General features: G+C 45.2%; 3 protein-coding genes, 1 long non-coding RNA gene and 1 other non-coding gene across 6 annotated transcripts; 3 read left to right on the top strand and 2 right to left on the bottom strand.

The window, feature by feature from the left end:
- Positions 1 to 23,918: 23,918 nt before the first annotated feature.
- TRNAY-GUA (transfer RNA tyrosine (anticodon GUA)) lies at positions 23,919 to 24,006 on the top strand. The gene is given in 2 exon segments: positions 23,919 to 23,955; positions 23,971 to 24,006. It is a non-coding gene; the product is annotated as a tRNA-Tyr (tRNA).
- Positions 24,007 to 34,057: 10,051 nt separating this feature from the next.
- LOC134488967 (zinc finger protein 345-like) lies at positions 34,058 to 46,643 on the top strand. The gene is made up of 4 exons (XM_063291341.1): positions 34,058 to 34,597; positions 37,728 to 37,799; positions 39,114 to 39,224; positions 41,142 to 46,643. The coding sequence occupies exons 1-4, from the start codon at positions 34,564 to 34,566 to the stop codon at positions 43,412 to 43,414; spliced, it is 2,490 nt and encodes an 829-aa protein (XP_063147411.1). The 5' UTR covers positions 34,058 to 34,563; the 3' UTR covers positions 43,415 to 46,643.
- Positions 46,644 to 65,855: 19,212 nt separating this feature from the next.
- On the bottom strand, positions 65,856 to 97,375 carry TRIM39 (tripartite motif containing 39). Of its 2 annotated transcripts, XM_063291343.1 has the most exons (8): positions 95,373 to 97,374; positions 93,840 to 93,971; positions 91,640 to 92,061; positions 88,900 to 88,995; positions 87,726 to 87,956; positions 86,347 to 86,369; positions 81,098 to 81,213; positions 65,856 to 68,035 (listed from the first exon to the last, which is right to left on the bottom strand). In XM_063291343.1, exons 3-8 carry the CDS (start codon positions 92,054 to 92,056, stop codon positions 67,488 to 67,490), a joined length of 1,431 nt encoding a protein of 476 aa, XP_063147413.1. In that variant the 5' UTR covers positions 92,057 to 92,061; positions 93,840 to 93,971; positions 95,373 to 97,374; the 3' UTR covers positions 65,856 to 67,487. The 2 variants fall into 2 exon arrangements, with proteins under 2 accessions (XP_063147413.1, XP_063147412.1); XM_063291342.1 differs by lacking the exon at positions 93,840 to 93,971 and having other exon boundaries at positions 95,373 to 97,375.
- Positions 97,376 to 103,410: 6,035 nt separating this feature from the next.
- On the top strand, positions 103,411 to 108,291 carry LOC134492208 (uncharacterized). Its single transcript, XR_010067400.1, has 3 exons — positions 103,411 to 103,524; positions 106,451 to 106,567; positions 108,021 to 108,291. It is a non-coding gene; the product is annotated as an uncharacterized LOC134492208 (long non-coding RNA).
- Positions 108,292 to 115,632: 7,341 nt separating this feature from the next.
- LOC134488966 (cholinesterase-like) lies at positions 115,633 to 138,671 on the bottom strand. Its single transcript, XM_063291340.1, has 5 exons — positions 138,395 to 138,671; positions 132,833 to 134,332; positions 131,735 to 131,892; positions 124,555 to 124,634; positions 115,633 to 115,964 (listed from the first exon to the last, which is right to left on the bottom strand). The coding sequence occupies exons 2-4, from the start codon at positions 134,275 to 134,277 to the stop codon at positions 124,582 to 124,584; spliced, it is 1,656 nt and encodes a 551-aa protein (XP_063147410.1). The 5' UTR covers positions 134,278 to 134,332; positions 138,395 to 138,671; the 3' UTR covers positions 115,633 to 115,964; positions 124,555 to 124,581.
- Between the last annotated feature and the right edge of the window lie 5,508 nt (positions 138,672 to 144,179).

Here is a 144,179-nt window from a genome sequence, read left to right as displayed (position 1 = left end):
GGGACCCCTCTAAACTCTCCTTTTTTCTAACGAACGCGAGGTACTACCTCGAGGAATGGGGTCCCTGCTTCAGAACTGAAAGGAGCAAAGTGAATGCCCTGGCCATAAAGCTAAAGGGTCGGGCCGCCGATTGGTATGTCCAGCTGTGCCAATCAGGCGCCCGGGCGCTGCAGGACAGCACAGAATTCCTGCAGGCGCTGGAGCTGCACTTCAGGGACCCCCTGGAGCAAGAAAGAGCTAAAAGGGCACTGAAAACACTCAGACAAAGCCAGCGCTCCGTGGCAGAGTATGCCATAGAGTTTCAAGCCCTAGCTGGAAAAGTGGACACCTGGTCTCAATCGACTCTGATTGAGAAATTCAAACAAGGACTTAACTTAAACGTTCTCCAGTGGGCACTCTGCCGCAACAATCCCAACTCCCTGATGGAATGGATCCGGCTGGCGGGGGAAGCAGAGGACGCCCACGACACATTCCTCCACGCCAAGAAGGAAACGCAGCAGACAGAGGCAGCGAGACCCCCACGCACAGCTGCAAGGCAGGGGAAGGCGAGACCCCAACCATGGAAGGAGGAACGAGACCGGCGCTTCGCCAAAGGGCAGTGCTTCACGTGCGGCAAGGAAGACCATAAGGCAGCAGCATGCCCCAAATCGACACCCAGAGAGAGCACAAGGAGGGCACCAACCGCACCAACCCCAGCGCCAAGAAAGTGACCAGCAGCGAAGGGGGAGTACCGAGCCAGACACTTCCCCTACAGCTCAGAGGAGGAGGGAAGCAATCCCGACGAGCCGACGGGAAACGACAACCACCTGGCCTACGGGGCGCCGAAGGACAGGTGGAGAACAGTGACAGGCGCAACGACAAAGGGGTGAGTGAGGAATGCCCCACCCTCTATGTCCGTGTCACCCTCACCCATGGGGATAAGACTGAAAAGGTCTGGGCACTAATTGACTCTGGCTGCTCCAAAAGCCTAATGCACCCAGACCTGGCAGCCGCGCTTAACCTCCGCTGCTATCCACTTCAGCACCATTTGGTGTTCACGCAGCTCGACAGATCTGCAGCGGGAGGGGGCCCAGTCACCCAATACACCGGAGAAACCGCGCTAAGGCTCGGCAGCCACGAGGAAAAATTGGCTTTCATCGTGGCACCGGTGGGGCAACCCCTACTCATACTAGGGATCCCACGGCTCGTGCAGCAAAACCCAGTCATCAACTGGAAAACCAGAGAGATTAAGTTTGCTGACGGGCGTTATCAAGCACCTTCAGGGAACAGGGTCCCCCGAGCGGCCATGGGGGGGGCAACGACGACTGCAGAGCACAGAGAGATGGCACTGCCAGAGGGACTGCCAACCAAATACGCGGACTTCGCCGACGTCTTCGGCAAGAAAGAGGCGGACAAACTCCCCCCCCCCCCACAGGAAAATGGACTGTACCATTGAGCTGGTCCCAGGGGTACCCTACCCAAACCCAAAATATATGCCATGACCCAGCGGGAGCTGGCAGCATTAAGGGACTTTGTGGACAAAAACTTGGCAAGAGGTTTTATCGAGCCTGCAAACTCTCCAGTGGGAGCGCCAGTCCTCTTTTGTGAGAAAAAGGACGGGTCACTGCAGCTCTGTACAGATTACCGCGGATTAAACGCAGCAAGCATTTCAAATAAATACCCCCTACCCTTAATAAAGGACATCTTGTCCCACCTGGCAAAGGGTAAGGTATTCTCTAAACTGGACATAAGGGAAGCCTATTACCATATACGGATACGGGAGGGGGATGAGTGGAAAACTGCTTTCAACTGCCCATTGGGGGCGTTTCAATATAAGGTGCTCCTGTCCTAACAACCAGGAAACACACTGAGACAATGAACTGGTCTCTAATATTTATTGCTAGTACTTAACAGGAAACCTAACAAACTGAAGAAGCGTGGGAAAAACCCAGACATATAACCCCCAAGGGTTAAGGCGGTCCCGATCTGTGTCTCTTTGAATGGCTGAACAATTCCTCAGTGCTACGCATGCGCTTGACAGTCTGGATGGGAGCCCCCTGCTCGCCATCCTTACTCATGACATCTCCCATTCGGATTGGCAGGAGCACCGGGGGTATTCATGCAGTTAATTAATGAGGTCCTGCGTGACCACCTTTTTAAGGGGGTTTTGGTCTACCTCGACGATGTATTAATCTACACGGAAACGGAACGTGAGCACGAACGCTTGGTAAAAGAAGTGCTCAAGAAAGGCAGAGCTGTTTGCCAAGCTGTCCAAGTGCGAGTTTCACAAGAGACAAATTGACTATCTAGGGTATAGGATTTCAGCTAAAGGAATAGAAATGGACCCAAGCAAGGTCCAAGCCATACTGGCGTGGGAGTGCCCACGCACGAGGAGACAACTCCAAAGCCTCCTCGGATTCACCAATTTCTACAGGGGGTTCACACCAAGGCTGGCAGAGATTATTTTACCCCTAACTAACCTACTTAAGACTAAGGGCTTGGGGGACACGCGCAAATCAAGAAACCCAGGGGCGCTACTAAACTGGACAGCTGATTGTCAAACGGCATTCGAGAGACTAAAAAACCTCTTTACAGCTGAGCCAGTGCTACAACACCCCGACCCCACCAAGCCTTTTGTGGTGCAGGCAAATGCCTCCGACTTTTCCATTGGAGACATCCTGCTCCAAAGGGACTCCAACAACCACCTAAAACCCTGCGCCTACCTTTCCCGCAAATTCTCCGAAATAGAGCGGAGATGGCATGTATGGGAAAAGGAGGCGTTCGCAGTAAAGACAGCTCTGGAAACGTGGAGGCACCTGCTGGAAGGGGCCACCTGCCCCTTCGAGGTTTGGACGGACCACAAGAACCTGGAGGCACTCAGCACGCCAAAACGGCTCAGCCCGAAGCAGGTGCATTGGGCTCAGTTCTTCAGCCGGTTCAACTTCACACTGAAGTTCATACCGGGCAAGAAGAACTTCCTGGCGGATGCCCTCTCCCGACGGCCACAGGACGACATGCAAGCCTCCGACATCGTGGGGACAGTATGGACCAAGAAACAGCTGGGCTGCCCAGCTGTCACGCGCAGCCAAACAAGGAATCAGCGCACGCCAGCACGAACGACAGGGAACGATCAGAGCCGGCGTTCAATTTCACCGAACTGGCAACAAAGACTCACACAAGCACTACAAACAGATACATGGTTGCAAAACAACCGACACCATGTATCTATCAAGGACAGCATCGCCTGGAAAGAGAAAGCCTTGTACGTGCCAGAATCAGTGCGGGGGGAAATCTTACACAGATCGCACAATGACAAGACTGCGGGACATTTTGGGTTCGTAAAAACCCTTCACCTAACGAGGAGGCAATTTTGGTGGCCAAACCTGAGAAAAGACGTGAAAGACTACGTGGCCAACTGCCCCACATGTGCCACCACCAAACGGAAAGGGGGGAAACCCCAAGGGCTGCTACAGCCAGTAGCCAGCCCCTCCCACCCATGGGAAGAAATTTCCATGGATTTTATTGTGGACCTCCCACCCAGCCAAAGGAAAACAGTGATATGGGTGGTAAAAGACTATTTCTCGAAACAGGCACACTTCATCCCGTGTGCAACCATCCCCTCCGCACAACAACTGGCACGCTTGTTCCTAACACACATATACAGGATTCACGGCGCCCCCTACAGGTTGGTGACTGACAGAGGCACACAGTTCACGTCAAAGTTTTGGCGGGAATTTTTAAAACTAATCGGGACTAAGCAATCACTGTCCACTGCGTGGCATCCACACACGGACGGATCTACAGAGATCCTGAACTCAACACTTGAACAGTTCCTGAGGGCATTCATAAATTACCAACAGGACAACTGGGTAGACCTACTACCTTTTGCAGAGGTAGCCTATAATAATGCGGTAGATCAGAGCACTGGCCACACCCCATTTAAGGTGGTCTACGGAAGGGACTTTGTACCAATACCAGAACTGCCGCAACCAGAGACCCTGCCCTGCTCACCAGACGACTGGACGGCACAGCTGGCAACAACCTGGCCAATCATCCAAACGGCCCTAGCAGATGCACAAACCAAGTACAAAAAATATGCGGACAACCACAGGGCAGAGGCGCCGAACTACAAAGTGGGAGATAGGGTCTACCTCTCCACTAAGTTCATAAAAACCTCACAACCCTCGAAGAAACTGGCACCGAAATTCATCGGACCCTTCAAAATCACACAGGTAATCAACCCAGTTACTTTCAAACTGGAACTGCCCCACAACTTGAGACGGGTCCACCCAGTATTCCACTGTGCACTACTGAAACCAACAAGCACATCCAAATGGCATATGGAAGAACCCCCGCCCCCACCCGTAATGATAGACAACCAACAACATTTTGAAGTACAAGAGATACTGGACTCAAGAAAGCAAAGAGGTAAGCTGCAATACCTCGTGAAATGGAAACATTTCCCACACCCAGAGTGGGTCCAGGCACAACATGTCATGGCAAGACAACTAGCTAGACAGTTCCACGAGGCATACCCAGAGAAACCAGCACCATAAAGACATCTTTGGGGGGCAGCATGTCATGACCTCGTTGCAAGGCACAAAGAGCCTCACAACGTAGATCATGATCATCAAGGAATAGAGGAAGAAGATAATTAAACCAGGGATTAAAACAAGCACCCAAGGCACCCATACCCATGGACCCATATACGGCTGAAAAGAAGGACATCGGATGAGCAGAGATAAGCCGCACCTGGTGCCCCGGAGGACACACCAGAGTCGAGAGGACAAGAGAAGACACCGGGAAAACGCCCATGCAACCATCAAGGATCCCATCAAGAGGGATTGGGACAATAGAGGGTGGAGGAGCCTGGGTGTCATGACCTCGTTGCAAGGCACAAAGAGCCTCACAACGTGGATCATGATCATTAAGGAAAAGAGGAAGGAGATAATCAAACCAGGGATTAACACAAGCACCCAAAGGCACCCACACCCATGGACCCATAGGCAGCTGAAAAGAAAGACGTCAGAGGAACGAAGATAAGATGCACCTGGTGCCCCGGAGGACACAACCGTCGCAGGGAGACAAAAGAAGACACCGGGGAAAACGCCCAGGCAGCCATCAAGGGTCCCATCAAGAGGGATCGGGGCAATGAGGGGTGGGGAAGCCCAGGGCAATACAGGAGGGTATAAAAGGGGCACCCCCACACCACCTACCCCATTCCCGTTTTTCGTTCTGTCAGCTATCATTCCAATAAACCAGAAATCCTTAATACCCATTAAGTGAGTCTGTGTCTTATTGCGAAGCGAGGCTGGCCCTGACATAAAAACGGGAACCCAAAATATTTTTTTTTCACCTGGCACCTATCCAACAAGCTTGTGAGGGACCCAGCCAGGCATGGAAATCCAGGAACCGAGGAGGCGCAACCCTTCGGTGCCCGGCGACGAAGCCCCGCTCTCGCAGGGCGGGATGCAGCTGAGGTCAGGGCGATGCAACGCCCCGGTAAGTATGGGACCCAGCTGGGGGGAAGTGGCAGGGGAGGGACCCACCCCGGCGCCCCGGAGCCCGCGAGGCACCGGGGGCGAGACGAGGGGACCCTCTCCAGGCCCGCAGGCAACCCCGGAGGAAGCGCGAGACAAACCGCCGCCCTGGGCACCCGGAGGCAAGGGCACGCCTGGCGCCGCGGAGGGACCAAGGGACGATCCATCCTCCACCACGGCCAATGGCGAGGGCGAGCGGAGCGGCGAACACCTCGGTGGGAAGCCATGGACGGCGGAGAGGCTCGACGCGCTGGAGGAAGGGATGCAGGCGATGCGGCTGATGCTCCAACAGCTGACGGCGGCGCAGGGACCCCGCAGCAGAGGCGGCGCAGAGGCACCCCCGGACGAACGGCAGCGGGGCGGCGGTGACAGTGACGGCAGAACCCGGCCCAAGGAGCCCACCCGATGATCGGAGGCGCACCGGGACGAGAGACGGGGCGGAGACCCAGCGGACGGCGGCGACCACGGCAGAACCCGACCCCAGGAGGCCACCCACCGATCAGAGGCGTGCCCAGACGTGAGACGGCAGGACAACCTCGGCGGCGGTGGCGCCCGGTCCCAGGAACCCACCCCACGACGGGAGTCGCACCAGGCTGAGAGGCGGAGGGACGACCCGGTGGGCAGCGACGGCAACGGCGGAGCCTGGATCCAGGAGCCCGACCGAGGGAGAACGCCCCGCCCTCCCCCCCGAGCGACGGGACGACGACCTTGCGAGGAGACCCAGAGAGAGGCACCAATGCCGCAAGAAAACTGGAGACAACCCGACCCGCAGCAGCTCCCGCAGAGCCCGAGGCATGACTCAGAGGGCGCCAGGAGCCAGACCAGGACACCTGCCAAGGACTTTGGCATAAAGTTTGACGGGGACCCCTCTAAACTCTCCTTTTTCTTGACTAATGCGAGGTACTACCTCGAAGAATGGGGTCCCTGCTTCAGAACCGAACGGGGCAAAATCAATGCCCTGGCCATAAAACTTAAAGGGCGGGCCGCCGATTGGTACGTCCAGTTGTGCCAATCAGGTGCCCGGGCGCTGCAGGACAGCACAGAATTCCTGCAGGCGCTGGAACGGCACTTCAGGGACCCCCTGGAGCAAGAAAAGGCGAAAAGGGTGCTAGAGACACTCAGACAAAGCCCACGCTCCGTGGCAGAGTACGCCATGGAGTTCCAAGTCCTAGCCGGAAAAGTGGACACTTGGTCTCAATCGACACTGATTGAGAAGTTCAAACACGGACTCAACTTAAACGTCCTCCGGTGGGCACTCGGCCGCGACAACCCCAGCTCCCTGACGGGTTGGATCCGGCTGGCAGCGGAAGTGGAGAACGCTCACGACACGTTCCTCCACGCAAGGAGGGAAATGCAACAGATGGAGACAGCGAGACCCCCACGCACCAGCGCAAGGCAGGTGAGGGTGAGACCCCAACCATGGAAGGAGGAACAGGACAGACGCTTTGCAAAAGGGCAATGCTTCACGTGCGGCAGGGAAGATCACAAAGCAGCCGCGTGCCCCAAAACGACACCCAGAGAGAGCCCGAGGAGGGCACAAACTGCACCAACCCCAGCGCCAAGAAAGCGACCAGCGGCGAAGGGGGAGTACCGACGCAGACACGTCCCCTACAGTTCAGAGGAGGAGGAAAGCAACCTCGACGAGCCGACAGGAAACAACAACCACCTGGCCTAAGGGGCGCCGAAGGACAGGTGGAGGACAGTGACAGGCGCTACGACAAAGGGGTGAGTGAGGAATGCCCCACCCTCTACGTCCGTGTTACCCTCACCCATCGAAATAAAACTGAAAAGGTCTGGGCACTCATTGATTCGGGTTGCTCCAAAAGCCTAATGCACCCTGACCTGGCAGCCGCACTCGACCTCCGCTGCTATCCACTTCAGCACCAACTGGTGTTCTCGCAGCGCGATGGATCTGCAGCGGGAGGGGGCCCGGTCACCCAATACACCGAAGAAACCGCGCTAAGGCTCGGCAGCCACGAGGAAAAATTGGCTTTCATCGTGGCACTGGTGGGGCAACCCCGACTCATACTGGGGATCCCATGGCTCGTGCAGCAAAACCCAGTCATCAAATGGAGAACCAGAGAGATTAAGTTTGCTGACGGGCGTTACCAAGCACCTTCAGGGAACAGGGTTCCCCGAGCAGCCATGGGGGGGGGCGACGACGACTGCGGAACACAGAGAGACAGCACTGCCAGAGGGACTGCCAACCAAATACAGGGATTTCGCCGACGTTTTCGGCGAGAAAGAGGCGGACAAACTCCCCCCCCACAGAAAGACAGACTGCACCATTGAACTGGTCCCGGAGGTACCCCTGCCCAAACCAAAAATATATGCTATGACCCAGCGAGAGCTAGCAGCATTAAGGGACTTCGTAGACAAAAACTTGGCGAGAGGGTTTATCGAGCCAGCAAACTCTCCAGTGGGAGTGCCAGTCCTCTTTCGTGAGAAAAAGGACGGGTCATTGCGGCTCTGTACAGACTACCGCGGATTAAACGCAGCAAGCATTTCAAATAAATACCCCTTACCCTTAATAAAGGACATCTTGTCCCACCTGGTAAAGGGTAAGGTATTCTCCAAACTGGACATAAGGGAAGCCTACTACCGCATACGGATACGGGAGGGGGATGAGTGGAAGACTGCTTTCAACTGCCCATTGGGGGCGTTTCAATATAAAGTACTCCCATTCGGACTGGCAGGAGCACCGGGGGTATTCATGCAGTTAATTAACGAGGTCCTGCGTGACCACCTTTTTAAGGGGGGTTTGGTTTACCTCGACGATGTATTGATCTACACAGAAACAGAACATGAGCATGAACGCTTGGTAAAAGAAGTGCTCAAGAAACTTCGCAAGGCAGAGCTGTTCGTTAAGCTCTCCAAGTGCGAGTTTCATAAAGAACAAATTGACTACCTAGGGTATAGGATTTCAGCTAAAGGGATAGAAATGGACCCCAGCAAGGTCCAAGCCATCCTGGCGTGGGAGTGCCCACGCACGAGGAGACAACTGCAAAGCCTCCTTGGATTCACTAATTTCTACAGGGGGTTCACGCCCAGGCTGGCAGAGACTATTTTGCCCCTAACTAACCTGCTAAAGACTAAGGGCTTGGGGGACATGCGCAAATCGAGAAACCCGGGGGCGCTACTGAATTGGACAGCTGACTGTCAAACGGCATTCCAGAGACTGAAAACCCTCTTCACAGCTGAGCCAGTGCTACAACACCCCGACCCCACCAAGCCTTTTGTGGTGCAGGCAGATGCCTCCGACTTTTCCATCGGAGCCATCCTGCTTCAAAAGGACTCAGACAACCACCTAAAACCCTGCGCCTACCTTTCCCGCAAATTCTCCGAAACAGAGCGGAGATGGCACGTATGGGAAAAGGAGGCGTTTGCAGTAAAGACAGCCCTGGAAACATGGCGGCACCTGCTGGAGGGGGCCACCTGCCCCTTTGAGGTCTGGACGGACCACAAGAACCTGGAGGCACTCAGCATGCCAAAACGGCTCAGCCCGAAGCAGGTGCGATGGGCTCAGTTCTTTAGCCAGTTCAATTTCACGCTGAAATTCATACCGGGCAAGAAAAACTTCTTGGCAGACGCCCTTTCCCGACGGCCACAGGACGACACGCAAGCCTCTGACATCGTGGGGACAGTATGGACCGAGAAACAGCTCGGCTGCCCAGCTGTCACGCATAGCCAGACAAGGAATCAGTGCACGCCAGCACGAATGGCGGGGAGCGATCGGAGCCGGCGCACAATTTCACCGAACTGGCAACAAAGACTCACACAAGCACTACAGCAAGATACATGGTTGCAAAACAACCGACAACATGTATCTTTCAAAGACAACATTGCCTGGAAAGAGAAAGCCTTGTACGTGCCCGAATCACTGCGGGGGGAGATCTTACATAGATCGCACGATGACAAGTCTGCAGGGCATTTTGGGTTTGTAAAAACCCTCCACCTAACGAGGAGGCAATTTTGGTGGCCAAACCTCAGAAAGGACGTAAAAGACTACGTGGCCAACTGCCCCATATGTGCCACCACCAAACGGAAAGGAGGGAAACCCCACGGGCTGCTACAGCCGGTAGCCAGCCCCTCCCGCCCATGGGAAGAAATTTCCATGGATTTCATTGTGGACCTCCCACCCAGCCAAAGAAAAACTGTGATATGGGTGGTAAAAGACTATTTCTCGAAACAGGCACACTTCATCCCGTGCGCAACTATCCCCTCCGCACAACAGCTGGCACGTTTGTTCCTAACACACATATACAGGATCCACGGCGCCCCCTACAGGTTGGTGACTGACAGAGGCACACAATTCACGTCAAAGTTTTGGCGGGAATTTTTAAAACTAATTGGAACCAAGCAAGCACTGTCCACTGCGTGGCATCCACACACGGACGGATCCACAGAGATCCTAAACTCAACACTTGAACAGTTCCTGAGGGCATTCATAAATTATCAACAGGACAACCGGGTAGACCTACTACCTTTTGCAGAGGTGGCCTATAATAACGCGGTACACCAGAGCACTGGCCACACCCCATTTAAGGTGGTCTACGGAAGGGACTTTGTACCAATACCAGAACTGCCGCAACCAGAGACCCTGCCCTGCTCACCAGACGATTGGGCGGCACAGCTAGCAACAACCTGGCCAATCATCCAAACGGCCCTAGCAGATGCACAAACCACGTACAAAAAATATGCGGACAACCACAGGGCGGAGGCACCGAACTACAAAGTGGGAGATAGGGTCTACCTCTCCACTAAGTTCATAAAGACCTCGCAACCCTCGAAGAAATTGGCACCGAAATTCATTGGACCTTTTAAAATCATACAGGTAATCAACCCGGTTACCTTCAAACTGGAACTGCCTTACAATTTGAGATGGGTCCACCCAGTGTTTCATTGTGCACTACTGAAGCCAACGAGCACATCCAAATGGCATACGGAAGAACCTCCGCCCCCACCCGTAATGATAGACAACCAACAACATTTTGAAGTACAAGAGATACTGGACTCAAGAAAGCAAAGAGGTAAGCTGCAATACCTCGTGAAATGGAAACATTTCCCACACCCAGAGTGGGTCCAGGCACGACACGTCATGGCTAGACAACTAACAAGACAGTTCCATGAGGCATACCCGGAGAAACCAGCACCATAAGAACATCTTTGGGGGGGCAGCATGTCATGACCTTGTTGCAAGGCACAAAGAGCCTCACAACGTGGATCATGATCATTAAGGAAAAGGGGAAGGAGATAATCAAACCAGGGATTAACACAAGCACCCAAAGGCACCCACACCCATGGACCCATAAGCAGCTGAAAAGAAAGACGTCAGAGGAATGAAGATAAGACGCACCTGGTGCCCCGGAGGACACAACCGTCGCAGGGAGACAAAAGAAGACACCGGGGAAATCGCCCAGGCAGCCATCAAGGGTCCCATCAAGAGGGATCAGGGCAATGAGGGGTGGGGAAGCCCGGGGCAATACAGGAGGGTATAAAAGGGGCACCCCCACACCACCTACCCCGTTCCCGTTTTTCATTCTGTCAGCCACCATTCCAATAAACCAGAAATCCTTAATACCCATTAAGTGAGTCTGTCTTATTGCGAAGCGAGGCTGGCCCTGACACCGGGGCCCTACAAGAGGGTATAAAATGGGCACCTCCACACCACACACCCCGTTCCCGTTTTTCGTTCTGTCAGCCACCATTCCAATAAACCAGAAATCCTTAATACCCATTAAGTGAGTCTGTGTCTTATTGCGAAGCGAGACTGACCCTGACACCAACCCTACCAGCCTTTTGGAAGGCCTTAAGACATGGCTGTGTTCCTGGGAGTGTTAGCAGGAACCCATGATGTGGTTTGCTGTTTAGACTGGCTTGGCATCTTGGTTGCTGCATATTGGTGTTTTACATTGTTTTGTATGGTTTTTAACCTTCTACAGGTAGTCCTCGCTTAACGACCACAATTGGGACCAGAATTTAGGTCGCTAAGCAATGCAGTCATTAAGCGAATCCAGACCTGATTTTACAACCATTTTTCCGGTGGTCGTTAAGCGATCACACAGTTCCCTATTGATTTTGCTTACCAGAACCCAGCTGGAAAGGTTGAAAATGGCAATCGCGTGACTGCAGGATGCTGCACCTGTCGTAAATGCGCAACAGTTGCCAAGTGCCCAAGTTCCGATCACATGACCGCAGGGACGCCAAGATGGCTGTAAGTGTGAGGAATGGTCGTAAGTCGTTTTTTTCAGCATAACTCCAGACAGTCACTGAAATGAAAATGTGTGTCAGATCCCCCGATCAAAGGTTTCACAGAAACCCTTATCAGGGCATCTCCCATCATTTCATTCTCTCATGTTGCCATGGGAGTGGGATGTGAAGTTGGAGTGTAAAGTAGTTTATTATGGCTATGGAGCACATCAAGGACGCAGGGTTGAGATACGACAGGAATACCATCTGGATGGGAGGGGGAGTGACATGCTTCGTGGGAAAGGGGACTAACTAAGGGAATGTAGTTTTAAATAAGGTTTGAGCGGGAAATCTTTATTCACAGCTTGCCTTTTGTACCGTGCATTATGCTTCATTAAAACAGTTCAAAGAGATCCAGGTTCTTGACTGTGTATGTGTGAATGCTCGAATGATCAGGTGCTGACAATGTGGCACCCAAAGCTGGATACAGTATTCAAAGTGGGGTTTGACTATTACTTCCTGTGATTTGGAAGCTACTCTTCTAGGGCTGCAACCTAAAATTGAATCTGCAACATCGTACCACTGACTCCTCTATGGTTCTGTGAACTCTATGGTTCATAGCAAGACCATGATTGTTCTGCCCAGAGTTAATCTGTGTAGGTCACTCCAACCCCTTTTATCTATCTTGTCAGACCTAGAATCAGTTGCCCCACTCATGTGTGCTTGTTTATCAAATTGTTAGGCCGCCCATCTATCTGACAAAATTCTGGCAGCGAGCATACCATATAAAACATCAATAACAAGGAAATAAAAACCCAGGCCAAAGCCCATTAACTGAAAACACAAAACACCTAGCCATACATCCACACTGGAGCCTGGGGAAAGAGCGAGGTCTTCACCGTTTTCTGAAAGACCAGGAAGGCTGCCCATATCTCCAGGGGAGGCTGTTCTACAGGGCAGGTGCCATGACAGAGAAGGCCTGTTTCTGGGCCCTACCAGGTGACATTGCCTCACTGAGGGGACCCTGAGCACACCCACTCTGCCAGATCTAATGGGGCAGGAAGAAACCACTAGGGAGAGGTGGTCCCACAAGTAATCTGGCCCAATGCCATGCAGGGTTTTAAAGGGGACAACCAACACCTTGAATTGCACCTGGAAACCTGCTGGGAGCCAGTGCAGCTCCCACAGCAGTGGTCTTATGTGGGTGTACGGTGGTATGCCCAACAGTGCATATCCTGCTGCATTCTGGACCAGCTTGAATGCTTTCCAATGTTAATGGCCGTAACCATCCATATTCAGAGACCCCTAAATACTGAAATCCTCTGGCGCTTAGCTAAGCCTGGATGCAACCTGATCTGACAGCAGGGCCCTAGCATTCTACAGGGCCCAGCCATCTGAGAGTCCTCCGGTAGGAAATGTGACTGCTAAACATCAACTGACTGTGAGAACAGCTAAGATAATTCCATTGACCTTACAGGTAGTCCTCAGCTTTGGTTTAACGGCTGTTTGAAGTTATGACGGCACTGAAAAAAGTGACTTGTGACCAATTCTCTCACTTATGACTGATGCAGCGTCTCCACAGTCATGTGATCAAAATTCAGGGGCTTGGCAACCGGCGTGCATTACAACAGTTGCAGTGTCCCAAGGTCACGTGATCACCACTTGCGACCTTCCCAGACAGCTTCCAACAAGCAAAGTCAATGGGGAATGTGATTCACTTAATGACCACAGCAAAAAAGATAATAAAATTGGATGCAGTCACATGATGCTTCGCTTAATGATCGCACCCCTTAACGATGAATTTTCCGGTCCCTGTTGTAGTCGTAAGTTGAAGACTGCCTGAATTATTCCTTGCCATGTGCCATTTATTATTACCTCTCATCTGTCATCATCATCCTCTTCAATTAGTATGTTTTGAGCAAAAAGGATCTTCCTGTGCATTTCTGCTGTGCCCAGGAAGAACCATGATTACACCTTCATCTTGTCCTTTCTATAAACAATACTTATTTTGGACTGAGAGAAACCCTGGAATGGTACATGGGAATTCCGATTCAGTCTCATTAAGACAAAGATTCTTTTCACATGGGCTACTACCAGACCAGACATTTCCTACTTGGTTCCTCCAGGTTGCAGAAAAGAGCCACAAAAATAGTGAGGGGCTTAGAGGTTACATCTTATGAAGAATAGTTAAAAGAACTAGGGATTAGCCTTAAGAAAAGAATGCTAAGGGGAAACATAATAGCAGTCTTCAAAAAGCTAAAAGGCTGTCACAAGGAAGAGGGTGTGGATTTATTCTCCATAGTGCCCAAGGGTAGAACAAATACCAAAGGTGGAAGCTTTCCAGAAAGAGATCCAGACTAGAAGTCGGGAGGAATTTCCTGACCATAAGCAGTGGGAACAGACTGACCCCTAGAGCTGTGGATGCTTCATCACTGGAGGTTTTCAAACAAAGGTTGGAAAGCCATTCGTCTGGGATGGTCCAAGGAGGCTGAAATAAAAGCCCTCCAAGGTAGCTTCCAACTTTATGATTCTTAGTCTTGGCATTTGTCTCTTATATTTTATTCTTGTTGGAAGTCCTGGCAAATCCAGCATGCCTCATTTGCATGTGAATCAGCATGTAAATTAAGTTGTCCCACAATGCAACTCTGAGGAATCTGCTTGTTGCCACTCCCATTTCCTCTTTCCTTCCTTCCCCTTTTTCCACCCAGGGAGAAGCAAGCATGCTGCTCTGCTCTCCATCAGGGCCATGTGCTCTGGTCTTGATGAAGAATTCAGCCCCTTTCTTCCACACAGCTCTTGGCAGCTGTAGGGTTGAGAGTTTAGGGCAAACTACATATTTATAAAGAAACGAAGAACAAAGGAACTTCATCTTTTCCAAGATGGATGTAACAGAAGCAACAATAAAGTCAGTAAGAAATTATTTTACTTATCTTAACTTAATCTGTCTAAGTGTATGATTCTTCATGCTTGGGAGGACTGAATGTGTAAGATCAATAACCTGTGTTTCTCTGGTATGCTCATTGAAGCTATCTAAGATAATTTTATTTTTCTGTGCCAGCTTCTCAGCTGTGTTATAAGCTCTGCTCCATTTCACTGGTTCTGGCAGGCCACTAAATTGGCTTCAATTCTTATTTTATAACCCACTTCTAATCTGTCAAGATGATTTCACATGTTGCTCTTTCCTTCTAAAGTGTTAAATATCTCACTTGGTTTTGCATGGAGTGTACCCTTGATAAGCTCTTCATCTGAGTTAGTAATAAACATGTTGTGGAACGTTGTGCTGTGACACCCCATTCAATATCTCACTGATTAGGAATTGCAGGTCAGCAGACTTAAATTTGCAAGACAGCTAACAGACAGGCCATCCCATTCAAACTAAACTAGCTTACTAATTAGAATATCATGAGATAATTTCCCAGCACCAATTCCTCTTCAGCAGCCTGAAGTATAATTTATCATGGTATGTGCCCTCAGATTAACCAGGATTCCAAGTATAATGGATTCCTCTTGACTTGCAAGCCGCTGCTTACAAGGATGCTTTAGATCAACTCTGACTGGCAATGAGCCATGCTCACTGAGTTCCAAACAGTTAGTTTGGTATTAAAAATGAGGTTTACTATTTCTTTTCCTACTACATAAAATGCTGTGCTAAAAATGAGTCAAATAGACTTTGGCTGCACTTTCACAGGATCAGGGGATCCAGATGAAATTGCTTCAAGAACTGAATCAGGCCTATTTAAATAAATAAATATAAATATAGGAAGCGTTGGCAATTCCAGGCCACATTTTCTTCATCAGAGCTATCTGTTTTGACTAAGAAAAAAGTATAAGTGGGGTTAATTAAAGACGAATTAAGAGAGGCTTTTCCCGAGGTGCCACAGTAGCTTCGGTGCCCATTCAGAGCCCAGCCCGCTTGCCTTTGCAATCTACCCATCGTCTGCTCTTCATCGCTTGGTGCCCAGCATCCAGGAGCACTTGCTCACCTGTAAGCCCAGCGATTCCAGCTCGTACGACCACAACCCACTTGGGTTTGCTAGCTCTGTCCAACCCGTTCTTAGCAATATCCAACAACTGGTCATATTCAAGGTCCTTGAACCAATTCTCTAAGGGACTGGGAGTACTTGGCCAAAGATTCGGAAGCACTGAAAAGACACCAACAACCATTCATTAGCGAAAAGAACAAGAGTTTGTGGCTTGGGCAATTCTCCTTTACAGAGGAGGAGGATCCGCAGTGTTGATCCCCAGCCAGCGTCCCAACATTAGGAAGCGACTTTGCTTCCCTCTACATTAGCTAGGGGCCTTTCTCCTAAGATATACTTTTTCTGCCCCCATGACATTCCTTTCATTTTATCCCCAGTCCACAAGGGAGAGAGGTCTATACTTGTTGGTATTTAAATATAAACAGGTAAGAATGGTTCTTCTCTGAGATGAAGCCAGCCTACCCTTTGGGGAAATGGAACATCCATCTCTGGAGCTCAACTCTGCAAAAAGCATCAATGGTTCTTTTTCCTGCTTCAACTGAGCCCCTACTCAGGTGTTTTACTGGAAGAGGGAAGGAAGAAGCTAGGCAAAATTACGGCCATGTCTAGAATAAGCTAAAGGGAGACAGTTTGGCCTGGTTTCAGAACGGGAATTTAGAAAAAAGAGGAGTGAGGCCAAACCTAGAAAGAACAATGGGGATTCTGCCTCTATTTGGCCAATAATGTCTTCTCCTAGAAAAGTGGTGGAAGCATCAATGCTTTGAACCCTACCATTACTCAAGCTATGTACTGGATGTCTTTTATATAAGAGCCTGGGAAGAAGTTTGATACCAAATCAATTTGTCAATTTCCTACCTAACTGGCAGCACCCCTCTTGGTTTTCAGTCAGCCCTCTGTGAAGATGCCACAAATCAACCTGGGATCTTCTCAAATAAAGCATGTGCTCTACAGGTAGTCCTTGCTTAATGACCATTCATTTAGGGACAGTTTGGACTTATGACAATGCTGGAAAACCAACTTACAACCAGTCCTCACGCTTACAACCATCACAGCGTCCCCATGATCACAATTTGGGTGCTTGGCAACCAGTTCACATTTATGTCTGTCACAGTGTCCTGTGGTCACATGATCACTATTTTCAACCTTCCCAGCTGGCTACCGGCAAGCAAAATCAATGAGGAGCCACGTGATTTGCTTAACGACCATGTGGTTTGCTTAATGCCTGCAGTGATTCGCTTAACAACTGCAGCAAAAAAGGTCATAAAATCAGCTTGGACTTGCTTAATGACCACTTCGCTTAGCAACTGAAATTCTGGTCCCAATTGTGGTTGTTAAGCAAGGATTACCTGTACCAAAGAGCCACTGCCCCATCTTCTCTTTGGTTTCTCTGGAAAACTTGGGAACCAGGCAGCAGGGAGGGTGTTTAATCTCATGATAGCCAGGAACACCCTTCTAGCTATGATCAGACAGAAGAACTACCTTGCACCCATCCAAATTGCATTCCCCATCACTCCTTGGTGAGTGCTTTAGGCAGGGCTGCCTGGGCATGTGTGGTCATTGAAATGAGGCACAGTGGAGCATATTCAGAATGCTCTTCACCTTCTCTTGGAGACAGGCTAATCCCTCACTCTGAGGAAGAGCCATTCAGAGCAAGGCATCAGTGCAGGAGTGGTTCCCAAGAGGTCCATCAACTGCTTTTTCCTTGGGGCCACCAAGGGCAGATAGGAATGGCTGAAGCAGCCACCACAAGCCAGGGAATCAACGATGGCTGTGGGAGGCCCTTCAGACAATGCCCTTGCCCATTTGCCCATCTGCCCATCTGCAACCTGAGCTACATGACATATCATGGCTCATGGGAAGGCCAGTCCTGTCATTTGCGTCTTTTTGACTTGATTTCCATATCTTATTCTCAGTCCACCCAAAACGGGAGTTCTTTGAGCAGGTTATGTTATTTAAAACATGAACACAGTAGAATACAAATAATGACATCATTAACATTTTGTATATGGCTTTGAGCTCCTTGTCAGTTATAGAAATGCTACAGAAATAGACCAATAGCCATTTCTTTCTGCATTTTTACGGGCCAGCTTTCCCCAACCTGGAACTCTCGTTGGACTTCCACTCTCATGCTTCCCAGCCATTCCTTGGCCTTGGGAATTCTGAGAATCTGGAAATCACCAGATTAGGAGAGGCTAGCATAGACTGCTAGCTAAAGATCCTTGCTTAATGAGCACTGGTAAAGTCAGCTGATATACCTAAAATTAGGAATGCAGATAACAACACAAGCCAGGCCTGCCATAACCAGTTTTGTGGTTTGGAATGGACCCAGTCATGAGATAAGATTTATTTATTTCATGCCTAAGGCTGCCCAACTCCATATCATACAGACAGCATGCAATAAAACTCCTTACTAAAAAAATACAAGTTTAAAAAAATCCCATTGCTTTTTGAAGAACCAAAGGTACTTTTAAGATTGTCATGTCTTGATTCCTGCAGTTTGTTCAACTCCTACATATTGGCAAATCTTCCAGCAAAATCATGCTCTAAAGGTTCATCCTTAAATAGCCAAACGAAGGGAAGGATCAGTAGGTGGAGGCAAATCTAAAGAGTTCCCAACATATAAAACATACGTAGACAGAAGAACAAAACCAATAAAAACAGGAACAAAAATCCCAGTGATTTTTAATGGGTACCAGGCATGTTCAGTAGGCATGGGATGGTTCACTCAATATGAAACAGAAAAAGTATTTATAACTGCTGTGAAGAATATTGGAAGCCACTTCTTTGTATCTTTTTTCTTTCTTTTCTATTTTTCAAGTTTTTTTTTCTTTTCTTGCACTTTTTGCTTGCTCTTTGATTTTCTTTCTCTTTTTTCTTCCCTATTTATATTAATTTGTATTCATTTTTATCTTCTTTTTTTTAAAGTTTCAACAGAAATCATATATGGTATAAAAAAATCAATATGAAGCAGGAAATAAAAGAATGAAATGGAATGAGGGTTCCTATAGGGAGGCATAACTGGCTATCTGGTGTATTGAAGATATTGCAAGAAAAAAATATTGAACCATCTTCTTCCCTCTCCTTGGAGTACCAGATCTGGGATACAAAAATCCAGCTGGCCATTATGTTGTTTGTTGTTGTTTATTCATTCAGTCGCTTCCGACTCTTCATGACTTCATGGACCAGCCCACGCCAGAGATTCCTGTCGGTCGTCAACACTCCCAGCTCCCCCAGGGACGAGTCCGTCACCTCTAGAATATCACCCATCCATCTTGCCCTTGCTAGGCCCCTCTTCCTTTTGCCCTCCACTCTCCCTAGCATCAGCATCTTCTCCGGGGTGTCCTGTCTTCTCATTGTGTGGCCAAAGTATTTCAGTTTTGCCTTGAATATCATTCCCTCAAGTGAGCAGTCTGGCTTTATTTCCTGGAGGATGGACTGGTTTGATCTTCTGGCAGTCCAAGGCACTCTCAGAATTTTCCTGCAACACCACAGCTCAAAAGCATCGATCTTCCTTCTCTCAGCCTTCCTTATGGTCCAGCTCTCGCAGCCATATGTTACTACGGGGAACACCATTGCTTTAACAATGCGGACATTTGTTGTCAGTGTGATGTCTCTGCTCTTAACTATTTTATCGAGATTTGTCATTGCTCTTCTCCCAAGGATTAAGCGTCTTCTGATTTCCTGACTGCAGTCAGCATCTGCAGTAATCTTCGCACCTAGAAATACAAAGTCTTTCACTGCTTCTACATTTTCTCCCTCTATTTGCCAGTTATCGATCAAGCTGGTTGCCATAACCTTGGTTTTTTTGAGGTTTAATTGCAAGCCAGCTTTTGCACTTTCTTCTTTCACCTTCATCATCAGGCTCCTCAGTTCCTCTTCGCTTTCAGCCATCAAAGTGGTATCATCTGCATATCTGAGATTGTTAATGTTTCTTCCAGCGATTTTAACCCCAGCCTTGGATTCCTCAAGCCCAGCATGTCACATGATGTGTTCTGCGTACAAGTTGAATAGGTAGGGTGAGAGTATACAGCCCTGCCGTACTCCTTTCCCAATCTTAAACCAGTCCGTTGTTCCGTGGTCTGTTCTTACTGTTGCTACTTGGTCATTATACAGATTCTTCAGGAGGCAGACAAGATGACTTGGTATCCCCATACCGCTAAGAACTTGCCACAATTTGTTATGGTCCACACAGTCAAAGGCTTTAGAATAGTCAATAAAACAGAAATAGATGTTTTTCTGAAACTCCCTGGCTTTTTCCATTATCCAGCGGATATTGGCAATTTGGTCCCTAGTTCCTCTGCCTTTTCTAAACCCAGCTTGTGCATCTGGCAATTCTCACTCCATGAATTGCTGAAGTCTACCTTTCAGGATCTTGAGCATTGCCTTACTGGCATGTGAAATGAGTGCCACTGTTCGATAGTTTGAACATTCTTTAGTGTTTCCCTTTTTTGGTATGGGGATGTAAGTTGATTTTTTCCAATCTGATGGCCATTCCTGTGTTTTCCAAATTTGCTGGCATATAGCATGCATTACCTTGACAGCATCATCTTGCAAGATTTTGAACAGTTCAGCTGGGATGTCGTCGTCTCCTGCTGCCTTGTTATTAGCAATGCTTCTTAAGGCCCATTCAACCTCACTCTTCAGGATGTCTGGCTCTAGCTCACTGACCACATCGTTAAAGCTATCCCTGATATTGTTATCCTTCCTATACAGGTCTTCCGTATATTCTTGCCACCTTTTGTTGTTCTCTTCTTCTTCTGTTAGGTCCTTGCCATCTTTGTGTTTGATCATACCCGTTTTGGCCTGGAATTTACCTCCGATGTTTCTAATTTTCTGGAAGAGGTCTCTCGTCCTTCCTATTCTATTGTCTTCTTCCACTTCCGCGCATTGCTTGTTTAAAAATAATTCCTTATCTCTTCTGGCTAACCTCTGGAATTTTGCATTTAATTGGGCATATCTCCCCCTATCACTGTTGCCTTTTGCTTTCCTTCTTTCTTGGGCTACTTCTAGTGTCTCAGCAGACAGCCACTTTGCCTTCTTGGTTTTCTCTTTCTTTGGGATGTATTTTGTTGCCGCCTCCTGAACAATGTTGCGAACTTCTGTCCAGAGTTCTTCTGGGACCCTATCTACTAAGTCCAGTCCCTTAAATCGATTCTTTATCCCCACTGCATATTCCTTAGGAATACTAGTGAGCTCATATCTAGCTGATCTGTGGGTCTTTCCTAATCTCTTTAGTCTGATCCTAAATTGTGCAAGAAGAAGTTCGTGATCAGAACTACAGTCAGCTCCAGGTCTTGTTTTTACCGACTGTATAGATGTCCGCCACCTTTGGCTGCAAAGGATGTAGTCAATCTGATTTTGGTGTTGTCCATCTGGTGAAGTCCATGTATAAAGCCATCTCTTAGGTTGTTGGAAGAGAGTGTTCGTTATGCAGAGTGAGTTGTCTTGGCAAAATTCTATCAGCCTATGTCCTGCTTCATTTTGTTCTCCCAGGCCATGCTTACCTGTAATTCCAGGTGTCATTTGACTGCCCACCTTAGCATTCCAGTCTCCCGTGATGAAAATAACATCTCTTTTAGGCATGTTGTCCAGTAGGTGCTGCAGATCCTCATAGAACTGCTCTACTTCAGCTTCTTCAGCATCTGTGGTTGAGGCGTATATTTGGATCACTGTGATGTTAGATGGCTTGCCCTGAATTCAAATTGAGATCATTCTATCGTTTTTTGGATCGTATCCAAGCACTGCTTTAGCCACTTTACTATTAATTATGAAGGCTACTCCATTTCTTCTGTGGTCCTCTTGTCCACAGTAGTAGATCTGGTGGTCATTTGATGTGAAGTGGCCCATTCCAGTCCATTTCAGTTCGCTGATGCCCGAAATGTCTATCTTTAATCTTGACATCTCACCAATAACCACATCCAATTTGCCCTGGCTCATAGGTCTTACATTCCAGGTTCCAATGGCGTGTTGATCCTTAGAACATCGGATTCGCCGTTCACCACCAGCACCGTCGGCCGCTAGCTGTCCTTTTGGCTTTGAGCTAGCTGCGTCATCACGTCTGGGGCTAGTTGAACTCATCCTCTGTTCCTCCCCAGTAGCATTTTGACCATCTTCCGACCTGGGGGTCTCATCTTCCGATGGTATACCGACATCTCTCTGGTTGTACTGATCCATTTAGTTTTCACGGCAAGAATACTGAGGTGGGTTGCCATTACCTTCCCCAGGGATCGCATTTAGTCTGACCTCTCTGTCATGACCTTCCCGTCTTGGGTGGCCCTTCACGGTTTAGCTCATGGCATCATTGAGGTGCTCAAGCTCCAGCACCACGACAAGGTAACGATCCTTTGCTGAAGTGGCCATTATGGCAACAAGGAATTAAGAGTTTTCTGTATCTCTTTACTTCCATCTAGAGGTCCCCTGGAGTTTTGCAACCCAGATAAGGTAGATACACTTTTCTCCTTTTTCATTGGTGGTGGGTGTGTGTGGAAGAGTTCCAAGTTTATTGGTTGTGGAGGATCCCAGCAAGTTCCCTTAAGAAAACAATTTTGTTTTGAAGATTTTCCATTTTCCATGCCCGAAGTACATTATGGTATTGCTAAGACAATGCACAACTTTGATCTCACTTGGACTTGCAGGTTATGCCCAAAATGTAACCCATTTATTATTATATATTGGATACTTCCTGTGCCACCAGTCATGGACAGAAGTGCTGCAGTTCTTGATGTTTAGCCTACAAGCAAGAAAAAAAGAGTGAAGCTCCATAATGCACGTCCTCATATGTATAGGTTGGAAGAAAAAAACATTTTCTCCCTCAAAATATTTTACAGAAACCTTTCAATTTTGTTTGGAAGTTTAGAAACAGTGTCTAGTTTCACTAAGCCGTTTTCAATAATTAAGAGAGAAATGGTAAAGCAAAATCACTTGGTCCCTTGAGCTGGAATTGAACCAGTGTCCTAAGGATGACTTAAATCACTCTGTTTTCTCAATTGAGCTATCTGAGGAATTTGCCAAAGCATTTGCTTTCTTCTTTTTAACCTTAGATGTGGTTCCTTTGAAAATTAGGTAACTTTGAGCCTACAGGGCATTGAACTGAAGTTTCATTTTGAACTGCTGTGTCTTCCTGCAGAATTCTTGCCACATAGGTAATTCTTTGCCTTGCATGATAGGATTTGGGTGGCATCAGAATCTGCTGGTTAAGGGGACCAGCAGCTCTAAAATACCTATGTATCATGAAGTCTTCGTACAATGCCATCTTTATCGTGACAATCTGCATACCGCATCTAACTTATGTCATTTATTTGGAATGGAAAATACACATCCATGCTACAAAAAAATGATCCTCTTCTTCCCCAAAAGGGAACACATATTGAAACTCAACATTGATTCTAAACCTGACACAAGTTTTTCAGGTGCCTGGGAAACAATTTCACATTAAGAAGGTTGGAGGGAAAGAGATGAACATCTGCACATAGACATTTACATCTGGAAAAGTAAATAATCAATTAGATTTCCAGGACTTCAGCAGATAACGCATTTCTGTGTTACCGTAGTGGTTAGAATGCTGGGCTAGGATACAGAAGGTTCAAACGGCACTTGGTTTATGTACAGCACACTGGGCGATTGTGGAGCAGTCACTGTCTCTCAATGTAGTCTACCTTACTGGGTTGTCGTATGGATTAAAGAAGTGGATTGGTGGGGGAGGGAGAGAATCAGGCGTGCTACCTTGAACATAATTTGGGTCATTAAATAGCATTAAATAAGTAACTTATTTTTGTTGTAAACCGCCCAGAGTCCCTCCTCGGGGGAGATGGGCAGTCATGAATTTGATCAATCAATCAATCAATCAATCATACACCCCCACAGCCAGACCAGACGTCACTGTAGAAGCAAGAAGTAGAAAGGCAGATATGTCTGGCGGATGTTTTTTTTATGAAACTGTGATACTGACTTTCTTCTATGGTAAAACCATAGCTGTGCTAAAGTTAACTATTATAACTATTATTAAGGGCCTACTCTCATATCCTGTGGCTGCTGAGATTTCCTAGGCAGACTGATTAGGGCCAGCAGAAGCCAATGCATATAACCATTCCCAAATTACTCTTATCTTTTAAGGAGGTGTTCCTTTACATTTGCTGGCCAAGGGACTGGAAAGGCAGGGAAGTTTTCAAATCCAGCTCAGTAGGTACCACACCCAAAGTGAAAAGCAGCAACAGAGCACCCTAGGTACATCCCTTCGATAGCTCAGCTGGTAGAGCGGAGGACTGTAGACAACCACCAAAGTCATCCTTAGGTCGCTGGTTCGATTCCGGCTCGAAGGAGAATGTTTTTTTTTCTTGCCAGGTAAATAATTAAACAAGGAAAGGACTTTTCAGATGTGCTAATGATGAAATACTGCAATCACATGCTGGCTAGCCCCCTTAACAGCATTCAAGAAAAGCACAAAAATGCTTTGTTTGTTTGTTTGTTTTACTAGTCCATTTCAGCTGCTGGCACTCAATATTGATCCACAAACTCTAAGACAGGGTCAGGCAGAGGAAAGGCACTGAGAATTGCAAGGGAGCATAGCAGCAACACAGGGACATCACCAGAAAGGGGGGGTGCAGAATTTTCAATTCTTTTTGGGGAGAGGGGGGAATTGGAGAGTTTAGGGGTCTTCTTTAATGAAATTACAGGTAGTCCTTGCTTAACAACCATTCATTTAGTGATGGTTTGGACTTACAACGGTGCTGAAAAAAACCATCTTACAACCGGTCCTCACACTTACAACCATTACAGCATCCCCTGCGATCATGTGATCACAATTTGGGCGCTTGGCAATTGGTTCGCATTTATGACCGTTGCAGCATCCCATGATCACATGATCGCCATTTTTGACCTTCCCAGCTGGCTTCTGGCAAGCAAAACCAATGGGGAACCTTGTGATTCGCTTAATGCCCATATGGTTCACTTAATGCCCATGGTGATTTGCTTAATGACCACTGCAAAAAAAGGTCGTAAAATTGGGTTGGATTTGCTTAATGACTGCTTTGCTTAGCAACCTCTGGTCCCAATTGTGGTTGTGAAGTGAGGACTACCAGTAGTGTGTTCAGCTCCTACTAGAGATTGGCATTGCAAGGCTCCACCCACCATCTTGCTCATTTTGACACACACACACCCTGCCTCTGCCTACTGCTTGCCTGCTTCCAGTTTAGATTTGGAACATCTTAGGTGCACTTTTTTTGCAATATAAGAGATGAAATCACTCCAAATGGATACTGAACCCATTTGGTACCTTTTCATCCGTACTTATTAGATGCGGGCACTGGCTTAGCAAACACAGCCCAATTTTATTAGCACACTGGGCTGGCAATGATCATTTCAACTAGAACTAGGGTCCCTAAAATGGTGGATCTTAATTCCAGCTTGTGATTCATCCAGCCCGGCATTTCTCATGATGTACTCCGCATATAAGTTAAATAAGCAGGGTGACAAAATACAGCCTTGTTGTACTCCTTTCCCAATTTTGAACCAGTCGGTTGTTCCATGTCCACGTCTAACTGTTGTTTCCTGACCCGCATACAGGTTTCTCAGGAGACAGGTAAGGTGGTCCTTTAATACAGCAGGGACCTCTAAAGCAGTGTTTCTCAACCTCAAGTTTAAGACGTTTGGACTTCAACTCCCAGAATTCCCCAGCCAGCATGGCTGGCTGGGGAATTCCGGGAGTTGAAGTCTACACATCTTAAAGTTGCTGAGGTTGAGAAACACTGCTCTAAAGACTAAGACAGAAAGCCATAACATGTTTTGTAATAGCATTTCTGCAGGAGGCTCAGAAATGAAACAGGGATGTGCCTGATTAATACCTGGATGGGAGACCATCAGGAATTTCAGACTGTGCAGAAGTAGAGTAATGGCATAGTCTTGTAAATAAAACAGGACAGAAATTTATTTATTTATTTATCAAATTTGTCACCGCCCATCTCCTCCAACCGGAGGGACTCTGGGCGGTTTACAACACAGAATAAATATACAATAAAAACTCAAATAAATACATGGTAAAATTCCAATAAAATCCCATTAAAACCAAAACAATTTCCTAACTACCCCAGCTCTTAAAATCCAGATGGCTATGATCTCTTCAACCATCATGTAGGAGGGGCACTTCAAGGCACCAGCCAACCCCAAGTATGTCGATTCTCCTCCCTGCCCCAAGCCTGGTGGCAGAGCCAGGTTTCAACTTCCTCCGGAAGGCTAAAAGTGATGGGGCTAATCTTACCTCCGGGGGCAAGATGTTCCAAAGGGCGGGCGCTACTGCCGAGAAGGCCCGCCTCCTGGACCCCGCCAGATGGAATTCTCTTATTGACGGGGTCTGCAGCATGCCCTCTCTGCATGATCAGGTGGGATGGGCTGATGATACGGGGAAGAGGCGGTCCCTCAGGTAACCCGGTCCCATGCTATGTAGGGCTTTAAAGGTGATAACCAACACCTTGAATTGGACCCGGAAGCAAACTGGTATCCAATGCAGCTCACGTAGCAAAGGTGTTATGTGCGTCCTTCTAGGGGCACCAAAAACAGCTTGCGCAGCTGCATTCTGGACCAGCTGAAGCTTCTGGATACTCTTCAAGGGTAGCCCCATGTAGAGCGCATTGCAACAGTCTATATGGGAGATAACGAGGGCATGAGTGACCGTCCGAAGGGCTTCCCGATCCAGGAAAGGGCGCAACTGGTGCACAAAACGAAGCTGTGCAAAGGCCCTTCTGGCCACGGCTGCCACCTGCTCTTCCAGCAGGAGCCGTGAGTCCATGAGGACCCCCAGGTTACGCACCGGGTCTGTCTGGGGCAGTGCAACCCCACCCAGAACTAAAGATGACAAAGTCCCGGATACGGAGGAACCCTTAACCCACAGCCACTCCGTCTTACCAGGGTTCAGCCGAAGCCTGTTGTTCCCCATCCAGACCCCCACAGCCCCCAGGCACGAGAGAGGGCAGTCACAGCATCACTTACCTCACCCGGGATGGAGATATACAATTGAGTATCATCGGCATGCTGATGATACCTCATCCCGTGGTGACGGATGATCTCGCCTAGCGATTTCATGTAGATGTTAAATAGGAGAGGAGAGAGGACCGAGCCCTGTGGCACCCCACAAAGGAGAGGTTGAGGGTCGGATCTCTCCCCCCCTATCACCACCGATTGGGACTGGCCCTGGAGGAAGGAGGTGAACCAGCGCAGAACCACACCACCCACCCCCAACTCCCTGAGCCGCCCCAAAAGGACACCATGGTCGATGGTATTGAAAGCCGCTGAGAGGTCAAGAAGAGCCAGGATGGATGCACTGCCCACATCCCGCTCCCACCAGAGATCATCCATAAGTGCGACCAATGCCGTTTCTGTCCTGTATCCTGGCCTGAAACCTGACTGAAAGGGGTCCAGATAATCCGTTCCCTCCAGAATCCTCTGGAGTTGTAATGCCACCACTTTCTCAACCACAGGAAATTGCCAGGAAGTGAGGAAACTTTAAAGTTACAGGCCTTTTGAGGAATTCAAAGTACTTCCCAGACGTGGCACCGGCCTCCTTACACACACACTGCAGGTGATGGGGCTGAAGGCAGAATGGCTGACCTGCAGGAAGTTTGATGAATTCTTGAATCAGGACTGGAATTCTTGAATCACAGCTCAGTCTTACCTACTGTGTTACATCAGCTTTCATGGTAATCATAGCCTTAGCAGTAAAATATATAGAAGAGAATACCTGTGGCTCACTGTTGAACTCTGGAGCTCTTGGTGCTCACTGAGCTTGGTTGTTGGCTTGCAGATGTTTCATTACCCAACTAGGTAATATGAAACATCTGCAAGCAAACAACTGAGTTCAGAGGGCACCAAGAACTCCACAGTAAAATACATAAAATAATTGTATCTGTGATGGATGGCTATTTAGCTACTTAGGTAGGTATTGTAGTACCTTGGTCTAGTGCAGTGTTTCTCAACCTTGGCAAGTTTAAGATGTGTGGACTTTAACTCCCAGAATTCCCCAGCCAGCATATGTCCATACATCTTAAACTTGCCAAAGTTGAGCAACACTGGTCTGGTGGTTAAGGTGGTAGACTAGGGGCAGGGAGACCTGAATTCCAGTCCTGCCTTAAGCATGGAAGACAACTGAGTGACCTTGGGCCAGTCCCTCTCTCTCAGCCTTACGAAGAAGGCAAGGGCAAACCCCTTCTTAAAATCTTTCTTAGAAAACTGCAGGGACCTGTCCATATAGTCACCAGGACTCAAGACTGACTTGAAGGCAAATATTAATATTATTAATAATATTAATAATAAACTTGCATGCCACTTGACTCTTAATGACTCTGGGTGGCTCACAACAAAGAAATTACAATCAAATTTACAAAAGATAAAGATGGCAGGCGCGACGAAGTGAGGGGCCTCACTCTCCCTTGCCAATGGCCTGAGTGAAGAGCCACGTCTCATAGCTCTTTTAAACAACAGCAGCGTGGGGCCTTCTGGATCTTGGGAGGAAATCTCATCCCAGAGGGCAGGCCCTGCTACAGAGAATCCATCCATCCATCCATCCATCCATCCATCCTGTACCTAGAAGGAGAAGTCTGTCTGGCTTTGAGTTCTCCTACTGCTGCAGCATTGCAACAGGAAAAATGGATTTCCTTTCTCTGCCTAAATAAATTACAAAACAGTCTTCGTCAAACTGATGCCATCCAGGTATGTTGGACTACAGTTCTTAGGAATTGCCAACTAGTGGCTTTCTTCTTATAGGAATCTCTGCCACACTTTTCAGTGACATCCATGAGATGGGGGGGTCAAAACAGGTAAGATGGCAGGTGTGGTGTCCCAATGCAAGCTTTGCCCCTGGGGTGCACACCTGCTCAGATGCAGGCTGGGATTTGCAGGAGTTATAGTTCAACACTTTTGAAGACATCAGATTTAGGAAGCCTGTTTAAAAGCAGCAGAACTTGGTTCAGAGACCATAAACACAATTAGTGTATTTTACTATATTTTGATGCATAAAACCCAGCTTGGCTTCACGTGCCTGTGTGCACATAAAAAAAAAATGCACCTTCAATTGCACCGTTGTGACCACCATACTGCCTTTTCTGACTGTACCCTGTGGACACTCCAGGCCCACTGATGACACACCACGGTGACACCTATTTACACTGACTTAATTAATCCAGACTGAGCATTCATAGAGGCATCAATGTAGTCCAAATAGGAGAGCAGAGATATGCATTACATACATATTCTGAATAGTAATGAAACTGAATTACAAACACAGGAACAACTTACACTGCCCTTGAAGCTTACTCCTAGTTCTACGTGCTCAGGAGCAGGCCTATCTACCTGTATTCTCGGACGTAAGTCCAGAGAATTCCATGCTACTTACTCCTACATCAACACCCTATGGGCATTTCTGATGGGACTTCTTTCTAAGGTGACCGTTGGTGCCACGACATCCCCTAATTCTGTTACCCCAACATTAAAATGGACTAGAGTGCCCATTTTCTCTTGCCATCTCCCAGCTGAGTTGGACCTCAGACCACAGAGATCCCGCTGGCTGGGGAGTGAAAACTGAAACGCCGAAAGAAAAGGCTGCTTTTAAGCTGGAGTGAGAGCTCAGATCTACTCCCGTCGGGATTACAATTTCCCCAATCACCACTGGGTGTCAAACCGAGGCTGGTCTGTACCACACAAAAACTCCCCTTCTGCTTGTTAAACAAATACCAAATCATGCGATCCTAAGCGAGCTAAACCCAAACGCCACCTGCAGAAACGAAGACCCGTGACTTACTCAGCCGAGGACCAGAACACGTGGACGCCGCCAAGGGTCCCGCTTCCCGAAAAGAAATCAGGCTGTCAAGCCAAGCCTAGTGTTTCTCAACCTTGGCAACTTGAAGATGTGTGGACTTCAACTCCCAGAATTCCTCAGCCAAGTTGCCAAGGTTGAGAAACACTGAGTTAAGCAGACTTTCCAGGTCCCAGCATTCAACAGACCCTCAACAAAAGACGCCTTTTGTTGTGAGATTTTTTTTTTTAAGAAAGAGAGAGATTTTGCCTTGCCTTTGAACAGGTTGCTGCAGTGAGGCAGAGATGCCACAGGATAGGTCCCATACCCTTCAGAGGTTCTGCTTTTCTAGAAAAGATTTGTTTATTGTGCAGGGACAAATAGGAGTGTGTTTGTGTGTGGGTGTGGGTGTGAGAGAGAGAGAGGGAGAGAGAGAGAGAGGTTCTCCTACCCATTCTCTCTCTCTCTCTTTCTCTCTCTCTCTCTCTCTCTCATTTTGCTTTATTTTCTTAGCAGCCCAGAGTGCTAATTTTTTTTAAGTAGGGCAAAATATTTTAAATCAATTAAATTTTTCCCACCATAGGAAACATTGGACCAATGTTGCAGGATTGGAGTGTTCAGAGCAACCAAATCTGACTTGCACAACTCCAAACCATCCCAAGGGGGGAGTTGAGTGAAGAGGTCTCTGTGCTAGCACCTGGTGGTGGTTCAGAGTTTTGCAGCCCCCATATATGGTAGTTCTACTCCACAAGGTGAAATTTTAAAACTCTTTCAAAGCATGAAAAAAGGGATGGGGCTCCGGGACTTTTGGATCTGCCTGTTAAAATTAAACAAGTACTTACTCTGTATACTTCAAAAAATGTTGCTGTTGGAAATTGCATGTCTTGAATTCTATGAAGCTATTAATTTCTGCTTGAAATAAGGATGCATTGCTTAATATAATTGTGGCTCACAATCAGTAAGTAACAGTTGTGCTTTGACTGAATTATAAACCAAATTGCTGGAAAGATTCCCAGAATTCCTCATGGTACACCAAGGACTAGATCCTTCATCTCCATCCCAATTATCTTCACTGCATCCAGAGAGTCTGTGAAGCATACATGCCATCTGATGGCTAAAGTCCAAATCTGCAAATGCATTCTTCTAAGCTTGACAATTTTATTTGCTTGGACAGGGTATCCCCAGACAACATGGAAATTAAAAATCCAGATTTTTAAAATCCAAATATATCTTGGGAAAGGAGTAAATTTAGTTAAAGCATTTTCCCTTCTCTGCTCAATTTTCCTATTATCATTCAGTTCACCAACAGTTTCTCTTCTCTCTTATTTGTGAACACAGTTTTTAAAAAAAATCTATGGCTGGAAAGCATTCAGATGCTTCAGCCCTGTGTGTTGGTTGGAAAGGGTGACCAGTATAGAGTTAGTGTTATCTGCTGTAGCAAACAGGGAAGTACAATTGCTGAACCTCACTGAGAGGAAACCAGAAGAACTGTAGAATGAGATCCATGTTTATTTATTTCTTCTATTTCTATCCCGCCTTAATTTTGTGTAACTGAAGGTTGTGTATATAATATTCCCTCTCCTATTTCCCCCACAACAACAACGTTGTAAGGTGGGTTGGGCTGAGAGAGAGTGACTGGTCCAAAGACACGCAGTTAGCTTTAACTCCTAATGAAGGAGTAGAACTCATGGTCTCCCAGTTTCTAAGCCAAAGCTAGGAAAGAAAGATCTCAGGAAGGAACTTAACAAAGAGTTTCAGAGAGCTCTCAGAAGAGACAAGCAGTATTACTACGATATCTGTAAAGATGCTGAAGATGGAAACAGACATGGAAAAACAAGGAAAGTCTTCCAAAAGATCTCTGAACTCAGAAGGTGGTCACAACCTTGAACTGGTATGCTAAAATATGTTAATGGACAGATAGTAACCAATTCAAACGAAATCAAACAAAGATGGAAGGAGTGCACTGAAACACTGTACAGTAGAGATGTCACCATCCAAGATACCTCAGAAGATATTCCCTACAAGAACATTTAGTACGAGGAGATGAAGTTGGATCAGCACTCTTTTTTAAAAAATATAATTTTATTAAGAATTTTAATTACAGTAGTAAAAACTAATGCAAACTAGAGAAAGAGAATGGAAAGAATTAAAAGTGCAGGAAAAAAGGAAGAGAATATAATAAAGAAAAAAGAAAGAGTTCAGAGTTGAAGATAAAACCCCCCAACGAAGACTTTTCAAACCTGGCATTCTAAAGGTTACTAATAGCTTTAGGATAGTTAATAGGTAATTTCTGAAAGTGATTAGAAAGTGAGGTTTGCGAACTTAGTGTCCTTTAAAAGCCTCTGCCAGAGCTGAGAGCAAGATGGCTGATCCTGTTGTCTCCTGGAGCTCAAATCCATGGAAAACTGCTGTTCTGCGGTCCCCTTGCGAGGAGCAGCTGTCCGGAGCACATGTGGGCAATCTCCCATTCCCTCCTTATCCGGAGAGGTTCCAAATCATCGGTTCCTTAGTCTTCCCTGCAGTTGTCGGCTCCGCTTTTGCAGAGCTGTCCTCAGTTTGCCATAACTCCCCTGGAAGCCTGAAGATGAGTTGAATCAGCACTTGATTTAATTTTATAAAACCCATACATCTCTCTTTATTTTCTTTTGATTCTTCTATTTTTTATCTCTGTCTTTCTCTTGGTGGTGTTTTTAAATACCTACATAAAGAAATAAAGAAGGTTTTGCTGGTCTGTGGGTGTATGAACCCAAGGGTTGTGGATGGAAACCATGTTTTTTGGTATAAGGTGGTGTGTGAACCAGCCAATACTGGTTTATTCAGTAAAACTTAGAAATAATAGTGAAATAAATAGCATGAAAAGTTGCCCTGAAGCAAAGCCCCATGTGGTTCCTGAGCAACCCTGCAATAAATCATGGTTAAACAGATCAAGGCTTAGCATAGCGCAGTGCTTCTCAACCTTAAGATGAGTGGACTTCAACTCCCAGAATTCCCTGCTGGCTGGCTGGGGAATTCTGGAAGTTGAAGCCCACCCATCTTAAAAGTTGCCAAGGTTGAGAAACGCTGGCTTAGCGCGCAGATAGAGCCCGCGCAGCCACAGGTTTTCCTCTTCCCACACCACGCCGCCTTTTCGCTGGAAATGGACCTCCGCGTAACGAGGGGGCGCCCGCCTTCCCCGCCCCTCAGCTCCCCCGAGAGAAAGCCGCGGCTCCAGGCTGAGCCCCTTCGCCGGCCCGCGGAGGAGGCTTCGTCTTCGGCCGCCGCCAGAGGGCCCTGGGCGGCGCGCGGGAAGAAGCCCGGCTCTCCGTCTGTCCGCCCGCCTCTCTCTTTCCTCGGCGCGGGGCGTCACGCGCTGAGCTTCCTGGGTGACTCGGAGGCAGCAGCGGAGCGGGCCAGGAGAGCCGCCGGCCGCCGGGAGACCTTCCCTGCCAGCCGGCTTGGCCGGCCCAGGACCTGTCGCGGCTCGGGGCAGGCAGCGCTTCCGGGCTGGGAAGGATGAATGCCGCACGCAGCGCTGCGCTGCCCCGGTGCGCCGGGGCCGGGAAGGGAACAGGGGCGGAGGGGACTATTTGAACCCCGCCGCCTCGTTCAGCCTGCCCTCTCTGGAAGGCGCGGCGTCAGAGCCACCCGCTGGAGCATCCGGCGGCGCAAAGTAGAGCAATATCTTCATTCGGCTGGCTGGAGAGGAGTAGTGTGCAAGCTTTGGGGTTCCCCAGAGCTCTTCGGCAGCATTCTGCTGGATGAAGCGTTCTGCAGAGCTCAAAAGCCTGCAGGCTGCTCTGGGGTGTTCCTTAGTCTTTGTAAAGATACTGTCCAATATAAATGTGGGGTTCCTGTTCCTTGCCCCACGATATCTTTGATTTTTTGCATCCATTTGAAACCTTGACTGTTAGTCTTTCTGTTCAGTGTCAATCAAGTAATAGAACTGACTTTCCCTGAGGTTTTAGTGTATGCTGGTAAGTGAAAGGAGGCTTTAAAAATGGTGATTACAGTGCTGCAGCAATAAGCTGAATTTAATCCTGCTTAAATAAGAACAAATGGGCATGATTTTACTCTATATCAGTGTTTCTCAACCTTGGCAGCTTGAAGATGTGTGGACTTCAACTCCCAGAATTCCCCGGCCAGCTCAAAACTGGCTGGGGAATTCAGTTCAAAACAGTTGAAGTCCACACATCTTCAAGCTGCCAAGGTTGAGAAACACTGCTCTATATAGTTAGTACCATTCCTATAATAGTATACACTGCCTTTTAATTTGGATTAAGGCAGCTAACAAAACAATACTTACAGCTACAATATATGAAGAAATAGATTCAGGGATTGTACTGGATCTAAACTGAAGTTGAGTCAGTGTTGTGGTACAGCTTCAAAAATGGCAAATGTGGTTTTAGAGTGCATTCTTTAGATGTCAAATCAATGCACAGCTTCATTTGACTCTCCTTTGTTGACCTTCCTGGACTTTGTTTGGCCAGTTCTGGCTGTGGCCTGCACTTAAAATGGAATATTAAAGAGATTGGGATGGGTTCAGAGGTGGCAGTGAAGCTGAGGAGAGATCTTGGAAAGTTAACAGCCGGGAGAAGTGACAGATGAGAGGTGGCACAATCTTTGCACAGTGCTCTGAGCCTGAAACCCCAACCCTATTTTAACCTAGCATGTTCTGTAAACTTGGCCCTGTGGTTAGTTTAGAGTTCAGGACAAATAAAGTCTATAAAAGTCTATACTGAAACTGCCTTCCTTTGCTTTTTGTGTCTGCAATGGGATGGCATTTCACTTACACTTGAAGGTTTGGTCTTTTTCTTCAAAGCTGGAAAATTCAGATTATTCTGATTCTGAATTTCAAAAGGGGTCTGTTGTGTCTTTCCCGACTCGCAATCTTATCTTGGGAAGCATTTTTAAAGAGATAACCTCAAGTGGTTGACCAAGGTAGAATTTTCATTTTGTTTGTTTTCCAGTCCCCTTTCTGGGTGAATTCTGCGCTTTGGAAGTAGCCTGAAAAGGTGAATTCCAGAACAAATTTGATGAACGGAGGCTTGTCGTTCCAGATGCCCGTGGCCTCCAAGGTCGAACGGCCTCCTTATGCTGGATACTTCTTGGCTGGAGGGACATGCAAGAGAACTACGAGACTCTGATCTCTCTGGGTAAGGGTCGATTTCTCTGGGTGAATTTGTGAAACATGCGGAACCGTTCTGGACCAAGCCCAAGGTCCAGGGAGCCTGACTTGCTGTCCTCAATGTGGCGAACTATATGCTTCTGGAAAACCCACCAGCAAGGAATGATGGGAGCAGTTCTCTTGTCATTTTTTTCCATTATTTGCTATTTGGAACGTATACTGCACCCAAATCTGGAAATTTGATTTAGGTCTCGTGGTTGACAGACCTCTCTTCCGTGTATTTTTCTCATCTCCTGGGGTAAACCACAGAACAGCTCGTTCTCTGCATTTGGAGCAAGGCTGACCATCACTGAATCAGTGATAAAGTTACTTAGCCGTCTCCAATGTGCTGGACAACAATTCTCATTAACTCCAGGATCTTCTGGCAATGGGAATTGTAGTTGGTCAAGGACACCAGGTTGGGAGGAACTGTTTTCTATACTAATTGAAGCATCTGGATCCTGACCCATGAACTAGTTAGATGTTCTGTGAAATTAGCTTTAACTGTAATATATAGAGAGAGTCATTCTGGTGTAGTGGTTAAGGCTCCAGGCTAGAAACTGGGAGGCCATGAGTTCTAGTCCTGCCTTAGGCATGAAGCCAGCTGGCTGGCCTTGGGCCAGTCCCTGTCGCTCAGCACTAGGAAGGAGGCAGTGGCAAACCACTTCTAAAATCTTGCCAAGAAAATTATAGGCACTAATCCAGGCAGTCACCAGGAGTCAATACTGACTCAAAGGCACATAATAATAATAATAATAATAATAATAATAATAATAATAATAATATAGGATTACAGGAAATGAGTACAGCAGTTTTTACAGTCGGTAAAAACAAGGCCTGGAGCTGACTGTAGTTCTGGTCACGAACTTCTTCTTGCACAATTTAGGATCAGACTAAAGAGATTAGGGAAGACCCACAGATCAGCTAGATATGAGCTCACTAATATTCCTAAGGAATATGCAGTGGAGGTGAAGAATCGATTTAAGGGACTGGACTTAGTAGATAGGGTCCCGGAAGAACTCTGGACAGATGTTCGCAACATTGTTCGGGAGGCGGCAACAAAATACATCCCAAAGAAAGAGAAAACCAAGAAGGCAAAATGGCTGTCTGCTGAGACACTAGAAGTAGCCCAAGAAAGAAGGAAAGCAAAAGGCAAGAGTGATAGGGGGAGATATGCCCAATTAAATGCAAAATTCCAGAGGCTAGGCAGAAGAGATAAGGAATTATTTTTAAACAAGCAATGCGTGGAAGTGGAAGAAGAGAATAGAATAGGAAGGACAAGAGACCTCTTCCAGAAAATTAGAAACATTGGAGGTAAATTCCAGGCAAAAATGGGCATGATCAAAAACAAAGATGGCAAGGACCTAACAGAAGAAGAAGAGATCAAGAAAAGGTGGCAAGAATATACGGAAGACCTGTATAGGAAGGATAACAATATCAGGGATAGCTTTAACGGTGTGGTCAGTGAGCTAGAGCCAGACATCCTGAAGAGTGAGGTTGAGTGGGCCTTAAGAAGCATTGCTAATAACAAGGCAGCAGGAGACAACGGCATCCCAGCTGAACTGTTCAAAATCTTGCGAGATGATGCTGTCAAGGTAATGCATGCTGTATGCCAGCAAATTTGGAAAACACAAGAATGGCCATCAGATTGGAAAAAATCAACTTATATCCCCATACCAAAAAAGGGAAACACTAAAGAATGTTCAAACTATCGAACAGTGGCACTCATTTCACATGCCAGTAAGGTAATGCTCAAGATCCTGCAAGGTAGACTTCAGCAGTTCATGGAACGAGAATTGCCAGATGTACAAGCTGGGTTTAGAAAAGGCAGAGGAACTAGGGACCAAATTGCCAATATCCGCTGGATAATGGAAAAAGCCAGGGAGTTTCAGAAAAACATCTATTTCTGTTTTATTGACTATTCTAAAGCCTTTGACTGTGTGGACCATAACAAATTGTGGCAAGTTCTTAGCGGTATGGGGATACCAACTAAACCTCAAAAAAACCAAGATTATGGCAACCAGCTTGATTGATAACTGGCAAATAGAGGGAGAACATGTAGAAGCAGTGAAAGACTTTGTATTTCTAGGTGCGAAGATTACTGCAGATGCTGACTGCAGTCAGGAAATCAGAAGATGCTTAATCCTTGGGAGAAGAGCAATGACAAATCTCGATAAAATAGTTAAGAGCAGAGACATCACACTAAGGTCCACATAGTTAAAGCAATGGTGTTCCCCATAGTAACATATGGCTGCGAGAGCTGGACCATAAGGAAGGCTGAGAGAAGGAAGATCGATGCTTTTGAACTGTGGTGTTGGAGGAAAATTGTGAGAGTGCCTTGGACTGCAAGAAGATCAAACCGGTCCATCCTCCAGGAAATTAAGCCAGACTGCTCACTTGAGGGAATGATATTCAAGGCAAAACTGAACTACTTTGGCCACATCATGAGAAGACAGGACACCCTGGAGAAGATGCTGATGCTAGGGAGAGTGGAGGGCAAAAGGAAGAGGGGCCGACCAAGGGCAAGATGGATGGATGATATTCTAGAGGTGACGGATTCATCCCTGGGGGAGCTGGGGGTGTTGACCAACAGGAAGTTCTGGCGTGGGCTGGTCCCTGAAGTCACGAAGAGTCGGAAGCGACTAAATGAATAAACAACAAAAACAGGAAATGCCAAATTGTATACACGCTTACCAGCAAATAAACTCCACAATTCTTTGGGATTAACTTCTGAGTTAATCTGCAGAAGATTCCACTGTTACTTTGCCATGGCTGGGTCCTAGTGACCTTTCTCCCAAGCGCAGGGGAAATGCTTTGCTCTTTAGCATCCCACTGCAACTCAGGTAAGCTTCTGGCTTCCTTGATTATTCCAAGATCCAAGTAGTTCAGCATCACTGCCCAGATTCTTCTAGAAAGCGAGAGCCCTCCGTTCCATTTCTCCCTAGCAATTGATGATTTTTAATGGAACGCTCCCCTCTGAAGGTAGCGGGCATTCACACAGTCACAGGGTAGCTTGGCCAGAGCAGGGACCCAGCTGCATCAGTGGCCCATTGCATCCACCTGGTGCCAGCCAATCTGCCTAATGTCCTAATGAGGTCTTTTGCACTTTTCCTTGTTAGCAGAAGAGATGGCCATCACCCTGCCTCGAATCACTGCGCTAGCTGAGCCCCACCGGAGAGGGTTGGCATCGGGTAAGACTGGGTTTTTTTATGCTCTGCACCCCAAACAAAAATGATTTTCTGTGTCTTAGGTGCAATTAAGAGCAGCTGCTCTGTTCTGCATTTAGAATAAATTCTGTAAAAGCTTATGCAAATTGACTTACTTTATACACACACACATTAGACAACCTGCGATCGATTGGGTCTTCGTTTCAGAGGTATTTCCTTTCAATGCCTTCAACAGTGGCAGAGCTTCTGATATACTGGGAAAGTTCTTAAAAATTCAGGGAGACATTCAGAAATGTATCTGCCCTGAAAGTAGTCAGTGTTGAGCTGTATAGCACAAACATCAGAAGCTGACCACAGGAAATATTTTATGATAATTTTTATGTCATAAAATGTTTTATAAAATTTGCCAAATTTCTATTCCATGAGAGTCTTGGGTCCCAAATTTTGGATGCATTCTGTAAGTTAGCCCATCTGAGGTATCTTACCTTTTTGAGGTATCTCAAAAATTGTTGCCCTGTTATGCACCGTTTTGCCGAGTTGAAGGTTACAAAGTATCAAACAGACATGAGAGTTTTAGCGGTATATAGCTATGAAGGTGAGATAATAATAAGAAACAAGAAAGAAAAATGCTAGCCTGCTACTTTTGGTCCAAGATAATCAACCTCTCCAGTGATGCGTTTCTCACTAAAAACATATATTTTTAACTCTCCAGTCCTCTATTTAAGCATAAAAGATGTGCAGGATCAGTCCAAAGAGCTCTCTTGTGTGCCTCCTGTTTCCCAGAATGGCCAAGAAGATGACATTAAGACGTGGTTCTCAACAGTGGGCATTCAGGGACACGGGACTTCTGTTACTGGTAGTAGTCTATGCAGCTTCCCAAATTTCCAGGAATACCACCTCCGGCTCCTGTTGTCCAGCTTTTTAGAGGCATCCTACCTTTTTGATATTTTGAGGTGATTCATGACAATGTGGACTAGTAGCCTTGGACTGAATTAGCCCCCCAAGTTCCTCCAGTCCTTCTTTAGAATATTCTAAGCTGGTTGCCATCACTATAGTTATGGCAGTGGTCGTCATAGTTCAACTGTGTCCTTCTCTGATTCAACAAAGCTCATTTCTGCATATATTGGTATACCAACCTTCCCTAATTCGCCACTCTATTGGGAATTCATCTCCCTGAATTTCCGGGCAGTTCCACTACATCTGCAGGGAACCTGGCTGAAGAAGGCGGGTCAAAGAGATGCTTCCTGTGTGTCACTCTAGCAAGCCACACAGGAAGGAATCCCACTTGGGAATGGAGTTTGTCCTGTTCCCAGTATTGAAGCTTTTCCTTGCCAACAGGATTTCCACTTTCTAAATCTGATCTGCTCTCCTGGATGGATCGAGAAGATTCATGGATTCCAGAACTTCAAGAATGTGAGGAAAGAGTGATGCCAACTCATATAAGCCCAGGTGAGAATTGTGGTTTGTTTGTTTAACGACCACAATTGGGACCAGAATTTAGGTCACTAAGCGATGTGGTTGTTAAGCGAATCCAGACCCAATTTTACAACCATTTTTGTGGTGGTGGTTAGGAAATCACAACGGTCATGAAGTGAATCATGCAGTTCCCTATTGATTTTTGCTTACCGGAAGCCTGCTGGGATGGTCAAAAATGGCAATCATGTGACTATGGGATGCTGCAACCGTCATAAATGCACAACGGTTGCCAAGTGTCCAAATTGTGATCACATGACCACAGGGATGCTGCCACAGTCATAAGTGTGAGGAATGGTTGTAAGTTGTTTTTTTCCATCATAACTTCGGATGGTCGCTAAACAAATGGTTGTTAAGCGAGGACTCCCTGTAAATATATGGGATGGAATTTCAGCATGTAAGGGGAAAATTTTGTTCATCACCATCCAGTGCTAGATTCTGGCACAGAAGCCTCAAACAGTGCGATAGTAGCTATGCATATTACATTTATCTTCAAGGCTTTTCAGCAGAATGTTAGGGGGAAAAAACAGAAATAACTATATAAATTGAACGACTTCGACAATAGATCAGCCTTCCCTCTCCTGCTTTACTTTTCATCACTTCTTAAAGTGCCAAAACTGGAGGAAGTTATAGATCCAATTAGACAGTGCATTCCAAAAGAACAATAGTGGGTTAATTCATCAGGACTTATAAAAATGTTTGCAAAGTTATGAGCAAGCTTGTTTTACAGAACTTTTCTTCTGATGAGAGAAAGCGTCATAGTCTCTTACAGAAGTCATAGAAAAATACCAGAATTTGCAGTCTCCGGCTCTACAACGCGAGCCCGCGTGGCTTGATTCGGCTCACTGAATTCATGAGGACTTACTCAGGAGCAAGTATAGGGTCTGAGCTTGTTGAGTTCAACCGCTGGCAGCAGGTCCATGTTAGGACTGCCACTGGAACTGAGCTGCAAAAACCTGGATGACAATCAGATGGCAATTAATGTTTCACCAATTTTGTATAACTTAACAATCATTCAATCAATTTTTAGAAAATAGAATAGAATAGGAATAGAACAGAACACCACACCACACCACTTTATTGGCCAAGTATGATTAGACATACAAGGAATTTGACTTCGGTGGAAAAGCTCTCAATATATTTACATAACATCAAAAATAAACAATAGTAAAGCAATAATGTTATTTACTAAAACTATACAATCAAGAAAGAAAAAAAAATTCCTATCAAACATGACTGCTTTAGTCTTGGATACAAACTAAGTCTGTAACTGTCTAACATTCTATCTAGTATTTATTGCATATGATTTGGGTTTTCAAAGCATGATCTCCATCCACAAATAGGGGTACATTCAGTTCCCAACCTACCTCTGCCATCACAGGCATTCCTTATATTTTTGTTGCTTATTCATTTATTCGTTCAGTCACTTCCGACTCTTCGTGACTTCATGGACCAGCCCACGCCAGAGCTTCCTGTCCGTCGTCAACACCCCCAGCTCCCCCAGGGGCAAGTCCGTCACCTCTAGAATATCATCCATCCACCTTGCCCTTGGTCGGCCCCTCTTCCTTTTGCCCTCCACTCTCCCTAGCATCAGCATCTTCTCCAGGGTGTCGTTGTTGTTGTTGTTGTTGTTATTATTATTATTATTATTCCTTATACATCTATCCATAAATAGATGAAACAACTAAGAATTTCACACATCCTTGTCTTACTCCCTGCTCAATGTTAGCAGATTTTGCTGCCAGAATGTCAGAAAGGCAACAAGAGGCAAGTTTTATCCCAAGTTTGCTCCCCAAGCTAGGATCTCTAATCAAAAGTGTGTCTTGCAAGCCAGTTAATGGTTTCTGGGAAAGGATGGCTTTCAAGTCACCTCTGCAACATTTACCTCCTCAGGGGATGAATTGAGAAGAAAGGACGAACATGTTCCTCCGGAAGTAATTCCTAGCAAAACAGATCTGCAAAAGGGGGATGTCCTAGAGAGGAATCTAATGGAGGCCAAGGGCCAACCATCAGGAACAGGGCTGAGGGGCCCCCTAACAGAAGGAAAGGAGCAGCAAGATAACCCCCTCCCACCGACAATGGTTGCCTCCAATCCCCAGATGTCCCTCAGGAAACCCCCAGCGCATGGCAAGAATCATCAGTGCACTGAGTGTGGCAAAAGCTTCAGCCAGAAGTCCAACCTTCTCCGGCATCAGAGGCTGCACCTGGACAAAAGACCCCACAAGTGCGAACAGTGTGATAAAAGCTTCTCTGAGGCCGAGGCCCTGGCCACGCACCACAAGGGCCATGCAGGCGACAAGCCATACAAGTGCGAGGAGTGCGGGAAAAGCTTCAGCTGGACCTCACACCTGGAGCGGCACCGGCGGATCCACACCGGAGAGAAGCCCTATCCGTGCAAGGAGTGCGGGAAGGCCTTCAGCGTGGGGTCCCATCTGGAGAGGCACCGGCGGATCCACACTGGGGAGAAGCCCTATCCGTGCAAGGAGTGCGGGAAGAGCTTCAGCGTCAGCTCCACCCTGGTCCAGCACCAGAGGACTCATGCCAAGGACAAGCCCTACCAGTGTGAGGACTGTGGGAAGGGCTTCGCCCTCGGAGCCAACCTGGTGGCCCACCAGAGGAAACATCTGGGCCAGAAGCCCTACGAGTGCCCCGACTGCGGGAAGAGCTTCAGCTTCACATCTCACCTAGAGAGACACCAGCGGATCCACACAGGGGAGAGGCCCTACCAGTGCCCCGACTGTGGGAAGAGTTTCAGCCGCAGCTCCCACCTTTACAGGCACCAGAGAATCCACACAGGGGAGAAGCCACACCAGTGCACAGATTGCGGCAAAAACTTCTACCTCGGTGCAGCCACCCTCCGCCACCTCCAGGCATCCCCAGCCCGGAGCAGAGACCCCTCCAAATGCACCGAATGTAACCGCAAGCGGGCGGCCCCGCAGCCCCCACCCCCTCCCCCCTCCCCCCCAGCGTGTCCCAAGAAGCCCTATAAATGCCCTGACTGTGGGAAAGGGTTCGGCCAGAGTTCATCCCTGGTGAAGCACCAGCGGATCCACACGGGAGAAAGGCCGTATCGGTGTCCGGAGTGCGGGAAGGACTTCAGCTGGTGTTCGGCCCTGATCAAGCACAAGCGGACGCACACGGGAGAGAAGCCATATCGGTGTGAAGACTGCGGGAAAGCATTCGCCATCAGCTCCCATTTGGAAAGGCATCAGCGGGTGCACTCTCCGGACCGGCCCCACAAGTGTGCTGAGTGTGGGAAAACCTACAGGGAGCTGGCCTCACTGATCAAGCACCAGAAATCCCACGTGGCCGGGAGCAAGCGCTACCGGTGCCCCGACTGTGGGAAGAGCTTCAGCTGGAGTTCCCACCTGGAGAGACACCAGCGCATCCACACAGGGGAGAAGCCCTACCAGTGCGCCGACTGCGGGAAGTGCTTCAGTGTCAGCTCCCACCTGGACCGCCACCGGAGGATCCACACAGGGGAGAGGCCGTACCACTGCGGTGAGTGTGGGAAGAGCTTCAGCGTCAGCTCCACACTCTTGCAGCATCAGCGGACGCACGCCAGCGGAAAGCCGCACAAGTGCAAGGAGTGCGGGAAGCGTTTCATGGCCGGGGCGCAGCTGCTCACGCACCAGCGGGCCCACCGGGGTGAGAAGCCCTATGACTGCACCGTCTGCGGGAAGAGCTTTGGCTTCGTCTCCCACCTGGAGCGCCACCAAAGGGTCCACACAGGCGAGAAGCCATACCAGTGCCCCGAGTGTGGGAAGTGCTTCAGCCGCAGCTCCCACCGCAACCGCCATCGGCACACTCATGCACCGGAGGGGCTCCCCAAGGGGCGATCCGAAGGCCGGGAAGTCAGCTGTGTTTCGACTGAGGCCAAGCACCCCAAGGAGCTGCTGCCTGTGGTTCCTGACCCTCTTTCTCTCATGCCCTCCTGGTGGAGTGAGGGGGACAGGAATAGCATCCCCCCAGCTGCTTCCACGTGGCCCGAGGCCCCACCGGCCTTCCAGGGCCTCATCCCCAATGCTGTCCCAGCTGGGGGGCTGCGGGGCTGGGGTGGGAAGGGGCTCCTACCTCCAGACCCATGGAGGCTAGGGGAAAGCAGCTGTAGATGGACGTCCCCCTACCCTCAAGAGGGGTGGCCGCAGCCTCCCCCAACATCCTAGCTGCTGAAAGCGATTTTGTGGGGTGGATGGTTGCGGGAAGCAGTGATCTTCCCTCCACGCTCAACAAATAGGGCAGAGTGCTCATTTTGTCACGCTGGAGCCAAGGAGAGCTAGTTTGGTCTGGGTTGGAATGGAAACCTACATGTAGATGTTGTCCTGGAAGAGAGGGAAACCACGTTTGTGTTCTTCTGATGGAGGTTTACATGGGCCTGGAGCTTGTAATGTGAGGCGTACTTGGAGTTGCAATAGTTTCTGGATCCTCTGCATTCTGAAGTGGTAGAGAACTATTGTAGAGTTCTTGGTGCTTCCTGAGCTTGGTTGTTGCTTGCAGACATTCCATTACCCAACATCAGTGATGTTACTAGTTGGGTAATGAAACGTCTGCAAGCAACAACCAAGCTCAGAGAACACCAAGATCTCCACAGTTCAGTCCTGAGCTACAGAGATTCTCTTCTGTTGGGAGAGTACTACTGGGTTTACTGATGGTTTGAGCTGGCTTATCAGCATAATTTGCTGGGGAGAGCTTAAGGCAGCAGCAAGCTGAGCAAAGGTTCTAGCTCCTCCTCTGCCTGATGAGTGTGATAAATGAAAGCGTAACAGAAATAGGGTGGTATTGTACATGAGGATCCATTTATTGTCCGATAATAAGTTCCAGGTACCTTCTTAAGGCATCCAAAGGTTTTCTTGGCATTGCACCAAGATCTGCAGGAGCTGCAGAAATCACCAGTTGAAAGAAGCATTTAGCCTGCCTAAAGTTGGAGAGCCTTGAGAGACAATCTTTTCTTTCTGGTAGCATCTTCCTGTGAGGCAAGGAATGAAATCCGAAACCAGAGCAGATCCCTCTTCTGCACAGCACACAGTGCGGTGGCTCAGCATTTGTGCTGCGTGCAAACTCTCCCGGAGTCAATCTCTGCATCTCCAGGTGGGAAGAGACTTCTGCTAGAGATCCCGAGGAGCCGCTGTACTGACAAGTGCCATCAGTCCTGACTGATGACTGTGCTGGCTGAGACTCACGGAGGTTTGGACCAAAACGGGTGGGGAGCTCGGGCAGGATGTTCTACTGTAGATCGATAATGGGAGCCTGTGGCCCTCCTGGTGATGATTCAAGTCCCGTAAACTACTGTAGCCATCAGGGATGATGGAAAATGGTGCCGTCAGCCTTGCAAGGGCAGGAAGTACGCCTGGATGAACTAATTCTACTTTACTGTAAGGATACACGAACAGAATCTTGCAAGTCTGAAAGTACTTTTCTCCCCTTTCGCCTTTACAGCCCGAGAAACTAGGGAGGGTCCCTTCTGAGATGTTTGCCACACCCCCTTCCTGCTGTGGGCTCAGCTGCCTCTTATCCAACCATTCTCCTGGCTGTGGCACTTCCCCGTCTCCCAAGGTCATTCCCACATACCATTACAGGTGTCTGGCACCACCTGAAAGGTCAAAGGTTTTCAGTTCACAGTGTAGGTAATTTACTGCTGAATGGACCAAAGGGTTTCTCAGCACAAGGCAATTCTGCATTTTATGGAAAAAAGGAGCATCTTGGCATCTCTTTTAAAATAGCTGTTCAAGCTGAGATTCATTTGATGCTGATCCATACAATTCTGGCAAAGCATCAGACATATATTTGCTTATCCATTTAGACCACTTAAAATTTATAAAGGACTTTTCAGATCTTAATACATTCCCTCCCAACCATCCTGGAAGATTTTTTTGTTTTTGTTTTTTTGTTTTACCAAAGAGGGAATGAGAAGATGGAATATGAATTAACCAAAGGCTGAAGGATGAGTCCAAACGAACTTGGGTCCAAGAGTTATAAGCAGAGAATGCCCAGATAGGTCTGGATGCCAATTCCTAAGAAGCATTTGTGGAAAACCAGCTTTCCCCATTAATGCTCCATAGCTATTTTATACCTCCTTTCCCCACTTAATCCTGACTTGCATTATATATTTCTAGGTACCTCCAGAGAACTCTGGTTGGATTGAACTACAAGATCAATTACTGAAATGGAAGTTCAATGCATTTAGAAGGCACCAGGTTGGGGAATGTTGGTTCAGAGCGTGTGGGGTTTGAATTTCCTTCTCTCCTTCCTTTGAAAAATTAACATTCAAACAAACAAGCTTATTTTTCATAACAGGTTTTCTGGTGACCATGCTTACATTATGTGGGAAAGAATGGGGATAGATCCTTTTATTAGCAACCCCTTTTTAAAAATTAACATTAAAATGCGGGCACTTGAATTCCAGGTAGGGACAAAGAAACATAGTGGCAATAATGCAACATATCCTAAGTGTTCTGAAAAAAAAACTGGTTAAACCCAGGGGAGCTTAGTTCTGAGTAAATATGTACAGTACTGCATATTCTGTCAGGATGAAAACTTCTAAGAACATACCTAATTAATCTTTGATAATGTCTAGCTGCCTTCCTAAAAACCCTAACATTTTTTATCACCACCAAGGAACCTTTTTTTTCCTGTCAAGAGCTTAATTACTTCCAGGAAAATATTTGAGGTCATATTGTGATAGGCAGAGTCACCCGTTCTCACACTGGCTTCCTTATTTACTCCTTGTTGTCGTTCTCTCTGGCCTACAAGGCCTTCCCTCAGCTTTGATTGATCAAGCAGTTGTGCCCTACCTGAACGAGGACTGTTGTTGGTGACACATGCTGGTGACTTCAGGTGGATTGCTGAATTGCACTTGTGGGGTGTCTCTTCAAACTGGCTCTTCAAGTTGATCTGGCCCAGAATGTGGCACCACAGGGGATGGTGATCCCTCTTGGAGGATGCCACATCGTCTCCATTTTGCTTTGGTTTCTGGTTGTTTTCAAGCCCAATTCAATACTGGAGTAGTCAGTCCTGTAGATAATTTGGACCACAACTGTACATGTTTTGGTAAGTCTCTAGTATCTTCATTGAGGAAGAATTCAGCTAACCAAGCTGGGAAAGTCCTCAGCCAGCAAATCAGCAGAACATACCAGAGCATTCTCCAACCTAGTGTTCTCTAGAGGAGATGGAATGGCTTTCCAGAGGAGATGAAATAGCTCTCCAGAATCCCAAGAAGGATCATTTGTTGGGAATTTGGGGATTGGTAATTGCAGTGCGCCTGGACGCATGGCCAGGGAAATCTGTGATCTGCAACACTCAGTGCTGATACTCATGTTTCACTAAGCCAGTAATCAAGTCTAACAAAGAAATGGCTGGATTCACACATACTGAACCCAAATCAATACATATACTGTATAGCTGCATGTGTGTCCATACATGCATGGACGCGCGCGCACACACACAGAATCTTGTAGCACCTTCAAGATTGACCAACTAGATTAGGGCACTGACTTTGTTGAGTACAACAGCTTATGCCTTAATAAAACTAGTCTTGAAGGTATTACCAGAGTCCGTGTCTGCGTTGTTGCTGTAGAATAACAGCTCTTCTCTCCCTTTCTACAAAATTGCGGTTTAGTGCAACATGTGAATCCACCCATTATAAAGTTATGTCCCCACTGTACCTAACCACAGCACAATCATATCTGGCAACTGCTGGCCTGTCCTGCCCTACACAACTACCTTCACATCAGCCCTAGCTTGTTAGCGAGGAAGACTTAAGGCATCCTTAGCAGAACCATTGCTGATGCAGTATTTCTCTCCTTACTCTGACACCATCCAAGGGCAGCCTCAAGGTGCATAACATTGGTTTGGCTTTGGAAGGAAGCTGGTGACTCAAGTGACTTGAAAGGGAGGTGGTTCAAGCAGGAGATGGATCAGCAATGGAGATAGTAAATTCCTGCCAATTCAAGAAAGGAGGAAGAACACTTCAACTCCTGGGGAAAGGCCTAACGTCTCCTTGCAGCTGTCTCAAAAACTGCCTGACCTCTTGCTGGAATTAAACTTCACAAAATAGATTGTGTTCCACTACACGTTACTTTGCACTTCGTTGACCAACCAAGAAAGGCTTTCGCATGTTTTTCTTTAGTTTCACAATGGCCTTTCAACAGATTGTGATGCTGCTGTGAGTCCCAGGAAGAGCCAAGGTAAGGCTGCTCCCAACACTGCCACTCTGTTCTCAGAGAAGTTGCATCTGTTGGTTTTCTGCCTGCTTTCTGTCCATAAAGTAACTTTTTATAATTTAAAGAGTCTTCCCCTAAAAAACAGGTGCCTGTCTTTTATCCTGTTCCCACTACAAAAATATGTATGCCGTACACGTTTGCAAAAATTGTATGCCATCAAGTCAACGTTGACTCTTAGCAACCACATAGACAGACCTTTGGGATTATCTGTCCCCACCCTGTTCCTTCAGGTCCTCTAGTGGTGCACCATTATTGCTGTAATGGAGTCCATCCATCCTACTGCTGGTTATCCTCTTTCCTTCCACCTTTGTGAACATTGTGAAAATGTTTCATGCAAATTATACTACTGAAAAGTGTGTGTACCACAAGGGCAGCAAATGGTGCATATTCCCTTGTGAATTATCTCACTTGAACTCAGTAGGAGTCAATGCTGGAGAAGAATGCATACAAACCAGTGCATGTTTATATGATGAAGCCCTTGTTCAACTCAGCAGTTACAGAGTATATTTTAGATGGGATTATATTGTGTGTGTGTGTGTATTTGTTCTATTAACTTATGCAAATACATTCTATTTGCTGGTTTTGGGTGTTGCAACAGACTTCAAAAAGAGACATCTAAGAGCACTTGGCCTCAGATTTTGTTCCAACTTACCAGGGATAATGGTGCAGGTTGTTCTACTGATCACATATGCAGTTACCTGAAATATAAAATTGTGGGTGTTAGGTGGGAATTTTCTTGGTATCAGGAGGAGAAGCATGAATTGGGATGAGCAGATGTCAGGTTTGTGGCATCTGTTTCCTACTGGAACCCAAGAATCCACTAATGGAGGCCAGCAGTAAGTATTTATTGGATAAAACTAAAGCTAATAAAATTAATAGTTTTATCTGTATAATGTAATTCTTAATAAAATTATTACAAAAAACCCCAAAGTATAGGGAGAAGTGCAACCAAGCATGAGAACTGTTGCTACAAATATCAATTTATAAATGTTCGTGCCTCTGTAATTTCCAGCACAGAATAATAATTTTAAAATAATGAATTTTGCATGGGATTGCAAAGAAATTTCAGTTGCAGCCTTATGCATGCTTATTCGGCAATATAGTCTGTAGAGCTCCCTTGTGTTTATATCAGAGTAAATATGTTTTGTTTTAAACGTACAGGGTTGTTTGGAGAAAACTGGTAGCACCAATTGGAGTAGAAAGTTGGAATTTATTTTTGAACCCAAGAGATTTAAGTTCAAATCCCACTTCAACAGCAGAATCACCAGATGATTGTTCTTTGTAAACTGTCTCTTAACCTCAGTTCCCCATCTGTAAAATGGAAATTAAAGCTATTTATCCTGTGGAGTTGCCATTTTTTAAAATAAAAACTATTTTGTTTTGCCTAGTACAAAGTCTAGGCAAAGTCTGTCACTGCATTCCCACAACCTCTTAAACCCTTCATCCAAATTAAAAACAAAACACAAAATATAATCACTGTGTTCAAATGACAGGCAACCCCCCACCCAACAAATCATATTGTAATGGCCTGGTTGATATATCATGCTAAATCAGGGTGGACTCCCACGACACACTGAACGAACAAACTATCCAATTCCGTTTTAGCCAGTCAAGTGTGTTGTGTGAACCTTGCCAATCAATACTATCCACTTGCTTGGAATATTCCTTTGTTTTATCCGTCAGTTCCTAATAACCTTATTCCCCACTTTCTAATATGGGGCGTGATGCTGAAGCAATAATGTGACAAGCTGTGAAATGCAGAATTCACTGCAAGAGATTTATTTGAGGAATCTGGAACTTCAAAATTCACATTGGATAAAATAGACATACAGTACCTATGTGTACGCATGCATGCACACCGCACAGACATCACAAAGTAACTAGTATGAAATGATCTCACTTCATCTGGAATTCAGTAGAACACTTTTGTTTAAAAAAAATATAATATTAAATACTGTTGAAGCCTGTGGACCACAATAAAGAAACCATAATTGGAACTAAAGGTATCAGTGGTCTAATTTGTTTCTTTTAGTTGATTTGGCTTGAATCAATATTCTTTACATCATGCTTTCCGGATATGTGGGATCCCATAAGCCCAATAATGTGACCTTGCACTTGGGATTACGACCATTGACATCCAACCCTCCTGGAGGACTCCAGGTTGGGAAAAGCTGCTGTATCCAAATTTGAAGCTTTTCTATCAATTGTTTTCATCTCCAAAGGCTTCACCTGCTGAACTTCAGTCATAAAGATGTTAAAGGCATTGTTGAACTATTCCTTCACAAAGACTGAGTTTTCAAATTGTCTTTGGAGGGTGGGATTTTTCCTGCATGTAACCCAGTGTTTCTCAACCTTGGCCGCTTGAAGTTGTGTGTACTTGGACTCCCAGCGTGGCTGGCTGGGGAATTCTGGGAGTTGAAGTCCACACATCTCCCCACATGCTGGCTTCAACTTCCGCACATCTTCCCACATGCTGGCTGGGAATTTCGGGAATTGAAGTCCACACATCTTCAAGTGGCCAAGGTTGAGAAACACTGCTGTAGCCTAAGTAGAGAAAGATGGTGGACAGAGATGAGACTGAGATGAAAAAAATCACGTCTACTTTTCCTTCTTCGTTATGGGCATGAGAGGAGGAGAGCCACGTTAGTCTATGGTAGCAAAAAATCAGACTTTATGCCTTTTAACAAATCAGGACTCTTCCTAACGTTTTCCTCTTTTCTAACTCTACGAAAGCCTAAGCCATAATGAATGCTTTACTTTTTCAAATGCCTCCACGTGTTCTCTCCTCCCGACCCAGAGTAAGTAAATAAGTCGGCGTATTATTTCCTAACGCTGCGCGTCTCTGTATAACCCACTAATAAACACGAGGAAGGAGAGAAGGGGGCTCAGCCCTCAACTGAAACCGAATTTCGCACAAAGTTGGGCGGGGGGGATGCCGGAAGCTGATTGGCTACAAGTCAAATCGGACCTGAGTGGAACCCACAAGAGCAGTAAAAGAATGGATGCATCCGACGGGAGTATAAATGTCGGAGTCGGCGACGGGTATCTGCGTTAGTAAGATGGAAGGGCGTCGAGCGGAGCTGGTGGAGGAGGTGAGGACGAGGCTTGTCCGTCTCGTGCAAAGTGCAGTGGCTCTGAAAGAAGATTTGCAAGTAGAACTGGGTGAGGGAGACGCTTAAGAGCTGTTGTTTTTAAATGGACAGGGTGAAGGAGGTCTTTACTTGCAGCTAAGCGAACGAAACCACGGCCCTTAAGCTGAACTTGAAAACGCGGTGCTCTTGATTAAAAAAAAAAAGCAGGAGTGGGAGGTATGTTGGGAACTGGAAGGGGTGTGGTTTAGTCGTAGATAGGTGAGGGCAATTTTAGGTGGCTTTGTAGTGAAGAGAAAGGAACTCTGTACATGAGCAGATGATCTTAAGAAATATTATAATCAGCAGTACAGGGCTGTGCGTGGGAGAAGTTAATCTGCCCTGAAGATGTTGCCTAGTCTGGTAATGAAACGTCTGCAAGAAAACAACAAGGCTCAGAGAGCACCAAGAAGTTAACCTGTAAAGCAGCCTTTATCAACTTTCTGACTCTGGAGGAACCCTTGAAATATTTTTCAGCCCTCGGGGAACCCCTGCACATTCAGGCTCAAATATGGGCTAGAAGTTAACAAAATTATTATATTTGTTTCATGTGTAGGCCTGTGTATATGCATTAACAGTGTTCCTAAACATAAAGAATGCACCTTACCCCTTTAATGTGAAGTTGCCCGAATTGGAAATAATTTTTTAAATAAATTGTGATCTCTCAGGGAACCCCTGGTGACCTCTTGCAGAACCCTAGGGCCCCACAGAACCCTGGTTGAGAAACCCTGCTGTAAAGGCTGACCCTCAACTTGGCTGTTTGTATACTGGTCTTCCTCAATTTGATGCCCTCCAGATTTTTATAACTTCCATGGGTTGTGTGAGCCTGAAACGCTGGGCTACCTGAGTCAGCCGTGGTTAAGCACATCCTGACATTACCCACGTGTGCGTGGTATGCTGAATCCACCCAGACTGGAGCTTATCCAATACAAAGCTCTTCCAAGCCCTTGGTAAGCTTAGCAGAAATAGTTGGTCTCAGCTGATGACATTCTTTCTGTGATTCAGAAAGGCCAGAAATCTAGTTTCCCATTAAGAGAATCCACAGTTGAATTTCCAGATGGCAGGTGAGGGGAGAAAGGCTTATGAATAACAATAATGTATAATGTTATAATAAAACTTGGTGAGGGGAGACTGTGGTTTCAGCAAAATGAGAGCAAATGTCTTTTTAAACAGACTGTGTACTTGCTAAAGACAGTGATGATCAAGGCACCCTCCAAGAAGTGTCCAGTGAAGCAGCCCAACCCAGCCGAATACACCTGCTGCCTCCCCTGTGCTTGGCAGCATCACAGGTGAAGCCCACATCTGCTGTGCCGCCGGGCAATTGCCAAGGGCACTCAGTGGCCATGCTCGGTAAGTGACATTATTCCAGTGAACAATAAATTGGAGCTCTGAGTTTGTTGTGTGGTGGGCGTCCTGACTCTTTTTCGGTCTGATATCCTAGCCTGACCTGGGATAATGGCAGTGGCAATCCAGTGCATTGGAAGGAAGCCTCAGATTTGGGAAGCATGAAAACACAAATCTTGTATACAGCGATGATGCAAATGTATGAGCAGATGTGATGGCTGAAAGAAGGAAGAGAGAACCTTTCTGAATTTTTTTTTTTAAACTTGGGTTTCCTAGCCTTGCAGGGGACATGGCAGCAATGGGCTGAAGTCACCAGGGTGTGGTGGGTGAGGAGGTTATTAAATCCAACATGTGCCAATGTTTGCTTTTTGTAAAACAATACAGGTAGTCCTTACTTTACGACCACCATTGAGCCCAGATTTTTGGTTGTAAGTCATAATGGTTGTTAAGTGAATCCAGACTAGTTTTTATGGCCTTTTTTACTGCAGTCATTAAGCAAGTCACAGTCATTAAGTGAATCAAGAACAGGGCTTGTGGTTTCCTTTGGTTATTAAGTGAATGGCACGATGGTTAAGCGAATCAGAGTTACTTTCAGTACTCTGGGGGGGAGTGTGATAGTCACACCAAAACATGACTATGAAAATGCTTCTGTGGCTACATTAGGATTATTTTCAGTTAATAATACTGTTATTTTCAACTAATATTACTGGTTGATTATTAAAAACTTTTACTGTAAGGTCTTCATTGAAATCTTTGTCCCACTGTATAAAAGTGGAGATTTTGCATCAGTGATGTGTTCATGGTAGACTCCCAGGGATGGGGTGAGTGTTTCCAGATTATAGGCTCTTCAGCCCTGCCATCAACATAGCTAGTAAATTAGATTGATTTCTCTCAGTATTTTGCTCTGTGACTGGAACTGTATGTAAGTTATTTCAGCTATCTGGGAAGAAAAGTTTGCTTTCCCTCTTCATCACCTGAAGCCATGTTTCAGATAGATTTGGTAAGCCTAATTGTAGAACTGTGGACGTACTGAGATGTTTCAATGTGCATTAGCCTGTTCTAACACGTAATTGTTCCTGTTTTAAGAAAGAAAAGTATTTTTTTTATTCAGAACGATCGAAGGAAAAATACTGTGCCTCTAAAACCCCAAGAGATAAGTGTCAAAGGTTTTTAACAGCACGTTTCAAGGTTTTTCAGAGGGCCCACATTTGCTGAGCTAAACCTTTGCTAAAACCAGGGATGCACTAGAGGATTTTTGAATACAGAGTATCACAGCATCGTGGAATTCTATTGCGAGATTGTGTTTTTTCCTCAAATTCATTATTTTTGTCAGAACATTGAGATTTTTATCACTTTTCTTGGATTTCTGCCCAGTCATAGGCTGGCTTACATATTCTCCTGAGCCAAGGCTCGTTTGCTTGTGAATCTAGCAGTGGTTATTATTCAGTAAGCTATGGTTCACTAGCCCTGACTTGTAGAGTTGTGCGAACTCACTAAGTATTCCCCTCAGCGGACATGAAGACCTGCCTTCCCCAAACTGGTGCTGTCCAGATATGCTGGGACTACAGCTCCCAAAATTCCCTGCCAGATTGCTTTACAATCTTTGTATAGTATTGGATTAAATTATTCGAGGCTAAAATGGAGAAGAGGGAAACGGGCGAGCACTGTGTACATGGCATCGAGCAGCTTCCTGGAAGAAGAATGGATATATTTGTGTGCCTTGTCTTGCGTAGATGCCGTTCTGAAGAATCAGGAAGCTCTGCGTATGGTCTTGACCAACCAGGATACGCTAAAGAATCTTGTGGATCAGCTCCAGAAGACCACGACTGCTGTTGAGGAACGAGTCCAAGCCATTGAGCAAGAAATGGGCACCTTTGCTCATTTCACCAAAGAAATTGGTCAACTTGCAGATGAAACTAACTGGGGTTGAAATTACCTTTTGCCCATAGGTTTCAGTTCCCGTCTCAGCCCCCCTTCACTGTATCTGACTTTTAACGTGTACACAGAGAAAATCAGTTATACTGTACAACAGGAGCCAACGTGATTTTTGGCCTGTATAAAGAGATTGAAATGCTGCTGTTTCTAGAATCTGTTGAACAACTCGGTTTCCAACTGGCTTACAGAGAATTCTTCTCTCTGAATCAAAATGTGATTTATTCTAAAATACAATCTGGTCTAGTCCGGTGTTTCTGAACCTCAGCAACTTTAAGATGGGAGGACTTCAACTCCCAGAATTCTCCCAGCCAGCATGGAGTTGGAGTCCACACATCTTAATGATGCTGAGGTTGAGAAACACTGGGCTAGCCTACCTGAGAACAGGTCACTTACGAAGCCTCTTACCCTCAGGACATCTCACCTTCAATATATGTAGCTGATGAGCCCTCAGCTTTCTAAACTTTTGTTCTGACGGAGGCCCAAACTGTTTCCCCTTCTGAGAAGCTGCTTTATAAATGCTACACAAGAATCTTTTTTCTCCACATGAAAAGAACATTTTCAACATCTTTGGAAAAATTGGTCAAATATGAGTCAAATGAGAAATTCAGAATTTTATTTTGTTCTCATTTCAACCATGCTGGCTCACATACCTAGTGCTGAAAGCTAATTCCTGTGCTCATTTAGGGAAGATGTTTCCTTGATCAGACTTCAGCTGTGAAACAATATTGATGTTGAATTCCAGTGGAGGATTTGATGCAATCATATTCAGAGTGGTTATCCAACACACACACTGGTAGTACCATGATAGCACACCCCCAAATTGGAAGGCTTTACTTGTGATACAGCTCCCACAATCCTGCCCCCCAAGTAAAGCCATGCTGTGTCTTGAGGAGGGCAGCCGACTGTGGAAAAATATGCTCTAAGCCAGTGTTTTTCAACCTTGGCAACTTCAAGCTGTGTGGACTTCAACTCCCAGAACTCCCCAGCCAGCATATGCTGGCTGGGGAGTTCTGGGAGTTGAAGTCCACACAGCTTGAAGTTGCCAAGGTTGAGAAACATTGCTTTAAGTCAACACTTAAATATATGCTGTCAGAGGTGATGCTTCCAATGTAGGAGCATTTCCGTGAAAGTATTTTGACATAATTAAATATAATGAGATTACTTTCATAGTGTAAGTAATATCAGCATAACCTAATTATAATTGTATTCTGGGTCATACGTATTGCTACAATCAACTGGGAAAGTTTCTTAAAGTTTTCTTTCAGCCCAAGTTCTTTAATAGGAACGATTTTTCCCCAACCTAGACAGACAGGAAAGAAGAAACACGGAGACCACATATATGTCCATCTGTGCCCTGTTGGAAGGGTGAGAACTGAGCCAAAACAGACCTATTCTTTTCAAAGATTTAATTGCAGTAGGACTGGCCTAGAAACCAAATTGTCCATACCCAGTCCATGTTGGTTTGATAGAACTGCCAGTTCTCAGTCTGGCACTGCATCGGAGTATCCCACGCTAGACTGAAAAGCTGGAGAATCTGCCTAGGTGGGAAATGGAACATTTGATAGAAGTTGATAGCCTGAGAGCCAGTATATGCATTAATCCATCTTCAGGTTTTAGCCCTTGGGGATTATTGTACATCTCATGATATCCACCGACCTGAAATTCCAGGCAACTTGAATTTCTCTATAGCCCAGTGGGAAAGCTGCCTCTTTAGGAGCCACCAAAATGTTCCTCAGAGATGATACAAAAGGAGAATCGCTTTTTGGAATGACAACAGTGTTCCCATTGTGGGTTCCATCAGGATTTGCCATTCTCATCTCCCTCCTCTGCTTTTCCATCCTCCAACCTTCAGTGAGCATTCTGCGGCCACTGAAGGTGCCCCGTCTTCATTCATGCTTCTTCTTTCTGTACCATGTTCTCTGAACACCCCTTTTTCTTTTGAGAAAACAAACATTACTTGCACCATTATACATTTTTGACAACTTATCAGGAGTTAAATACCAACAGCACATCTTATAAAAATTTTCTTTCAGGTTATAATTCAGCATAAATTTCAAACCTTTAGTCCACATATTTTCCCACTGGTCCAGCATGATACTGTATCCTGGTTTTGCTTTGCCGCCTTTCAGGATGTTTTTCATCTTAATCTTGAAAGATGTTCTAATCATTATTGGCAAATTTAATGCAAAAGGTGGAGAGGAATCTCTGTTAGAAAATTTGGACTGGGAACCAGCCATGATGTAGGACAATACCTGATAGACTTCTGTATAGAGACTGTCTGCTTTTGGTTCACACATTCTTTTAGCAACACAGACAGCTCCATACCTGCACGTTTCCAAATGAACACCACCACAATCAACTAGATTGCACCTTATGTAGTAACAGAAAAACTCCCCGCTGACTTGCAAATCACTGCCAGGGGCTGACTGTAGATCAGGCCATCTGCTAGTCACATCAGCTGAAAAAGACAAGAAAGGATCACAAGTTTTCATCTCAAAATCAGAGCTGATTTCTTGGAACGCTGAAGGAAGGGCGACCTGCAGCCCCACATCCTGAATCCTAGGAGAAAAACAGCAAAGTTTATCCATTAAAAGCCAGTCAGAATTACCTGGTAGACCCCGCTCCTAGGCTCCAGACCTAGGATTTGGTGTGGTCCATTTCCTAAAGAACGTTCCCCGGGAAAGCGCCCAGATCCGCCTCCTCGCCGTTGGCCGGGCCCGAGTGGGCCGGGCGTCGCTTTGGAGGGTGGCTGCCCAGCCCGAGGAGAAGCCGAGAGGGGCGCGCCGCTGGCGTGGCTGCGGCCAAGTCTGGTAAATCCTGCTTCACGTCGCTTGGCTTTTGAATCCCTGCTCTGCTTCGCTTCCCTCCTTCGCTATCCCCCGCCGGCTCCGGCTCTCTTCGCTCCCTACCCGCGTGGCCGGCTCTGTTACTTCGGACATAAGCGGTCCCTGGAGTCCTCGGCGCGCTCTGAGCTTGGTTTCCTTGCAGACGTTTCTTTGGCCTGGGCAGTGAAGCGTCTGCAAACCAACAACAAGGCTCAGAGAGCGCCGAGGACTCCACAGTTCAACCCTGAGCTACAAATATTCGTTTCGATTGGTATAAGCGGCTCCATCAGCCGGAGAGCGGGGAAGTCGCATCTCTGCGGAAGAAGCGTCCAACTGAGCGGCTCAGGGCCGCAGCTGCCCTTCCAAGGATCTTGGAAGCAGCGCAGTCTACCTTTTTTTATTTCATCAGGATAGAGAGGAGTCTTCCTTTGCCCTGGCCGAATGGGTGTCTTAGGATTTGGTGTGGTCGGTTTCCTAAGGGATGTTCCCCCTCCAAATAAAATGGCGTCGATGAGCCCCCTTGGCTTTGCACGACTTTAGCAGAGGACCCACGCCTGCGTTTATAACGCGGGATGTGTTTTCATACCGACTTTGGGTATGAACGCTCCGGGCTGACCGTCCTTCGCGCGACCGCGGAAAGAAATGCAGGGCGGGGGGCGTTCACAGGCGCCTGGGCTCCCAGTTCCCTAAATGAGTGCAAGAAATCTCTACTCGCTCGCTCCAAATCCCAGCCCCCTATTACCATTCTCCTTCGTTAAGAGATTTCTCGAGCAGATTTTCCACCAGTGGGAGGATTTGTTTGCTTAATCCTCTCTTGGCTGATAACAAGGGACTGTGGGAGGTCTGGGAGAGTGGATCAGTTTCGAGTTCCTTTTCCTTTCAGGTGTCTGGCATTTCAGCATTTCGGTGAGGTATGCGAAATGGTGCCTCTCAGCTGCTTGAAGGGCTCTCAAGGGGGAGAATCATCACCCTCCCTTCTGCCTTTTTAAATATGTAATTAAAAGATTTAGATTTTTTAAAGATTTTTTTAAAAAAGAAGATAAAACTAATATAAAGTGAGGAAAAAGGAAGGAAATCAAAGAAAAGGCTGAAAGTGCAAGAAAAGAAAAGAAAAGAAATGTATCTAGAATATAGTGCTTTATTAGGGAAGAGGTGAAAGGCATTTCTTTGGGAAGTAAATAATTCTTCCACTTGTATATGTGATTAATAAGAACAGTTTTCAAGAGGGAGGAAGTTGGTGTGCTTCCCATTTTCTTTCAGGAGAAAAAAAATCCAAGGCACCTAATTTTTTTTCAGATGCTTTTGGAAGACACTGGCTTAAATGTTTCAGACTGTTATTCTTGCCCTGGTCACCTCACGACTGGACTACTGCAATGTGCTCTACGTGGGGCTGCCCTTGAAGACCGCCCGGAAGCTACAGCTGGTTCAAAATGCAGCAGTGCAAGCAGCAACAGGCACCTCGCGGTGTGCCCATGTGTTACTGCCACGGTGCAAACGGCATTGGCTGCCAGCTGGCTTCCGAGTGCCATTCAAGGTGCTGGTTATTACCTATAGAGCCCTGTATGGCATCAGGCCTGCGTATCTGACCACCTGTTTGTCTCCAATCATTTCTGCCCACCCAGTACATTCCAGCAGAGTGGGTGCGCTCCAGGCCTGCTCCATTAAACACTGTCATCTTGTGGGACTGCGGAAGCGTGCCTCCTCTGTCACGGACCCTGGAACAGCATCCCCCAGAGGTCAGGACAGGACCCTCTTTCTGGGGTTCCAGAACCTGCCTTTGGTCCCAGGCCTGGGGTGGATGTTTGTTATTTGTTCAATGGCTGGTTTTGTTTTGTGGATTTGGGTACTGGAGTATTTTAGTCGAGGCTGTTTGATTTAATGTTTTTAGCTGGTTTTTATGTGATTTTCTTCTAGTTTTGTACACTGCCCAGAGTCATCCCTCTTCCCTGATAGTTCTGTGGAGATTGTAGCACCCTCTTTCTTCCATTACCAAGTATGGTCTTAGAAGTCAAACTGTGGTCCCCTTAATAGCATCTGATTGGGTTATAAGTGATCCCTGGCAGCATTAATGCAGGGCCCTCCTCTCCCCACCCCATGCATGGCCTTCACCTTTCATTGTTGTTTTGTTAGGGAAATTCTTTCATACCCTCGGCAACAATGCTATTACAACCCTACATCTTCCTCTCTCCTCTCAGCTGATACTGCCCCTCTTTTAACTTGTAACCCACCAGTGGCTGCAAGTGGTGTGCTATTGGGGCTATGACTGGTATTCCTGCTGCTGTTGCTGTCATTGTTATAACGGCCTATGAAATTTCACGATGTTGACAACTTTTTCTGGCTATACAGGTAGTCTCATCTGACAATCCCTCATTCAGCAACCATTCAAAGTTACGACAGTACTGAATGAGTGGGACTTACGACTGGTCCTCAAAGTTGTGGCCGTCGTAGCGTATCCACGGTCACATGATCATGATTCGGGCACAGTTACGACGGTCACAGTGTCCCACAGTCGTGTGATCACCACTTGCCACCTTCACTGCTGGCTTCCAACAAGCAAAGTCAATGGGGAAGCCGGCAGGAAGTCACAAGTCACAGTCATATGTCACGTTTAACAACCACACGTGCTTCGTTTAACGACCACAACTGGAACTGTCATAAGTTGGCACGGTCATATGATTCTTTTGATTTACAACCAAGTCGCTTAGTGATGGATTTGCTGGTCCCAATTGTGGTCAGTAAGTGAGGACTACCTGTACCTTCCCTGCAACAGCTTGCACGGGGGAGTATGTATAGCTGGGAAGATGCAAGCAAAATACTAGTAATGATATCATTAATTAAATGCTAAATCAGCTGCAGGTCAAAGTGGGAGAACAACCACGATGAAATCATAGAAGTAATAATTAAACAGCCTTGTCACCAGATAGTCTTTTGCAGTTTCTAGAGACCAAAATAATAGAAAAATTAAATATAGCCTCTTGGAAGTATATGTTGTATGTATAGCATCTGACAGAGCTATTTTTGAATTTGTATTTGGTAGTAGAATAAACTAAAGAGGCATGGGTCAGCTACCTGTTCAGGCAATGGGGAGGTTGACCTCACAAGATTGGACAATCTTACAAAATTTCAGCTGTTTAAAGGTTCAAAGAAAACTATTTAATGTTGAGATTTTGTGGGTTCCATTTAGAGCTTTGCCAGTACTGTGGTAGTTCTGGGCAGTATGTTGTGTCCCCTGTATGTGGCTTGGGATACCCTAAATCCAAACTGTTTTTTACTGACAGCTCTTGCCACTATGAAAGAGGACAGGGATCTCCTTCAGCCTTTTCTGCTTGATGAAGAATACAGTGAGTCCTACCTGAAGGAACTCTGGGGGCTCCTGTTACAAAACTCTGTGGTGTTGTGGCATATCATTGTCATGCACTGCCTACCGCAGAGTAAAACACAGACGCTGATTCAAAGAAGAGCAGGTTCCGGTTTATTTCATACGTAGTGTCAGTTGCGAAAAAAGCTGAGAGTGAGGGGAGCGCGCCGGTGCGGGGTTTAAATACCCCGCGCCGGTCAGCGCCCCCTCACCTTGGGTTACGTCATCCCCCCTTTGTCCTGCATACTGTCGTGCCGGTAGGTGAAGGGTTGCGAGGCCCCAGCTGGTGCCCCGGGATCGCCCATCATCGGTTTCCTCCTTCAGCCGGTGATTGCTGTCAGCTGGGCGATCTCCGTTGCGCTTTTGCTAACAGCTTGGGTGTGCCTCGTGATCCGCCTAGTCTTTGTCTTTCCTTCTTTCTCTTTTGTGTCCTGATGGCTGAATCATCCGCCCAGGGTCTGTGTCTGTTGTTGTGCGTGCTATGCTTATCTTGAGTCCCTTCCTCTGCTTCCTTGTTATTGTCATGTGTGCCGTTGTGCTGATGTCTTCAGCTCAACGGCACTCATGACAATCATAAAAAGTAGCATCAAATATAATGGGTCCTGTTTCTCCCATAAGTGCGCAATGACTGGGCCTTTGATCAAAAGAAGCACGTGGCTTTGATTCTGGTTTCTTTCCTTCTTCTTACTGTTATTAGAGAATTGTGGTTTTGGTACAAACTGCCCATTCAGGAACACTTTAACAGCACTCCCTTTAAAGCAGGAGGCAGAAATCTCACTGTGGCAACCCTGCTGGAAACCAAGAAATCATTTTCTGGGATCATGGAAAATTGCTTGGATAAAGCTATCAAGGAATTCACATTGGAGCCGAATATTGTAAAGGAGAATGCCAAGATGATCCTTGAGTGTAATGGAACAAGGAAGGAGTTTGTGTCAGGTAAAGGGGAAAACTACATTGAAGTGTTCTGGGTAGATGGCCAAACAAATTACAAGGTCAAGCCAATTCAAAAGTCCATGTGGCAAGGCTGGGGTGCCAGCCTTTACCACTCAGTCTTGCCAGCATTTTGAGAGTCTTCCAAGATTTGGCCTCCCATGAAGGCTCAGAAGAGCTGCGGCAGTGCCTAAATAAGGTGATAGAGGAATTTCCCAAGGAATTGCTTGTTGTTTATTCATTTAGTACAACCAGAGATATGTCGGTTTTCACGGCAAGAATACTGGGGTGGGTTGCCATTACCTTCCCCAGGGATCGCATTTAGTCTGACCTCTCCGTCATGACCTTCCCGTCTTGGGTGGCCCTTCACGGTTTAGCTCATGGCGTCACTGAGGTGCTCAAGCTCCAGCACCACGACAAGGTAACGATCCTTTGCTGAAGAAGGAACCGCTAGTTGTGCAGAATGATGCGGTACTGGTGGTGACATGTGGAGAGAATGATGTTATCTTCCATTCGGCTACTGGGAAGAATGAAATCACTGTGTACGAAGATACGCATGGGAAGATTGAAATTAATGTGAAATGTACAGGATGGGCTTGGTGGGCCAGATTATTGAAAAGGGGGAAAGTTAAGTAATGGTGCCAGAGAAGACAATGTGGGAGGAAGCTTTGTGGTTCTGCTGCAGAGACAAATGATTTATTATAAGCAGAAGCATCTCCCCACTGTGCCTTCCCACAGGCATGGTTACTGGGATCATGCCAGTGTTCTGGGCCTATCAGTCATTCGGTTGCTGATAGATTATTGTTTGTTTTAAATAATCAGAATGCTTGATCAGCTCACAATTCCAGAATTTCTTTTCTCGGTAAACAGATGTAGATGAATCATAATTCCATGTATGCAAAGCAATTAATTGGCAGAGTCTTGCAGGACAATCACTTCATCTCCATTCCAGGAGTCCACCAATTCTGTATTTTCCATATCATATTCCTCTGCTCTCTTTTTAATGATTGCTTAAATAAGGTTTTAAATTGTTACTGGATGACAAATACGTTATTGTCCTTTTTCTCCTGTGATATCCCAGGCTTCTAAACATCCTCTTCCTAATTCAACTGCTAGGATATATTTTGGATACAGATCCCACAACATTTATATTAGAATGAAGTCAAAAGGCAGACACCATGGTTTCTCCGTCTCCACCCTTGCTTCCCCGCAGTGCAAAGGTAGCAGGTTATGCTGGACCCTAACCAACATCAGTCCCTGTAGCATATGGATCCCAAAACCTCTGCTTTAGACTTAGTGGACAGACCGTTGTGGGCCAAATGTTGTTGGTTCAGAGAGTGCGTCACAGTATTATAAAGACATTCTGGAGATTTAACAGAGAGGGATGATGATGATGGTATGTCTCCCAACTCTCAATGACTCTGAGTAGCACAAAACAATCAAAATACAACAAAATCGATAAATATTATGAAATAGATATTCATTTGCTTATTTATGTTTTTAGATGGTAATGTAGGTTATGTTTTTATTATTACTGTTATTGTAAACCGCCCAGAGTCCCCCGTTGGGGGAGATGGGCTGTGATATAAATGAAAACGAAAAGAAAGACGGACAGACAAGCACGATGAAGTGAGGGATCTGTCTTTTCCTCACCAAGGGCCTGGGTGAAGAGCCGGGTCTTCACGGCTCTTCTAAACAACAATAGATATTAAAATATTTAATATTGGTATTATATCAATTATCTCTCTTTAATTTTCACATCAACAATGCGGTGTTCAAACCTTCATCTTCATTAGTTTTCATCCATCAGTTCAGGACCAGAAACTGCCTATTCTGATGTATGAAGATGATACGATCCTCCTTTCCCTGAATTCTGTATGGGAGGCTTTCTAAGACTGCTGATTACGATGGGAAATTTCTGCAAAAGAGAAATTTAGTAATCACCACTCTAAAAAGTGGTTATTTTTTGAAAAACAAAAAATGAGAGCTTTATTTGGCCTGGAGGCCATGTTCTTTACATTTCAGGGTGTACATGTTAATAAACTTTAGTAGATCTCTCATTAGCAGGAAATAAAAAATGCAGCCTGCAACAGAACATATACTTTTTCTTTCAGGGGGAGGAGAGTTGATAAAACATGAAAAAATCTATATAGGAAAAGCTGTAGCACAAATATTTGGTGGCTCAGAGATTTGGGAAATGTGGAATAAGGTGTAAACATTTACTACTGGAAAAACGTGGATGCCTCTGAATTTTAGCCTGAACATTCTTGAAAGGTACTGCTTGCCTAGTGAATTTAATTCCTTATAATGCATGAACTGTGCTTTTCTTTCCTTGTCAATTCAGGAATTCATTCCCTCCTCTCAGCTCCATCAAATTTAATTTCCCTCTGCTTCCCTTCTGTTCATTTCCCAGCTAAACCCTTTCCCTCATCTCACTTCTGGATCAGCCACATGTGTACTTTTGTGTTTCTGCGTAAGAGTGGTTTGTGTGTTAGAGAGAAAATAATAGGTGGTGTAAGTGGATGGGGATCAATTAATTTTCTAAAAGAAATTATTTCATTTCACAAGCAATTTTATTTAGTTATTAATTCAATTAGTATTTATATTTGTACTCTGGTCCTGGTCCTGAGGTTTTTTGGAGGATGACTTCTGTCGTGTATACATACACACACACCCATATATGCATAGGTAAAGGTTTCCCTTGACATTAAGTCCAGTCGTGTCCGACTCTAGGGGGCGGTGCTCATCTCCATTTCAAAGCCGAAGAGCCGGCGTTTGTCCGTAGACAGTTCCCTGGTCACGTGGCCGGCATGACTGAACGGAACACCGTTACCTGCCCACCGAAGCGGTACCTATTAATCTACTCACATTTGCATGTTTTCGAACTGCTAGGTTGGCAGGAGCTGGGACTAACAACGGGAGCTCACCCCATCATGCGGATTCGAACTGCCGACCTTCCGATCGGCAAGCTCAGCAGCTCAGCGGTTTAACCCGCAGCACCACCGCGTCCCTTATGCATATATGCATACACATATACAAATGTTTCACACGTAACAATTTATTATGGAGGGAATCTTCAGAATTTGTTTAGACTGAAATTGTCAACTCGAGTTTAACAACTTGGAAAGGTGTCTGTATTCTTCATTGAAGAAACATTCATCTTAAAATCAGGGTCACCTTCCTTTTGAGAAAATAAGTATAATTTTTAGTGGGGGGAAAAATATTTACCCTTACTCCCCTGCCCATTAGGTCAATCAAGGATAAATTTCTTGTCACTCTTCAGCAGTGGAATACCTTAGAAGATACTGAGATTGTGACAAAACGTCTGGTAGGTAAGAATTCTTACAAAACTGAGCAGGTTGCAAAGTTTGCAACAGCAGCTAGAAAACTGAACAAGCTTTCTCTCTGGAATTGCAGTTGACCATAAAAGTAGCAAATGCCCTTAATGGTTACTGGTTTGAAATTTATTTCTGCTGATTTGCAAGTAACTAAAGAATATGTTCATACGTTGTATAATTTTGTATAGTTGTATACTTGCACTGCAAAGACTGTTAGCTAAAATAAATTTAGCCATAAATGAAATAAATCCCAGAATCTTAGCTTTGCACACTAGTGATTAATCCTAGTATGGCATATCTCAGCTTTGCTTAAAAGCATTATGCTTGGAAAACTTTCCAGTCCTTTTTCAAATAGTATTCCAGATCAAATTTGCTTTTTCACTGCCAGAATGTTTCCATGTAATTTCTACAGCGATCCCAGTTTTTTGTTTGTTTGAAGCATTAGTCTGAAATAGCCTGGTGTTGAACTTTGAAGTTCTGTACTTTTGGCTCATCTCGAATTTTAAGTTACCCTGATACTTTCTATGCTGAGAAGTCATGAAGAGCCCACTTAAAACAGATTTTATTATTATTAACAACTTTACAAGCCACAACACACACATCTTGCGTTAAGCTGTGGGTTGCTGGAGAACGGCCAGTGTAGTTGTACTCAAGGGTTCCAGCTACACAAACCTCTCTGTGCATTCGTGCAAGCGTGCGCGCACACACGCACACACACACAGCACTATTAGAAGGAAAAGGCAAGTTAAATGTAATAGGCCTGTCTCATTCTCAATTCCCAGATGGCCAACAAAATTTATATGGGAACCATCAAAACATCACTTTGATCATTTTGAGTTTGATCAGCCAAGTACTAATTTGAGACTGGGCAGCAAACTGAAATCCTTGTAGGAACTGAAAGGTTCCTGTACAAATATTTTCTGACACATTCAAGGAGTTTCACATTCAATATATGTCGCCACTTAGGTTTTTAAACTCCCAAGTCCTTTAGCTATTCAGGAGCGCTCCTTCTGGCTGTGCCCTTATTTCACACACCCTAATCCTCGACTATCAAGAAGTAGACTCTCTTCTCGTATAATAATTGCCTGGAAAAAGAAGCCTTTTTTAAAAGAAAATCAGACTTAACTCACATATGCTGCAGAAGCTCAGAAAGGCTGCTGCCAGCTTCCCCAGAAGCAAGAATGGTTGACTTGGTCTTACTCAACTCACCACCCGCTGTCCTACGAATGTCAGTCAATTTTTTTTTTAAAAAATGGACCCAGACATAACAAAGTACTCAGGATTTCATACATAATTTGAAAGAGAAATCTGGTCTAATTGTAAACATTGAGAACTGGCTAAGGACCCGTGTTTTTCCACTTCAGTTGGTTTCATCTGAAATTCCTTTATCTAGAACAGAACCTTGGTAGCTAAAATGAAGGCAGCTGGGATTCCTTTACCAAGGGGTTGTATGATCGTTGTCAGGCTTTTTTAAGGTCAAAGGGGAGGGGAAAAGAATTACACACACACCAACACACAAAGACGCATCCGTAAGGTATCTTCCACTTTATTATTGTGCATGCTGTTTACCACAGATTTGCTGCTGCTATCTTTTCCCATCTGTATTTCGAAACCATTCTGCCAGAACCCTCACACAAAACCAAACAGGCCTTCTTTCGAAGACAGCCTCCCACTGCTGCTGCTGGATGACTTGGAATTAAAGTTCCCATGATGTACAACCATTGGCCATGCTATATGGCAATCATGAAAGCTGTCCCCTAACAAATAAAGAGGGCGACAGGCTAGCAAAGGCTCTGGGATCAACGGGGATCACGTAGCTAGCAGGTTGATGGCACGTCGCTGCACAGTCAACCCAATTTACCTGGACTCTGAATGTGCAAACAGTTTTTGGCTTCGTTCAATGCCCGTCTCCTAAAGGGGAGATGCATTTGAAGAATAGTGGCTTGAAAGCAGGGGAAGAAGGTTGGTGGGAAGTTTTACACTGAACACACCCTCCCCTGTCTTATTTTGGCTCAGCTGTACCTGTCCATAGGTGCTAGAGATCATACTGAAGAAAGGACAGGACAGGTGATTATGTTTGTGGTGAAGTACTGGAAGACATTCAAATTCCTGCTGAAAGTTACTAGATTTGACTTCTCTGCATCCCTGTCTGTCTTTTTTAATCTGTGGCATTTCCCTGATGATGTAAACACCGTAAGTTATTCGTCTCATCCACAGATAAGATGCCCACCACTCAACTTACCACTGAGGGAGTCTACTTGCATCTGAGGTTACAAAGCTGAAACAACACAGGCAAAAAACTACAAGCTGGGAGATATTGCGCACTAGCCCTTCTGATGCAGTCACAATGCATTCGAACCGCACAACACACTGCCAAAGGACGCCACCAGACGCTTCCTTCTGTAGCTGAATCAACATTGTGGGTTCATCGCTTGTTCTTTCACAGGCCACCTCTGCCAGTTGGCTGCAGCCACAAGTGAACAGCAAAGCGTCAGCAATGCATAGAGGTGGCTTTGAACAATCAGCTTGGAGTGGCAAAGAGAATGATCTCCCTACCGCCTCCTTGGTCTATTCTCACTATGCACTATAGTTTTATTCTGCATCCACTCGACCGGCCAGTAAAAACAGGCTGTCAAGGAGTAGATCATTTCCACTAATTATAGAAGCAAAAGTTAAACATGTATCACAACCCCCTTCAAAGGGAGATTACCTCCCTCCACAGCACACAGAACGGCCGTCTTTTCACTCTCGCCCATTTGACTCAGCCTCGCCCAAGGCCAATGCAATCCGTACAGCTTGTTTCAAACACTAGACTAAGCTTAAGAGGTTTTGTTCCCCCCGCATTTAACTGCAATCCAAAATTTCAGAGCCTGAAGTTTTAGATTACAGAAAAGTACAAGCTCTTTAGAAAGGTCTGCCTTCTCCATAACTTTCCTAGTGTAACATTGCTTTGATAGCATTAGAAGCCTAACATTAAACACTTGGTGTGAAAGCCCTTCCCTTCTGTGATGCTTTGCTGCTTCTGGTTGGGGATGACGTTGCTTGGTAGGCAGGCCACTGATGCCTGCGCTCTTCCCCATTTAGAAGCTGAGTTATAAAAACTCCCTCTACGTAATTCAAGGGCTAAGCATAGCAAAGGAAGATGGGGATTTGGCCATTTTGTCACTCCCAGTCCGTGGGCGGCCGGATGACTAGCGGGGCTGCGTTCTTGCGCCCAGCACGGATCCCTGGATAGAAAAAAGGCCAAAGCTTCTCGGTGAAGGTGTCGGTAAAAGTATACATGTGGGAGTGGTCCGTCACATTGTAGAAGGAAAGCTTGCCAGCCTCGTAGTCCAGGAAGACACCTACTCGCTTAGGCTTGATAGCGACGTGCAGTGGAGTGAATGGGGTTGTGGTGGCCGCATACTTGTCCCCATTGAATAGCCGTACCCGCCAATAGCCCGTCTCCGGTAGAGAGGTCGTCTCCCCTTTACGGCTCACTGAGTCATTACAAACTCCAAGGGCCCAATGAGTCTTCTCGCCCACCTCTACCTCCCAGTAGTGGCGGCCTGAAGTGAAGCCTTCTGTGGCCAGCACACAAGGATAGATGGTAAAACGTCTTGGGCTATCGGGTAGATCTCGCAAGCGCTGCTCCACAAACTTGACGCTCTTGCGGTCCTCAGAGAGCACTAAGTTGGGGTGAGCTGTTTCAGGGTCCAGGGTCAAATCTTCTGCAGGAAAAAAGGACATGTGTTTGTCTCTGTCATTTCTCTCATGGTTAGGCTATTACAGTATATCCCCCCTTCATTTGGTTGGCCTTTTTCCCCCAGCCAATTCAGAATATAGCCTTTGACACTCTCTCAGATATGGTTACTTCTACCAGCTCCCCAGAACTGCCTTCCTCAATAGCAACGTTCAGCAGATTCTTTTTAAACAACGAAATGAGGCTGCGAATATTTTACAAAGTAGCAGCATCCACAACCAGCACATGTGCACTGCAATCTCTAAGCAGGCTTGGAAAGTCTATGGCCCACACAGGTCCTCTAAACCCTTTCTATTTCCAGGCCTGGAGTCTTTCTCCAGCTGAATGCCAGGGACACAAACTCTTTTTTTAACTTTAAATTATTACATCCAAATGTGTTTAAGAAAGTGAGGTTTTGGTCAAACCCAGTGTCCTTAAAGGCTCTACTGCGGCTGCGAGCTAGTTGTATCCCCCTTGTCTCCCAGCCATTTGACTCACAGGTCGACTGCAAGGACCTTTAAGTCCTGCGGTCTCCTCATGAGGAGCAGCTGTCCAGAGTGCAGGTGAACGACCTCTCAGCCTCTCCTTACCCAGAGAGGCTCCGCTGGCCTGGACTTGCCAGCTGGCCCACTGGTCTGTGCCGCAATATCATCTCTGCTTCCTTGGAGAGGTCTTAATTCTCCACAGTCCTCACCCAGAAGCCACTTATTTAGCTTTATAAAAGAACAGCTCTGTGAAAACATCACTTTTCAATTGTCATGCTGCCTACAGCCCTTGGAAGCAGGAAAAAAAAAACAACCCCGCAACCTTCGGAAGCATAAAAGGCTCAGAAAATGTATTTGAAGTATTCGCCTAGTGCAGCAGGCATATCAGTGTGAGGACTCAGAGGGCTGACCTTTGCTGAGGCATGCCCCAGCCAAAAAAAGAGTTTGACTGCATGCTTTGCTTTAGGAATGTCTGAAGAGAACTGCAACACAGACAGGGTGGGGTGCAAGCAAGCACTCCAGTCTATACTCCAGTCCCAGCCCAAAAAGATTCAGCACTTGGGTTTTTGCTTAGAAATGCACTAGGAGGCAGCGCATCTTTAAAGTACCGATAGAATATATTCTGCCAAGTGAATTCCAATTCCAATCCTAGCGGCTATTTTATTTACTAATTAGCAGATATTTTGTTTGCTGCATGCTGTTTCCACGTAGAGTACAAGAGTCCAGGGACCTCACCCTTCCCATACACCCATTCCTGAACTCCAGCCTCCCTCAGCCCTAGATTGTATGGCCATTGGGGAAGGATGATGGGAGTCACATTACCCATTGCTGCTCTAGTCTTCTGTAAAGATCAGCAAAGGATTCATGAGGAGGGTCATGGTCAAACTTTATGTAGTGGGAAGAATACTTAAAAGAGATGTTGCTTACCCTTCCAAGTTTCTCCACAGCCTACTGCCTGCAGAGCTTTGAGAAAACCATGGGTTTTCTGTAACTGGCAGGGTTCATGGGACACACAAAGCCATGGTTTACTTAAGACAACTAGTGACTAAGTCAAATTCACACAACACAGTAAGCTCCAACTAGACAATGTTGAATGGTATCGCCACACTGCTTGCAGAAAGTGGCACTTCTGCATTCCCTTCTCTCATAGTGTAATAGTGTGAAGTCTGTCTGTTTCTAATTCAGATTGCTAAAAAATGGTACAAAGGCCAAGCCTATAAATTGGAAGAGGCTATTCTGTAATTGTGGAAAACTCTGTTGAAAAGCAGCAGCAAGGTATCCATGAAAATGGGCTGCAGATTCCAGAACAAAGGACAAAGTGCAGGTCATCTTTTTTTTTTTTTGTTAGTTAGTTATCTGGCCCAGAACGAGCCAGGAAGAGCACATCCTAATATCATTCTTTATTACTTCTCTCTCTACTTTATGCTTCTCTCTTATTTAGTTACTATTAAAAAGGAACAGGACTCTTCTCAGCTTAACCTAGACCAGGACTGACTGAACTTGGCATTGGAATCCTTACCCTGGTTTGATACACCTACACGGATAAAAGAAAAATCAACGCTTTACTAAGCTTTAGGCATGCAAGGTAAGTAGCAACAGAAAATAAGGGCAGCAATCTTGCCAGATATATCCACAAGTAAACAAACAAAAGATGATTTACAAGATAGGCAAATGTCAGTCTTCCCATTTGGAGAGCAACATGGTTTCTCATGAATTCCCGAAATAATTTTTGCAGGTTGGGGTAAACACACTTCAGTTAATCAACGCCTGATTTTCCTATATTCAACAAATCTCAAGGTGGCATACTCAACAGGTTCTCAGGGGACTGCCAGAAAGCGAGAAAACCAAGATCAGCGTCCTTCAGTATGCTTCCTGTATTTTGTTGTTTTTGTTGTTAGTTGCCGTTGAGTCGTTTACGACTCAGGGTGACCCTGTGTATAACAGAACAAAATGCTGTTTGGTCTTGCGCCATATGCCTGAACTGATGCGTTCGAATTGTGTTGGCAAAGATCACTGAAAACACCATGGGCTGCCAGAAGAACAAACAAACCAGTTTTAGAAGAAATGCAACCAGAATGTTCCCTAGAGGCGAAGATAACTAGGCTTAGACTCTCATACTTTGGGCACATCGTCAGGAAAGACCGATCGCTTGAGGGCCAGCGGAGATGAGGAAGACCCTCAATGCGATGGATTGATACGATCACAGCAACAATGGATGAAAACATTGGGACAGTCAGGCGTATGTTTCCTGTACTAGGTGCCTTCAAACCCGAGTCCTAGCTAATGGTAGTGTGCGCCCTGTTACTCATTCCCTCTTTTTATCAATACCTCCAAGCTGAGGTCTCCTTTCATCTCCAAAGCAAGATAACAGAAACGAAGTCTGGTTAAATATAAACCAGGGAATTTTCTATGTACAGCCATTTATTTAGATGGCTTTTAAAGCAAGTTTCAACAAATTTATGGACAATGACTCCATCAACGGTGGAGACATGAGAGTTAAAGGAAAACTTTGGAGACTTAACACTGAACACTAGAGTGAGGATAAACAACAGGAGCAACAGTTGCCTTTCTGCTGTTTGTGAGATTACAAATACAAAGTGTCCAACCACTAACGAACCAAATTGGTGTGTTAAATTAGGTATTAATTAGGTATCATATAATATGTCAACTCTGCCAATTTTTAAAAAATCAAGCATTACTTTTAGATATTTTAATTAAAAAATTAAACAGTAAAAATCTAGTAAGGTTCTGTATTTTCAAATAAATTTTTGCTTAATTACACTTTTTTCCCCCTTGAGATCCTAGTGCTAATTTGGATGCCCTGGCTCCCATGGGTGCCACGTTACCAATTTCTAGGAGGAAATGAACTATGGTCTGATCCAGCAAGGTAGAGACTGGTTATTTACAGTACCTGTACCTTCAGTTCTGAGTGAATTCAGAAATATAATTATATCATGTTTGGAATGTTCCACACCTAAGATTTTAGGCAAAAGCACTATCCGCATGAGCCAGTTTGGTGTTGTGGTTAAGGCATCAGGCTAGAAACTGGGAGACTGAGAGTTCTAGTCCCGCCTCGGGCATGCAAGCCGGCTGGGTGACCTTGGGCCAGTCCCTCTCGCTCAGCCCAAGAGCCAATCAGGCGTGGTATGAGAGTTCTAGTCCCGCCTCAGGCATGCAAGCCGGCTGGGTGACCTTGGGCCAGTCCCTCTCGCTCAGCCCAAGAGCCAATCAGGCGTGGTATGAGAGTTCTAGTCCCGCCTCGGGCATGCAAGCCGGCTGGGTGACCTTGGGCCAGTCCTTCTCGCTCAGCCCAAGAGCCAATCAGGCGTGGTATGAGAGTTCTAGTCCCGCCTCGGGCATGCAAGCCGGCTGGGTGACCTTGGGCCAGTCCCTCTCGCTCAGCCCAAGAGCCAGTCAGGCGTGGTATGAGAGTTCTAGTCCCGCCTCGGGCATGCAAGCCGGCTGGGTGACCTTGGGCCAGTCCCTCTCGCTCAGCCCAAGAGCCAATCAGGCGTGGTATGAGAGTTCTAGTCCCGCCTCGGGCATGCAAGCCGGCTGGGTGACCTTGGGCCAGTCCCTCTCGCTCAGCCCTAGGAAGGAGGCAATGGCAAACCACTTCCGAAAATCTTGCCAAGAAAACTGCAGGAACTTGTCCAGGCAGTCTCTGAGAATTGGACACAATTGAACGGATTAAAATATACATACATACATACATACATACATATATATCCCTATACCAATACACAGCTTTAGGTAAAACTACCACCTGTCTCATCAGTTTCAACATAACGGCACCTACTGATGCCAACCAATATGACTGGCACCAAAATGGAGTACACTGCAGCACTGACAGATGAACCACTCAGAGAAATAATTATGGGTAAGTAACCAGCTCTTCGTGTGTGATTCACAAATATGATGATTTATAAGTCCTGAACCTAGTACGGGGGTAAGTGCTCAGAAAGGCTGAGGAGAAGACTGTTTTGAAAGCAAAGTCCTTCCTGGAGCTAATAGAGAACCTATAACAGTGTTTCTCAACCGTGGCAACTTTAAGATGGGTGGACTTCAACTCCCAGAATTCCCCAGCCAGCATGGCTGGGGAATTCTGGGAGCTGAAGTCCACCCATCTTAAAGTTGCCACGGTTAAGAAACACTGATCTATAGTGTCTCATAAACATTGAGGACTGAGATCAAGCAGCTCCTTGGCATTAAGGCTGGAAGTGGCATATTTGAGAAAGACAGCCGAAGGTGATACTACGCTGATGGAGTGGCTTCACACTCAGCCAGCCATCTCAGGACAAAGCTTCAGAATTTCAAGAATGCATCTCCAAAAGCACTGGGTGTTTCCTTCTTGCAGAAAGGAAAAAGCTGCTATGAGATGCAATGCAGTGAAGACAAAGGCCTCTGCACATTTAAGTTGTGCTCTAAACTGCGGAATGGGTTAGTGAAATAAGCCAGAACATGGACAGGAGAAAGAAGTTTAGGGAGGTAAGAAATATCTAGCTGAAAGACCCAGCTGGATGGAGGAACAATGCTGGGAGCAGGAATCTTCCCTCACCCTGCAAGGGAAGCAATTGTCACAAGGAAGGCAATTTTCGCCAAGAGGAATGGTAAGAAATGAGTTTTCAGTTCAGAGGGTATCAGTGTAAACACTGCAAGTGCTAAGGACAGACTCCAGGCTACCAACAAAGAAGAGCCTCAACAATCCCTTCGTGAACGGCGTCATTTGAGAAAATGGAAGCATTGTCTACCTGAGGATGGATGTAGAGAAGGTCAGCGCATCAACTTTTAATGAGGAAAAAGAGATTGCAATGCTGGAGACGGCAAAAAATGATGAAGTATCAAGTGACGACATACTGCAAACCCCATGAATTTTTGCCATCTAAAAGTACATCCTTTACAGGTACAGTGTCTCTGTTGTTAGAAAGGCTTCCCAAATGAAATCAAATAGAATTCAGGTCTGAACCTCCATGCCGTGAATTTGAATGACCGCAAATCCAGGTATCTAATTCAGCCCTTACAAAGTCCCAATGGGTCTGGCAGCCTGTAGGACTACAACTGGGCAATTAAGATCCAATCAGTTCCATTTCTATTGCTGCAAATATTCTGATCATGAGGATGAGAGGAAGGATTTGGAGCCTCTTAACCAGCTACAACACTAATGCAAGCACTGAGTTTGTCACAGTGGTAGACAGAACAACACCTGCTGGAGGAACACTGCCAGAAAAGTGTAACTACAATACTGTTTCACTTTCCATCCATATGTTGTAGGTAAGGAATGGCTTAGAGCATCTGCTGGGTATCCAGGAACATTAATCACGTTCTTCATGCATCAGTCCCAAGGTACAGTGAGAGGAGCAATGCAAGGGAGAACTTGGTGTCTCCCTGCTCGGGCATGTAGCAGATTGTCACTGTATTGCCCAACATGGAGTGTTCAATATTGTAATACAGTCCCAAAACATTTAGAACTTAAGTATCACTAGAGGTCTTAGATGGTTGATGTGAAGCATCTTCTCGGTTCTTAACTATGACCCCTTGATTCCTAGAAATAGACAATATGACCACCATTTTATGAGGCAGGCATCTAGAATAAGAGTTAGAGAGGAGAGAGTTTCATCAAAAGTTGTCTCTTACTAAATTGTCCATATATTCCAGGGAGTCACCTACTCTTCTAGGATGTAAAGTGCCATCTGACATCTTCAATATCTGTGCAACCAACAGGAGGTACCAAGCCTGTAAGGGTCACAAATGGAGTCTTGTAGATTGCACTATATGACTCGGGAGTTGTAGGATCACATGAGCAGGAACTGGATTCATGAAACTGGTTCATGAGACCAGTGTAGAGATTGCATCCACTTTGTCTGAAGTCAATCACAGCGATCTTAACGCCAATGAACTTTAGAACCTGAGAGAGAGAGAAGTATGATTTTTTTTTGGAAGTTAACTTTCAGGCTTATGTACTCAAGCAAGGTAAGGGCCATACATACGCCCTATATAATTCTTTTCTGGGTGGTAGTGATCAACAGCCAGTCATTTAAGTATTTGATAACCATCACCTCTCATGTTTGTCGAGATGCCACTATTGCTGCTATAGATATAATAGAAAAGCACAAAGCAACGGTTTAGCTGAAGGAGAGGCATAAGGATTTCTGGTGGCTGAATATGACATTGATGTGGAAACATACACCTATCAGGTCAGAATGATGGATGCAAAGCACTGCCCTTCTTGCAATAGTGGAAAGATAAAATGGAAGATACCATCCTGAATTCACATTCACATCCCTCAGGTCCAGGATGGGCCACAAGTCTTTGTCCTTCTCAGCAGCAGCACCGTAGCTAGAATAAAAATTCTACCAGATCTCGTGGGGAAAGTCTATTGTGTCTTTGAATAGTAGTCTATGCACCTGCCAGAAGAGGGATGATTGACTAGGATGCTGACAGAAGTGGGAATACAAGCTCGGCATGGTAGATATGTTTGACAATGAAGGCTACCCAACCGACTACAGCAATCGCAATCAAGGTGATCAGTTAATGGGCCAAAATCATGGTACGTGTGCCATCTTCCAAAACTGCTGCTTATGAGACTGGAAGGTTTTCCTCCAAGACTAAGTCTGATCCTTGGGGCTGAGGTGCAGTTTCCTTTAATCCATTTACCTGTGAAGGGACTAGAGGAGATGTAGGCATCATTCTTGAGTGGTATACAGCTCCATACTGAGGACAAGAAGCAGGCTGGTTCTGCTGAAGATCCATGAAGTTTCAAGCATGTGCCTCACATCCAGTATGCCCTCTGCTTAAACCTGAATAGCCACACTCCATTAAAGGAAACATTCATGATTTTCTTCTTCCTTTGGTCTGTGAGCATAGCTAGGGATGATGGTCGAGGGCTATAGGTTCAGCTAGAAACTAAGAACTGCAGTAGATGGCATATCTGGCAGTGTAGTTTGTTGCTCTGTATACCTGTAACTATTTGCAACCTGCCTCTGATTGTTAAAGAAAAACAGAGCTGCTTTCCTCCATTTGATAAAATGGTATAAGGCATGCAAAATATAGTAGATCGCGATCCATTAAGGACAAGTTTCCCAATGCTTCCAATGTACTGAACTTCCTCTCCTTCTTAATCCACTGGATCTGAATGTTGTCTGTTCAGTGAACATGACTGCAATGCCTCAACAATGATGGCATGTTGGAAAAAGAACTGACAGCCACCATCCTTGACTTTTGGTATGCTGCAATTTGGTTGCGTTGTCCCATACTACCTGGAAATCCAGATCCTGTAGAGACAAATCAGGTTGTTTGTCATTCAGGGCTTTAAAATGTGAGATTCTTGAGATTCAACAGAAACTTAAGTGCTCTGAAGGTAAGAAAAAGGCTTGGTCTCCAAATTCTGCAGATCAACATAAGAGATCATCTGAGAAGGAATTGGAAGCATAATTTCCCAATCTTCTGACAAATTCTCCAGAAGATGTACTGGTACATTTATCCTTTAAAGATGGAGATTGTGCTTATTTGGAAAGCCTGGTGGTAGAAGAAGCTTCTGCAATAATAATAGTATCTTAACCATCCTGTGGTCAACTCAGTTGTTGTTTTCCAACGACTACATCTGGTGAATAATTATTATGTGTGCGTGTGTAAGTGTGTGCAGAAAACCCTGAATGATGGTGGGTAAAATGAGATTGCATAACCCTGTTCCTAAGAAGTGGCAAATTACAATGATCCAACTAATGCTAAAATTCGTGGTTTTATAAAATGTGTATGTTGGAAGAGCCACAGCTCATTCTGAGACTGATCAGTATCTATCAACCTCCAACTCATGATCTGTGTGTAAAATGATACACCTTGTACTGGAATACTCCTACATCCATAAACATCGATCTCAATGAGATAACCCAGATATTTCACCTGATATCTGGGGATCTTAGAGAGATCCTCTGGGATCAAGAAAAAAGTAACTTATATAGGACTACTTTGATCCCAAGAACAGAAGGGACTGCTTTAAAATCTCCCAAGATAGATTTCTCTCAATTCAACTGGTATGAAGAGGGTCTAGTTCTAAAAGCTGGATCATGGGACTCCTGAGGTGGAAACATACCCAAAACCCTGTAAGGAGGAGCTAACAACACTAATGCCTTCTTGGCTGCTCTGAGAATTAAACCTGCTGGAATGGAGTGATACACTCTACTTCTTTTTCATGGCTCCATTTCAAAATAGTCTTTGTTTGGAGAATGCTTCTGAAACTGTGGCTTGAGTTCAGTAGACAGTGGGGGAATTTTTTGGGAAGCCCAATCCTGTGGTATGCATTAAGACCAATTACAATGATACTAAACATTGTTTCTCTGTTCTTGGTGCTGATGAAGCCACTGGAAAAAGTAATGGTTTTGTCAAGATCTACAACTGCCAACCAGTCCATGCCTCTAAGCCTCTAAATCCACCATTTTGAAGGCATACTCAAATTCTCAAAGCTGTAAGAATCAGTTTCTACTCATCTGACATGTAAGCAGATCTCTATGAAGTAGTCTGAGCCCAAATAAAGGAAGTATGGGAACTTCCCTCAAAAGGATATTATATTATATTATATTATATTATATTATATTATATTATATTATATTATATTATATTATATTATATTATATTATATTATATTATATTTATATTATTTCTAGCATCAACAAAATGATATTTTTGATACTTTTAGACTACAGTCAGGACCAGAAATATTGGAACAAGGATAACTGTTTTGGCATTTGGCCTCTGTACACCACCACGCTGAAGTTGAAAGGAAACATACCCAGATGGGAGCGAAGTCAGGACTTCCAGCTGTTATTCAAGGGGGTTGACAAAAGTGGGGCACTAACCATTCAGGAAGTACAGCCAGTGGCATACACACACCCCAGTTGTTGGTGGCTCATAAGTAATGGAACGAATGGCTGACAAGCAGCTGCATGGCCAGGGATGGCCTGTTTCCTGGGTACCCCATGACCAAGCAAGCAGAAAAAAGGCCTGGAGGTGGTTCTGAGTGTTACATTTGCATTTGGTAGCTGTTCACTGGAACTCTCAACATGAGGTCCAAAGAGGTGTCCATGCGAGTGAAGGAGGCCATCATTAGGCTGAGAAAACAAAGTAAACCCATCAGAGAGATAGCAAAAACATTGGGAGTGGCCAATACAACCATTTGGAACATCCTGAAAAAGAAGGAATTAACTGGCAAGCTCGGCAACAGCAAAAGGCCTGGAAGACAACTAAAGTGGATGACCACAGAATTCTGCTCATGGTGAAGAGGAACCCTTTCGCAACATCTAGCCAGGTCAAGAATGCTCTTGAGGAGGTAGGCATGTCATTGTCAACATCTAGAGTTGACAAAGACAAGAGACAGCTTTATGAATGAAAATACAGAGGCTTCACAACAAGGTGCAAGCCACTGGTAATGCTGAAGAACAGAAAGGCCAGATTGCCAGCAAACACCTAAAAAAGCCTGCCCAGTTCTGGAACAAGATTCTTTGGACTGATGAAACCAAGATTAACTTGCACCAGAATGATGGGAAGAGAAAAGTACAGAAAAGGAAAGGAACAGCTCATGATCCAAAGCATACCACATCATCTGTCAGGCATGGTGGAGGCAGTGTTATGGCATGGGCATGTATGGCTTCCAATGGAACCGGGTCACTGGTGTTTATTGATGACCTGACTGCTGATAAAAGCAGCAGGATGAATTCTGAAGTGTATAGGGCTATACTTTCTGCTCAGTTTCAGCCAAATGCTGCCAAACTGATAGGATGCCGCTTCATATTGCAGATGGATAATGACCTAAAACATACAGCAAAAGCTACCCAAGAGTTTCTCAAGGCAAAGAAGTGGGATGTTCTTCAATGGCCAAGTCAGTCTCGTGATCTCAGTGCAACAGAGCATGCTTTTCACTTAACTGAAGACAAGACTGAAGGCAGAAAGACCCACAAACAAGCAACAGCTGAAGGCAGCTGCAGTAAAGGCCTGGCAAAGCATCTCGAGGGAGGAAACTCAGCATTTGGTCATGTCCATGGGTTCCAGACTTCAGGCAGTCATTGACTTGAAAGGATTTTCATCCAGGTATTAAAGGCAATTAGAGGGAGAAAATGTAGAAGCAGTGGAAGACTTTGTATTTCTAGGTGCGAAGATTACTGCAGATGCTGACTGCAGTCAGGAAATCAGAAGACGCTTAATCCTTGGGAGAAGAGCAATGACCAATCTCGATAAAATAGTTAAGAGCAGAGACATCACACTGACAACAAAGGCCCGCATAGTTAAAGCAATGGTGTTCCCTGTAGTAACATATGGCTGTGAGAGCTGGACCATAAGGAAGGCTGAGCGAAGGAAGATCGATGCTTTGGAACTGTGGTGTTGGAGGAAAATTCTGAGAGTGCCTTGGGCTGCAAGAAGATCAAACCAGTCCATCCTCCAGGAAGTAAAGCCAGACTGCTCATTTGAGGGAATGATATTAAAGGCAAAACTGAAATACTTTGGCCACATCATGAGAAGACAGGACACCCTGGAGAAGATGCTGATGCTAGGGAGAGTGGAGGGCAAAAGGAAGAGGGGCCGACCAAGGGCAAGATGGATGTATGATATTCTAGACGGACTCATCCCTGGGGGAGCTGGGGGTGTTAACGACCGACAGGAAGCTCTGGTGTGGGCTGGTCCGTGAAGTCACAAACAGTCGGAAGCGACTGAATAAACAACAACATTAAAGGCGATCCTTATGTTGGTAATGATGTTGGTTTGTTCCATTACTTATGAGCCACCAATGATGTGTGTGTGTGTATGCCACTGGCTGTACTTCCTGAATGGTTAGTGCTGCACTTTTGTCAAACCCCTTGAATTACAGCTGAAAGTCCTGACTTCGCTCCCATCTGGGTGTGTTTCCTTTCAACTTCAGCGTGGTGCTGTACAGAGGCCAAATGCCAAAACAGTTATCCTTGTTCCAGTATTTCTGGTCCTGACTGCATTTCACAGCACCGTATGACAGATCATTAGAGGCACTGGAAGACCCAAGGACTGTGAGTCTCCCTTAGGCATGAAAAACCAACTAGGTGACTTTGGGCCAGCCCCCCTCTCTCAGTTCAACCAACCTCACAGCACCTTGTGGGGAAAATAGGAGGTGGGAGCAGTAGGTATGTATGCCGCCTTGAGCTGACAAAAATAAAGGTGGGATAAAAATTAAATAAAATACAGGTAGTCCTCACTTAATGACCACAATTGAGACAGGAATTTCGGTTGCTAAGCAAAGCTGTCATTAAACAAATCCCACCCAATGTTATGACCTTTTTGCGGCAGTCATTAAATGAATTGCCATAGTCATTAAGTGAACTGTGTGGTTTTTAAGCAAATCATGCAGTTCCCCATTGATTTTGTTTGCTGGAAGCTGGCTGGGAAGGTTGAAAATGGTGATCGCATCACTGGAGGACGCTGCGACAGTTGTAAGTGCGAACCGGCGGCCAAGCACTCAAATTGTGATCATGTGACCGCGGGGATGCTGTGATGGTTGTAAGTGTGAGGACCGGTCACAAGTCATTTTTTTCTGCACCGTTGTAAGTCAGAACCATCACTAAACAAATGGTCATTAAGTGACCTGTAAGCACTAATCATCACTGAAATTCTTAATTTAAAATGGCAATATTCTTGTGAAGAATATTGACAACTTTTCTGATCAATGCTGTTTGCCCCAAAGCATATCCCAAGGGAGACAGCAAGGACGCACTTACAGACCTGAAATATTACTTGGCATGGCACCAAGGCATATTTTTTGTTTTTATGTGGTTTTAAGATAAATGGAAATATAACTCTCCTCTGCTTAGGAAATGAGGTCATCTTGTCAGCAAGGTACCCTTTCTTCCTTTGCCAAGCCTCAAATTATGTTTTTCCACGTTTAAGAACAGGCAACTCCACCAAATGCTCCCCCTATTTTTTTTTTCTGAACGCTATCTTAACTCTCCATGCCAGTATGTTTCTAGGATCTTTTCTGGGGCCGTGTATGTGCACATATAGACAAAAGTATGTGCATTCAAACCCAGTCCACCAAACTCATCCTGAACATAAAATGTCCCTGGCGTCTGAATGAACCACCTGACCCATGACCGAGAGAGGCTTGTCCTGGAAGCCATAATTAGTTCATTTCAACACCTAGCATAGCAACACCTGCCTCACCTATTAGAAAATGCAATGCTCAGATTCTGCAACGCAAAGCACCAGCACCTCTGGACCCACAAGCTTTCTTAGAAAACTGATGGGTTTTGCTTGGAAATGTGCTGCATTCTCCAGAAAAATAACAAAAATAAACACTGGGTATAGGAAATGTACCCCACAGGAGTAGCTGGAGGCAACAGGCAGCCTTCTAGGAAATGAGCACCATGTAGTGGTTTAAATGCCCATGATGGTTATTTGGTGAATGGTAAATCCCTCTAGTAGCCATCCTGCAAGACCTGTCAGAATTCCAGATGTGGTCACCAAAAAGACAGGATGCCTAGGCTAATCTTTCTTTCTCAAAACTCTTTCCACCCACCTGGAAAAATATGGGATGCAGCTTCATACTGACTCACCTGTGAGCCTCTTAATAATTTTGCGCAGGACAAAGTACTGTCTTGGAAAATTGTAGAAATTTTTTTCCAGCTCAACGGAGACCTGACTTGACTCGTGGGCCTGTGCCACTTCACACCTGTGTGGAAAGGAACAGAGCAAGCTGGGTAAAATCCAGTCAATCACAACTCTCAGAGTGCCCCCCTTTTTTTCATTTCAAGGAATACGAAAACTAGACCACATCTGCCTCCAAGAAGATGCAGTGGCAGAGGTCAATAGCTTCGAGGAACCTACCGCTTTTGAACTTTTTGCTTATAACTGAAAAAAATGAAGTTCTGATTTTGGGTTTTGATGATTAGGTTGTCATAGTTTATAGAAATAATTAGAGGAAGTGGTTAATGTATTATGTATTTGTATCTGTGCAGGAAACGGTCAGAAGTCACTTCTTTTGCATTTCCTTCTATTTATTTCTGCACCTTTTTTAGTTTATCTTTTTTCTTTTAGTCTTTCTTCGGTCTTTTTCTATACTTTTGTATTTTACTTATATTCTGAAACATTAATAAAGTTGTTTTTTTAAAAAAATAGCTTTGAGGAACCTGAGCACAACACTGAGTTCCTAGTAGGTTTATCTTGCTGTTAAGTTTGAAATACAAGGTGTGCAGCTAAGGGGAATGCACAACCGAGATGAGAGCAGGTGAGCCTCTGCTGATGTTAGGAAAATATAGAAAAAATTCTAAGGGGTATAAAGATGAAAGAGGATGGACGAATGAGATCTCCAAGGAGAAAAAATATTTCACAGCAAATTAAACTCCTACAGCATCAACTCTCAACAGTGAGAGAGACGGAAATAAAATTGAATTTTGTTAAACAGAGGAACTTTGAGTCACCAAATAAATCAGGGAAATGGATGACTTATAGACTGAAAAAGGAGAGGGAAAAGAAAATGGTATTAAAATTACAAAATGAGGAAACTATGGTGACCGATAATGTAAGTACTCAAAGAAAATTTCATCAGTACTATACAATGCTGTATGAGAGAGAAGAAATTTCATCGGCAAGGTCCGATGGATATTTAAAGAAACAAAACCTACCAAAGATAACAGATGCCCAGAGACAAACAGTGAATGGACCAATAACAATAAGGGAAATGTGTGATGTTATAAAGAAGATGAATAAAGGCAGAGCTCTGGTCCAGATGGATTACTGGCTTCTTATAAATATTTTGAAGATGAGCTTTTATTACCTTTACAAAAAACGAACTCCATTTTAGATAATGAAAAGATATCAGATCGTTGAACAGGGACACATACAGGTAGTCCTCGACTTACGACCATTCATTCAGCAACCATTCAAAGTTACGATGGTGCTGAAAAAATGGACTTATGACTGGTCCCAAAAGTTATGGCTGTTGCAGTGCTCCCACAGTCACATAATCAAAATTTGGGTGCTTGGCAGCCCAGCCGCACTTAGGACCGCAGGGGCACTTCAACTACCCCCACCCGCCTATCTCCCCCCTATCTCTGCCCTTTTGGCCACCCTGCACCCTGCCTTGCATGGCGGCAGGCGGCCTCAGAACCATGCGGCTCAAGGGCTTCTTGGCGTGCCACAGCTCGGGGGCTGCAAGAAGCCCCTGAGCTGCAGTGCAGCGCAAAGCTGCCCCTGGAAGCCTCACCTGCCCCAGCCCACCCCAGCAGCGCAATGCCAAGTCACAGCACCCAGGAAGCCCCAGGAAGCCGCAACACCCAGGAAGCTGCCTTAATATTTCTTGATGCAGAGAAAGCTTTTGATAATTTAAAATGGACTCTTCTGTTTAAAATTTTAGAAGATATGGATTTTGGAGAGAATTTTATTTCAAGGGTGAAATTGATATATACTTCACAAAGGGCACAAATAATTGTGAATGGGGAATTGACCAAGCCCTCTGAGATACAGAAAGGAACAAGGCAGGGATGCCCACCTTCCCCACTGTTACTGATTCTGGCTCTTGAATAGAGACGTAAGACAAGATGAGAGAATTGCTGGAGTACAAGTTAAGAAAGAAGTTTATCAACTAACGGCATTTGCTGATGATTTGGTTTTAATTTTGGAGAACCCTTTCGGAGGGATAGATGTACTAGTGGAAACACTAAAAGAATTTGGTGCATTGGCTGGATTTAAAATTAATAAGGAAAAAAGATGCTGACAAAGGATATGAATGCAAGACCAAAAACAATTTTCTTTGAAAACTGGTTTTGAGATTGAACAAAAAGTGAAATATGTGGGTACTATCATAACTAACATGAATTGTATGTTATTTCAAAATAACTATGTTAAAAGTATGGAATGAAATTAAGAACGATTTATTAAGATGGGAAAAATTACAATTGTCATTGTTGGGAAGAATTTCTGTGTTAAAAATGAATGTGTTACCTAGAATGTTGTTCTTATTTCAGATAAATACATTTGTTGGCCTCAGTCCAAGAAGCTTTTTATAGGAAAGAAACAGCAGGCAAAGACAAATGGTTAACATATAAAGACCTGCTACTACAGGAAAATGGGGAGGTTAAGATAAAATCAGGAGAACAATTGACTGCAGAGGGATTTAGTTTTCAATGCTTCTCATATGCACAATTAAGCGAAAGATTTAATATAGATAAAAGTACCAGGAACAGAATATGATAAAATGGAATTTGAAAATGAATTATGTACAAATGATGAATATGTGATTGTTAACAAGTTTAAACTTTTGTTGAGATTTGAAATGGAGGAAGAGCAAGTAAAAGAATGTATGGTAAAATGGGCCAAGAGTTTTGGTTATAATATCCAAATGGATCAATGGGAGAGAATGTGGTTAAAAGGTCTGAAATTCACAAATTAAATTGTCTTACAATTTAAAAGAAAACTTTTTAAAAATGATGTACCATTGGTATATGACAGCAGAGAAATTGTCTAAGATGTATAAAGGTACTTCTAATCACATTTGGAAATGTGAAAAACGTGAAGGGACATTTTATCATGCCTGGTGGACTTGTGAAAAATCTAAAAGATACTGGACACAAATACATATGGTGATGCAGAGAGTTTTAAAAATTAACATTCACATGAAACCAGAACTTTTCTTATTAGGACTTATGGACAGTCAACTAGAAAAGGGTCATGAACGACTGGTTTTATATACAGGTAGTCCTCGCTTACCAATGCTCATTCAGCGACCGTTCGAAGTTGCAACAGTGCTGAATGAATGGTACGTATGACCGGCTCTGGAAGTTCCAGCCGTCGCAGTGTCCCTGCAGGCACATGATTGTGATTCAGGCACTTGGCAGCCAGCTCATACTTAACAACAGTTGCAGCCTCCTGTGGTCACATGATCGCCATTTGCTGCCTTCCCTGCTGGCTTCCCACAAGCAAAGTCAATGCAGAAGCCAGCAAGGAAGATTGCAAGTTGCTGCCGTAAGTCCCCCCGCCTTCCTGCACACCCTGTGCGCCCTCCTTCCCTTGGCCTCCCTGCAGTCGCATGCGGCCTGCACTGCAGCACCCCACTCCCCCAATTTGCATGCAGCCTGCACTGTATGGAAACTGCAGTGAGGTTATTATATGCACAAAGATGGAAGACTACAGAAACACCAATAACGGATGAATGGGTTGAGAAGATGGCTGAATTTGAAGAAATTGTTAAATTAACTACAATTACTTTTATAAAAGACTGGAAACCCTTTATAGACGTTTTGCTGAAAGTGGATAAAATTGAACTGCTGATTTTGGGATTTATTGATTAAAAAGGGTTTGTTTACGGGAAGAAGGGAACTATGAAATGCAACATGGGAGGGTGGAGATGAAAATGTGGCATACAAATTACTTTAATACCTAAATGAACATTTGTGTGTATATGTATCAAATATAGAAAATTAAAGAGAGTAGGTGTACCTGTAAGATATGATGTAAAGACCAGATATGATGTATTTCATTTATGTTCAAAAAAAAAAGCTTGAGAGGTTTTGGAAAAGGTAAGAAACACCCAGGTGGGAAAAAAATCCCAAAATTTCCGACAGAAAGAGATCCAAGTGGCTTTCAGAATAAACTATCATGACAGGCAAAGACAGAGTGTGAAAAGATGGAGGGTGGAACTCTTCAGCAATAAAAACAACAGATGATGGCTGAATAAAGCCTTCCAGTATCAGATAAGAGAGAACAGTGAAAGAGAGAACAGTCAAGAATACCAACAAAGAAAAATAACATTTTTTTTAAAAAAAAGGAAAATGAGATGCCTGAATGAAACTGAACTGCAGTTTCCTAGTATTCATTGTGGGCCATCCTATGTACAGGTAGCTCATTTAACGACCACAACTGGGACCAGCAACTCCACCACTAAGAGATGCGGTCATTAAGTGAGACATCACATGACCACAACTTGTGATTTGGCTGCCAGCTTCTCCACTGACTCTGCTTGTTGGAAGCTGGCTGTGAAGTGTGCAAATGCTGATCAAGTGACCGTGGGATGCAGTGACGGTCGTGTGTGTGAGGACTGGCCGCAAAGTTATTTTTTCAGTGCTGTCATAACTGAATGATCACTAAACAGGGCAGTCATTAAGCGAGGACTACCTGTATAGTGTACTACAACTCCCTAACTCACAAAAACGCAGGTAAGTGATACCAGGCTACCTCTGCCTAAGTAACAGTGTACCTGGCCTCCTAGTCAAACTGGTAATATACCATGCCCTGAAACAACTTAGCTATCAGTGACCAAGTTGGATCAAGGAAGATCTGCACATCTCAAGCAAAACTCTGTTTCACATCTACACCTTTACTGAACTGAGTTTCAGTGTTATTATCCTATTGTGGCCAAACACATAATAAGAGCTGGATGCTGTCTGCTTACCAATAACATTTAAACAGATGGTACCATGTCACATAAACTATAATTTCATTAACTCATTACAAATAACATTCACATTAAATTAAGCCAAATGGGGTTTCTTCCTGGCATTATCTACTTCTTTTTGAAAAATGGCCCCAGAATGCCACTCAAAGCCCAACTAACACTGTAAACTTCACTAAAGACTGTGAATCCTGGTGTAAAGTATCCCACAATTTCATTTTTAAAAAATTAAATGAATTAAGAACAAGGAGTCAGTATGGAAACAAACACACATTCCTCTAGATACTCAACTTTGACCCTCCATGTTTAAGCTAGTTACATTGCTTCACTAATGATAAGTTAACAGCAAGCTTGCCAGTCACTATAAGAAGCAGCAGCTGAACTACTGAATTCATTGAAGAGGAATTTGTTCCTTACCTCTCAAAAGTGCTCTTCACATCCTGCATAAAGACAAGAAATAACATTCAGATTTCATCTGATCATAGGAGAACCCATTCATTAAATTAAAAAATCCCATTTGTATAGGAAGTTGTGCACCAATAGGATTGGCACATGGCGTGAAGATCCCATCAGCCTATTCTGTCCTCTCATGGCATCTTTGCAGAGTTAGAAACCAACACATTTAAACTAGAAACCACCAGAACTCTACAAATTGTGCTCACCAAGCCATAGAAATGGGCTCCAGGCTCATTAACCATCAAATAAATATCAGGTTGAAGAGAAAGTACATAGGAAACAAGATAAGCTTAACACAACCTTGACAAGGGACCTAATCCTTTATTTGAAAATCACTTCAATTGAAAGAAGAGTGCAACTCTGAAGATGTGGCAGTGGCAGACACTCAAAATCAATTAAATTACCCACAGTGTGATCAGGTAATATTGCAGCTTTTATTTCAACCATGTTTTTTTCTAGCTGTCTAGTTTGTCAACACATTAACATCTAGGATGGATAGCCATAAAAATCAAATCAAATCAACAACAGGCTGTAGTTCTTGAGCCTCCTAGGGGTGGGAATAAACACCTATGGATGGCCATACAAGTCAAGTCAAGTCACATCAATAAATAACAGGCTGCAGTTCTTGAGCCTCCTAGGGGTGGGAATAAACACCTATGGATGACCATACAAGTCAAGTCAAGTCAGGTCAGGTCAGGTCAGGTCAAGTCAAGTCACGTCACGTCATGTCAATAAATAACAGGCTGTAGTTCTTGAGCCTCCTAGGGGTGGGAATAAACACCTATGGATGGCCATACAAGTCAAGTCAGGTCAGGTCAAGTCAAGTCAATAAATAACAGGCTGTAGTTCTTGAGCCTCCTAGGGGTGGGAATAAACACCTCGTCCTAAGTTTACAATCACAGAGATTGATTGGTCCAGCACTCCTATCACAAGGCTTCCAAAAATGCTGGAGTAGGGGTATGGAGCCCCTGGCTCAACCCACCCCCCCAAACCCTGAAATTCTTCTTTTACTCTAGGCCAGTCATAGTCACTCAACCTAACTATCCCCATAACGCCCCTGTGAAATAAGCATCTAGGGTATGGCAGAAACTCGTGTGTGCTGCCTTGAGCTTCTGAAAAGTGGGGTATAAACATATTCTCAGAAAGCATTTTCCTATGGAAATTTCTTAACCCCTCTCAGGTTTTTCCCTCCTGTTTTAAGCACCCTTTTGGTTACATAAACCCAAACCACCCGAATTATACCAGAAGTGTCCAGCCACTTCCCAGAACACACATCATCCTCTGATGCAGAGACAGAAGCACATCCCCGCCACCCCCCTCACCCCCCGTGGGGCTCATACCTTGAGCATATCCATGCCTGACTGCAAACACTTTTCCTCAATTTCTGTGATAAGGCTGTTGAGGGCAATCCGTTGTTCTGACAACTCTGTCACATTTTCCTTCAACTTCTGCAAAATTTCCTTCTCCTCGTTCTCTAGGCGCTGCATCAGTATTTCCTGCTCCTCTGCTAGAAATAGATGCAGCTCCTCAAACTCACTAATGATGAGCTGGCGACGGTCCTCGACCTTCCGCTGCAGACACAGAGGAGAAAGGGTTGTACGATATAGGAAAACGTTTTCTTTTCTTTGTCTTATTTCTTAGGCTTCTTGGCCAGATCAGTTATTTTTTTAATAAGCTTCTTCATTATTATTTTATTACTTCTGTGGATGCTCTCAATGCCTCTAAATATCTGCGGATAGTCATCTCTGAACTCCTATCTGGAGAAATTTTATTACTTCTATTAATTTGGAACCTTTAAACCAATGCTTCCCAAACCTGGGTAAATTACCCAAAATTGGCTAAAAGTGGGTTTTCTTTGGGTAAAGGCACACGAACCCATTACCCATCACAGCAGGGACATTGAAATCGACTTAAAGATTGCCACATGTACTAAAATACTGTCCAAAAATCTCCCAAAGTATTCCCATTAAGACCAGAATCGATGAAATTACCAGTGGTAATTTGTTGAAATGACATAAAGATCATTCAATGATACTATTTTTATAATACAGGTAGTCCTCGAGTTACGACCATTTTTTTTGTGTAATGAAGGAAAAAGCTTGAGAAGCACTGATTTATACCTTTTAAACGTTTCTGAAACCAGGACAGGCCTTTCTTATCTGACCTGGAAATCATTTAAGGATTTGATAATAACTACTAGAGTGGTAAATAAGCACTCACAGATGTAAGAAAAACGTGTAAATTACAGGTAGTCTTCACTTAACAACAGTAATTGAGCCCGGAGTTTCCATCGCTAAGCCATGAGGTTGTAAAGTGAGATGGCATCGCTTAGTGATAGCAACCCTAGCAATTCCCCTTGCCATCGTTAAGTGAATTTTACCCACCATTAGCCTGAGCACCCAACCCAATCCAAGCCACTCCGGGCTTGGTTCCTCCCAGCCCTGAACACTGCCTTCAACTCCCCCCTGCCTATCTCCCCCCAACCTCCACCCCTTTGGAAGCCCTGCAACCTGCCTTGAGCTCCCCAGGCTTTTTTTCCTCTCGGGATTTGCAGTGGGCAATCTCTTGTAGCTTTTTTTCCAATGGCTCCAAGCACTTCTGCATCTTTTCCTGAACAAAAAAAAGTAATATACCTTTAGACAGAGCCTGCAAAGGTAGCTAAAAGAATGAGGGTAGGAGCCTAAGCAAACAAGATGCCTTTGGGAAGTGCACATATGACAAGTTAAACAAACAGTTCTGCAGATGCTCCTTAGCCAATGGTGTTCAGCCGCCTACAGCTTACACACATGAAGATTTCAGGAAGCTACTGTAGCTCGTAGTCATAGTTAGGAGCAAGAGCTGTGGTGATGAATATATAAATACCATAAACTGAAGCGAAAGAGAAAAAAGACATTCCAAAAGGTTCAGATGCAAAGGAGTTTATCAAACAAAACCACACCTGTCAGTCTAGATAGTGGGCAGAGACCAGCAAAGCCCAGGAATTCAAACATTCCCTGATTCTATGATGGCATCGTAGAATCAAACTAAAAAGTTCTTTCCTTGTATTCTTAGTTCTATTATGTTCTAGCTGCATTGTGTGTCTGGATGTATATTTGTGCCTAGAAAATTAGTTGATATTCTCCATCTCCCTTTCTCCCATTGCCTTCAACGCTCCATCCATTCATTCATTCGATTTCTATAGCTGCCAATCTCAACAAATGACTCTGGGCAGCTACAGACGTTAGCTCCTTAACCATAAATGATTAAGGTTAACGATTAAGAATTAGCTTGTAACCTCAAATGACATTATTAAACAACTTGTATCTTTTTCTGAAATTAGCCTCATTCTGACAGGAAGTTCAGCCTACCACATCCTAGCCACTGTGCTAGCTACAAAAAGACAAGAAAGCTTAAGAGAAGAGAAAGCTTTCTACACCCTCCTCCTGAATACAGGTGCAGTGAATGGTGGCAATGACTGAACAGGATCTCCCAGGATTGTGGGATGGTACAATAGCTGGGTCTGTCTGTCTGTCTGTCTGTCTATCTACCTATCTATCAAATTTGTCACCACCCATCTCCTCCCACCGGAGGGACTCTAAGCAGTTTACAACAAAATACTCACTAAAACAATAAATATATAAAAATGCCTTATAAAATTACCTATCATTAATAAATATAAATAAGAGTAAAGTCCAGATGGCTGTGATCTCATTCAGTCTTTGCATGGAAGGGGTACTTCAAGGCACTAGCCAACCCCAGGCATGACTGTTCTCCTCCCCGCCCCAGGCCAGGTGGCAGAGCCAGGTCTTCAAGTTCCTCCGAAAGGCCAGGAGCAATGGGGCCTGCCTCACCTCCAGGGGCAAGATGTTCCAAAGGGTGGGCGCTACTGTAGAGAAGGCCTGCCTCCTGGACCCCACCAGACGGAATTCTCTTACTGACGGGTTGTGGGAGAAGTACTTAGGGAACCCTCTTGAGGCAGCCAGAAGGGCGAACTCACTACATCCCTTTATGTGCATGTTCAAGCCCACTCGCTCCATTACAAGGACCCATTGCCCTGCAGTTTCGATTATAATCAGAGATAACATACTGTTGCCCAATATACATTGAGGCCCATAAATTTCCAGGCCATGTGTGCGTGTGCACGCGTATCCCAATCCAAATCTTACTCCATGAATTTAATAAATGACCTTTGACTAAGCAACCAACACCCAACCCCTGCACTAGAAGAAACTTTTTAAAAAAGTTATTAACGTTCACATGCCACCCCACAGCCAGAATAAGGTAAGTAATTCCAATCTTATCGAAAAGACCATAGCTCAGCCTTGCACACAAGCTTGAAGTTCAATCTCTCATCTCATCTCCAATTATAGAATTCTGCCTGAGGTCCTGAAGAGCTTCCACCTCTCCAATAAACAAACCAGAATCAAAAATCAATCACACTATCTTTCATATGGATGTGTATAATGCAACTGATACTGTTACAACTGGCCTCTTCTCAAGGAGTACAGATGGCTAATAGTTGGTTGACAAACCCACTATTACATCAGCACGGCAGAGCACACGTTAATGGGAGACTAAGACATCTGATGTTGGAGCCCATGAATTTCAAATAATCCTTATGTGCCTCAGAGGAAACCTTGCTTCAAAGCATATTCCAAATATATGAACGCTAACAGAACTGGAACCCAAATGAGTTTGCCTACCAAAGGTAAGTGTTCAGGAGAATACTAAGATTTGAAGAAATATAAAAATAAGCCCCAAAAGTTAACAACTGCTTAAAGGTCACCAGGAGCTACTGAATGCTTGAACACTAGTTGGGGAAAGAAAAAAATAAAAACAGATGGAGGGCAAGGCTGAAGCAAACTGCCTTGTTTGAACACCTTTAATAGTTCATAGTTTCTCAGTCTAACACTCTCTAGCTATGTGGGAACTGCAATCCACAGAACTGCAACCCAGCATGAAAAGGCCACCTTCACTGAGACATCTCCAATACCTTTGGAGCATACTGGGTTAGAAAAGATTGCTCTAAGATACCTTGAAGGAAGACATGACCACGAACACTCCTGTTACGGAATAGGCTCTGAATACCATTTTTTAAAGCAAAATGTCAGAATTGATCAAAACAAGAAGCTGCACAGATACTACGCAAGCTCATTTGCTATGGAACCAAGAAAGGGCGGGTATATATCAAGCGCGCTGCTGGTCATGGTGGCCTTTATTTCTCCTCTTGCTTTTAGAAAAGCTTTGTGCCCATTGCGTGCCAACCCCATCCTACCCTGTATTCCTGAGAGGCATCGTCCAAGGAGACAACTGTATGGGAACGGTGCTCGTGGGAGATCTCACACGCTAAGCAAACTGCTTCCTGGTCTTCCTTGCAGAAGAGGCGAAGCACTTCATTATGCTTCTCACATAAGTTCTCATCCCGTATCTTTCTCTTGTTGGTAACCTGCAGTTGCTTGGCAATCTCCACCATGTTGCCGAGCTGCCGGTTGGGCTTCAGAGTGCGGTGACGGAAAGTCTTTCGGCACACAGGGCAAGGAAAGTCTCGGTTCAAATCCTCCCACCAGCGGGTGATGCACACCCGGCAGAAGTTGTGGCCACAGTCGATGATCACAGGGTCTTTCAGGTACTCCAGACAGACAGAACAACTGGCTTCCACTTGGAGGTTCTCCAGAGGATTTGTGGTGGCCATGGCTCCTGAAGCACAGAGGGGAAGGGACATTTGAGCCAGAATCAACCAAGTTCACAGTTTACTACTTTATTTTACAGATATCCCACCCCTCCTCTAGAAAACTCAGAACATCTTAAAATGTGCTCCTCATATAAGACACTGACAGATGTAATGACAAAGGGAAATTGGACCGGGGCTCCAACTTCCATCAGCCCTGGTACTATAGTGTGGGAGGTATACTTGTTTGTGTATTGTGCAGCCTACTATAGCCACTAATTTGATCAATCACACTTTATTTTCTATAATTTTAGGTGCATTTATTTGGGTAGTTTTAGGTGCACTCCCATATTTCATAAAATCCATCAGAATCTGACACATTGCTGGAATGATAGGTAAGTCAGAGTATTCTCCAGATATGCTGAAAGAACAATTCCATCAATGAAAACAAACAACACTAGCATCAGGGTAAGAGCAAACTTATACTATACCCTTAGTATACAGTATAGGTATCCATTCAGCTGGATTCAAAACTTTATTTGATAATAATTGTACAGGAACACTTACGAAGATTCTAAGGTCCAAAGCATATGCTTCTTTTTTATTTATGATTTAAGCAATATTATAAAAACATAGCGGAGAATTAATAAACTACTAAGGCTGCAATCGTGAACACAGGCAGTAGAGTATTAGCCCTTCTGGACATAGTTGAACTTAATTCTGAAAGATTTTCTGAAGAGGTATTCATATTAGCCTTTTAGAAAAAAAAGTTACACCTTTACATTCATTTACAAACATATGCAGTTTTGGGGGGGAGAGTCAATTAGGAAATGTATTAAGCATCTTTGATATAGTAGCCACCCATTACATTAAAATTCATCTCATCAAATAAATGTGCTTTTAGTAAGAATAACCCAGGAGACTGCCTTAAACATCAAACTATTTAACTATTTATGCCATGCCTATTCCAACTGGCAATTCAGGTACACATCTTTTTTCATCATTTACTATCTTATTCTTTTTAAGTATGAAGACCAAGAGTGTTCTTCATGAAAAGCATGTACTCTGGGAATTCAGTTATAGTTCTCTCCTAACTGAAAACGTTTCATGGAAAGATAAAGCAGTGGAAATGTTCCCATTTTGGAAAACGTCTGTCTTGTATCCCTGTAGCTCAGCCACTTGGATTGGACCATTAACTCATATGAACTGACATGACACCTAAGCACGCTCAACATTGCTGTTGAACTCTCCAAAGAGGAAGGCAGGAGAAGGACATAGGTAACACGTCCTTCAGTAAAACCTTGCTCACCTTCAGTAAGTATTTAAAAAATCCAGTTCTCTCTGGTCATTGTTTAAAATGTCTTGAGAAACAAAGGAACCTAGAATCCCTTTCCCAACTCGATCCTGGAGCTAATTTCTACTCTAATATTGTCTTGCTAGGATAATAACCATAACATTATCTCTGAAGTTTTGCCTGTCTGCTTTGATTCAGTTTCAACTGAATAATAAGAAGTCAATGAATATACAGTTGACTCTCAGTTAACCGGAACTCAAGCAACTGGCACAAAAATTGAACTGGAAAAAAACTGGCACTCTCAAGCAACCAGAAAAAACCCCCCCAGGCAACTGGCAAAAAAATCTGTATCTCTCTGCTGCCATCTAGTGGGCATTAGGGTTTAATAGTAACCCTCAAGTAACCAGAAACTACATTTATCAGGCATCTACCAATCCCCATGGGTGCCAGTTAAGTGAGAGTCTACTGTATTAATGGCCCTTCCTCTGAACTTGGGAGATTAGATATACTCACTCTGGAGTGCTGAAATTCAAAGAAGTTTCACTTCAAAAAAGTCAATACCAACGGAGATGATAGCCGAGGAGGACATCCTACTAACAAGCACAGCAGGACATGTACACTGTGAAGGATCTAGACAGCCAAGAGCTGAGAAGACAAGAACAGGATGGCACGGCCGCTAATACACATAATAAAGATAATGGAAGAAAGAGGATATCCAGAATTCTATACAGGCCAATTCAGAGAATCTCCAAAAATGAGACGGAAAAAGTTCAACTGATCAAAATCAATCCACATTTTCTGTATCATCTCCTCAATGATTCAGGGAAAGTAAAGTATTTGAGATTCAGCCTAATTGGTGTGACACAAACAAATAATTGTGTCAGAATGGTTATTTTTGCACAATACACTTAACCTTGTTACTGAATCCACTTCTGAGTTCCAACAATGCACTGAATCATAAATTAACTGGTCTGGGTTTGCAGAACACACAATGTCCCCTTAATCAAGGTTAAAACCAAACAAGCTTTGCACGCTTTGTAAATGTAGCTTCCAGTTCTTTAACATACTCAGTTAAGTGTGTTGTGCAAACAAAACCAATGGGAACCTGCCTCCCAAGTTCAGAATTTACCATCTATTAACTACATCAAGGTGGACACACTTTAAGCCAGAGAGATCCATACTTTTTTACTGAACACCCAAGATCTGTCAACCAGACTAGATACAAAGACATATATTTAAAATTAAAGAATAGGTTGCCTCTGAAATATTCAGAATGTTGAGACTGGTTGTCAGTTTAGGGGAAAATCATTTGTTGTTGCTGCTGCTGCTGCTGTTAAATATGATTCAGGAACCTTTGCTGATCAAACTTCAAATTGCCTAAATATCTAGCAGCCAGTCCTATCTTCTGCCCAGACCACCATGAAGACTACCAACAAAATCAATATTAAAAAGTAATATTTTTAAACACGGTAACAGCTTTGGTGTGTTTTATACAGATATTTGTCAAAGTCGTGTGCAATCACATTGCTATAGACCTGAAAGGGAATCAGTGATCCAGCTGCTGAAGAGATAAAAATCATACCACCTGGACTCCTTCCCTTGAACAGTACTAAAGCGTTTAGATACTAAAACAGTATCTAAAGCATTCCTAGGAAATGCCATTCAAAAAAATATCTAAGAAAGAAGATCCCTCAGCCTTCTACAGTAATATATGTGATGAACTTATTAGCCTGCAACATACACAACCAATTTCTACTCCGGTTTTCTCCTAAGCTGCCAAATTTCCAACACCAGCTGTAAAAATATGACTGACGTCTTAAGCCAAAGGAGTTTCTCCAGAAGAGGCCTTGATTACACAGCACTATAGCAAGTATAAACTGAGAATTACACTCACATCAAACACTGTTTATGTGGCCTTTACAGAGAGGAAGGAGAATGGCTACCATGCCTTAAAGCAAAACTATTACGACAACGTAATACCCACCCTCTCCACAAGATTAGACTGTTAGATAGCCGTGATCAGTGGCTCTACAACATTCTACCTACCCCTTGGTTGACTCATCTGGAGCTGATCGATTATCACAGGCATCTTCTTCTTTGGGCAGGAATTAGGATAGTTAAGATTTATCCACAGGAGCTGACGAATGAAAGCAGTCCCAATATGGATGTTGATTTCTTTCTTTTCTTCCTTAACTCCAACTTATCTTGCAAAATAATGTATCTCCTGTATAATCTGCTTTCAGTTTTTCTTGTCATGCCAAGAGAAAACAGAAAATTAAAAATTATTGTACCTCACATTCATAAAGCAGCCTTCTACAGTTCAAAGCACTTCAAGTATATTATCTACTAACCTTAAACAACACCGTTAGTAAGTTAGTTATTATGCCCAAACTGCAAATGTCTTGCTGGCCTAAAGGTAATTCCTGGTTCAAGAAAATTTGAACTCACAATCATTTGGCCCCAGCCCTTACTTTGGTAAGAGAAACGTTACACAGATTTTGTAGAAATTCCTGATCATTTATTAAGATTTTTCTAGCCAATCAGTTGTATTGTCAAAAGTGCAAAGCTGTTGCTCAATGACTGCAAAGGATATTGATGCTTCTATTTTAAAAGTGCTCTAGTAACACTATTCCCTTTCCACAGCACAGAAGTACAATATATTTATTGCAGGAAAAACAGAAGCCAGAGCTATTTGTGTCATGGTCAACAACTGGCTAATATCCCAAATTGGTTGACAACAGTAAGCAGTTTTTGCACCAGTATTGAGGTTACCAGAAGAGGGCTAACAAAGGGGTAAGCTTTGGGTCAAGAAACCCCTCATTAGTTTCACTCTGCACCAAGGTTATCTAATTTCTTCCCTCATTTTTTAAAATGAAATCCACTCCCTTTCCACAAGTTGCACTGAATGAATTCGAAGAGGAACTGGCCCCACAAGTTGGTAGATGCGATGCCAACAGTTGACAGGAGAGGGGCATCAAGGAAGTGGGTCTTCTGTAGAATATAATCCCTCCACTCCACATGGCTCACTTTTTTCTAGGCGACAATGATATGACACAGAAGCAGGACAGGTTGAGTTTTGATGCCTTTGAACTTTGGTGCTGGCGAAGGCTGAGAATACCACAGGCAGCCAAGAAAGCAAACTGATGGATCACTGAACAAATCAACCCAGAGTTCTCACTCGAGGCACAAATGACCAGGCTCAAATTATCCTACTTTGGACACATTATGCGAAGACCCAGCTCTGTGGAGAAGGCTCTGATGCTGGGAAAGGCGGAAGGAAAGAGAAGAAGAGGACAACCAGCGGCAAGGTGGATGGACTCAGTTACAGCGGCAATGAGTGCACCATTTGGAGACTTGAAAGAACAGGTTGGGGACAGATCGTCATGGAGAAATCTATCTCTGTGGTCGCTAGGAGTTGACACTGACTTGATGGCACATCATCAATCAATGATATGACAAGAACATTCCATCTGCTTTCCAAACTTCACTTCCAAAAACTTCTACCTTTTCTTCTTTTGCCTTCGCTCCTTTTCCTTCAGAATGTTGTGCTCGTGGGAAACAACAGAGCTTGTTGAATGTTGTGCTCGTGGGAAACAACAGAGCTTGTTGTTCTCAGCGGTCTGCTGAGAAAACCACAGATTTATACCAACCCGCTGAAGAACATACAACAATTTCCCTGCTTCTTTGAAGACAAGAAAGGGAAGTACAGCTGTGAATTTACTCCACTCAGAGATCCTCTTTAAAGTGGTTACTTGAATAAGGAGAAATCATCCTTTTCCTCAACAGCGGAGACCGTGATTCTTAGCCACACAGGCCAGCGTTTCTCAACCTCGGCAGCTTGAAGATGTGTGGACTTCGACTCCCGGGCCCGGCGGCGGCGGCGGCGGCTCCTCCTCCCGCCCCCTCACCTGCTTCCTTTCCCGCCTAGGCCTCGGTCCCCGCGGGCGGCGAAGAGGCTCCCTGCACGGCCTGCCTCGCGCCCGGCCACCCTCATCTCTCCCCCGACACAGAACACTCTCCGCCCGCCGATGCAACTCTGGCGTCACCGGAAGTGGCCCTTCTAGCCCCGCAGAGACCATCGAATCCCGCGAGGGCGGTTCTGCTTTCCGACTCGATGGTGAGGAGGAGTCTTGGGCAATTTTAATCGTGGATCAGAGTCCACACGCCCCTTTCAGAGTATCTAAGTTCAAGGGTTGTTCCGGTCGGTTGTAGACTTGTACTGGTAGAACTATAAAAGAGCGACAACTTCCGGGATCACTTTGATTATTCTTCCCCCTCCCTTTTAGGGAACTCGGGAGAAATCCCACATTTCGAATTGCCTGGGTGGCAGTGCATTTTCAGAGCGGTGTTTTTCAATCTTGGGGACTTTAAGGGGTATGGACTTCAATTCCCAGAATTCCCCAGCCAGCAGGCTGGCTGGGGAATTCTGGAAGTTGAAGTCCACACAGCTTAAAATTCGCAAGGTTTTGAAACACTGACTTAGAAAGTGCTGGTTCGTGAAGTTCAGAGCCCTTTGCGGACTTCACCATAGCTGTCTGTGGTAAACCAGCATTGTCAAGAGAATGCAGCTGGAAAGGGAAACTCGAGCGAGCGTGTATAGGCGTTCGTCCAATTAAGACACGAGACAGCCGCGCGAGCAGATGAGGCGAAGCGGCGGCAGCTGAAAGGGGGTCAGACCTACCTTCCATGTAACACTGCTTTCTGAACGGGAAACCAGCCCCTGGACAATGCAGATTTTGATGCTTTTATGTGAGAAGGGCATGGATGTCAAGACTTCCCAGCACGCAAGTTGTAATATATTTAATGCAGGAAAAAGAGAAGCCGAGGCTAACCTCATGACTGTCGTGGTCAAGTAATTGGATAAAACTCAGTGTTGGCTGTGAGAAGCTATGTGCGCTTATGATGTCGCCTAGTCGGGCAATGAAACGTCTGCAAGCAAGCAACCAAGCCCAGAGAGCAGCAAGGACTCCACAGTTCAACCCTGAGTTTCAGAGATTCTCTTCTATTGGTAAGCTGTGCAATTTTTGCACCCATCCTGAGCACAGGGGCTAACCAGAGTCAAGAAACCCCTAATCAGATTCACTCTTTGCTTCAAGACCGGTCAAGGCTCAGGAGGAATACGGCAATTGCTGCTGCATTGCCCGCCAAGGAGGGAGGCCTTGAACGGGGAAGGAGCCTTGGGGGGTGGGTTGTGAGTGGTGACAAAGGCAGGGATGTAATTTGCCAGTGGTGGGGCTGGCACGTGTTTTGAAGGACCGAGGGGTCAGCGTGTAGCCTGAGAGCTCTAAGAAATGTAGTCCAACCCATCTCGATCAACATGTGTTACCTTCTTTATTCCACTTCCATCCTGCCTTTCCATTCCGTTGAACAGCCAAGGTCACTAGCAAAAATTAACATACCAAAAAGGCAGTTAAAGACCATGCTGTGTGTCTGGCCAGAAACGCCAATGATTTTTTAGAGCCGGGGTACTCAGAACGGACTCCCTTGCCCGTCCTTGCCAATCGATCTCATTGGCCAACCTCCACAGCAGTGTTTCTCAACCTTGGCAACTTTGTGTGGACTTCAACTCCCAGAATTCCCCAGCCAGCTGGGAGTTGAAGTTCACACATCTTAAATTGGCTGAGAAACATTGCTCTGAGCTTTTAGCCTTCTTTGAAATGTCAGCATTCATAGAGTATTTATGTATTTCAAGGTTTATGAGGCCGTCCAACTCAGGCTGTGTGACTCTGGGTGGCATACAACATAAACACACAGTAAATCAAAAGGAAGCAAGGAGTCTAACAACAAACAAACAATATATAAATACAAAATCTAAAAGGTAAAATGGCAACCAAGCAGACAACAAAACAACCTCAGGGGGTATTCCTACTCAACTGACCCCTAATGCCTGAGAAAAGAGCCAGGCCTTAAGGTCTTTCCTAAAGGTGAGGAGTGTTGGGGCCTGTATTATATCAGGGGGAGATCGTCCCAGAGATCAGGGGCAACCACGGAAAAGACACGCTTCCTAGGTCCCAAAAGATGACAAAAGAAGGAACTTAGAGCCTTCCCACCCTATGGGAGTATGTGTGGTGAGCAGATGGTCTTGGGAGAAGGTGGTCCTTCAGGTAACTATGCATTTAAAGGTAATCACCAGCACCTTGAATTGCACCCTGAAGCCTATCTGGAGCCAGTGCAGTTCATTGAGTAGTGATGTTACGTGGGCATAACAAGATGCACCCATAACTACCCACGCTGCAGCATTCTGGACCAATTGAAGCTTCTCAATAGCTTTCAAGGGCAGCCCCATATAGAGCACATTGCAGTGATCCAATTGGAAGGTAACCAAGGTGTGAGTGACCATGAGCAGGGCCTCCTGGTCCAGGAATAGGCACATCTGGCACACAAGATGCAGTTGTACAAAGGCTTCCCTGGCCACAGCTGTTATCTACTTCATACAGGTCCCAAAAACAAAAAAATATTTAATGCTTTTTTTAACATTTTTTTTATTCTGCCTTTATTATTTTTTATAAATAACTCAAGGCAGGGGACGTAACTAATACTCCTTCCTACTCTTACTTTCCCCACAACAACAACCCTGTGAGGTGGGCTGGGCTGAGAGGGAGTGACTGGCCCAAGGTCACCCAGCCGGCTTTCAAGCCTAAGGCAGGACTAGAACTCTCATACCACACCTGATTGGCTCTTGGGCTGAGAGAGGGGGACTGGCCCAAGGTCACCCAGCCGGCTTTCAGGCCTAAGGCGGGACTAGAACTCTCATACCACACCTGATTGGCTCTTGGGCTGAGAAGGAGTGACTGGCCCAAGGTCACCCAGCCGGCTTTCATGCCTCAGGTGGGACTAGAACTCTCAGTCTCCTGGTTTCTAGCCTGGTGCCTTGACCACTAGATGGAATAAAGCAATCATAAGATAATAATCTGACTTTCCCAGCCCATCAAGGAACAGGAAGCTGAAACAAGTAGAATCACATAATTTTTGCAATGAAGGTAAGTTGTCATGAAGGCACCTACAGGTTTGTATTGGGATACTCCTATCATTCCTGCAGTTTGGAAACTGTGTGGACCCGATGGTTTTATCTCAGGTTAGAATGTATCCTTTCACTTTCTTCAACATGTCCTAGTATATTTGGTGGTTCTCTATTTATCCTTTTGGATTTGCCTTCCCAAATCCCACTGTGAGTGCATTACTAGCTGTTATTTAAGTCAGAGAAAGCTAGATGCACAATGCAAAATTCTTCAGGACAGTTGGAAAACTCCGGAGCTGGCAGAAATGTGATCAGGCACATTAACAAGCATGGTGGAACAACGTGTACTCTAGAAGCTGTGTTTTCTGGCTCACTGTTCCTGAAAATAATTTATTTTCCTTGCTTACTCACCTCTTTCCTGTAGCTCACGTCACTTTGCCTTCTTCTGCTTCAGAAGATATATAAAAGGCTGGTAAGTGAGGGGGAAAGCTCAGAGCTGACCATTCCTCTCTACGTTTCCTCTGATTTAGCTAGGGATGTCAGTGAAAAGTTATATCAGCAGAGCAAGGGAAAGAGAGTTAGGGGTTTCCTTCTGCTTTTATAAGATTTCTGCCCTGAAGCAAAAGTATTCCTAGTCCAGGGACAGAAGAGGTAGTCAAGACAAATACAAAGAGAGAGTGAAAGAGACCAGAGAAAGCAAGAACAGCTTGAGTCATCTGGGTGAGTTGGGGTAATGATTTGCCCCCTGGCCTGAACGGAAGAGTAGCCAAAAGGCTGATGGTCCTGAAAAGGCTTTCAGACTCCTTTCAGTTAACAAAAGAGGTTCCAAGATGAGTGATTGAAAAGCATGTATCTCTGGCTCTGATTAACAAAAGGAATAGCCCAGGAAGAGCTTGTGGTACTGACCACTTTACCTTAGGACAGGGTTTCTCAACCTTAGCAACTTTTAAGATGTGTGGACTTCAATTCTCAGAATTCCCCAGCCAGCTATACAGGTAGTCCTCTCCTAACAACCACAATTGGGACTGGAATTTTGGTTGCTAAGTGAAGCAGTCATTAAGCAAATCCAACCCAATGTTATGACCTTTTTTGTGGTGGTCGTTAAGCAAATCACCACAGTCGTTAAGCGACCCACGAGGTTGTTAAGCAAATCATGCGGTTCCCCATCGATTTTGCTTGCCAGAAGCCAGCCAGGAAGGTCGAAAGTGGCGATCATGTGACCACGGGATGCTGTGACAGTCATAAAGGCAAACTGGTTGCCAAGCACCCAAATCGTGATCACGTGACTGCGGGGACGCTGTGATGGTTGTAAGTGTGAGAACTGGTTGTAAGTTGTTTTTTTCAACACCATTGCAAGTCCAAACCATCACTAAACAAATGGTTGTTAAGTGAGAACTGCCTGTAAAATATCCTTTTTGCTACATCTGCCACTGTTTTACCACCACGCACCAATCCGTGATGTAAAAGGAAAGAGTTGAAGGGAAATTCTGGAAAGATCATCTTGGGGTCCTTTTTAATATTATTTTTTATTCCCTGTTATTACTAGAATTATTATACACAGAGAGTCATGGAAAGGATTACTGAAGGCCCTGTGCCTCGAAAGTGGGTTCTTTTCAAGTAGACCTGCCTGCCAGGTTCCTTCTAGTGCACAAGGGCATAGGTTGGAGTGGAAAAACAGATTTGTCCCTTGCAATGAGCATTTTTGACCTCTTGGATCACCCACCGTATTAAATTTGCCCAAACCTTGAGCCAGATTGGAGGTATTGTTTGAAGGGGGAGGAGCAAATCACATAGCTAAGACCACTTTGGATAATGAAGAGGACAGAGGAAAAAAAAGTGTCTGCTTTCTCAGACAATTCAGTTCAATGAGGCTATTTCTTTTACAGCACTTTGCAAGCCTTGTTACTAAATTAGCGGCATGCAGGCCTTAGCCCAGTTCTATTATTCTCCTTTCCTCCTTATTCTAGTATACTTAGAGCTACTTCCCTCTTATACTAGCCTTCTTAAATAATGGGGGATTGTGATAGTTTTGCATCCTGTGTCCCCATCCTCCCTGCTTTTTCTTCTCCAAAATTGGAGTTCTGATACTGAGAAGAAAAGCCCTATAAATACAGGTAGTTCTTGCTTAATGACCATTTGTTTAGTGACAGTTCGGACTTACAACAGCACTGAAAAAAACAGTTCTCACATTTACGAGCATTGCAGCATCCCTGCAGTCATGTGATTGTGACTGAGGCACTTGGCAACTGGTTCACATTTACAACCACCGCAGCATCCCACAGTCACGTGACTGCCATTTTCAACCGTCCCAGCTGGCTTCCAGCAAGCAAAATCAATGGGGAACCTCGTGATTCACTTAATGACCATGTGATTCACTTAATGACCACGTGATTCACTTAATGATCATGTGATTCGCTTAACTGCTGCAAAAAGGTCGTAAAATCGGGTCTGATTCGCTTAACAACCACATTGCTAGCGACTAGAATTCCTGTCCCAAGTATGTTTGTTAAGCGAGAACTACCTATATGTTCGCAGGGACTGGGAGAGAAGATCCAAAGTCAGAGGGAGAAAGACAAAATTCAGTGGTTCCTGAGATGTTTGCTAAATGTTGTTCTTACCCACTTCCATTTTTTGCTATTGAAGGAGAAATGTGTGGAAGAGGGAACATGAAATCCTTGATCAAAGGCTGGAAATTTCAGATAAAGGAGATTGATTGGAGATTGTGAGAGTGACCGTTGCAATGCCAACAGTGAGGGCATAGGATGGAACAAGGATTGGAAAAAATAGGTGTATTGGTCTCTTTCTAGAGACCTGCAAAGTTTATGCTAGTGGTATTGATGTCCATGTTAAAAACCCTTCCCCAATCTATGATAGGAGATTGATACTGAACTCCAAAACTCTCCAAGCAATGAGTGGGTATAAGCCACGGCTACTAAGCCTCAAAATGCCAAGTTTGATGTTGGCAGTGAAATATTTTATCTAGGAATCAAACACTTGAAAGGCTTTCCACGATCTCAATGTCCATTACTGGTATGGTTGATCCACCTACACAAGTACAAGCTGATTTCTGGAATATAGATGTGCAATTAAATTAAAAACCCAACTGCCCACAGATAAGTCCTTTTTTCTCTTTCCACACCAAGGTCTATCCAATCCTTTGCTGGCAGACTTGGGAGTAAATAGGCATGGTTCAGCTTTGGCTACTTACATCCTATGTTCTCTTCTTCATCACAACAGGAGGTAAGTCCCTAACAAAAATACGGATATCACCAATCTGTCTATTATTCCTACCACCACAAACATTTCCCTACATTGATTGTATCCAAAGCTCTCTGTTGAAAATAACAGATGGCCACTCAAGCCTAAGGGAACAAAGCATGAAGACCGGGAGTTGACTGCTCAGCTGCAAAAACATGGTTGTTACTGCTGTTAGCATGACAAGATAGAGATCTTCATTAGGATCAATGGGAGAAAGTAAGTCTTTAAATTCCCCCTTTCCACCAAAGATCTAATACAGCCAAGGACCCTCCCCACTTTGCTTCTAAAGAGTGAGAATGGTGATTTTAGCTGCGCTGGGGTGAACCCTTAGCCACTGGCACTTAAACCATATGTCTTCTAAACAGCTGATGTGTTCCCCAGCCAAATGCTAAGCCATAACCAGAGGGTATCTTCATGGAATAAGGGCATCTCCTTTCTCGGATAGGCTGAGAGAAGAACAAGAAATCTCTTTACCTTTTACTATATCCTGTCGGGTTTGTAACTTATGTGACTAAATCAGATAGCTGGGCTTAGCCAGGGAAGGTGGCACCCATGGACTAGGAACAGCAGTTAGCCCAGCTGAACCCAACATTGACACCGGTTTTTTCCCATCAGATCTGTTCTGTAGAATGTGTTCTATAGATGCTTGAAGAGATGTTTAAATTAAATGTTAGCTGCCATTAATACTTGTTCCTTTTCAACTGTTTACATTAATAATAGATAGATAGCTTGATACAGATTTCTATATCTCTACTGGAATGACCTAACTTTGTTGTATTTTAGAAACAGCAGAGCAAGGAAATGAAATTATCTAAATAAACACACGAATGAATGAATGGGGGAGCATAAAGTGCTAAATGAACAAATTTTAAGGAAGTTATCAGCCTGTAGCTGGCTGAGTTCCAAATTAGACGTTCTTTTTGACAGATTACATGTAGAAATTTCAGTATCCCACTCCCCCATCTCCTTAAAATTAAGCATGGGAGACCCATTTGGATTAGGATCTCACCACAAGGGAGGTGTTAGAGGATGGCCTTAACTCAGTCCCCCTTCCTGGATCTTGAAGTAGTAACAGGCTGCTGTGACCTGTTTGCTCATAAAATCATTCATATTCTCTCAGATGTTGACTCTGTTTGGGTAGGACTTGGTGAGATGACCAGGGTAACATATTGCAATATAATTTTGGAGTCTTCTGAGTTTGTGAATTCTTTTTTCTTTTTAAATTGTGAATTCTGTTTCTTTTTAATAAGTGACAAATCTCTAAATACCTTTTCGAACTGGGAGGAGGGTCTTCAAAGAGCAGCTTGAGAATTTACCCTGGATGACTTCTAAAAAAGAAAACCAAAAAAAAAGCAGTGGGTGCCGTTGGACAGTTCTGCCCTTACCCTGCTGTGGGAGAGGTGGTTAAACGTGCTAATTTCTAATAGCTTTGTTTCTATGATGTGTGGAGAGTCTCTGGGACAGTGTTTCTCAACCTTGGGAAGTTTAAGATGTGCAGACTTCAACTCCCAGAACTCCCCAGCCAGCATGGCTGGCTGGAGAATTCTAGGAGTTGAAGTCTACACATCTTAAACTTCCCAAGGTTGAGAAACACCGCTCGAGGAAGAAAGTTGTGGGTATTTGCTCAAAGACAACTTGCAATTAGACCCCAGAGAGGTTCATTTTAACATGGGAGAAACTGAGGGGAAGATTATGGCCCCATCCCAGTAGTTCTTCTGGTATCTACTGTATAACTAGATAACCTTATAAGGGAAAATATAAAATCCCTCTTCTGGAGCCTGGACTCATTAATGCTAGAGTAAATAAGGTGGCCAGTGTTTGTTGCTAAAATTTTAAAAAGGCCATCATTCAAGATAAAGGGTGCTCTCATTATTCTATATTCATTTTGAGGTTGTCATCCTATCCCGACTTACCCATATAGCAGCTTTTTTGGGGGGGGGCAGCTAAAAGCACCTAACCCAAATACATCTTTGCAGGGAAAACAAAACACTGGCTCAATATATGGGGTCAAATTGGGCCAGTGCCCACCACTACAAAAACACTTTCCCAGGAAACTAAACTTGCCAGCTCAGTATTGAAGATTTAGAAGGCCAAGGAATGCTGAGAAGCTTGGGAAAAGATACTGGGAAGCAAGCAGGACTCTGGATAAGCAGAAGAAAGTAATTGGAAAGAAACCATGTTCATGGAATAACTGTCTTTGTTCTTTCATGCCCCCATTGTCTTTGTAGTCCTGCCCCATTGCCTTATAGTTCATCCCCATGGCCTCCCTGACCTCACCAGGCATATGATATGCTATATTCAATGAAATCCCTGGCTGCTCTATCCAATCCCATGGATATTTTAATTTGCATAAGTCTGTAACATGGGATTGCAATCACATCCCTCTTTACAGGTAGTCCTCACTTAACAACCATTCATTTAGTGACAGTTCAGACTTACAACAGTGCTGGAAAAAACTGACTTATGACTGCTCCTCACACTTATGACTGTCGCGGCATCCCATGGTCACGTGATTGCCATTTGCGACCTTACCGGCTGGTTTCTGGCAAGCAAAATCAATGGGGAACCGCGTGATTCACTTAACGATTGCGGTGATTCGCTTGATGGCTGTCACCAGAAAGGTCGTAAAATCAGGTTGGATTCGCTTAATGACCACTTAGCAACTGAAATTCTGGTCCCAATTGTGGTCGTTAAGTGAGGACTACCTGTAGTACTATGTCGTGATCTCTGGTTCAAATGTACCCCTAAAATATTCTACCTACCAGGAAGCCCCACTGAATTTAATAGGATTCACCATGGATTAGGCATGTTTGGAATTGCGACACCTTACAATTGGCAGGGAGGGCATTCTCACAAGAGTGATGATCCTGAGCACCATTAGAATACAATCTACCTGTCTCTTTCCCAGTAGATACCTTGATTTGCCGAAGCTGCATGTCTGTATGGCCAATGGCTCCTTGCCTTCCTCCTGAAAACTTCTGCCTCACCCACAATGGAGTGTGTGCCCACCTGCAAGCCTTCGGAAGTAAGAATACTTTTTTAAGGACAAGCTTTCCTTTAGTGCATTCCTTTGACAGAGCTGGCTTTTCTAGAAGTAATACAGGAGAACACATCTGTACACTGCTTTTAACAAGGTACACATTCCTTACACAGAGCTTTTCCAGAGGTGGATGCTGAGCACTTAATTAATGTGACCTTGGAATTTTTACCCCATGGGATAGGTAGAGAGCTAGTTTGATGTAGTGGTTAAGGCATCAGGCTAGAAACTGGGAGACCATGAGTTCTAGTCCTGCCTTGGACATGAAGCCAGCTGGATGACCTAGGGCCAGTCACTCTCTCAGCCCTAGGAAGCAAGTAATAGCAAACCACTTCTTAAATCTTGCCAAGAAAACTGCAAGGATTAGTCCAGGCAGTGGCCAGGAGTCAAGACTGACTCGAAGGCAACCCCCTCATGGGATAGGTAATTTTATTATCATTTGCATATTATTCCTGTGTTGATCATTGTTTTTATAATTTATGCAGTAGCACAAAGAAGGAACATGCTAAAGATAGGTTATACCTCATGCACGTCAGTGGTTAAAGAGAGGGTCTTAAGACTATCTTGCCCTCTAGATCCCTGTTATTATCACAGCCAACCAACCAGAGGGACATGGAAGAGGACAGAGAATGCACGGGGAGCAAACTGCAGAGACAGCCTTCCCATCTACTGAAAGGTTGGATTGCAGCTCTCATCACCTCCCAGACAGCGTATCCAACCCTCCTGGAGAGTGGAGAAGGCTGTATATTTTAAAGGCAGTAGCAAGCCCTTCCAAGTAAGAGTGGAAAGCAGTCGGGAACCAGGGAACTGATAGTGGTCTTTGAGCTTGCTGGCATAGACAGTCTCAACAACAATACATTAAACCAAAAGCCATGATTTACCAACTGCAGTGTCGGGGTTCACACAACATGCTGAGATAAAGCCAGACAAACCACTTTATAAATCATGTGCGCCCGTAGCCAATGACCTGCGCCTGTTGACTTTCTGTACTCCGGTGTTCAGTCAACCAGACTGATAGCAAGACTAAGGCACCAAATCTGGACTGCGTGGTGCCCCACTTATTTCAGAGTCCCGTTTTCCATGCCCAAATGTATGCATACCACATTTAGATACACAGAAATCTTTTACTGTGGGTGGTGACCAACCACCATAAAACAGCAAAGCATGTGGTGGGTAGACAATAGAGCAGTGTTCCTCAACCTTAGCAACTTGAAGATGTGTGGACAACAACCCCCAGAATTCCCCAGTCAGCATGGCTGGCTGGGGAATTCTGGGCATTGAAGTCCACACATGTTAATGTTGCCAAGGTTGAGAAACACTGCAATAGAGCAATAAGATGATGACCCATTGGAACAAAGGACTTTACAATAATGCATGATACATATTCCATGGGAAATTAGTAAGAATAATTTAAACATGACCTGTCTCTCCCTAAATGCAGGTATGCGTCTGGAGAAGCTTATACTAAGCTGTTTGGAGAAAGAACAGGATCTATGTGGGAGTCGCTGGGAAGATGCAAAGACCCATTTTCGATACAAACTGAGCTGCTGTTCCGATAAAGATTTATGCAATTGGAAGCCGTTTATACGTCCATGGTAGACCTCTCTTTCTAGAGTGGTATAATTAATTCTCTTGCTTGTGAAAGAGGATCCGAGGGTTTTTGTTACGTATTTATTGTACTCCAGGTTTTCCTGTACTCTCCTGTGCTTTCTCTTTTTTTGTGGCTTTTCTTTTTTTTGTAAAACTTTATTAAATTTCAGCAAGAGATAAAATAAAGAAAGAAAAAAAAAGAATTAAGAAGAAAAGATCAGAAAAAGGGAAAAATTAAGAGTGCAGAAAAAAAAAAGAATAGCTTCCAACTTTCTTTGGTACAGATTCAAATATAAAATTACTTAATTTACTCTTGCTCCAGAATTAACAACAGTACACAATATTTCTATAATCATAAACAGTTCTAATCATCAAATCCCAAGATTAAAGTTTCATTTCTTTCAGTTCCAAGTAGAAACCTAGCTAGACAAAGTCTTTTCTTTAACCAAAGTACAGTAGTCAATTTCACCATCTCTGCCAATTCCATTAACTTCCCCGTCCATTCTTCCATTGTAGGTGCATTTTTGTGGCTTCTCTGCTCACAAAATGCTGCTGCAGAAATTGTCTGTCTAGTAAAGATAGGCAAAACACAAGGAGATTTTTCTTTTCTGTGTTCTTTTTTCTTTTTGTGATCTTTTAATTACAAGCTTCCGGCATGAAAATTCGGGCCTGGTTATTTTTTTTCTGTTCGGCAGATGGGGAATTAATACTGAGCTTTTTCTTTATTGGTCCTAAATAGCTCCTTTAATGGTAGGTTTCCTAGAAATTAATTTATTTCCTTAGTGAAAATGAGTAGTTAATAGTTATTAATGAGTGGACATATACAGGCTTGCACAAGAAATCACTTTCTGTTCTGGACAGGGCTGTCTTCTGGCAGGGGGTCAGACAGGTCAGTCTGGAAAAAAGCAGCATTGCATTATTGCAGCACAAACCCACCTGTTTTGCACATCACACACCCATCCAAAAGGGGCTGAGCTTGAGGTGCAATGATGCAACACTCCTTTGGTCAAAGCAATTGCAATATCTCAATCCTTGAGAAAAAGAACAGCAAATTTCAGAGAATGCCCAAGGATTGGTGAGGGTGAGATAGCAAGCCGTCTTGATGTTTATTATTTTTTAAAGCAACATCTCTGTTCTTTTCTTTTCTTGGCACAGGAAATATTTCATATATAACCCAGCCAACATCGTACAAGAGGAAACCAAGAACAATAGAAGCATATTAGTGACAAAGAAACCAACTCAAAACTCATTGGATAGCAGCACTGCCTTTTAGAGGTAGCTTGCATTTGGGCCTGAGATGGATCTAAAACATCAGACCTGCTGGTTGTTGAACAAAATATTTCAGGAAATTTCTCAGTGGATTGAGAAGCCATTGCTCCTTGAGCAATCGATCAAAAGAGATTGTGTATTGCTATTCTAACTTCCATTCTTTATGTTTTGATGGAGTTGTATACCATCTATAAAACATTTTATACTAGTTTTCTCTTAAGTTATAATTTTATAGATTTGTTCCATAGTTTTTCCAATTGTACTGTAATTGTTGCTTTGAAGTTTTGCATCCATTTTATCATCAGTTTTTGATTCGTTCTGTTTCCATGTCTTATCTAAGTAATAGTTTATATATATATATATATATATATGTCTAATGGGTGGCCTTGATTCTGTATGAGTATTTCAAATTGTTATTTTTCATAGAAGCCCTCCTTCATTTTTGAGGTCAGATTTTATTCTTCCAACAGAATAAATTTGTAGGTACATCAACCATGGTATGTTCCAACCTTTTCCAAGAAATTCTTGCTGCATCTTTAGTCTGTTCATGGGATGTGAGTGGACCATATCTGCATGTGTAATCGCACTTTTCTTACTACAGTTATCTCCAGCATAAAAAGCATTTAAAGGACAGACAGTAGTGAAATTGTCGGACTTACTATTTTTCTTATAAGGTTCCATGCTTCTATCAAGCTTTATCTTGTAATATGTCTTTTTAACTTGGTATCCAATTTCACGTCCTTGTACCATAAATAGCTCAATTTTTTTAATTAATCAGAATTAATTCTAACTAATAAAAAGTTGGTAGAGCCCTCTTCTAAATATACTTTAATGTTGATATTCATAATGATACTAACCTTTCTAGTAGGAATACTTCAAGACTGATTTCTCCCAAGATCGGCCAGTTTTAGATTACATAATAATGTAATCAGCGCACTGTAGTAATTTGAATGTTGAATCTGGATTGGGAACATATTGAGTTAAAATTACAGGTATGTTTCAAGCTCAAAATACTTCCAGAATTGTCAGAACAATTCCTATAAGGTTGGAACAACCTGTTTTGAATTTGAAGCTATGCCTTCAAATTGAAATACTTTTTTATACCCCTAGGGATATAAATGGCATACAGACTGAAAGAAATGAAAAAGGGGATGTCTGATCTCCTTGGCAGAGGGATAACTGAAAAATAAAACTGCACACTACAACTTTAAGGTCAAGTACCTGAAAAATCCCTTTAAAAAGCTTTCAACTCTCTTCTCTAACCAATTTTCACTGAGGGTCAGTCTTCATTTGGATGGGGCAACTCATTATTTTGTTTACTCCCTTTCTTTGAACCCTAATTCTTTCCTTAAGTCCAAATCCATGTTTCTCTTTGCTGTTTTGTGTCTTAATAAACTCCAAGTACTTTTTAAAGAGACATTCTTGGTGCCAGTTTCTTTCTGGGCAGAAGGGATGGGTTTGTAATTTGGAAATTTGGTAACTTGCCTCAGAAGCCCTGGGCATCTATAGATTAACTACCAAATTACTGGACTTACACAGTCTTGATGCTTCTTTTTCATTTTTTTCCTTCCTCCACCCATTTTTCCCCAGTAAGGGGAAAAAGTTTTGGCATTGCTTCTGGATAGAAATACAGATAGTCCTCACTTAACAACCAGAATTGGGACCAGAATTTAGGTTGCTAAGCAATGTGGTCATTAAGCAGATCCAGACCCAATTTTATGACCATTTTGCAGTGGTCATTAAGCAAATCACACAGTTTCCTGTTGTTTTTGCTTATCGGAAGCCGGCTAGGAACTGTCGCACATTATGTGAAAATGGTGATCACATAATGTGCGACAGTTGCCAAATGCCCGAATTCTGATCACGTGACTACAGGAATGCTGCAATGGTTGTAAGTGCAAGGAACAGTCATAAGTAATTTTTTTCAGTGCCGTCGTAACTCTGGACAGTTGCTAAATGAATGGTTGTTAAGCAAGGACTACCTCTAATGGCCACAATTAACCCTCCATCTCCTGTTAATAAGAAATTTCAACTGTTATGTTGATTCTGTCAACCAAGAAATATGTATTTGAACAGGTACCTATAAGATAAAAGGGATTTAAATACAGGAAATATAGGTGTAGGTCAGCAGCATCAATGGAGGAGGAGGAGGAATCAACATCTGCAAGGTGGTAAAGTGCTGAAATCCAAGTCCTACGACTTTTGTACCTGCATTGACCCCAAACAGAAGGGGTGGGGTCTATATCATGACTCTGTGCCCACCATCTTACTCCCCCTCTGCTTCCTCCTTGCCCCTTGCCTTCAAATTACAGCTATGTTTCAAGCTCAAAATACTTCCAGAATTGTCAGAACAATTCCTATAATTCGGAACAACCTGTGTTATAGTTTGGACACCCATGTGTTAGCACCTAAATAACTACATTCTACCAAGGAGAGACTCAAAAGACCATCTGTTCCATAGATCTGTGCCTGGGAACAAACGCAGAAGGAAATGATGATTGTTGTTAAAATTTTAAAAACTAGGAAACTCTTTTGGAATTACAATTTCCATAACATTGCATCTACTGAACCTGGTCTCTCTAGTACTGATTCACGAACCTTCAAAGCAAAGCAGGCCTTTGAAGCTCTACCGTAAAAGCCAATCATGTTGTCGTCTTTAATTTTATTAAAGATTTTTTAAAAAGAAGATAAAAACGAATACAAGCCAATATAAAGGGAGAAAAAGGAAGAAGAAGAAAATCAAAGAGAAGGCTAAAATTGCAAGAAAGGGGGGGGAAAGTAAAAGAAAAATAGAAAATCCAACCATGTTGTCCATTACAGATCTTCTTGTACAAGACTGGGACCCACAACATTTGATCATACACTGAACTCAGTGGCTTTCCTCAAAAATACACACATCACCCTAGATACTTTTGGTAAAATAATTAACTTGTGGGTTTCACAAGGCATGGATTAGGATAGGCCATACATCTGTACAGGGTGAAGACTACTATCTTATATCACTTTACAGAAAGCTACATAGAAATATCCCATTATATGTTTAATCAAGAAAACAAGAGACCACCAGAAAGAAACCACACACAATCCAGAAACAATTACGTAAAGACAAAGCAGTCAGGTAAGTATCTGGGAATTCCTTTCACCAAAAAAATACAACATCCTACATAAAAGTTTTCTCACTTCATTGTTGTGGATAATTGATTTCCTAACAAGTTTGTTTTCTTTTTAAGAAGAGTACTCAAGATCAAAATGTCACCAAAATTTAATTGTACTTCAGAGTGGTAGTCATGCTGTCCTGGAACAAAACTTCTTCCTCATCTTTTTCCCACTGCTAAACACCCAGCAGAATTTAACACGATTTGCATAAGAATAATCTGTGAGTCACAGTTGTTGCTTCACATCATATTACCTCCTATCTACAACCCAGCTAGCAATCTTAGCAAATTTATTCTTTTGCTACTTCATCCCATCACACTTTTCTCTTCCAATTCCTCATAAAACATTTTGAACCTAACCTACAAGTGTCATGCAGAAAAACAGAAAAGAGGATCAAAACTTGTTACAGCACACAATGAGCCGATCAAAGTTCATTCTTATTCTCTCCAGCTAACCAACAGGAGAAAAGAAATGATCTTTGGCTTATCTCAATGGTCCTGGAGTAACAAAGATCTCATCGCTACACCATACAAAAGGGCAGTAAAATTACTGTAATTCCTAATGACCCCCAGCCATGAGCATTCTACTGATTAAGAACAATTATAACCACTGCCACTATGATTAAATTCCAAAGTCCTTTGTAGACGTTCAAAACATCTACCCATGAAAGGCAGCCAGAAACATGCCCCAGCCCTGCCATCCCACCTATGATCTCTTTATGGTGAAAGGATGGCTAGGGATAACTAGGTTAAGCAGTCTGGGGCACGTCTATGTGACTGCCTTCTGCTGAACTCAGTTCCAGTCATCAGGAGTCCTGCCTTTGGTCTAAGGTGAAGGTGATAGGACTGGAATCTTGAACTTCAGCTTCCTTCAATACGTAATTCTTTTGGGTCAGTCTGTAGCTGCTCACCTGACACTAAGAAATAAGTCGATCAAGCTGAGAACAGGACCTTAACTGACACCTACAATCACCGGACAATGTAAATCTGGTTGGTCCTTTCCTATACTCGTAACCTGCCCTGTGATGCAGGGAGTCAGCATCATAGGCATCATTTCCACTGTTTCTAATTGAAATTCTTTTTAATGAAACATCTGAATTCCCATATACAAACACAAAAAACATCACCTGGAAAGTAGGGAGCTTCTGTCTGGTAGCCCTTGTACTGAATGGGGGACTTTTCAACCAGGCTAGTTCTACCATTAGGAAAAGTGGAGGACCAGGAGAATCATAGTGGCAGGAAAGGGAGATGTGCCCCTAAGAACTCTTTGTGATATACAGGCATACCTGTTTTATTGTGCTTCGCTTTATTGCGCTTCACAGGTATTGTGTGTGTGTGTGTGTGTGTGTTCTTTTTTACAACTTGAACGTTGGTAGCAACCCTGAATCCAGCAAGTCTATCAGCACCATTTTTCCAACAGTGTTTCCTCACTTTGTTTCTCTGTGTCACATTTCGGTAATTCTGGCAGTATTTCAAACATTTTCATTATTATTAATCAGACGATGATTAGCATTTTTTTAAATTAAAGTATGTACATTGTTTTTTTAGATATAATGCAACTGCATGGCTGGCTGGGGAATTCTGGGAGTTGAAGTCCACCCATCTTAAAGAAGCCAAGGTTGAGAAACACTGGTCCAATGTAATGTGCTCCCTTTGTTTGGTGTTTGGTGTTATGATACCCTCTAGTAGCAACCATTTTCCCAAAGATTCTCTAGGGCAGTGTTTCTTGACCGTGGCCGCTTGAAGATGTGTGGACTGCAACTCCCAGAATGCCCCAGCCAGCATGGATCACTGAGGAATTCTGGGAGTTGAAGTCCACACATCTTCAAGCGGCCCAAATTGAGAAACCCTGGACTACAGTACAATGTAAACACAACTTTTATATGCACTGGGAAACCCCAACATTGCCGTGGAACATGCAACATCTCCAAGGTATGCCTATACTAAAGTTTTGCAATGGCGTAACATAAAGCAGCGTTGAACTGTAAAGTAGCATCAGTCCTCTTGTAGCCATATTAAACCCATATGTACCACCTAAGCCTCTGTGAATAAATTAATATCTGCCTGATAACCTTTTGGTTTAAACTATAAAGAGGAAAAACTAGTTTCTTATCTGACACATCAGTACGATTAGGCAGGAATTTCAGGAAGTCTCTGCCATTCATACTGCAGTATGCAACAGTTTCTGTCTCCGAGAACAAAGATGCGAATTGTATATGTCTGGATGGGCTCTTACTGGCTCCATAAATAACCTGATCTTGCTGACCATGAGAGAGATGCAGGAAATCTGGCCATCTGCAGGAATGGTGCTCTTGAGAGGTGTCCAGCAGTGCCTATATCTACAATCTTAACTAGTATTTCAAAGATGAAGTCACTTCCACTCCTGCAGAATTCTGGTTCAAAACCTCCAGTGACGTACATACCTACACAACTTAGGCAACTTACAATGGCATAGTATAAGCAATTTGGGTCCTACTTTGTGATAAAGTCAATCAAAACCACCTGAACTTGGACTCCAGTTTTCTGGCAAGACATACAGATGGGATCTCAGCAACAGTCTGTTCTATTATTTTGGATAATTTTCAGAAAATAGATATCAATGATATAGAGAGGATGTATGGAAAGAAGAAGACAGCCACCTATTTACTTAACCCTTACCTCTCATTGTTCATTAAAAGAATGGACTAGCCCTAGTAGTAGTCTACTGAATGTGTTCCTCTTTGCTTAAAGTAGCCACTTTTAAGATCTTTATTGAAGAAAGCCTTCTGGACTGGAAGATGTTTATAATTAACTTCTTGGAATGGTGATGGCTCAACAGAGCAATGTTGAAGTGGAGGAGAGAGATGGAAAGTAAACACCCGGAAAGAAAATTGAAATGCTGTGGGAGAGAATTTAGCATGAAAAGTGTCACTGGTGGGAGATAGAAATGTATTTATATATATATTTATATATATATATATATATATTGCAAGGATGGAGTCTACTTATGTATGGAATACTGGATAGGGAGGTAAAGGCTGTGATAATTTTTTATTTTTAAAATAAAAATATTAATATTATACTGTATAATAATACATTTCTCCTTCATTTTATACGAGCAAGGTAGCACGAGTGCATTTCCTTACTGGAAATAGAAATGAAATTTGCATCTGCTCAGGGGCCCTTCTATACAGACCCACAGAGAAAAGGCAAATTTCTGAGCATGAGAGTCCTTAAAAAAAACAGCTGTCAAATATCTTTCTTTGAGTGGTTACACAGATCCTTGATGCAGCAAGTGACTTCCATAACGTAGCCGAATTTCTTGCGCCTTCTTCGTGCACAGTCTTTAACGCTAGCAGAACAGCCTTCCATTCTGTATTTGAGTTTGTTTTCTGCAAAAAAAAAAAAACAGGAGAGAAAGGGAAAGAAGATGAGATGTCACTGACAACTCTTTGGATATTTTCAGAATTGATAGTAAGGACACAAAGGCATCTGCAATGTATCGCTAATAAGGGCAGAATTTATTGCAATCCTGGATCAATAGATTTTAATACAACCAGGACCATAGAAGATGATACTGCACAAGAAATCGATACAAAAGTAAGAATGCAATTAAAATAACAGAGAACCCCAAAGGTAGTTCTGCCTAATATGGATTGAATATGTATATTTTTAAGTGTATGACTTACAGACACTTTACATTTGGATGAAGAAGCAGAAAAGATGCCAAAATGTTGGTGTCTCCTCCAGCTGAAGTTCTTAATAAAGGGAGATGCAACCTCTCTATGGATTCTCCATCCAACATGTAATATTAAAAAATGTGGTCAACTGCTTTGGTTACCTTTATTCCAGAAGAAGGAAGTATTTCATTTAATAGAATTGTGCTGAACTGACCAGCTAGCAAAGCAGAGGGAAGCCTGTTCAACAAAAAAGTGTAAACAAGGTATCATGTCTGGGGGTCTGATAGTTCCATAATTTGAAAAAGAGGATGTGCTCGTACTAAATCTTTTTTTACAAGGATTTTATTAGATTTAAGACAAAGATAAAAACTACAGAAAAGCAAAAAGCCACGAAGAAAAAAAAGAAAACAAAAAAAGTGTGGCAGCACAAGAGAATTTTTTTTTTAAAGTTACATAAAGAGGTGACTTCTGACTTTTAACAGCAAGGATATACAACAATATTCCATAATCAACCCCTTACTCTATATTAAACCAAAATCATATTATTTCTATAAACCATTCCATTGGCACAGTGTAAAAATCACTAAATACAGTTGTTCCTTCCCTTTATGTTAAAAGGAAAAAAAATGTATATATACTGTAAACCTCCTAATCAACTTCCCCCACCAAAGATAACATTTATTTAATTATTTCCTTCCTATTACTATTCTATACATTTTTGTCTACTATAATAAAGATCAAACTAAAAAGCATATAAATTGTCTGCCATTGTAATTAATAATGCAACATGTTCGTACTAAATCTTTGATGGTGTACCAGTTTCAAGCTTCAGTGGGAGATTAGCCTTGCTGGTTCATAGGTCTGTTTCCCCCAGGTCCATCAAAACCAACAGGAAATCTATCAACAGGACATGGGCACAAATGCATCTTCCTTGATACATGCATGCGTGCGCGCACACACACACACACACACACTTTTAATTAAGTAATCAAGCGACTAAAGGGATGTTGTAGCACTGCTACAAGACATAATGCAGCAAAAGCATTCGGTGTTTTGTCCTAAAAGGCAGAAGCTATCTACCACTTCAATATCTTCATTATCAGTTCTAAGGCTGGTTGTTGTACCTGTTGCCATTACAGGCAGTCCTTGCTTAACAACCATTTGTTCAGTAACAGTTCAGACTTACAACGGTGCTGAAAAAACTGACTTACGACCGGTCCTCACACTTACAACCGTTGCAGCGTCCCTGTGGTCACGTGATCACAATTTGCGCGCTTGGCAACCAGTTTGCATTTATGACTGTCGCAGCATCCCTGCGGTCATGTGATCACGATTCGGGTGCTTGGCAACCAGTTTGCATTTATGAGCGTCGCAGCATCCTGTGGTCACGTGATAGCCATTTTCAACCTTCCCGGCCGGCTTCTGGCAAGCAAAATCAATGGGGAACTGCATGATTTGCTTAACAACCACAGCAAAAAAGGTTGAAAAATCAGGTCTGATTCACTTAATGACCATTTTGCTTAGCAACTGAAATTCCAGTCCCAATTGTGGTCATTAAGCGAGGACTACCTGTAGTTTGGACTTCTTTATATTTAATTTTAGTCCCATTTTTTCCCTGAAAGTCTGATTAGATATCACCAAAATCTCACTGATTAGATATCACCAGAATCTCACCAAAATCAATAATACTTTCTTTGAAGAAATGTGGCATGTTTCTCTCAATAGAGCCTTTCTAACCTAGATTTCAGCTGACCACTAACAAATAGATAAGACTTAATTAAGGAAGTAGAAACAAATTTTCTTTGGGGAAAATGACCATAGCATGATGTAGTTCTTAACTGTAAGATAAATTAAAGTAGGGTATGACTGAATGCATATCTTGGACTTTCAGAAAGCAGATTTTAATAAACTCAGAGCAATGATAAATGGTATTCCATGGAAGGAGAAGCTAAAGGAAAAAGAACTCAAGATGGATGGAAGTTCCTACAAAAGGAAATACTAAAATACAACTGTAAACTATTCCAGTGGAGGACTGAATGGAAAACAAGAGAAGTCAGCATGGCTATGCAAGAATTTTAGTAAAGATCTGAAAACAAAAAGGATACCTAGGGGAGGTTAAAAAAAAAGGTCAAATCACCAAAGAAAGGTATGTAGAGATAAGTGATAGAAAGCCTGAAGCGAAAAACAACAATGGATGCCAAATAAAGCAAAAAAATTTCAAATACGTTCTGCAGCAGATGTACCGATTCTTACTCTTCCTTAAGGCACCCTTTGTAACTGTACTCAGCATCCTCGATCATTGTTATTCTTTGCAACATCGGAACACAGCTCTTCTACAAGATTTCAACTTACGGGAAAAAACTTGGATTGCAATGCATTTGTTGTTATCTTTTGGAAAGCATATATTCTCTTTCTTACTGCAGCCTTTCCTGGGATCTTCCCGAACACAGTAGTGGCACTTCAGACTATAAGCTGCAAGGGCAGAAACACACAACTCAGCTGGTTTGGTGATAAGAAACTACAGTATCTGTTTTATATTAGGGTCTCACGGTTTTTCTACTTTTTGGAATGTTATTGCATGTATCAGCTGTAAAAGGGAATCACTCTTCTTGAAGATGGCTGATGGATGAAGGCAGCCATTTCTTGGTGGCCACAAGCCCTCCAGAATTACAGCCTAGGTAAAGCAACTTTCTGAGGGCTGGAAATGGGAGTCACCAGCAGCTGTATTTTTTCCAAAGCTCTCAAGTATGAAAGTGACTAAGTAAAGCTTGTGGCTTCCTGCCACCACACTTTTTGATCAGAAGCTTGCATTAGAGCAGTGTTTCTCAACCTTGGCCACTTTAAGATGTGTGGACTTCAACTCCCAGAATTCCCCAGCCAGCCATGGCAACCCTGCATTAGAGTAATGCTTCATCATCATGTAACATTGTTCACGGAAGCTAGGGTGGGAAAAGACAATCACTGCTGGAAAGTTCACCTTTTTGCCAAGGGGTGGGGGGCTTTGCGTTATCTGGACTCCTGGCAATAGCCTGGACAAGCCCATACTTGGGAAGATTTTCAGAAGTGGTTTACCCTTGTCTTCTTCTTCCTGGGGCTGAGAGAAAGGGACTGGCCCAAGGTCCCCCAGTTAGCTTCATGCCTAAGGCAGGACTAGAACTCATGGTCTCCTGGTTTCTACTCTGGTGCCTTTTAACTGTTACATCAAAACTCGGTCTCAAAGATTACCATCCTAAACTGATCATTTTCTGTGTCCCCCTACTGATTTATGTTCCTTCCTCTTAAAAACCCCTCCTCTAAGTTAACAGGTGGATTCACCTTCTTCTCCTAATCAAATTATCTCTCCCCTAACTTTTGTTTAGCTGAAAGTTCTTTTTTGGCAAGGTTAAGCTCAACTTCATTGAATAAATTGTGTGAGGTCTCAAGCCTCCTGGATGAGCTTGTGGTAAAAGGATCCACAGAGAAGAATCTTGGCAGTAACTGCCCCTAATCATACCCAAAGTACGATATATTTGAAATTATCATGTGGATTAAGCATTTTCATTCAAGGCAATACAACATATTTGTTAAATGATAAAACCAAGAGTTTTGTTCTGGGTTTCCCCAGATATTCCTATTTAACTTTTTAAAAATTTCACTGAGAAAAAGTGGAGAAAAATTACACTTTCAGAAAATGAAACAGGGAAAAGATTGGGGAGGGGGCTCAAATGAACATTTTCCCCTCCCCCTGGTCTCTCAGGATCCTAAAAAGACTATGCTGCTTTACAATGATCACCCCAAAGAGGTTTCTGGAAGCTAGGCACTCCTAGCTAGGCTAGATCTTGCTCAATAACTCTGTTTTATTGTTAAAAATAGAAGACTTGGGGGTTCAAATATGTGGTGCACATTATGTCCTCACATCCTTCTTATACATTTAGATTGGAATCCAAATGTGGGGAGGGCTGGAGATCCCCTCCTGTCCTAATCCCAGACAGACCAAAATGATCATCACATTCCCACCAACCCATCTTCTAATCCAATTGCTTTTATCCTTGGAAAAGCTTGCGTGCCACAGAGGTTCATCCAAGCAACAGAGAGGATGGAGACATCCCCCTTCCCTCTTTTTTATGCTGATTGCCCTGGATTGCCAGCCCAAGAGCTGGTTAGGGGAAGGTATAGAGACAATAGACCTTCCTTCCCATCCTTGGCTTGCAATGCATTCTTGCTGCTGCATCCACACCACGCTGCTAGCATTAAACTTGTAAGTGGGTGGGGAAACAGGAGGAAGGGGCTGGGGAACAGGAGCGAGGAGATGGGGGAGCTTGATGTGGGAGCAGACCCAGGCTTAAACTCAAATTGAAGCAACCTGGAAGTAAGCCAAATTGCTGGCCAGTTTGAAATGAGACAGAGAGCCCAGTGTAGTGGTTAAAGGCACTGGACTAGAAGCCAGGTGACTGTGAGTTCTAGTCCTCCCTTAGGCATGAAGTGGGTGACCCTGGGACAGTCACTCTCTCTCAGCCCCAAGAAGAATAAGGCAACAGCAAACCAATTTCACAAATCTTGACAAGAAAACTGCATGGACCAGTCCCTTGTAGTTGCCAGGAGTCAAGAACAATTTGAAGGCCTGAAAACGTAGAGTGCGCTAGTTTAGCTTAGACTGAGCAAGGACCTACCTATGAGTGCAAGGCCAAGGCAAGTGCAAGTTGTGAGGTGAAGGACTCTCCGCATGGTGACCTTCTTCTAAGATGCCACAGAGCAGACAGCCTGCTTACCAAGCAAAAGCTGGAGGAGGGATTTAGCCCTTGGTCCTTCCTCCTGGGCAGCTTATCATGGCCATTAGGATCTAAGTGGAGTTCTTCAGGGTCTGTGCCTATTTTTATGTGAGGAAGAATTCCTCTGAAGTCACCAGCCCAGAGGTACAGCTAACATAATGGAAGTGCCATTTATAGGGCCTACCAATAAGTAAAGACTTGAAGAGAATTTTGTCCTGCTGCCTCTAGAGACAGGGGCTTTTGAAGCCAGACGTCTCAGACCTTAATGTAACATGGCTCTGAGATCCCTTTCTCACTTCTTGAGTTCTGGGCAAGTGCTCAGACATCCAGGGGCCACCATTGGCTATATTATTCTGTCCTGAACCAATATTACAAAAATAAGACATAACCAAATCTCTGTAGTCTGGAATGATCTTACTGGATCATTCTACCAGACCACACTAGTTACCCTGGAGCATCCTTATGGCCACCTGCCAGAAGCAGAAAGCAGTTTTCCAGCAGAAAGGAGATCCCCCGAGACATTTTTAAAGCTATCAGGGTATCTAGAGCTTGATCCCAAATTGGCTGATAATATCTTAAAATGAACACATGAGAATAAAAGGTGTAACAATCAAACAAAGAGGAGGAAGCAAGAGAACAGAAGTTATTCTTAAAAGCTGGAAACAATCTTGACGGTCTGGATGGAGGTCTTCCGTCTGGTTCCTCTACGGCAGATTACATGAGGAGCTCAAACTTCCACACTCACCAACACTCACTTTAGAACGGTGTTTCTCAACCTCCATAATTTTAAGCCGTGCGGACTTCAACTCCCAGAATTCCCCCAGCCAGCATGCTGGCTGGGGGAATTCTGGGAGTTGAAGTCCGCACGGCTTAAAGTTACAGAGGTTGAGAAACACTGCTTCAGAAGGTGAAGAAAAACTAGCAGAGGGGATCTACTACATGCTACTTCCTGAGGCCATCAGAGAAAGAGGAAGCGAGTGTATACTACTTCCCATCAACCCTAGATATATAGCTTGAGGCAAGCCTGTCTCCTTCTAATTGCAATTGCTGGGACTACTAGAGGAAGCCACCTTTCCGCTGAGTTTAGTTCCAGCTCTGATCTATTTATTGGCTGAACTTTCTGAACTCATGCCTGCTGTTTTTTCCCCTCGTCCCAAGCTGTGTTTGGGGTTCGCCCCCACCTTGCTAAGTTTCTGACAATTATCTGTTTGAAAGCCATTGATATGTGTCATTTATTCTTTTGAGCCTGGGCCATAAATTTTTTTTTCCAGAGGTCTAAATGGTACTTGAAGTTGCTGATGAAGAAGGGCTTAAAATGGGCCTTTTCTGCATTACTGAGTAACCAAAACCCACACAACTGAGATCTGGAGGGAGAGTTTTCAAGGTCAAATGGCATTTGCCAACGTGGGGGCTCTCCTGCGTAGGTGGAGGAAGAGAACAAAGGGTGATGCAAATGCTATTTTGGGATACATTAAGAGCAGATTTCAAGAAGTAATTGTCCCATTCTACTCGGCCTTGGTCGGGCCCTATTTGGAATACTGTGTCCAGTTCTGCCACCTCAGTGCCATCTAAAAATGTGATGGAATGTGTCTAGGAAGGGGGAGGTGATGTGATGGACTACAGTAATGCAGCTGGTTTTCAGGAAGGAGGGAGCACGTTCGAAGGAGGGGAGCGAGACAAGAGGCAACACAGCCTGGAGCTGGAACGTGGGAAGACAAAGAGATTCAGAGGAGCCCCGCCCTAGAGCCTCCCAGGTTATTTCCCCCTGGGTCAGAGTACAGTAGCTTTAATCTGGCAAGATTCTGTCTAAGCAAATAACTGAAGTTTGGCTGGATTGGTTACTTGTCATTCTTGGGCTGAGCCTGACAAAAAAAAGTCCTTCAGAGGAGGGCTGCTACATGGTGGATGGCTAAACAAACTGGGTACGTCTAGCCTGCAGAAGAGAAGATTGAAGGAAGATACGATAGCAGTCTTCAAATATCTAAAAGGTTGTTAGCAGACTTGTTCTCTGCTGCTCAGGAGGACAGGTCCAGAAGCAGTAGGTTGAAACTATAGAAAAGGAGATAGAACTTAGATATTGGAAGGAATTGTAAACTAATGGAATAGATAGCTTCCTGTGAGGAAGCTGAGCGTCCAGCTCTATAATTCTGTGCACTCTGACCTTTGCGTAAGAACGATCTGGCATCATTTCTGCCGGTATCATTTCTGCTGGCCATCTATTACTTTCACACTCACCTTCAAAGCAATTTCTCTGTTCCACTTCTGAAATATACTTTTCCCTATTATGTCACTCACATGTTCTTCTCCATTTGGGATAAAGTCCCAAACGGATGCTTCAGTTTGTTGCAGGCTAACTCAACCGTTCATTATCTACTTTGCAGAGGAAACACCACTCTTATACCTACAGGTTCTATAGTTCACTTTCGGTATAGAACCTGAAATAGCACAGTGGTTAAGGTTTTTCCTTAGCATATAGAAGGTTGCCTGGTGAAACTCTTCTGCCTCAGGCAACTGATAAAATAGTAGATCCCTGGACTTATTTAAAAAAAAAAAAGTCCTGGGAGAAAACTAGCTACTATAGAGAAGAATTTTTTTTTAAAAAGTTTCTGCTGGGCTTAAATGAGCAACCTTGTCTGTCCCAAGCAAATAATTTAACTACTGAGCTATTTTAGCAGTGGTGGTAAAGAGTGCTACAGAATCTATTAGAATACAGCAGGGTACAAAACACAGATTTTTCAAACTGGGATGCTTGAATAGATTCTGTTCTAATTATGTGTTTATGCAAACCCAGAAGAAGGGAGGCTGAGGCTTTTCTTCAGAAAACTTTGAAATATATGTTCAAAAAATGCGTGAAGAATGTTGTTCTCAGAAAAAAAAACTAATCCAGACTGAACCTTGTTAGAAGTTGGATGGAAGATCACCAGGGAATCCCAGGACTATAGACTAGACAGGGAAACTGGAAAAAAAAATTAGGAAAGAAGGCAATGACAAACCATGCCCATATTGTTATAAAAAAAACCCTTATGTGTCCATGAAGTCACCAAGGGTTCAGCACTTAAGGGAGCCTTTAGCCCAGCTAGGTAGCAGCATCTAGCTGACCTTAGCTGATCCTGACCTTAGCAGGATCACGTATGATTAGTGCTTGGATGGAAGATCAACAAGAAATATCAGAGATATAGACCAGAGTATGAGACTGAAAAAGCATCTTGGAAGAAAGCAATAGCAAGTCACCTCCACGGAAAACTACATGGATGTGACTATGAAATAATCAAACTTGAGTTCAAGGAGGCTTTACATTCTGTTGTCGATATGCCCAATGACCCAACAATGTCTAATGTACATTCTAACACATCCATAAATGGACAGAGGGGATTTGTCACTCAAAGGGGGTTGAGACTATTCTACTCAAAGCCATGTACCTGCAATCTCCATCACTCCTTTATTTATGATTTTTAAGCAAATCCTCTCAATTCACATCCACTTTCAGGTGTTCTCCATATATCTCCTTTATTTTCACTCATACACACACCCTCCATCCACCACAGTAAACTTGCCTGAGAATTCCTTTCATTCATTTCTGGTCAGTTCTTGTCTTTTGTTTGACTCAATGATGCAGCATCTCCTTGGGCTGCATCTGGAAAAGGGAAAATAATAAATAAAACAAAATAAAACAAAACAAAATAAAATAAAACAATTAAATTAAATTAAATTAAATTAAATTAAATTAAATTAAATTAAATTAAATTAAATTAAATTAAATTAAATTAAATTAAAACAAAACAAAACAAAACAAAACAAAACAAAACAAACTACTGGAGCCACTGCTGTATAACTGTGGGTGATTCCACAATTTATGTAGTAATTATACAGATACACCAGAGTTCATTGGAGTTTCCCTTCTACAAATATTCTGCAGAAAACATCAGTGTAACATCACCTTACTGAAAATGATACAACTGCCTTGTCCATTTTCAAGCCACTCAAGTTTTAATCAAGTCAAAATCCAAAACATTCAGATTTATACCATCAGTGGCATAAGGCTAGTGATATGTGCCAAAATACCCACAACACTAGAATACCCAATTCTGGGGGCCCACTGATGCTGAATGCATCTTTGGCAACTCCATTTGTTAGGAATTAAAAAATGGATGGTGTGAAGTGATTTTGGTTGCCATATGGGAATGGAGCAGTAACTGTCATGAGTGCCGTTGAGCTAAAGTAATCAGCGCAATGGCACTCATGACAATGACAAGGAAATAGGTGAAGGGGTACAAGTTAAGTAGCCATCAACCCACAACGACTAACGGCTAACAAACAATAGATAAACGGATCACGGAGCCACCCAAGCCATCAGCAGCAATACCACGGGGATCGCCCAGCTGAAAGCAATCAGCAGAAGAATGAAAACCTGAGGATGGGCGATCCTAGAAACCCTCAACCAATGGCAGGGCAACGCATGGGACAAAGGGGGGTGACGTGACCGAGAGCGAGGGGGCGCTGACCGGCGCGGGGTATTTAAACCCCGCACCGGCGCGCTCCTGTCACTCTCAGCTTTTTCTAACAACGTTGTACCTATCCTGAAATAAACCAGAGCCTGCTTTGCAACCCAGTGTCTGAACGTTATTCAGAGGTAGGCAGCGCATGACATAAAGCTGAGAGTCATAAACTCAGCCTCGCCGAGCCCCACCGGACGACAACGAGCCGCGGGAGGAGTAGACGGCGAGAAGACCAGCAAGATGAGGCCGGAACGGCGCGGGCAAGGAGGGCGAGCCGCGCGGCAAGAGACAGAGGAGGACCGACCGAGGCCAGAGGCACCGCGGACTCCCGGAGCCATGGACGCCCGCCCCACCCGACCCGAGCCTCAGCTCCAACCCCAAGGGGAGATGGCGACGGAGGCAACCCGACCGCGGGAGGGAGCAGCACGACTTCCGAAACCAGCGGAGGACCCCGCGCCCCACATCGCACCCCAGCAACGGGCGTGGAGCGACAGCCCCACGGTGCTCGACACGGAGGAGGACGACGGAGACACCCATCAGACGGAGGAGGAAGCGGACCCGCGGCGGAGGGACGATGAACCCCCCCCCCCCGAGGACGCGCCAACGGAACCGGCCCCAGCGGCGGTGCGGGCTGTGGACGAGGAGGCACGAGCTGAACTCGCGGCCATGCGGGCTCAGCTGACGGAACTCCGGACCATGCTCCAGGCGCTTATGCCCCCCGCGCCACCCAATGACGTCCCCGCACAAGCCCACACCCCGAGCGAAGCACCGAACCCACACGAGCCAGCGGAAAGCCAGCAGACGGCACAGGCGGCCGACACCACATCCCGGGAAGCGAGAGGCGGGGCCGCGCAAAACGCCCGGGCCCCAAAGGACTTCCCCATCTTCTTCGATGGGACCCCCTCAAAACTCTCGTTTTTCGTCACCAACGCTAGGGAGTTCATGGGGAGGCACGGACACTCCTATGACTCCGAGGCCGACAAGATCGGCGCCGTGGCAATCAAACTCCAAGACAGGGCGGCGGACTGGTACGTCCAACTGTACGAGTCCAGCTCCCCCGCCCTCGCCACCTTCCCTGCTTTCATCAACGAGATGAAAAACTATTTCGAAGACCCCCTAGCCAAAGTACGGGCGAAAAGCGCACTCCAGAGACTTAAACAGGGCGCACGCACGGTCCCTGACTACGCCCTGGAGTTCAAAGCCCTCGCGGGAAAGGTCTGCGACTGGTCTGAGACCACCCTGCTGGAAATCTTCAAAAAGGGGCTCAACCGCGACGTTCTCCAATGGGCCCTCTACCGCGACGACCCAGAAACGTTACACGGGTGGATCCACCTCGCGGGGAAAGCCGAACACGCGCACCGCACCTTCCTTATGACAACCACGGAAGACACAAACTACGTCGGGAAAAAGGTACCCGCACCACACGGGGGGATGGCCGGCCCCATATACCCTAAAAAGAAGTTCAACCGGGAGCCCTGCGGGAGGTGTGGCAAATTAGGGCACAAGACGGCGGACTGCTTCGCCAACCGACCGCCGACCAGCGCGCCCAAGCCCGCCCCGAAAATTAGCCCCAAACCACCCAACCCGGGGCCGCCCCCTCACCGCCGAATGACCGTGGCCACAGCGACACCGGAAGAGGGCTGGGACGCTTACTGGGGAGAAGAGGACAATACCGACCCCGACCAGCCGGCGGGAAATGCTCCCCGCTTGCCCTGAAACGCGTGGCGAGGCAGGCGGCGGGACAGCAACGCGAACCACCTCAACGAAACGACAAAAGCTCCGTAATATTGGCAGCAATTCAACTCTCGGCCGGCAACGGAGCCACCACGGCCGCGGCACTAGTGGACTCGGGGTGCTCAAAAAACCTTATCCACCCCGACCTAGTCGCCAAACTCGAACTCCGCTGCTTCCCCCTCCCCACGCCGCTGGCATTCCACCAGCTGGACGGCTCCACAGCGGGGGGGAAACCAGCCACGCTACAAACCGAGCCGGTCACCCTGCAAATGGGCACTCACACCGAGCGCACATCGTTCGTAGTCACGCCCATCGGACGGCCCATTGCAGTCCTGGGGATGCCATGGCTCGCGAAAAACAACCCGCGGATCAACTGGGCGACCCGCACCTTCACATTCGGCGACGGCGAGTATCGAGCACCAGTACCAGCTGGCAAAAGCAACCCCACGGTAGGACGAGCGGAGGCGACCACACAAGACAACGCCGCTACCACTGCAGACCTCCCGGAACAATACGCCGACTTCTCCGAGGTCTTCGGAGAAGCAGAGGCAGACCAACTACCCCCCCACCGCAAGACGGATTGCCGAATCGACCTACTGCCCGACGTCCCCCTACCTAGACCAAAGATCTATTCGATGACCCCGAAGGAGATGGCAACCCTCCGGGAGTTCATCGATAAAAACCTAGACAGGGGATTTATAGAGCCAGCATGCTCACCGGTCGGAGCCCCCGTCCTATTCCGGGAGAAGAAAGACGGGACCCTACGGCTCTGTACCGACTACCGGGGCCTAAACGCGGCTTCCCTGTCCAACAAATACCCCTTACCCCTGGTGAAGGACATGCTCGCCCACCTGTCCACGGGCAAAGTCTTTTCCAAATTGGACCTGCGCGAGGCGTACTATCGCATCCGAATCAGGGAGGGGGACGAATGGAAGACGGCGTTCAACTGCCCCCTAGGCGCTTTCCAGTACAAGGTACTGCCCTTCGGACTCGCGGGGGCCCCTGGGGTGTTCATGCAGCTCATCAATGAGGTACTGCATGAACATCTGTTTAAAGGGGTCCTGGTCTACATCGACGACGTCCTTATTTACACAAAAACATACGAGGAACACGTAACCTTAGTCAGGCAAGTCCTCGACAAGCTCAGAAGGGCGCAGCTCTATGCAAAGCCCACAAAGTGCGAGTTTCACAAAGACCGCCTAGACTATTTGGGGTATCGAATCTCCGGGGACGGCATCGAGATGGACCCCGCAAAAGTCGAAGCGGTACTAAACTGGGAGCGGCCCCGCAACAGACGGCAACTACAGAGCTTCCTGGGATTCGCGAATTTCTACAGGTCCTTCGCCCGGGGGTTCGCTGAGATAGCCCTACCCTTAACGGACCTCCTCAAAACCAAAGGGGTGGGGGACACCAGACGCGCCAAGAACCCAGGCACAGTGCTGAATTGGACTCCCGCGTGCCAGACCGCATTCGACAAGCTGAAAGCGCTGTTCACGACGGAGCCAATCCTCGCGCACCCGGACCCAGAACGGCCGTTCGTGGTCCAAGCCGACGCCTCAGACTTCTCCCTGGGAGCCATCCTCCTACAAAAAGACTCCACGGGGCTCCTGAAACCATGCGCCTACCTGTCAAGGAAGTTCTCCGAGACAGAGAGGCGATGGCACGTCTGGGAGAAAGAAGCCTTTGCGGTGAAATCGGCACTAGAAACATGGCGTCACCTACTCGAGGGAGCCACCCAACCATTCGAGGTCTGGACGGACCACCGGAACCTCGAGGCCCTACGAACGCCTAGACGCCTTAGCCCAAAACAGGTCCGATGGGCACAATTCTTCAGCCGCTTTGATTTCCAGTTGAAGTTCATGCCGGGCAAGAAGAACTTCCTGGCCGACGCCCTCTCCCGGCTGCCCCAAGACGAAGAGCCCGCCCCAGACACCATTGGGACGGTCCTATCCGCCTCGCAACTGGGGATGGCCGTGACCACCCGAAGCGGCGCACGGAGGCAGCTCGACGCTACGGCGCAGCCGACGGCGGGACAACCGGCGACGGAAAGAAGGCAACCGCAACTACCAGGGGGAATGCGCACGGACCTCGCCGCCGCCCTCAAAACCGACCCCTGGTTCCTGGCAAACCCCGACAAGGTAACGATGGCGCAAGACCTAGCATGGGGGGAAGGCAGAATCTACGTCCCGGACTCGCAACGCCAGGCGATCTTGCATAGGTCACACGACGCCAAGCAAGCGGGACACTTTGGGTTCCTCAAGACCCTACACCTAACACGGCGGCAATTCTGGTGGCCCGCGCTCAGGCGAGACGTAAAAACCTACGTGGCGTCCTGCCCAACGTGCGCTCGGGCCAAACGGGCACCAGGCAAACCCGCGGGGCTATTGCAACGGGTGGCAGAACCCTCCCGCCCATGGGAGGAAATCTCTATGGATTTTATAGTGGACCTCCCACCCAGCCAGAAGAAAACGGCCATTTGGGTGGTGAAGGACTACTTCTCAAAGCAGGCCCACTTCATCCCCTGCACGTCAGTCCCATCCTCACAACAACTAGCCAAACTCTTCCTCATCCACGTGTACAGGCTACACGGATGTCCCGCACGTGTGGTGACCGACAGGGGCACACAGTTCACCTCCAAATTCTGGCGGGCCTTTTTGAAGCTGACGGGGACCCAACAGGCCCTGTCTACGGCTTGGCATCCGCAGACGGACGGAGCCACTGAGGTTCTTAATGCCACCTTAGAGCAATTTATACGATCCTATACGAACTACCACCAGGACGACTGGGCTGAACTGCTCCCGTTCGCCGAAGTCGCATACAACAACGCCGTCCACACGAGCACGGGAAAAACCCCGTTCGAAGTGGTCTCGGGGCGCGACTTCGTCCCCATACCGGAGCTACCTCAACCCCCGGAACCCCAGGTGGACGCCAGCGACTGGGGACGGAAGATCGCGGAAGCATGGCCAGTAATCACGGCGGCGCTGAAGGAGGCACAGGCTGCTTACAAAGAGCAGGCCGACAAGCACCGGCGCCAACAACCGACGTTCCAGGCGGGGGACATGGCCTATCTCTCCACCAAGTTCCTAAAGTCAACCCAACCCTCGAAAAAACTGGGGCCTAAGTACATCGGGCCGTTCCGAGTCACGCAAATAGTGAACCCGGTAGCAATACGCCTGGACCTGCCACACAACCTCCGGAGGCTCCACCCGGTGTTCCACACCAGCCTCCTAAAACCGGCAACCACCTCCCGATGGCACCCAAGCACGCCTCAGCCCGCACCGCTTATGATCGACGGGCAACACCACTTCGAGATAAGGGACATCCTCGACTCACGCAAGCAACGAGGAACCCTACACTATATGGTCAGGTGGAAACACTTCCCCCACCCGGAATGGGTGGCGGCGCACAACGTTAAAGCGCCTGACCTGACCAGAGCATTCCACCGGGCATACCCCGACAAACCGCAATCAAGGTCAGCAAAACCAACCCCCCCCCCCGCAGGCCTCCCCCCGCCTCCCGTGCCCCAAGGGAAGGGGCCCCCCCCAAGCCCGCGACTTGGGTGGACCTTCCCCCCCCCGGGACTCACTCCCCCCGCCCCGGGCCCACGGGGTGGTGACAAACGATCGCCAGCACCCTCCCCCCGCCCCCTGGCCGCGGGGGAGTGGCAAGCAAGTCAACAGGGCAACCTGGGGGCAACGCCCAGGAGACACAACAAAGGCGACGCACTCCAAATAAGCAAAAAAGGGCCCTACCTGGAGCTGAGCAGCACCCGACCAGCCACGCCTCTCGCCTCGCCGAACTGAGCCAAACAAACAGGGTGTGGTTGGAGCATGCGCACGCCAGGTCAGAACCCGAGCATGCGCACCATGGACACACCCTGGGAAGGCACGTGGTAGAGGGAGGAGCAAAGGGAGGGGCGACAACTACTCCGGCGGGAACTTTGAAAAAAAAAAAAAAAAAAAAAAAAAAAATGGCGTTTTGACAGCTCCATGGGGGAAACCCAGAAACCCGGGGGAGAACACTATTCGGAAAGGGGGCAGTATGTCATGAGTGCCGTTGAGCTAAAGTAATCAGCGCAATGGCACTCATGACAATGACAAGGAAATAGGTGAAGGGGTACAAGTTAAGTAGCCATCAACCCACAACGACTAACGGCTAACAAACAATAGATAAACGGATCACGGAGCCACCCAAGCCATCAGCAGCAATACCACGGGGATCGCCCAGCTGAAAGCAATCAGCAGAAGAATGAAAACCTGAGGATGGGCGATCCTAGAAACCCTCAACCAATGGCAGGGCAACGCATGGGACAAAGGGGGGTGACGTGACCGAGAGCGAGGGGGCGCTGACCGGCGCGGGGTATTTAAACCCCGCACCGGCGCGCTCCTGTCACTCTCAGCTTTTTCTAACAACGTTGTACCTATCCTGAAATAAACCAGAGCCTGCTTTGCAACCCAGTGTCTGAACGTTATTCAGAGGTAGGCAGCGCATGACAGTAACTCACCAATGCCTGTTGCATTATAAATGTGGGTTGCCAAAAAACCGCAGTGCTCAGGAGGCAAAAACTGCATGATTCGAGGCGACTCAGTGCTGATATGGAAGACCTTCTGCTCAGTAGCGTTGTAAAGTGGCCATTGAACTTCACCAGATTTGGTGGGATTCCTGTCAAGGAAATAAAATGATCATATTACAGAGAACAGCCAAACTGAACTGCAAGGCCAAGGATGGAATGACTGACATCCCAACTTTACATTGTCTCCTGAACTGAGCATTATCAAGTGTTATTATTTTTGTTTGCTTTTAAATCACTATTTTCAGTGGTGCAAGTCAGCCACAAGGCAGATCGTAGCGCCTGGAGAAACACATTATTACCCAGTCCTTCGGGAACAGAAGTTGATGTGAGCCAAAATTTACTTTGGCCGAACTGTCTATCATTTCAGCCTCAGGGCTTTTTGCAAAGATTAGGTTGTTTTAATTTATATTTTGCCTTCCTACATATAGAGGTAGTCCTTGCTTAACGACCATTCCTTCAGCAACTGTTCGAAGTTACAGTGGTGCTGAACGAGTGGTACTTATAACTGGTCCTTGAAGTTATGGCTGTTGCAGAGCCCCTGTGGTCACATGATCAAAATTTGAGCGCTTGACAGCCTGCCTGCCTTTATGTCCGTAGGGTGCACTTCAACTTCCCCCAACCTGCCTATCTCCCCCATCTCTGCCCTTTTGACTGCCCTGAGCTCCGCTGCCCCCGACCCCCAACACCTTGTGCTCTGCTGCCCCTGCCATCCCCGCTGCCCTGTTGCCCTGCACTCTGCCACCCTGTGCACGGCTGCCCCACTACTCTGCACACCACCACCCCTGCTGCTCCCACCTGACCTTTGCTGTCTTCCTCCCGCTGCTGATGAGACACACCCAACCTGGCCCTTTCTGACTGGCCCAAAGTCACCCCATGAGCTCCTTATCCATTGTTGGTCTGAACTGAGTCTTCCTGATCCAAGACCAACACGTTAACCCCCATACTATCTAATACAAATATCAGAGGCCGAGGTTTATGGAGAAAATGACCTGGTGCTGTGCTTAAGTGCATCTCAAAAGATTACCTTACCCACTTCTGGCAAACTGGGCCCAGTAGTGCATCACCCGTTGGCTTAGCACCATGTCGGTTTCTGCATCTGATTGATTGATTCCTGGAAGTGATGGGTGGGTTCCAAAGAGATAAGGGACCTCGGTTCCATGAGCTGCACCCATCCACTCTTGCCATATGGAGGTAGAAATGTGGTGATTGAAGGAGTAAGTGTATACAGAGCTCCCAGCTGCTACCATCCTTGCAGCAATGTCAATTAGTGGGCACACAAAATAGTGATCTTTGCTAAGACGGGCCAAGATCTGACGGTACGGAACTGGCCCATGGTTCTCTTCATTGTACCTAAGTGCTACAGCCCTGAAAACGTCTTCTTCAAAATGACTTTTTAATATGATGCTTATACCTTGTAAGACCTGCTCCCAGGTCACAATTTTGTCATAGCTCAGAACTTTAGGTATAAAGACTGAGCCATCGTCTCTTGTAACACCTATAAGTAGTGGTTTTGCTGGAATTATCCCTGTCTGTAGAAGTCTCTTTGGATCTTCAGGAAGGAAATCCCCATCGGAGGTGGGTATGAAGAAAGAGCTGAAATTCTTAAAAATAACAGCTTCCTTATTTTGGAGACAGCTCACCACGGCACTGTGATTCCCTTTTCTGCAGTTCAAGAAGCCAGCTAAATAAAGGGCCATTGGCTTGACCTTCTCAGGTGGCACCGAAGCCCAAGGTGCATTGGGGGCTCCACTCTGGAGCACAGCTCGAGCAAAAAGGGGTTGGCTCACAGGGGAGAGGAGGTGCAGTCCCACCGAGGCTGCTCCAGCACTGTGACCAATGAGAGTCAGCTTTTCTACATCTCCACCAAAGACTGCTGCATTCTCTTTCAGCCACTTCAGAGACAGATATTGGTCCCATAAGCCCATATTCCCTGGGACTTCTGGTGGGAAGAAGAGAAAGCCCCAGACCCCCAGCCGATAGTTCATGGATGCCACGATGACATTCTCGGTAGCAGCTAATGATGCCCCATTGTATAAGTCCAAAGACCCTGCCCCAACAATAAATCCTCCACCATGGATCCAAACGAGGACAGGAACTGGCACGGAGGGCTGGGGGTGAGGCACCCAAATATTGAGGAAAAGACAGTCTTCGGAATGTGGCATCCTGGCAACCCACATATTTGAAAAAGGAAAGCCAAAAGAGGTCCTTTGGTGACAAGCTTTACCAAAGCGGGTGGCCTCCAAGACGTGACTCCAGGGTTGATGTGGGACAGGTTTCTGGAAACGCAGCTTCCCCACTGGAGGCTCAGCATATGGAACTCCTAGATAGGCAGTTACGGCACCAGATCTAGTTAGGAGTCGCACGCCTTTAATGGGTCCACTGCTGGTGACCACCACAGGGTCATTTTCAGTGGGGGCACTGGAAATCAGTTGGCAGAAGCACAGGCCCAAGAATGCAGGGAGGAGAATAGACATGGCAGCAGTTGAAAAGAATATGACGCAGGATTAAAAGTTGTATCTTGGCTCTGGTCTGTTGCAACAGAGAAAGAGAGAGAGAGAGAGAGACAAAAAAAACCCCCCTGTAAAATCTTGCCCATCAGTTTTAATCACTAGACCAGTCTTTCTCAACCTTAGCCATTTTAAGATGTGTGGACTTCAAGTCCCAGAATACCCCACTGCTGGGGTATTCTGGGACTTGAAGTCCACACATCTTAAAATGGCTGAGAAACACTGCCCTAGACAGTGGGGTTCAGCATGTGGCAGCACCTAGCCTCAGAAGACAAACAGAGTTGGGGTTGGTTAGGATGGGAATTCTTCCAGGAACAGTAAGGCTGTGGGCTAGCCTGGGAAACAGCAAAGCCGTCTCCAGAGAAGGAAATGGGTGACCCCTTCCATAGTTTTGCTGGGAAAACTACACAGACATGCCAATGAAGTCATCAGAAATCAAGCTTAACTCAAAGGATCCTGTCCATAGTGTGGATCAGCCAAACCTGGAGACATAACAAAGTTTTAAATAAACCAACATTTGCAGTTGTCCAATAGATGAAACAATAAATGTTTAGGCACACCTGAGAGTCCTCAATCGTAGGACATTCGGTAAATATATATCATACACCTAGATCTAGACCTCTGGCTACACTGGTTGTAATTGTTTGTGACACTTCATGTAGAAGAAATATCCAGTCCTGGCTTTCCAGTAAAGACTGCCAAAGAAAGGAAAAAAGGAAATGCAATTATAAAACTAAAAAAACGTTAATCTTTCATGACAGCTGAAAGGTGCAACTCAGTTAACCAACCTTGAACTTCTTTAGCAAATAAGCTGTGGCTGTTCAGCAAAGCTGTGGCCTTTGGCACAGTACATCTTCTTGTTTTGCTCATTGGAGTAAAGAATTCCTACTTTTTAGTTTACACAGTAGTAAGGCCTAATGATTCTCACTTAACAACACACACAAACTTACATACCCCTCCCCAACATTTCCTGTTTCAAGGAAGATTCATCTAAATACAAGATTAATTTCCAAAACACCAAACAGAGTAATGAGGGAGGTGGGGAGTATCATGTTTTGATGCTAAAACAGAATTTTGACTTCCTTTTTGGGGCCACGTCTTCTCTATGTTGTTCCTCAGAGATTCCTGCTGCTCAACCAAAAAGGAAAAAAGTAGATGTTGAATTAAGGTCTGGAACGAACTGGAGAGCCAGTCTGGTGTAGTGGTGAAGGCACCAGGCTAGAAACCAGGAGATGGTGAATCCCGCCTTAGGCACAAAGGCAGCTGGGTGACCTTGGGCCAGTCACTTTCTCTCAGCCCTAGGAAGGAGCAATGGCAAACCACTTCTGAAAAACCTTGCCAAAGAAAACTTCAGGGATCTGTCCAGGCAGTCTTCAAGAATTGGACACAATTGAACGGATAAAAACAAACACCAAACTGGCAGGCATTTGAAAGGAGAAGAAAGGAAATCGAGTTCTAGGGTTCTGGTTGCACCAGTCTGGAAGAAATCAGAAACAAAGGAAATACTGTAGGATCCTTGAGAGACCAAGGCAAATAAAGATTAAGGAAGAGATAAAGATGCTTTTTAGATAGCATGGAATCAGTAAGGAAATCAGGACTGGAGACCTTTAGAAAGTGGGGAGCCTGTCTCAAACAGGAAAGGCAAATAAAATGTAGATGAGATAGGAAAGATATAAAGCTGTGAGTGCAGAACACGCATGGGTGAGAAAGGAAAGGAGCAGAAGTCAGCTTGAGAGCCATGGTAGAAGCAAGACAAAATGGTTAGCCTTAGAAGAGGTGGCCTAGATCAGGGTTTCTCAACCAGGGTTCCATGGAACCCTTGGGTTCCTCAAGAGGTGACTAGGGGTTCCCTGGAAGATCACAATTTATTTAAAAAATTATTTCAAATTCGGGCAATTTCATATTAAAGAGGTAAGTTTCATTCTTTATTTTTAGTTTAAGAACACTGTTAATGCACATATACAGGCCTACACGTGAAACAAATGTAATAATTTTGTAACTTCTGGCCTGTATTTGAACCTGAATGTGCCAGGGTTCCCCAAGGCCTGAAACATATTTCAAGGGTTCCTCCAGGGCTGGAAGGTTGAGAAAGGCTGCCCTAAGAAGATAAAGGGAATAACTTACAAAACTTTAAGTTAAAGTAAAAAAAAAAAAAATAGACCAGCAAGCAAGAGGTAAAAAGGAGACTGCTCAAGGATTTTCTTCCATCAAGGGGCAATGGGTCACTTGTGGGGTGCAACAAATTCAGGAAAATCAGAGGTAGTTTGGCCAATCAAGGTGGAGCGAGAGTGGTAACTTTCATCAGTGACGAAATTTCCCAGCGGACTAGCTGGGTGGGATGGCGGGAGAATTAATAGCTAAGGGACTGGGAGAAGGAGGAGCAGACTGGATTAAGATGGGCCAGAGAACAGTAGGCCCAACCCAGGAGAAAGCAGCCAACACAAAGAGAGAGAGAGAGAGACTGAGGAAAACGACTCTGTGGAGCCTTTTTGTAGAAATCGTTGCTTGCTATGAGCTTTGTGCCAACAGAGAGGGGAGAGGGTTTCTTTAATTATGTCTTGTATTTTTAAAATGTGCTGCCCCTTTAAGAAGACTACTAGCTGTGGGTGAGCCTCTCAGGACACAAAGCTGAGTTCAGTAAACCCACTGAGATCAGCAAAAATGAATTTAAACTTATTCTTGTACCTGTGCGATGCTGTTTGTATAGCTGCATGGTTAATGGTTTTCTAATGCAAGCAGTAAAGTAAAGTTTTTTTTCTGTGTTCATATTTAATACCTTTCTAATTGCAGGGAGAGAAGTCATCCCTGATCTGCTTCACCCACAAGTTGGTTGGAGACTTGGCAGCAGGCTTATTTGAAGGGAATTGAATAGGAGTTGAAACAGATCCTTCTAGGACAGTGTTTCCCAACCGTGGCCACTTGAAGATGTGTGGACTTCACCTCCCAGAATTCTCCAGCCAGCTTGCTTGCTGGCTGGAGAATTCTGGGAGGTGAAGTCCACACATCTTCAAGTGGCCACAGTTGGGAAACACTGTTCTAGAAGACCCCATTAAGAGTCAACTCCCCAAACTCAGGACCAGCTACTGTGCTAAAGCAGGAGCTACACAAACAACAACTGGGGAGAAGACAACCTTCTACTATGTACATACCAAGGGCATTGACCACTTGAATTCTGCTTATTCTCGGAATGGAAACTGCATTTTAGTTAAGAGCACATGCCAGAGAGACGAGATTAAGAGGGCAAAGACTAAGGGGTCCTCCTGCAACATTAACAACATTAAACATTCCTGGGTATGAATGTCAGTAGTAGAATCTTCAAGAAGAATAAAAACTATGCTCATGAGCAAAGAGGGAATCCCATGACTCCCAGCCACTCAACCCAGGAGCCAACCGCAAAAGTTTTCATTCCTGCAGCTCACTCCTGAAGAGCGGCTGGGCTTACAAACTCTGGAATACAAATGGGCTTATCTCACAAACTCTCCTTGATCTGGAGAGATTTCACCAGCCAGCATCCACCCTCTGGCCATTCTGGGCTGCGATGTCATCCCCGCTGCTTCAGAGACATCTAATCTGCCATTAATCCCCACCAGAAGGGAGCTTCTGGATGGTACCCACCAACCATCTTTTCTTCCTTAACTGGTGACCAAAAAAATGGGGCAAACATTCTGAGGACAGGAGAACAAGTATGGTGATTGCACCTCTGACCTCTGAGGAGGCTTCATTCGGCTTGACCTGGCTTCCGTCAACAGACTAAAGTAAGCTTGTAAGGCAACCAGGGTTGAGGAGGGGGAACTGGATAACAAAGGTGATTGTCTACCTGGTCAGTTAACTCCCAGATAATCTGCCTTCCCTGCCTGCCATCTCTTTCCAGGAGGTCTCAGGCACATAGCAAGCTTCATACAGAGCACGAGAATTTCTCCATTGCTCAGCCCAGCCCAGTCCAGTTACGATAACTATGCATTAATCAGCACCCATGCAGTGCTGTTTCCCCCACCCCACCCCCAACCCTCCAAACTTTATTCTTCATTTTCTTTCAATGTCCATCTTCCAGAAGAAGATAGATGCCATTTCTCCAAGGTCTTACCCAGCCCAGCTCTGTCCCTGCAGGCCGTCTTGTTTTTTGGTGCAGCAACACTGGGAAAAGCCAAGGGGACTTCCCCCCTGTTGTTCCTCCTTCTGCCCTTTGGTACTGTTTGCTGCCTGCCTGCTACCTGAAACGGCTCCTAAAACACCTCCCATCCCGAGAAGACCTGGCTTCCTTCCCCTCTCACACACTCATTCAGATTTTTCTCAAGAGGAGGGAGAGAAGAAAGGAATGAGGGCCCTGGCCAGGGTGGTATGTTCTTCCTGTGAGCAAAGCAGAGCTGAAATTTTTCAGAACTTTCTGACAGATTTGTTGGGGTTTTTTTCTTCTTCTTTCAGATGCTTTTTAGTCTGTTAGACAAGTCTGGACATGCCCTAGTATTTCTCAACCTTGGCCACTTGAAGATGAGTGGACTTCACCTCCCAGAATTCCCCAGCCAGCTTGTCTGGCTGGGGAATTCTGGGAGTTGGTCCACAGTCCTGCATTTAGGATGCAATTTTGATATTATTTCATCTATCCATCCATCCATCCAGCTGTGTACCACCCTTCAAAACTGAGTTTTTCAAGGTGGTTTAGAATACAGTAAATTCACAGTCTAAAAATCTGGAAAACTAAAACTATATTTAAAGAAGTACAACCTGTCTTAAATAAAAGCATAACAGTGGACACATCCCCAGCATTTTCAGCAAAGTGACTCCCTCCTGTTTTATCATCTAGGAATACAGAAAAGAATTTTGAAACTCCAGGTTGTGGGCTGGCTCGGGGGCCTTCAGGGGCAGATCAGAGGAACAGGTTGAAATCTGTGTACAGAGCAAGAAAACCATTTACAAAATCCTGAAACGTAGCATTTACCTTTGCCCCCTGTAAGGATTGCCTACCCTAATAGACTCAGACTCACGAGCAGGAACTTAATGATATCTGATTTATTAAAGAATAGTATGCAAATACAGAGAAAGCTGAGAATGAGCAAAAGCGCGCCAAATACAAACTAAAAACCCTCGGCACAAACGTAATCCCTCCCCTCGCCCCGCCGTTGCAAACTCCCCACCCCAGGTGCCGGTAACAGTTTCTGCTGATGTCCTGGGAAGGAAACCTTGAACACACGAGATAACCCAAACACATTCCAGTCCAGCTGCATACAGATAACAAGCCCAGGAGACAGAGCCCTCCTCCCCTCCCAAACGAAACACGCATCAGCAAAATGACATGCGAAACGTTACGATGCACCGTTAACATTGGAACAATGAACATGACATACCACCCCCCCAAAAAGAAGTGAAACACTAAGGAGCAGGTTTCAGAGGATAAACCAGATGAAAGCATCTAACTAAAACAGGAGATTGAACATCATGGGCAGACACCCACTCAGGGTGGGGGAAGTGCTTCCAAAGAATCAGGTATTGCAGGGAGCCACGATTCCTGTGAGAATCAAGGACCTCCTTCACCTCAAAATGTTGCTGGCCGTCAATCATGATCGGAGCAGGGGGTGGAGGCTGCGGGTGCCAATGATCGGAGTGGCTGACAGGCTTGAGCAAGCTGCAATGAAAAACAGGATGCAAACGTTTGAGATTGTGAGGCAAATCCAGTTTAAACGTGACAGGGTTCACAATCCCCACAATGGGGAAAGGACCCACAAACTTAGGAGCCAACTTTTTGGAGGGCTGTGGGGACTTTATGAACTTGGTGGAAAGGTAGACCTGATCTCCCACTTTAAAATCAGGCTGAAGGGCTCGCCACTTATCGGCGTGCAGCTTATAAGTAGACTTGGTAATTTTCCTTATCATCATGACATCTATTTAAAATTTCCCTTCGCAAATTGTCAGGCACATAGAGGCGGTTCTGCTTCCAAGCTAACCCTTTGTCAAATGTAACGTTGACTCTATTCGCCTGCAACCAAGTATCAGATTTCACCTCTTGCAGAAACTGTTGTTGCAATTGAGAGGGCACTGGAGTCCTCCCCCCAGCTGGTGAAACTGAAGCAGGAGGCAGCTGCGCACGAGTTTGACTGTGTGTGACAGCCTGCAAACCTAATTGGGGTTCTGTCCACACTGTACCCACAATGTCAGGTACCTGGACCGCATCCTGGGGTAGGCGGAACAGCGCATCAGCCAAGAAATTTTTCTTGCCCGGAATGAATTTCAATTTAAAGTCAAAGTGACTAAAAAATTGAGCCCAGTGGATCTGCTTAGGACTGAGCTTCCGGGGTGCGCTGAGCGCTTCCAAATTTTTATGGTCAGTCCAAACCTCAAAAGGACAGTTAGCCCCCTCTAAAAGGTGGCACCATGCCTCCAAAGCCACCTTGACAGCAAAAGCTTCCTTTTCCCAAACATGCCACCGCCTTTCCGTCTTGGAAAATTTCCGGGACAGATACGCACATGGCTTCAGGCGGTTGTCAGCATCCGCTTGCAGCAAGAGTGCTCCAATTGAGAAATCAGAAGCATAGACTTGAACCACAAAGGGTTTAGTGGGATCAGGGTGTTGAAGAATGGGTTCAGCAGTGAACAGGCTTTTGAGTTTGTCGAAAGCCACCTGGCAGTCAGTTGTCCAATTTAGCAATGCCCCCGGGTTCTTTACCTTGCGTGTGTCCTCCAACCCCTTTGTACATAACAAGTCAGAAAGAGGCAACGCAATTTCTGCGAACCCCTGGATGAATTGGCGGTAATAGTTGGAAAATCCAAGGAAACTTTGGAGCTGCCTACGGGTACGCGGGTGCTCCCACCCCAAAATGGCTTGAATCTTCGCAGGATCCATCTCAATGCCCTTGTCAGAGATCCTGTACCCCAGGTAGTCAAGCTGAGTCTTATGAAATTCACACTTAGAAAGCTTAGCAGAGAGCTCAGCCTTTCTCAGTTTACTAAGCACCTGTTTCACCAAGCGCTCATGTTCCTCTTCCGTTTCAGTATAAATCAAAACATCATCCAAATAGACCAGTACACCCTTGAACAAATGTTCATGTAACACTTCATTGATCAATTGCATGAACACCCCTGGTACCCCCGCCAACCCAAAAGGCAAAACTTTATACTGAAAAGAACCCAGTGGACAATTGAAAGCAGTCTTCCATTCATCCCCCTCCTGTATGCGGATGCAGAAATAGGCTTCCCGCAAATCCAGCTTAGAGAAGATTCTCCCCTTAGCCAGATGTGCTAACATGTCTTTTATTAACGGAAGAGGATATTTATTTAATATCAAGACCGCATTCAATCCGTGGTAATCTGTACAAAGTCTCAATGTCCCATCCTTCTTCCCCCGAAACAAGACGGGGGCGCCTACTGGCGAATTCGCTGGTTCAATAAAACCCCTGGCCAAGTTCTTGTCCACAAACTCCCTCAATGCTGCCAGTTCCTTCTGAGTCATGGCATAAATTTTCGGCTTGGGCAGTTGAACGTCGGGAACCAACTCTATCACACAGTCAGTTTTTCGATGGGGTGGGAGTTGGTCCGCTTCTTTCTCACCAAACACATCCGCAAAGCCTTGGTATTGCTCCGGCAAGCCCTCCAGTGGTGTGACAGCAAAATGCGGGGTTGCTGCCGCCGCCCTCCCCACTGCAGCCTCCGGAGCATCCTCCTCCTCAGGGGCTTGATAGGAATCATCCCCCAAAGTCAAAGTCCTGTGCACCCAATTTATATAGGGGTTTTGTTGGACCAACCAAGGAATCCCCAGAATGACTAGGGGATGACCCACAGGCGCCACCACAAACTGCAGCCCCTCACAGTGGCTGCCCAATTGTAACACCACCATTCCCATGAAATGGGTGACCGGTTTCCCTCCCGCAGTAGAACCATCCAGCTGGGTGAAAATCATGGGATGCTGCAGTGGAAAGCTGGATAACTCCAGAGCAGCCACCACATCAGGGTGCATCAAGCAACGCGAACACCCCGAATCGATCAATGCCCAAACTTCAACCGTCCTTGTGCGGGAGCCTAACTTCACTTTCACGTTCAGCGTGGGACAGTTGGCACTCACTGAAACATCTTCGCACCTGTCCTCCACCACCTGCCCACAGGCGGTCTTTAGAGCAGGTGGCTGGCATTTCCCGCCGGCTGGTGTATATCGAGCTCCCCCTCGCACCCGAAGTAAGGAACCTCCTCCACTTCAGTTTCTGCTTTGGCTGCCTTCATTTTCCTGGGTAGGGAGGGTGATTTCCCCACCGGCTTCCCCGAACGATCATCGGTCTTGCCCTTCGGGCACGCCGCCACTTGGTGACTCTCCTTTCCACATCGGAGGCACTGCCCTTTTGCATAACGGCGCTCCCTCTCCTCCTCCCAGGCACGTTGACTGGACTTCCCAGTAGGCGCAGCAAGGCGGGAACCCTTGCTGAGCCCGGAATATCTCATCACCTTCCTGTGAGCGAAGGTCTCATGGGCATGTTCAGCCTTCCCTGCCAACTGTATCCATTCATACAGGGTATCTGGGTTGTCCCTACCCAGCGACTGTTCAGACCGTCCTTAAATAGCTCTATTAATGTCCTAACAGCCAGGAACCACACTGAGACAAGGAATAGGTCTCTAGTGTTTTATTACTGCTACATAACAGAAAATCCTAACAAACTGAAGAAGCGTGGGAAAAACCCAGACATATAAACCCCAAAGGCTAAGGAGGGCCCGATCTGTGTCTCTTTGAATGGATACCTAATTCCTCAGTACTACGCATGCGCTTTACAGCCTGGATGGGAGCCCCCTGCTCGCCATCCTTACTCATGACAATTAAGGTAGATTGGGACCAATCCTCAACCTTCCCAGCCAGAGCCTTAAATTCCAGAGCATAGTCTGCTACAGATCGTGGCCCCTGGCTAAGCTCCCTCAGCGCCCGTTTTGCCCTTTCTTTAGCTAACGGGTCTTCAAAGTGTAGCTTTAATGCCCACAGGAAGTCTTCGAACTCCTCCAGCTCAGGAGCATCCAATTGACATAACTGCACAAACCAATTGGCAGCCCACCCCTTCAGCTTAGTGGCAATGGCATTAATCTTGGCTCTTTCTGAACGAAAATATGGTCCCCATTCATCCATATAACTCCTTGCATTAGTAAGGAAGAACGACAACTTAGTTGGATCTCCGTCAAATTTAACTGTAAAGTCCCTAACCCCCACTCCGGGTGGTCCCTTCACCACAGCTGGGCGGTCGGACTTTCTTTTAGCTCCCAGGGATCTCCGCTCTCGAGGAGGGGACTTGGAAATTCGCACCCTCGGTGCCCTTGCCTCCTCTCTGTGCTGGGTCCTACTCCTTTCCTCCGAAGAAGGGGGGGGGCGAAGAAGAGGACGAATGCCTATTACTAGACTCCCCTCTCCTCCTCTCCCGACAACCCCAGTCCATTGACATTTTCTGAAGCATAAATTCTATTGACTCCAATTTGGCCTCCACCAGTCTTATACGGTCAGGGGTTTGGGAATCCTCCTTTCCCTTCTGCCTCACCACGATTGGGGACATCGGGTATCGCTGTTTCCAAGACATTTTGGACGTCCCTGGTAGGGGTCCCTGTGCTTCATCCCAGGTGATCAGCTCACCTGGCGACTCGCCAGTCAGTTCAGGGGGTCTTTTACCTCCAACCTCCTCTTCTCCCAGGCTGGAGCTCGACATCTCCGGAATTTCCGAGAGCTCCCGAGTAGGGACCCTCTCTGTTCTTATCACCGTGGAGTCGGGTTCCCCCTCACTCGATTCCTCGCTTTCCGTGGTTTGGGGGTTTGGTTTGCTCATCGCTAGCACTTCTCCCTCACAAGATAAATCTGGAAAGGGGCTAACAGTAAATTTTTTGGGATTCTCAGCTTTATGTAAGGATTGCCTACCCTA

Source organism: Candoia aspera, chromosome 2, assembly GCF_035149785.1.
Source record: "Candoia aspera isolate rCanAsp1 chromosome 2, rCanAsp1.hap2, whole genome shotgun sequence".
Taxonomy (NCBI): Eukaryota; Metazoa; Chordata; class Lepidosauria; order Squamata; family Boidae; genus Candoia; species Candoia aspera.
The sequence above is the reverse complement of the archived record's forward strand: the minus strand, read 5'-3'. Positions and strand labels throughout refer to the sequence as shown.

Excerpts from the sequence above, each read along its gene's own strand:
- LOC134488966 (XM_063291340.1), bottom strand. The coding sequence starts at position 134,277 with ATGTCTATTCTCCTCCCTGCATTCTTGGGCCTGTGCTTCTGCCAACTG. Across the intron at positions 131,893-132,832 it reads GCCCAGTTTGCCAGAAGTGG|GAATCCCACCAAATCTGGTG; the intron begins GTAAGGTAATCT and ends TTTCCTTGACAG. Across the intron at positions 124,635-131,734 it reads TTATAATGCAACAGGCATTG|ATGCAGCCCAAGGAGATGCT; the intron begins GTGAGTTACTGT and ends TCCCTTTTCCAG.
- LOC134488967 (XM_063291341.1), top strand. The coding sequence starts at position 34,564 with ATGCAAGAGAACTACGAGACTCTGATCTCTCTGG. Across the intron at positions 34,598-37,727 it reads CGAGACTCTGATCTCTCTGG|CAGAAGAGATGGCCATCACC; the intron begins GTAAGGGTCGAT and ends TTTCCTTGTTAG. Across the intron at positions 37,800-39,113 it reads CCGGAGAGGGTTGGCATCGG|GATTTCCACTTTCTAAATCT; the intron begins GTAAGACTGGGT and ends CCTTGCCAACAG.
- TRIM39 (XM_063291342.1), bottom strand. The coding sequence starts at position 95,415 with ATGCCTGTGATAATCGATCAGCTCCAGATGAGTCAACCAAGGG. Across the intron at positions 92,062-95,372 it reads CCAGATGAGTCAACCAAGGG|GAGCCATGGCCACCACAAAT; the intron begins GTAGGTAGAATG and ends TCTGTGCTTCAG. Across the intron at positions 88,996-91,639 it reads ATGCCTCTCAGGAATACAGG|GAAAAGATGCAGAAGTGCTT; the intron begins GTAGGATGGGGT and ends TTTTTTGTTCAG.